This window comes from Amblyomma mixtum, chromosome 1 (genome assembly GCF_055824585.1).
Source record: "Amblyomma mixtum isolate Tamu chromosome 1, ASM5582458v1, whole genome shotgun sequence".
In the NCBI taxonomy this organism is placed as follows: domain Eukaryota; kingdom Metazoa; phylum Arthropoda; class Arachnida; order Ixodida; family Ixodidae; genus Amblyomma; species Amblyomma mixtum.
In genome coordinates this window covers 47,133,979-47,278,157 of record NC_143012.1, presented here as the reverse complement: position 1 = coordinate 47,278,157, position 144,179 = coordinate 47,133,979, and the positions used below count along the sequence as shown (strand labels likewise).

General features: G+C 48.7%; 3 protein-coding genes and 2 pseudogenes across 3 annotated transcripts; 3 read left to right on the top strand and 2 right to left on the bottom strand.

Annotated features, from left to right (window-relative positions):
• Positions 1-9,665: 9,665 nt before the first annotated feature.
• LOC149366240 (dehydrodolichyl diphosphate synthase complex subunit DHDDS-like) lies at positions 9,666-19,903 on the bottom strand. Its single transcript, XM_089569944.1, has 5 exons — positions 19,751-19,903; positions 19,359-19,432; positions 16,748-16,864; positions 10,736-10,958; positions 9,666-9,824 (listed from the first exon to the last, which is right to left on the bottom strand). Exons 1-5 carry the CDS (start codon positions 19,883-19,885, stop codon positions 9,666-9,668), a joined length of 708 nt encoding a protein of 235 aa, XP_089426070.1. The 5' UTR covers positions 19,886-19,903.
• Positions 19,904-32,947: 13,044 nt separating this feature from the next.
• LOC149366239 (uncharacterized) lies at positions 32,948-44,160 on the top strand. The gene is made up of 6 exons (XM_089569937.1): positions 32,948-33,532; positions 34,807-35,034; positions 35,408-35,527; positions 37,873-38,129; positions 41,385-41,556; positions 43,864-44,160. The coding sequence occupies exons 1-6, from the start codon at positions 32,948-32,950 to the stop codon at positions 44,158-44,160; spliced, it is 1,659 nt and encodes a 552-aa protein (XP_089426063.1).
• Positions 44,161-52,007: 7,847 nt separating this feature from the next.
• On the top strand, positions 52,008-100,765 carry LOC149366237 (MAM and LDL-receptor class A domain-containing protein 1-like). Its single transcript, XM_089554976.1, has 19 exons — positions 52,008-52,603; positions 57,017-57,062; positions 58,205-58,378; positions 81,002-81,241; positions 83,510-83,691; positions 84,491-84,608; positions 84,903-85,049; positions 86,042-86,125; positions 86,817-87,004; positions 88,625-88,709; positions 88,832-88,861; positions 89,495-89,635; positions 90,698-91,017; positions 92,414-92,498; positions 94,173-94,202; positions 94,879-95,052; positions 95,857-96,188; positions 99,797-99,872; positions 100,666-100,765. The coding sequence occupies exons 1-19, from the start codon at positions 52,217-52,219 to the stop codon at positions 100,710-100,712; spliced, it is 2,886 nt and encodes a 961-aa protein (XP_089411102.1). The 5' UTR covers positions 52,008-52,216; the 3' UTR covers positions 100,713-100,765.
• LOC149366238 (peptidyl-prolyl cis-trans isomerase pseudogene) lies at positions 60,917-61,546 on the top strand (annotated as a pseudogene).
• A 1,778-nt stretch (positions 100,766-102,543) lies between the features above and the next one.
• Positions 102,544-117,447, bottom strand: LOC149366236 (high-affinity choline transporter 1-like; annotated as a pseudogene).
• Positions 117,448-144,179: the final 26,732 nt, after the last annotated feature.

Genomic DNA, 144,179 nt, shown 5'->3' with positions numbered 1-144,179 from the left:
GCCCATGTTTCTTCGAATGCAGTGCAGCATTTCACCTGCCAATCAAGGTGCAAAGCAATGGTGCCATAATTATAGTTTGAATCAGTTGATTTGGTTTCCCTGTTCTGGTATGCCTTGCAGAGTTTAAAGTGACAAAGCTGCTCTTCGGCAATAAAAGAAACCAAAGTCAAAGTCACATTTATTTTCAACATCAAACGTCCGCTAGACAGGTGTGATGTTGAGGGGGGGGCAAGCAAAAAGCCTGAAAAAGCCTTGACAGGGCCTGCACCCCGTTGTAGATTGCGGAGCGACGCAGAAACCGACATGATAAGAAAAGAAATGCAATTACATTCTTATTTCATGCACAACAAAAAGAAGAAACGAAGATACATCAAGGGAGGAATTACAGTGCAAGTAGCAAAGATAAAAGAAAGGCGAAAAATACAAGAATGCAAGATACAAAAATACAATACAGAAAATACAATGCAAGAATACAAGATACAAGAAAGGCGAAAAAGACTAGTTACAAGGCAAGGCAAGCTAGAAAATTGAAAAACTCGCAAAAAATACATATAGAAATAAAAATCCCAGAAGTGTGGTAAGAAGTTTCAGAGCACATTGATTACGAGTGAGCGATATGGGCAGCATTTAATACACTTGGTAAGGTGTAGCGCAGCATCTGGCGACCGTAATTGGTTCGTGTATATGGTAACTTCCACTGTTCTGTGCTCCTTGTGTTATAAGAAGCGTGCCGTAATTTCATTTCTGCAAGTTCCTTGAGATACGAATCATTATTTTTCATCGAGGTCTGATAGCGTGATGCAAGCACTGAATTATAAAGATTTGGTAATGAGATTAGGTTCAAGTTTTCAAAAATGGGCTTGGTGTGGGCATCATAAGCAGCATTTGGAATTATGCGCACAGCTTTCTTTTGCAACCTGTGTATTTTAGCAACGTTAGTAGCAGTTGTGGTGCCCCAGACTAGGTAACAATATCTTAAAGTTGAAAAAAAAAAGAGGCTATGATAAAGCAATAATTTTATGTTTGGGGGCAAAAGAAAACGCAGGCGCGATAACATCCCAACACTACGAGATAATTTAGAGCAGGTCGTTTGAACGTGATTGCCCCACGTCATGTTCTCTTGGAAAAGAACACCGAGACTTTTTAAAACGGGCACCACTTCTATGTTAGATCAAGCTAGGCTAAGATTGAAGCTTGCGTTCGTCGGCTTGTTTTTGGGGCGGAATAAGACTGGTTTCGTTTTAGAGACGTTTATAAGTAATGAGTTTACCATGCTCCAGTCCGCTAACAGCCTAAGTACATCATTGGCTTTAGATTCGATCGCAGTCAAACTAGGCCCTGGAAAGAACAAACTGGTGTCATCGGCATATATGATAAATTTAGTGTCGTCGTTAATGTTAACAATGTCATTTACATAGATATTGAATAGCAATGGCCCGAGAATACTGCCTGGTGGGACGCCACTCCTGAGACCAGAAAAATTAGATGTGTACCCGTGTATTTGTACTAGCTGCTGTCGATTATTTAAGTAACTATGCAAAAGTTTCAAGAATGTGCCGCGAAATCCGTAGTGTTTTAACTTAGTTGTGAGAGTAGTATGATTAATTCGCTGAAAAGCCTTCGAGAAATCCACAAATATTCGTAGCACGTAATATTCATGTTCGAAAGAGTCCAGGATAATTTCTTTTTGTTTTAGTAATGCTGTCTCGGTTGAACGGTGTTTAGTAAATCCAAACTGCAAGGGTGTTAGCAAGTTGTGTTTTGCCAGAAAACGGTTTATTCTATCGTGCATCAATTTTTCAATTCCCTTAGAAAGGACAGGTAGGATCGATATCGGCCTGTAATTGGTCATATTGTTTTTGTCGCCTCCTTTGTAAATAACCGACAATCTCGCCATTTGTAGGCGGGACGGGAAATGCCCTGTCGAAAAGATTAAGTTAACATCATGTGCCAACAAAGGCGCTAAGATATCAATGGCATGCTTAATTGGATGAATCTGCAAGTCGTCAACATCAACACACCTACTGGATTTCACAGACAAGAACCCTTATTTGACTTCAGGCACAGTAACAGGGAACAAAAATGCACTTTCTCGCATTCTGTTTTTCAAATATCGTGTACAATCCGGGTCATGCTTACTGCACGCCACAGAGGCAAAAAACCTATTAAATGCTTCTGCTAGTTTGTGACCAGTAAGGATTTCTTCATTGATAGCCAACTTGACTGGACAATCACCGTGGGCTGAATGGCGATTTAAAACAGAATTCAGTCGCCTCCAGATAAGGTCAGATCGCTTGGATATGTCGTTGTTCAGCAGGTTTTCGAAATAACTTTGCTTACTTCTACGCAGAAGCTTGTTCGTTCTATTTCTTTGTTTCTTGAATGATTCAAAGTCTTCAGTATTTCTGGTCTTTAAGAAGCGCACAAACAGGGAGTTTTTTTCGCGAATTGCGCTGAGGCATTCGAACGTCGCGTTTTCTTTCTTTCTTTCTTTCTTTCTTTCTTTTTATTTGTTGCTTAGACATTTGCCTAAGAAGGGGCTGAGGCTAAAGGCACAATGTTGCCTGACGGGGCCTCAGCCCCCTACTACATGACAAACAAACATAAAAATTACAAAAAGTCCGGCGGGCCGGTACAAAATAGTATTGTTGATATGGAGAGAAAAAAAAACAAAGAAAAGTAGGCACAAAAGTAAGCGTTATGCAGAGGAAAATACATACGGAAGAACATACACAGGAAAATACATACACACTCAGCAAAAAAAGACAAAAGCGCTTGACAAAATTTGCATCATAAATGTGCGATGAGTATAAAATAAGAAACAAAGTCCAAGACATACATGAAACACTACATCAAATAACAAAGTTCTACTTAAGGCTTATTCTAGCCTACTGAAAAACAATGCATTATGGACATATAAGCACAAACAAGAGTACATAGATGCGAACACAGAATCAGTAACTGTGAAAAAAAAATTGGACTACAACATGTTTGCATGAGAAATTTTAACGATTGCTATAGGTGACATCGCTACAGAGAAGAGCTCCCTTGCATTCATTTTTGAAAGTGGAGAAGGGTTTACTATAATTAATATATATATCTCTTCTATTCGTTCTATTCTTCTTCGTTTTCGTCACGTACGGAAAACAGCTGCTGTAGAACGCTTTGATTTTTTCAACGAGATGTTTGTATGCCTCGTCAGCACCTGTGGAACAGAACACTTCCTGCCAATCAATTTTAGATAGACAACGTACGGAAAACAGCTGCTGTAGAACGCTTTGATTTTTTCAACGAGATGTTTGTATGCCTCGTCAGCACCTGTGGAACAGAACACTTCCTGCCAATCAATTTTAGATAGACAAGTAGAAGAAAGGTTCATCGATCTATTGTTTATATCTCTAAATGTAGTTACACGAGCCTCTGAATCTTTTAACTCCAGTGGACGCCCACTAAGCACTACATATATTGGTAAGTGATCACTCACATGTACATCTAAAGTGCCAGAGCAAAGCAGTGTGTTTTTAGAGTGCGTAATCAAAACGTCAAGCAGCGTTGACGTGTTCGACTGAATGCGAGTTGGAGTCGTAATAACATTTGTGCATGCATGAGCAGTTAATAAGTTTTGAAGCTGATCCCGATGCCCAGAATGACTCAAGAAATCTATGTTTAGATCTCCACCAAGTATAAAATTGTAGTTATGGTCATTAATCCAATCCAAATGTGCGTCAAGAAACAAAAGAAACGCTTCCATGTCTCCTCCAGGTGGCCTGTATACAGTAGAAAAAATACCAAATGTGCTTTGTATTACCAGAACTTCATACTCGTCTGTAATTTTTGACAGAGAGGTAACCACGTCACAGTCAAATGTGTTTTTGATTAGTAGCATAATGCCACCACCTTTTTTATTGCAGCGGTTTAAAAAGAACGACATATAGCCAGATAGCTTTAACACTTCCCATTCATTGCGGTAGGGTGCTCGTAAGGTGCTCCGGAGGATCCGTAATGTAATTCATAATATGTAGGGTCTTTGAGGAAATGATCTACCAAATTATGAACTGTGAAAATAAATTTGACCACCTGAAATTCTGGCACCTGCACTCATACCACGCACTGCACACGTCTTTTTTTTTTCATTTGCCCTCCATCGAATTGTGGCTACTGCATCCAGGTTTAGATATCTCGAGCAGACGAACTCCGCCTGCTAGTTTTGCTCGTGCTGTGAGATGTGTATCACACTTATACTAGCACCTGCCCTTACGATTCAGAGGTTTTGGCGTTGGGCTGGCGACCCTAAGGTCGCGAGATCGAATCCCGGCAGCAGCGGCCAAATTTCGATGGACGCGAAATGGTAAATCTGTGCGCTGGTCTTTGCCGGTGTCCGTCTCTGGAGGATGGAAATTTATCCTGAGCCCTCCACTAAGGAGCGTCTTTTCAACCACGTGAAGTTTCAAGAGCTTACACTTGACGTACGACGTCATGCCGCACCATACCATACCATACCATACCATACCGTACCGTACCGTACCGTACCGTACCGTACCGTACCGTACCGTACCATACCATACCATACCATGCCATACCATACCATACCATACCATACTATACCATACATACTACAGCCGCCGCGGTGGCTCAGTGGCTATGGTGCTCGGCTGCTGACCCGAAAGACGCGGGTTCGATCCCGGCCGCGGCGGCTGGAATTTCTTTGGAGGAGAAATTCTAGAGGCCCGTGTATTGTGCGATGTCAGTGCACGTTAAAGAACCCCAGGTGGTCGAAATTTCCGGAGCCCTTCACTACGGCGTCTCTCATAGCCTCAGTCGCTTTGGGACGTTAAACCCCATAAACCAAACCAAACCATACATACTACACCGTATCGCAGCATGCCATACCATGCCCCTATTTATCGCCGATTATTAAATGAGTATGCGTCTTCTCATGCGCTGCAGGCCACCGCGATCGTTCACGACTGAATACTTAGGGATAGAAAAGGAGTAATAAATTAATTAATCGTTTAGAGTAATCGAGTACCAATTAAAGACCACAATAGACAGCTTCTGTCAACATGCAGCCGGTTAATATCACGCAGTTCCTCTCGTTATATCTAAATAGCCACCGGGACAACGGTGCCAAATTTCTTAAGTGGTGTCGTCAAACTAATGTTAGGAGCAAGACGACAAGCAGAAAATGGAGTGCTGTCTACTCGAGTACTCCACAGAAAAATAGGAAAGTGTTCATGCATCATCGTTTAAAGGGAGACTGAAGCACTTTTTCTGAAAATCGGGCTGGCAGCGGCATCCTATAGTTTTTCATGCTGTATACTGGAATATCGCATCCAAATAAGGCAAAAACAAGCGCGAATTGCCTTTTTTAGCCGAAATATGCGGCCTGTGCCGCGGGGCACGCCGCGCGGCGCGCCGCCGCCCGTGATTGGTCAAGAGAGGTCGTGACGTCACTTTGAGGACTGGAGAAGCTGCCGATGCGGATCCGGAGCTGCGTTGAGGGCAGATCGCAGCTTTCCGTGTCGTTGTAAAAGCGAATACGGCGACTATTTTTTTTTACTGACCACCGAAGAAAAGGATACTACAGTTTGCTCATTCCACGTATCGCCTGAAACCAAAAAAGACACAAGCAAAAAATTCTATGCCTAGCACAAGCATACGCCAGCGTCAAAGACGCGATACAGACCATGCGTAAAAGGTGCCAGCACAACATCGGCTCGCATTCTCGGAAAGGAAGGTGTGCGAACAATACTCAAGTCAATTACCACCACCGGACATCTCCTGGCTCGCCCGGAAGAGCGTCATCCTAAAGAAAAGGCCCAAAGCACTGTGTAAATCCTGTTCTCAGAACCCGGCGTTGCAGGTTGGGGCAAGAAAGTATTTCAAGTGAACGATGAAGGAGCAAAAAGTTTGTGTCAAAATTAGCGAAGCGCAGTGGCCAAGCACTGCGAGGTATGTGACCACAAGATAGTGACGCAATCATGGTGCGCTGGAAACCAAGCCAAATACGCGCAGAAATACGCTTCACTCCTGGCGCGTTCAGCAGATGCCAGAAAATATTAATCGCTGCCTCGGAACCGTTCGCCCTTCCTAGATTTGCAGTTTAGGTTCAGTGAAGTAGTTGCCAACTATATGTGTGTTTAAAAGCCAAGCTAGCTGCAACTCGCCCACTGCCACAACTTGATGAAGAAACCGAGTAAGGTTGCGGTGTTTTTTTGCAAAAACTCGGTTGGCATTCATTTCTCTCATAAATTTGCATCCGAAATCAACGTCGAACGCTTTGATTTTAATTGCTTAGCTAGGATTAAACGAAATGCCGCATATGAAGAGCTTCGATGCTTGCTTGCTTTGCTTTATTGTGCTTTGCTCTGCTTGCTTGCTTGTTTGCTTGGACACGTCGAACCGAGAAAAAATCGCTAACCGAGCCTTGCTGAGCACGTCTCAGGTGGTCTGGCCGCACCTAAGCTGAGGAGAGCGACACATGCTTAAGCCTCTATATGGTTTCTTCAGGGGCTAAGTGAGCATGTTTCTACTTTTAAAAGAGGCGCTTCTTCGGAATGGCGACACGCCTCTTAGGTTGGTTTGGTTTATGGGGTTTAACGTCCCAAAGCGACTAAGGCTATGAGAGACGCCGTAGTGAAGGGCTCCGGAAATTTCGACCACCTGGGGTTCTTTAACGTGCACTGACATCGCACAGTACACGGGCCTCTAGAATTTATCCTCCAAAGAAATTCAGCCGCCGCGGCCGGGATCGCACACGCCTCTTAGGCGCGAGGAAATCGATGGAACTGTTTCATGGTTCAGCCGCGCCTTTTCGACAGAAATCTCCAGAGATCACACTAGGACAAGCTCTGCCTGTAGCCGCTCTTACGAAAGTGTTTCGAGCAGAGTAAGCTTGCTTTAGTCGGCTTGAATTCTTCGTCACAGCAGCGAGCGGTTGCGCTGCGAGCTTGTGGTCTTGCGGAAAACAGTGGAAGACGACACAGTCGCGGCCGTAGTTGTTCGTGGACACGAACGCAGATTAGTACCTGTTGAATCTGATTCTCAAGGTCGGCTGACACGCTTTGTACGTCGCAACGCACGCAGTACGAGGAACAACGCATGCAGCACGAGAAACAACGCGCGCTGAAAGCGCGCTCGGGTGCGCCGAAGCATCCCCGGCTCCTCAACATGACGTCACGCTGGCCGACATGGACGAGGTTTCCCTCTCCGCTGTTCCCCTCTCCTGCGCTCGCGCGGGGCGCGGGAAATTTAAACATCGCGTTTTTAATTGGTGATTGCGCCACTGTTTTAGCCAAAATCGAAAAAATAATTTCACAGACGTGATCAGCAATGACGCTACTTCAAAACCCTAGAAGGTTAGCTGATTCGAAAACCGCCTCAGTATCCCTTTAATGCCTACAAAGCCTCTATGAGGCAACAAAAGCTTACTTTGGGCTAGTTGGATTGAGTTTCTTGGAAGCACAGCGCAAATAAAAAGGACTCGATTTAAACCCCAAACTTTTTTGTGGCTGGGGAGGGGGGGGGGGGGGGGGGAGTCTCATACAGTCTTGATTTTATTATTAGCGTGTCTCTATATTCCGGCCTTAAGTTTTCACATATTTATAGATTTTTACTAACCTGAACGCCGTGTTAACACTCGGTATTTAAGGTAAAAAGCAAGAAAAGTTGGTGCGATAGCGAAGCCCTAGTACTACCGCTAAACCGCGTAGATAAAGTGTAGACAACGCACACAGCCTAGAGAGGCAGTGAAAGGTTTTAAGGCGAAAGCCTTTAATGCCTCATACTGTCGTTAGCAGACGCGTCGGCAGGAGTGTCGACAGGCGCGTCGGCAGCCGTGTCGGCAGACTCGTCGACAGGAGTGTCGGCAGACTCGTCGGCAGGAGTGTCGACAGACGCGTCGGCAGCCGTGTCGACAGACGCGTTGGCAGATTCGTCCGCCTTTCGGCGTCACTGCTTAAAAGGCTCAAGGTTCCAGCATGAATAAAGGCGCATCTAGTGAATGCATGGGCTTCATAAATAAAATAAAAGGAGTAAAGTGAAGAAAAGGAAAATAGAAATAAGAAAATAAACAAAAATAAAAACAAAATAAAAATACGATGTGAAAATAAAATGAAAAACAATAAAAGTAAGAAAACGAGGGGAAAAATTAATGAAAAACAAAATATGAAAAAAAAAGTAAAAAGTAAATAAAAACAAACAGCAGCCAGGAAACGCTTTCGCCTTGCAGCACTTTAGATGGCCAAAGTGCCCCCTGAATTTTTTTGTTTCGGTGGCTACGAAGATTGCCAACTTCTGAGGAGGAGAAGGGAAGTTGCGCATCTGAAGGGACTGATTGTCTTCTGAGGCCCCATATCCATTTCAGGCAGTCCAATCTCAATTTAAAAGTCACTCTTAGTTATATGAGCTCCAATCAACTCGCGTCACTGGTATCGTACAAGGAAGGCTTGTTTGTGATTTTGACGAGGAAACCCTACCTAGACAAAGCGAGCGAGGCAGTCGCGAAGAGTTTTGTGCAAACGCGCTCAACAAGTGCGGGTTTCAAGAGGCACGCTGTTGCACTTTGTGTTGATAGACTTGACTAATCTCTAGAATATGAATAAACAGGGTGAAAAAGATGGGCTGATGATAGTCTTTCACGCCAAAGCACAAAAGCTGAATGTTCCTCTGCGGATGTTCCAGGTTCCTCAAAAAATGATATCCCTTCCTGTTATCTGGAATGTTCCTGAAAATTTCTCTCGACAACTTAGCGCTTTTAGACCTTTATCTTTCGACTACGCTTGTGAATTTTAAGCACGGGAAGTTTGTTCAGTGTCATGCATCACCCCATTACGAGTGGACTGTATTATCAGGTAAGGACAAAGGCGTTTATGCGCGCTTTGATAACAATGAGATTTTAAAGATTCTTAGATATGTGGACAATTTTCTGGTGGTCGTACAAGCCTTACAAGAAAGCAGAAATGAGGATGCAGTCCAACATACCATCAGACTATTTATTTATGTGCACATGTTCTTAATTTCGCCCATCAACTTGCTAATGATGGCATCCCACAGTTTCTGGACGTTCGATTTTTCTTTTGTATCTCACGCATTTGCTACATGTACCAGCAAAGCTCTAAAAAGAAAAATTTGAATTTTCATTCGGCTCGCTCTATTAGTAAAAAGAGGTGGTGCTAAGAGGTGCCTTCTTCCCGCCCTAGATAAGTCCTGCTCTCGCAAGGCATTCAAAAGTGTGCAAATGCAGGCAAGCCGGATGACAAAGGCAAGTTATCTTATAGAACTGGTGGCATCGGTGCCTGAGAGGCTGATAAAGAAGATCAAAACTCTGGAATGAACGATGACGGTTGAACGAGCCGCTGCCGCTCACGGGTTCAGACCAGTCGAGTGAGCGGCGTGATCCAGTTCGTAAATCACCATTTGGCACTCTGGAAGCGTTCCAGAGTGCAACAAGGGTGGGTGCTACCAATTTTAGGAGTTATGCGCCGGAACGTTTCATATAACTGAGTGGCATCGAAAGCACTGGCATCAGAGGAACAAGTCGTATGGGGCGTAGTCCAGATCACGTACTGCGGCACGAAACTTCGAAGGTTTCCCATTTTGAAAGTGTGTCGTATTTAAGTACATTTCCTCAGTCCTATTTAGCTCAGGCAAAGATACAATGATGTTTATTTTTGAGCATTGTGGTATGGCGCTGACAGACGGTTCATATACTTCATCCTCTTCATTTCCAGACATCTGAGGAAGGTTTGCTGGCGGGTCATCTGCGCCAAGTCCTTCGCCACGGCGCTGGATTCTTGCTGCTGAAGATGTTTCTTCTTAATTTTCTGGTTGTCAGAAAAAAGTAAGTGAGGCAAACGCACGCACAACTGTAATGAAATCAATTGAGGCATGTATGAAGAAGTACAAAATTGTGTACGGCGTAAATATTTTTCTGAAGCGTTAGTGAATATGTTTAGGCATAATGCACAAATCATTAAGTTGATTTATTGGTGATGACAGTGCATTACTTTCGGGATACAAATAGGCAAATTCCCTCGTTCCGCGAAATTACCGCTTTTATGGGACGACAAAGAGGTATACCACCAACATGCAAGACGAGATTAACTGTACAGATCACGGTGGAAGAATGTACGTGGTGCAGATATTAGATATTTCTTGAGTAACATTGGAATAATTCAATTTCAGATGTAGTTTAATAACTAAAATGCTAAACAAAAGACACTATTTCACTCTGCTTCCTTAAACAGGTTAAACTCAACCATATATTGAAGGAAGCATGCATGGTCGTTATTATGGCGAATTTCGGAATTTCGTTCTTTCTCCTTCATTTTAATGTGCTGAGTTACGAATGATTCCTAGGTTTGAGATTTCATCCAAGTTTGCCCTTCAGGATACTACCTCAGATAAGCTCGACGCGCCTGAAATAGAGAGAGAGAGAGAAAGAGAAACAAAAATTTTATCTTGAGCAAACGTAAGGAGGCAGTCTCCCAGCCTGATGTCTTTCTTCCTCGTCGAGGCGCCATATACATCCACTAAAACTGACTACTCATGCGTAAATTCACAGCTTGATATCGCACTTTTTGCGCACTCTGGTTCGTGCTTGCGAATGCCCATTCAACTCCGTCACCGCGAGACAAAGAGGTTGCGTTTAATTATAGGTTTAACTTACACACCTAATATTTATTTCTTCGAACTCATGGCAGACCACAGCTGAAGTCCATAATCCCGAACTCACCACGATAGACGGCCAGTGTATCTGGAAAGTGAGGATCGCCCAAACGCAGTCCCAGAAGTTGAATGATGGCCATAGCTTCTGCTCGATGTGGATGTACGCGTACCCGCTCTGTAGGACCATAAATTCGCTGAACCGCACCTCTCCCGAGCTTCGAAGCCACAGGTCGCATCCAGGCGCCTCCGCAATCGTCAAATATTCGTCAATCAGTCTCCAAGTGATGTCCCTGCGGAGAGTTCAAGGCCTCTCAAGACCCGCTTATACCCGTGCCACACGGACAGATTTAATGCCATTAAGTGCTTACTGCCTTAAGTTTTAATGGCATTCGTGCGGTGCCACACGCATAAATTTAATGGCATTAGCCTTACTGCCACTCGCGACCTACTGAGTTCGCCACAACTCATTTGCCCGTGCAATGCGTGCTCTCGTTCCCATTCCGCACGAAGAAAAGCATGCAGCTTTGTTAGTAATAACTTGCTAACCAGCAGAAAAAAGTTAATTCTTAACTTTCAGTCAGATGAGGCATCTATACCGCATTTTCGACTCGAAGAGTGCCATTTTAACCAGCCTTATTTACAGGTACTCTCGACTTGGGTGCTGACATCATAGAGTTAATATAACCGCTGACATGCGAGTTTACGGCTACTTTTTACGACTTGTAAAGCAGGAACAGCCGCATTTTCTGGAAAATCGTTTTTATATTACATTTGAACAATCTTTCCCATATATTGTGCTCATTAGCAATGTTTATATTCAGATGAAATTTTTGACTACCTTGCAAGCGATATCGTCATCGTCACTTTTGATAATGGCATTAAATGTGGACGTGTAGCGCCAACTCGGAAAATATTGGCATTAACAATCTTAAGGCCTTAAGCATTTACTGCCATTTCTTGTGAGCGTGTGGCCCGGGTATTAGATTTCAGCGAGGCGCATAGCACAGAAAGACGTGGACCACTAAAAGCCTGCAGGCTTGTTTGCGTTTCCGAGAGATACACATTAGTGTTTCGTCCGTCCGTTCCTCTGTCCGTCTACGAGGAACGCGGTGAGAAACAGCTACACAGTCAAGAAGAAAGTGAAGGTCATCGAACGACTAAGGAATCATTTCTTCTGCGTTTTTTATTCACCGTTCGCTTTGAAGCGCCGCAACGTGCTCGTCAGTTGGCTAGCTTGTTACTCGGATGCCTTTCTCCCTCGGCTGTGCCCGATTGCTGGTTCTTTTTTTTGCCTTCTAATTTTTGGTGCATGTTTTTGTTTGTTTCGTTTTATATAATGCGTTCACTTTTGGGCACAGGCTATTCGCAGTCGCGGCTTCGAATTGCACTCTTCTGGAGCTGCCCTCCCGTGACGCAAGCTGCGAATTTGGAGGACAGTAAAACATTGCATTAACAATGTTGCGAACAAGATAACATCTCGTGATTATAATTAAGTGTATCTCTTGTCAAGACACGCTACATGCAAACGAGAAAATGCATATTTTCTTTCCTTTTCTGACCTCTTTCGTTTGTTCCCCGAGGCATGGGCAGCCCCACGTTTTCTATGAACTTCAGTTGACGGGAGGGTCGGCGATGACTCGGGATATTACAGTAGGTTGCTTACAATCCGGTGGACAGGCCGTGACAATATCACAAGGGCGTGTGACCAGTTTTGACCAATTATTATTTTATTACCACCTGGCATGGTGCGCAGTTTGTGATGGCGTCACAAAGTCACGCGACCTCTCTCGACCACTTAGCGAGGCTCATCAGGGCAGGTTACGACGACGTGAGAAGTTACGTCAGCCCTTTCGACCTATCAGCCAAATTCGTCTCGGATCAACTCTAATGCTCTCGCATTTAAAAAAAAATGTCACAAGTTATCTATGCAGGACTTTTAAGTGCCAAGGCAGTTCAAGCGAGGCAGTTGTCTGTGGTCTCTACTAGAAGCTTTGCATTACCTAACACAGGGTGCCTGCTGAACAGATCACCCGCCAAGATCATTGACGGTTCTAACGCCCCTTTGAGTGCTCATCTACTTTTTAACGACTGGAGAGATGCCATTTTTCCTGGGTATTTTGCAACCTTTCCTGCTTAAATTCGTATGACATTCGCTGCCAGGCGTTTGCGAGTGCGGACTAGCCCTTTAACCACGAAACCACGAGCTGTACTCGTCATGGGAGATAGTGCCAATATCATTCATGACGAGTCACGCACGTCCGGCCTAATGTTGTGCTGCTCCCACCGCCAAAAACAATTTAAGGTCGGCAATTCCGTTGGTTGCAATTTTCAATACTAGATGGCGGCAGTTGTCCATGAAAAACGCGTTTCGCGCTTTAGAGCGTGTTTCAAGCCTGACAGCAGTGCTTTTCGCCAAAAAATTGCGAAAAAAATTTGGCGATTCTGGTTGGCTTTTCGGGACATAATTTGGCGGTTACAGGACTACCCTACTTCTTTTTTAATTTCATTTCTGACGAAATGTTAGGCAAAGCATCGATTTTCCGCTACGTGTGACGTGCGCGGGCAGCGCCTCCTCTTTACTTGCGCGGGAGACTACCTAGACGCTAAATCCCGTGAGGAAGCCCAGTGTGTTGTCCCTAAGATTGCTTATGCGCAAAAACGGGTCTTCTCTTTTTGAAGCGCCATCGGCCGCAAGGCTATAGCAAGGCTGGGCTGCGTGCCAATGCGCTCTTCCGAATTTCTGGTAACGGGATTGAATTTCCCAATCTTGAAAGATTAAAGCCTAGTTGAATTGGTTGAATTGAATAGACCCGGCGAACAGGTTCCGTTTAGCTGGAATGTTCTTGTTGTTTCTGTTTGCTTCCGTGATGGCTAAAGCTATTGCCACCTCCTCTGCCGTGTCATACCCAAGTCGCTACATATACAGTAAGATTTGGCCTACGCAATACACTCCAGAATGCGTGTGGTGCGGAGAGATAGCCACCCTCTAACACTCCACATGGTGCTGTCGGGCGAGCCCGATAGAGCCCAAAGTTACAAACCTATCAGTCGAGCAGTGGAAGCAGATTCTGTCCAGCTCCGACCCGCAAGATCAGCTTGCGCTTGTTGAGCGGGCCGAGGAGGCAGCAAGAACCAATGGGATCCTGTACCTAGGAGCACCACCTGCTGCTCAGGACCCCAACCCCTAAACCCCGTCCCATTTTGCGGAATAAAGTTTTGTACGACTACTACTACTTTAGCTGAAATGAAGGCGTTTTAATTAATTCAAATTGTAAATACCCCTATCACACGGCATTCCTCGGGGACCTTTCCAGCAAAGGCACCTCTTTTCACCAAAGGACAGAAAGCTCAAAGGAGAAGCGATGCAGTACAATGGTGCAGACCAAAGGTGGAACAGTCGTTGAGGCTTGAGCAAATGTTTAGGAGAAGCCCCCCAAGAAGGAGAAGATTTGTGATAAGGGAGTAATTACTCATTGGCATCCACCTTAGCAGCGCCTCCTCTGACCTTAGCAACCACTGCTGCGCATGAGGTGGCTGAAGTGAGCGCTTTAAAATTAAGGGGTGTAGTCTATTCATTCGTTCAGCTCAGACATTTCTTTTCATCTTTATTGTTTCCCGAGAAGAATTGTGACAGCTACTCTCATCTTCATTATCAACAGCAGCAGCAGCAGGTTTTGAGTATTGCCTCCGCCAATAGGGACACTCGGTGTAGCTGCAAGAATTTTACTGCGTTCAAATCTGGGCACAAAATATAAATACTCGCCCAGAAACCAAAACGAGACAAGCCTTTAGTATTTTAAAGATTTTGTCAGACATTGTTAACTTCGTGTATATTTTTTTTATTCTTTTCACTTTTTGTAGTTGGACGGCACTGCGGTCTGACGCTCTCGAAGGCCGCGCCTTTCTGTACTCCAAAGGTCCCCGATGTGCGCCCTCACCTCCAAGGCCTTTAGCGACAAAGGCGCAACAATGGTGCGGTGTAGCGGCTCTCTTTACGCCTTTGAACTTAAGGACCTGATTCTCAAAGGCCCTAGCGGTGACCGTATGACGGGGGTATCAATTAATTAAAGTAAAATAATTTCAATGCATCAAGCGAGCCGGTACGCTCGCCGATATGTCGGTGTTGGAGAACGGGAGGGGTTGAAGATATCTCAGTGCATCTTCTGGGAACTTTTCAACACTCTGACACCAGTGTTGAAAAGTTCCCAGGCGATGCACTGAGATGCACTGGGGCCCTGGACTGAGGGCTCCACCTACGCTGAGAAACCGCTTGTGACAATAAAGTTTTTCATTCATTCATTCATTCATTCATTCATTCATTCATTCATTCATTCATTCATTCATTCAACACTCATCTTTTGCATGCGCTCTTAGCGCGCTTTTTGCGGTTCGTGACAAATCGAAACATGTTACAAACAAGAGCCATCCAGGTTCGCTGACTCACGCTGTTTCTATAATGCCTTCCTTCACGGATTGTGCTAGGTCCGCGGCCATGCGATCCAGTAGCCGCTTGCTGTCGTGGGCTGTGCAAAGCGAGCAGGTAGCCTTTCTGATGAAGAAACAATAAGGAAAACAAGAGAAAGCGCTGCTTCAAAGTCCCCCGTATGGAGAACCCCATAATAAAATGAAGTTGCAAGTTGATTAATGCTACGCATTGGGCGTGTTAGTACGTACTTCTGAAAAATGGCAGCAGGGCGAAAAACAGGGTAACGAAAGAAAACAAAGATCTCCTGATGTAAATAGAACTATTGTAATAAGAAAACCAAACAACGTGTTCATGGACGTCGTGGAATCCGAACGTATTTCTGGATTTGGAGAGGGCTACGTGAGCGATCCTTTCGTTGCCCCCTCAAATAGTTGACCTACTTGTGCACACGTAGGTAATAACTAGAGGTTGGACTGCTCGGTTTTTATTTTATAAGAATTCGACGACGGACTTTTTCAGTTTTTTATTGCAGAACTCACTTTTCCGGTTTTTTTTTCAGTGAATATTATTTGCTATGTATGAACTTTTACCATGATATATTATGGTATTGTCATGCAGTAAAACGTCACAGTTTGCCTGCTGATGTCGTCCCCATACTTTACCACGTTTCCTTCCTTATTGCTTTGGAGACAATAGTTCAGTTCAATTTATTACGTTAAAAGTCCCCAGTAGGGGCGTCGCATAACGGGTGGGTTCTTGTCAAGGATCATGGCAAATAATTATTCAAAAAATTATCAAATACAAGTTGCCAAAACGAAGATGAGCAGGTAGTAGCAGCAATTTTGGGAAGGCCTTTCGAGTCAGTGGCGGTTCGGAAGAAAAAAATTGGCAGTGGTTTAGCTCTGGTTAAACCTGGAGGATTGCGAAAACAACGAGGAGAGAATGAGAGGCGATTGAAGCGCGCAGGCAGCGGCGGCGGCCCCGGCACGCTAGCTATGCGCCGCTACTGCGCATGCGCAACTGGCGAGCGCGGCGGCGGCAACCCTGAGTCACCCGCGCAGCGACGGCGCGCCAGCTGTGCGCCGTGTGACGTCAGGGCTCCTCGCGCATGCGCAGTATGGTCTTTCGTCAGCTCCGCGAAATGGCTCGGCGACTCGCGTAGTGTTGCTTTCGCAACAAAATGAGGCAGTGAAGGTGGTGGCCCGGGCACGTGGGCACGCAACTTGAAGTGGATGACTGGTTCGATGAGATATGCGTGCTGCTGCCATGGTGTATGGTGCTTGATTAAAGGATGAAAAGAAACTTGTGGTGCACTGAAAGGCTGGAAATGGGACGTCGACGTGAAAGCGTTGCTAAACCGGAGTATGCTTTTAAAGCTGAAATGCTGGTGACATTGTACGAGTACGATGCATGAATAAATCTAATTGCGCGATTTTGAACTGATTCTAATGCGTTGGCAAGGAAACCATCTATGAACTTTTGGTATTTTCTTGTTTCACTATTCATTTGGTTTCTATTGTTTCGCATTATAAATATTTCTTTTTGCATCGCAGAGCTGTCAGTACCCTTGATGCAACTCACAATCACACGCGCAATCGCTCAATTGGGCTCGAGTGAGTATGTGAGTAAAAGAAAAGATTTTAGCTGTCTCACTCTGACATGCCAGAAGTTCCAAGCTCCAGTTTCGCAGTCTTTTGCTGTAGCTCTTCGGGCAAGGCATGAATCCGACCGACACAACGCAGCCGGAGGCCCGAAAGCCGAAAGTCCTCTCTGCGTGGATTAAATCCCCACAACACACGCAGAAATAGGCGAGATAAGAACTGCTTGCACAAAACTGGCTCGGTTCACTTATCCTAGACTTCACAGAATATTTATGTGCATAGTGATGACAAAATGAACAGAAAAGATGAAAGAGAACAAAAGGACAGAAAAATTTGCACATAAACACGGTTTCGCACGAATGTTATCTACTCTTACCCAACTTGTAGAAACACGGCACGATTGCTCTAAAGCAATAAACAGCAGGGATCAAAAACATTCGAGTGTGTCCCAGATGTAGAGCTTCTTAATGGGCTGTTTGACCTTGCCATAAACTGGGATAGCACGTTGTAGATAAAAGCTCACCTCCCTCACAAAACATAGTTCGTGGAGGCGATGCGAAATCAAATGTCCTGGGGCTACCCTTCAGTTTCCCTCCGCTGTCTGTGCTGCGTTCCATGTTGTATTTGTGTTACATCAATCGAACTGCAGTCTCCGCTGTACCCTATGTTCGAGTACAGCTTTTTGTGGATGATTAATTTACTCGGGTATTTGAAATCAAGAATAGTCAACACAAAATTGGGCACTGAACGCTGTTAGTATATGTTCCACAACATCCCGGATTACAGCTAATTAAACAAAAACTTCATATTTTATATTTACAAACAAAGCCGAAAATACACCTTCCTTTGATCCTGAAATAGACGGACACTATTTAACACGCGTCCCCCATTACAAATATTTCAGCAGCATCATCATCAGCCTGACGTTGCCCACTGCACGGCAAAGGTCTCTCTCTCCAATTATCCCTGTCATTTGCCAGCTGCGGCCATCGCTCCATTCAACTTCGTCATTTTTACCACAAAAATCAGTCCTGAGTATTTATTGTTTCTAACCTCGCATACAAAAGCTTATTTAAATAAGGATAAACGCGCACGCATTTTCCAGATGGAGGAAAGGCAACTACAGCGATACCTTTTCTGAGTTCCTCCTATCTGTACTAATCGGAAAGAATTTTGAATGCCCGTGGCCACCAATAAACGTCCATTAAGCAGGAAAAGGCTCTCTAAGAATCTGCGAAAGAACGTAATCTTAAAGAGTTCTTTCACACTAAACGCTTCGTTTTTCTCTCAGTTCATATTCCCTTCACTTCATTCGCACAATATACAAAGTTTCATTCTTCGTATTGCACTGGATGCTGTTCATAGCCAGGCATCTCGGGTGCACTCTTTTAGCCCGTCTGCCCGTTGGCGCAACTCGGCGTAGAGAGACAATTGAGATGAAGAACCATGTGTTGAGCAGAACATGTCTGAGGTTTTTCACATTTTTATACTCTATCTCCTTTTAAACTTTCGGCAATCGTAATTCTGCCATTTCATAGTACAGAAACTAAACTCTTCATTTTAAGTTCATATTGAAGCAATAAGAAATGTCCCTGTTGTCTCACATGTTCTGTAGATTACTGCACCAGAATTCATCCATAACTTTTAGCACGGCATTCGTTTCGGCTGGGCTTCGGGTCAAGTTGCGAATGCTGAGGAGGAAGCCGGTGATATTGGAGACGTTCAGCCTTAACATCCAATCGACAAACTGCAAGAAAAGGCGGAAAAGAACGATGGAGTTCGGTACATCCTAAAGTGCGCAAGTCTATGCGTCCTGACATGTGGCGCTCCTAATGTTTACAAGCAATTACTGTAACGGTTCCCATGAGCCTCATCACACGGTTGCCAATTCCGCGTTGTTACTCCGTCGGCTCCCTAGCAGCAATCGCACGCAGCAGAAGGGAGTTATCAGCCACATATAATATCGCGCTCGATATGACACGTACAGCGCAAGTGCTCTGGCAGGAGCTGAGTTCCCGAAGCAGTCAGAGCGCAGTGGTGCTGGAAACGCATGCAGCTATATGTCGATCCGAAGAACAAAGTACACTGAATCTTTGCACAAATTCGGCCCTCTGAGTGAAGTCGAATTGATTTACTCTAAGGCGATTCCAGTCTACTGGAATTCCGGCCTACGGTATTTCGATGCCAGCGCACGTTATTGCGACAGTGCTCTGGTAGACGCTCACAGTGGTCAGAGGACTTCTGCCTTCATCTATACTTCACGTCTGCGTACTACTTGCAGTTACCTTTATATATCCCCTCACCGGAATATTATATTATATTATATATCCCCTCACCGGAAGCTGCAGGCTGCACAAAATTAAGACAGATTTTGCAAAATGTGGCCCATCGATGACGCTCATAAAGTAAAAGGAATAGTCGAAGAGGAATGAACTGTATGGTGAGTTTGCTTAAGGCAAACTTTAATTCGGATCTGTAGCTTGGGAGAAATAATGTCGCTTCTACTTCCTTGGGCGTTGACATTCTTTGCAAATAGTTCTTCTTTGCCAACGTAAGGGTTTACAGCAGCCTGAAACCAATGTATGCATGGATGGAAAACTTTATTAAGCAAGCGAGTTTGGACCGTTCAAGCGCTCAGGACCGCCGCACAGCCCTCTCATTACGTGCATGTGTCCAGGCCATGTAGGGCCATGGCACTTGCATCCCGGTTCACACAGCGAAGTTGCGTGTCCGGGTCCTGCGACTCAAGAAGGGCCTCCCATTCCTACCATGTTCCAATGGCGGGCTGTTCCTACGGGGGAGGATCAGCAGGGCAGCCGAAGCGGATGCGGTCCAGGGTGGCGTGCGATTCTCCGCAGAGAGTGCACTCTGGGGAAACACGGCGGAAGTAGGATAGAAGCTGAGAGGTAGGAAGAGTTCAGGTCTGGAGTCGCTTCCAGGGGATTTCTTGGCAGTGGGATAGGCGAGGGTTGGAAGGGCAGTAGAGTCGACGGGCAAGGCATGCTTGTTGTGTGAGTTTTGAGAAACCAAATAAACCTGGAAGAATTGTGCTTACGAGTGTGGCAGTCTTCAATCCCTTGTCATAGGCTTGGGAGAGCGGAATCTGTTTACTCTTTGCGTAACGACGGTTGCCGTCTGGCACAAAGGCCACATGACGTGGACAAGTGCCCTGACAGAGAATCCAGAGCATCAGCCTTTCATGCCATTTCAGTTTCTGTCGCAGTGGAAAACCTTCTCGGGCTGCAAATGAAAATGAGACATGGCAAAATTGACAGAAGGCCAAAGAAAGACGAGGAGGGGACATTTGAGGAGACACTAATGGCTGCCTTCAGCGGCCTGGGTCCTCTTGAGTATCAGCTCACTAGCATGGTCATTCTCTGCATTGCATTCATAGATCGCGGGAGTCCTCATACCACTCCAGGTGCAGTGGTGCAGCGCTTAAGCGATGCGAAACTTTCCCGGCAGGTCGCCGTTTGAAAAATAGTCACCGGTGGGGCTTGTGAGACTCAGGTTGCTTGCTTTTCTCAAGCGACCTCAAGTGACCAGTATCTCGCGACTCTGGTGACCACCTGAAAAGGTGGTCAGTTTGCTAACAATTTGGTAGGCAGGTTACCACCTACCGTAGTGGGTAGGTTCCGATGACGTCACAAGACCACGTGACCTAGGCGACAGGTGGGATAGCTGCGCATGTCAAGCATTCTTGGGCAAAAGTTCCGAATACTGCAATATTGTGAGATATTGTTATAGAAGTATTGAACGTAATGGTTCGTTTTTCCGATGTGTAACCACATCTTTTTTTAGGGCATTTCCCTCACTTCCATCGAGCAGTGAAGACGGCCATAGAAAACAAGTGGCTGACACTTCTTTCCAGAGCAAAAACGTTAATAGCAAGAATATAGAAGCCCGCCGACAGGAGATCGCCGGATATATTCATTTTTATTGTCAAATATTGCTATATATGATAGAATTTCTTTCATATACTCTTTCCCGTTCAAAAATGCTTTCTTCTGGAAGTGCTTGGTTTGTTTCGTTCAAAATGCCGACGCTGATTTTCGTGCTGAACGGGAGCGTTAACACTATCGCATCCGCAACTAAAAACTAAAGTGTTGAGAGGCGAAAGTCGAGGACACTATGCCGTGACAACTTCCGGTGGATGTGACGTCACACCGTTCCCGTTGCTATATCGATACCAAAATTATACATCTTTCGGGGATCTCAAGTTGTCTGTATTGCCTGTTGTATTGTACGTTGCCTAGATAGCTACTGTGGGGACGCACTCGTTCGTCCCCTGTGGTTCGCTTTCCCGCAATGCACTCCAACTCTAGTTAGCTCCCCCGAAACGCATTCTTCGCAGTTTGGTTACTTTAACTAACAGAGGAGGGCGCTCGCGTCGCAGTGACACCAGCGCCACGGATGGCGTTTTGCTGCACGCTCGCGGGGAGCGACGGGCTCTCTTCTCCTTGGGACCGGAAAGCTCGCGGACGTTTCGCGAGCCGCTCCGCTCTCTGCTGCGGGCGCCTCGTGGTCGGAACTTGCTCCAGCCACCCCGTCCCGTCCGGCCTCTGAGCTTATCTCTTTGCCATAGCGTGGGCGAACGTTCGCTCGTAGCCGTGCTGGTGAGTCGGATATCCTCGATTCCTCAGTATGTTTTGTTGCTAGCTGGCGTTATTGTTGTTATAGCAATAAATGCCTTGTTTGTGTCAGCCAGTGTGTCGTTCCTTTGTTCCCGCAGAGCAAGGCCCGCCGTGGTCGCCGTGCGCTCGGTAGCGCTCGCGACCACGGGGTGGGGTCCGCGCGGTTTTGAACTGTGTCAGCCGCGGTTAAACGGGGAGAACGTGTTTATCTCCCCATTTAAAACCCCATACTACTAAAATGAGTTCAACATGTTCAATCCTTGTCATTTCGTTTTCCGCACTAGTAGTTCCATGAGCCTGGCGTTGATTAGTTTCACTGATTGATGAACAGCCTTTCTAGTCTGATAGATATGTCACATTCTTGTTTTCATAATTAACCAAAAACATTTGATAGGATTAAAAACTAATATGTTATCTAACTCCAAATATATGCTTATTTGGTGCTTCACTATTCCTGTGGTAAAATACTAGCGTGAACGAATATAACTGATTACGTATGTTTTACATGAGGGGTTTGTCGTGGGATCGTTGCTATTTATAATTTATTCAACGATCTTCCCGTTCACCTTCTTTTAACACATTGTGTATAGAAGAAGGTCTTCAGTTGCCCTGTCAACTGCACGACCCAGGACAAATTATGGTAAACAAACAACAAATTATCAAATTGTAACATTGTGTAAGGCCTACCAGTCTCTTATTCAGATTGCTTTAGAAAGTTATAGTGTGTATTTAAGAAAAAACAAGACTCTCCCCCCCCTCCCCCCGGTTAACTTTCTGCTACCTCTGTATACTTAGTTTTTTTCAGTGCTTGTTTGTCTTCCTTTTCTTTACCTAAATGTTGCATATTATTAAATGTTTTGTTTATTGTTGATATTTATTATTGTCTGTCATTACCTACTTTCTGTTGTGATAATGTTGCTCATTGTTTTTTCTCTTTTGTCCATTCGGCCACCATTTCCATGATCTGTTAATCAGGGTGTAGGCCTTGTCAGGAGGCATGCTTGGTCCTCCTCCTTTAGCCTCACCTCGAGGACATATTGCACATAATATGGCCAAATAAACATACTACTACACTCAGATTACTCGACTGTAGTGATCTCTGAAATCCTTATTGAAAACCTAACGTCTGCAGTAACTATTGCTCTGCAAATGGCGTCTCAGTAGTGGAAGGGTAATCAGTTGATCATTAACCTAACTAAGTAAAAGCTTGTTTTGTTCAGAAACACCGAGAAATTCGTTTCTAGTGCACCGACTGCATTTCTCTGTTTTTGCAAATTATTGGCATTTTATGTGCCCTTTTTTATCTTGATAATTCCCTACACTTAGGTTCTCCTTCCATAGCGCTAATATCATAAAGAAAGACTTTGCGTATCGGTTTCGAACGTTAATTAAAACTCGCCTATTTTTAAAGCCCTACTTTGGATATGTTCACAGTCACAACAAATATGGCAATGTTGTCTGGAAGAGGAATACTTAAAAAATTCATATTTCAATCATGCAGCGCTTCCAAAAATCAAGCCACCCTCAATGCCACAAGTACATATTGCTCTTTGAATGCTAATTCATTATTACTGAACAGTCGCATACTATTGGCTTATTACTTCGTTGAGCACTCTTTGGGCTTTATAACTTTGAGTTTACCGAACAACTGCCTTTTTTACAGGTTCATTCACATAACCTACCTAAATAACAATACTGTTACTCATTTCGCGAGTAATTTCTATTCCTGAAATTTTGTACTGAATACGGTAAACTTGGCAGCGTCAGGTAGAGCCATTTAATTTTCTTAATTCCTTGCATTCTCTTTAAAATCACAGTCATATTCGTCATTACTGCATCGTTTTTAAAACAAAACAAGAATTGTTCCTATGCTGATATTTGACAGGGATTAACGGATTTTACGTTTCTGGATATGTTTTCCTTTTATTTGTGACTCTTCGCGTGTTATGTTATATGATATTTATGTTGTTTTCATATATGAATATTAGCCTGCCCTTGGCTTATATATATTTACTCGTAAAATCTAACTGAAACTCCTCACGCAGTCTTGTACTTTGGGACCCCCATCGGTAAACGAGCACGCCCGTGTTGATTTCGTGTAACACATAAAGTTTGATTCGCTTTAATTTTAAATTTTAGGAGCTACACGAACGTCGTACCAATAGCCTCTTGCGTCTTAGTATAGTCACTGGAAAGCTTAGTTCACTCCATGTGAACCATGAATTGCTGGGCACTGCTCATCGTCGTGCAGCCGCTTACGTGTGTCACCGCTAGCCAAGCATGCGGGAGGGAGTTGGGCCACTATGGCCCGAAATTTTTTCATTACCGGGATCATAGTGCATGTTATACGGGGGTCCTAAGTCGAAAATTAGAACATAAAAGTAGCAGCCGTCACAGCAAATTTTCTGTAAAATTTTTGGTCAAAAACTTCTAGTAACAACAGAATTTTGTGCAGTTACTACAGAAAAGCACTATGCAAATGGACACTACAAAAAATACTGCAGAAAAAAATGCAACAAAACAAGATAAAATCTGTCGTAACGACAAAACCAAGGTCAATTGAAATAGGTCGCGAAGCCGGAGCTCGAATGCGATCCAGAACCAAGTGCTAGCGACATCAAATTAGTGGTGGAACTAAAGCGCCAAAGTGAAATGAGTGGACAGACGCGACTAGAAGAGGAAAATAATTAGGACATATTTTGTGTTTCAAAAGCATTCAAAAACAATTGCAGTGATTCCTTTTTAAAATGTTTTAGTTGTGTGCATTTTGTTGGAAAGTATAGCGCTTGCTTTGTAAAATTTTTTATAACAGCGTTCGCTCAGAGCAGCGGCAATGGCAGCGGGACGATGCCAAGGTTGACGGTGCTCTGATGTCATACCCTTGTCATATCTTTTGACCATTCTGCTTGCTTTTGCTTGAAACTCGATTCTGCTAGCCCTACTTTTTCCTCGTTGCTTGTTGCTCGAGTTCTTGGTGTGCATCGTTCGTGTACAGTTTCCGCTTTTCCCTTTTGCCAGCGATTCTGTGTAGTTTCGTTCGGTTGGGTGCTTTTGCGTGGGTGTTTGTGGTTTGTGGGGGTGTGTGGGTTTCGTGTGGGTGGGTGTTTTTGTGTCACTAATCAGATTCTTGTGTACTGTGGCTTTCAACTCGTTAAATCATCACTTTTATTAAAAAGATTGCATCACTGTCCTTTTCTGTGTGAGCACAACTCAACACAATTCTACCACAGCCCGTTGCTTCCAAACTTGGGTGCTCAGAAACAGCACCCAAGCAAGGAGTCATTACACCTAAAACTAATGTGGCAGTAACATAAATAACTGCGCATGTTGCCACATTACAACCCTGACATTCAGCGCGACACCTGAGGCGAGCACGAAGTAAAAAGGCATAACGAGAACTGACTACCTAAAAATAGCGTTGGTGGTCGGCACTCGTCGTGTCTTCTTTCTTCGTTCTCGTGTCGGGTGTCGCGCTGAAGCGTCGCGGCGTTCAGCAGTTTATTTTTCCCGCCAAGCAGCACGTGACGGTGACGTCACGAATATGACGTCACTAAAACACGTGACTTCTACGTCGCGTTTTTGTTTTAATTATGACGTCACTTTTTAGTTGTCCACGAATTTCGAAGATGGTGCTGGCTGCGCACCATAAGCCGCCATGTTTTGAACGTATGGGCTTCTATGCAGCCTACGCTACCGTAGTACATCTACCTTGACAAAACTACAAAATATCTTGTCATATTTTTATCACGGTTCTGTAGTTCTTTTTCGAATAAACATAGTTCTACCCATAAAACCGAAATAGGAAAGTTTGTGGTGTCTTCTGAGGTTTTAACAGAAAATATTGCACTATTTTAGACGTTATAAATCTCTTGATCATCTTCTAACCTGCACGAAGCGTAATTATAATAGGAATAAACGGAAGCAGGAATTGAGGGCGGACGGTGAATCTTTACTGCCTACAGAGAAACGAATTAACGAGGAAAAATGTTAAGTAGAACGTTTGGAAGCGAACAACGATACGGACTAGATAAGTTCAGGATATACGTGCTAGTTCAAGATATAGAAATAAAAATGATTTTGAAGGCATGGCGAAGGATAGCTTATGCTATATATATTATAAATAATAACCTGTTATTAAGAGAAGAGAAAATTAAGGGGCAATGGAATAGAATGTGGTGCAACGCGAAGATTGGAGAATTGCAGTAATTTCTCCCCGAGTAACTGCGTATATTCAGAAACGAGAGAGGCGGATTTGCCGTTTTCCTTCTAAACCCGCATATGGCTCTCTGAATGTCCTAAAATATTGTTGCTAATCCGGCAAGTAGTCACAAAAATTAACTGAAGAAAAATTACCCCTCAATCACTACAGGACAAAGTAGAATCCCAACATCTGCAGCCCGGAAACAATATGTCTAATTTTCATCGACCCTAAGCACCCATTGTTTTGGCAGACACAGAAAGTTACCATTTTCGTTATGAAGCCAAATGGTTCGTCATTTACGAGGCAAACGTTGAAAGTTACTTACAGGTTTCCTCAGTAGCTGACCCAGTGCTGGCTTCATTGAACTCGATGAAGTTTTCTTGTGTGCTGCTGTCTTTTGTATGAGTAGCTTTACGCTGCGGCGGTCTTTGAGTGTTGTCAACCTTGAGTGCCATTGCTGAACTGTCCGTGTCTTTCCGGAGCGCATGCGTAGCTGCAGAATAGACTGCTGATTTTTTGAACTGCGGAGTGAAGATTTGACTTCATTCTTAAAAAGTTTCTTGTTGCGCGAAGCAACAAAGAACTATTTGGGCGGATGAGATTAGAATATTTCTGGAATAAAGTGGGTCACCCCTTATAAAAATGGTCTATAGACAGGCTATAGACTTCTTATAGACTCTATTATAGTCTTCCTGTATACATTCCTTTTTGTCTATTCATGGCCTATCTATAGACAGAAGTCTACTGAAAGTGTATGGCTATAAATCTATAGATTGTCTATAGACTTTCTATAGCATTTTTATTGCCAATTGACTACTCTATAGGATTTGTCTATAGAGACTATAGATTGTATAGACAGAAGTCTTAGACAGTCTATAGGCGAAAAATTTTGTAACGGACAGCTGGGGTTTAAAGGAGTTGCGACGCCAAATTTTAGCTCTGTGTTCTTGGTCTGGAACAGCCACGTGAATTGCGCCAAGTGCTAAATAATTTATATGCGAATTTTTTTCTCACACCGTCTCGCTTCCGGTTTCAAAAGCCAGATGACGGCGGTGAAGCAACAGATGATTTGTGGTCACTATAGGCATACAAGGATGTAGTGCGGACACAGCTTTGTTCATTTTAATTCGCACTAACATTTACGCAAGCCTACCCAAGAGTTGAAACCACACAAAATGAGCTAGCATCGATTACATCGTAGTTCTTGCAAAACTCATGTGACCTCAAATTGTCTTGTACGTCGAAGCCTTTATTCGGCTGTTTGAATCGAAACCTAAACAGCGAGCGAAAGAATTCAATTATAAATTATTCAGTTTACGCAAGTGAATTTTATGTCCTGAGGCATGTAGAATAGCGTCTTACGCACTATTCCAAAACGAAAATTCGGCCAAAAATTTGGTGTCTCAATTCCTTAAACCAGCAATAGCTGTTACAAGCCTCCTCTGTCCTGCTGGGAAAGCAATTCGTTTGATTCTGATGATGATGCTGATCATGATCATCATTATTATAGAGCGTTCCCTATTTGCTTCTAGGCTTCCAAGCATGTTGCGAATGGCGAATATTACTCTGGCTTTAAACTTTTTCATGCATACTTATTTCAAATGCGATAAGCGAGCTCTGTGTTCAGTCTCAGCCGCCCGCTATATCGGACGCCGTTTTGCGCGGCTGTAATTGCATTTGCTGGACGCTTTACATCTGCAAGCAAATCGTGAACACACAGCGCACAGTACCTGTTGCAGCAATCCAGCTTTGTGACACCTGGCAATCAAAGCTCAAGCTGTCCAGATTCAGCAATTTATTTTTACAAATTTACTTGTGTATTTATTATTTATACACATGCATAGATGACCCGAAGAAATTAATTCACAGGAATGACAAAAGTATATTATATAGTATAAAGTGCAGCAAAAAAAGATGCAAGGTCAAAAGAGCAATACTGAAACAGGCAGAGAAGAAAAACCCCAAACGCGCTGCATGTCATGAACCAGGTGGGATATCGCAGTACAATATTTAGTGTAATGTTCTACAATGCCAGCAGGTAACCTGTTCTAGTCGCTGAGCGTGAGTGGAAGAAAAATGTTTTAAACAACATCTCTTCAAATTTTATTCTTCAAGCTAACTCGGGGGATAATGAAGCTGCAGCAAATTGTGGTCTTTGGCAAAGACCGCTTTTTTAAAGTAGATACGATACCACATTTCTGTTCTGAAGAATAAAATTACGAGAGATCTTTGCAACGTAGCACCCAGGTCAAAGTTCCCAAAGTAACACTTAGCTGCCCCAAAATTTAGCGAATCATATCGGAGAAGGCATAAGAACGGGGCGCACGCCTTATTATAATCACCACCTTCACTCCATGCTTCATGTAGGATACATTTTTATCTTTTGATGCATTCGCAGCAACACGATTCTCATCGCTGACCTCGAGTTTTCTCTGCAGGGGCATAATCGCGACATCTTGTAGATGTCCCCAAGGCTACGTGACGTCTTCAGCCCGTGCGCGAAGACACGTCCCCCGGTAACCTTTCCTGAAAATAAGTTTTCACCACCATCCATGCAGGCCTGTGCCACGCTCAAGGATGCCTGACAAGGGCTTATAGACCCGCAGGGAAACTTACCATGAGTTCCTAAAATAAAGCCATCATTTATCTGAAGACAACAGCGACATACATTCATATTTTACAGATATTAACGCTGGCAGATATAATTTGAACGAATCAAGAAATAAGCAAGAATTTATTTATGTTGCTTTGCTCTGGCTATCCAACGTTTCATTCAGTGATATAAAATTTATATACAGTCTTTGTCAAAAGTAACCAGGCTGCATGGTTTGCTTCTAGCTCGTACAGTGAAGTCTTTACAGTTTCCCTGAAGCTGAAATGGTCGCTAAAGGTAAGGACTGGGGGTCTTCTTACCTTCCAACACCTTTTGATCTCTAAAAAAGCCACAAGGGCTCCACTATGCCAGATAGAAGCAAACCATGCAGCCTGGTTACTTTTGACAGACTGTACGTTTAGGTTTAGGTTTAAGGGGGTCAAACGTCCCAAACTGACTCAAGCTATGAGGGACGCCGTAGTGAAGGCCTCCGGAAATTTCGACCACCTGGGGTTCTTTAACATGCACTTACATCGCACAGAACACGGGCCTCCGGAATTGCAATGTTCATAAGCTGCTTCTTGGGCAATCATATAGAAAGTATTTATGGTCATCGAAAGAGAGAAGAACGCCGGGATGAACGGTGTATTTCTGTAACACGGTCAGTTGGGAACAAAAAAGAAATATTTACACTCACAACGCCTTTTCACGACGTGTGCGCTGAGCAAGCGGGTCTGAATGTAAACATCACGACTCCAGAGAAAAACCTAACTTGACTTCAGTCCTCTACTATACCTCTGGTTCCAGCGGTGGTAGAAAGGTGTGCCACCAGAACCAGACTTCCCTGTCCGATTGCTCGTTTAGACGAATTATTTTTGCCCGAATACATCCACCGAGGTTCCCTCGCGTAGCGCACGTCGCGTAGAAACATCGGTTATCTTTCCTTCGAATTACAGACGTCGCCCATTCTCATTCGCTCTTCTTTCTATTATCTAGATTATTGTTGACTTCCGTTCGTTCACTCACATTCTGCATTGATTCCAGCGGCCAAATGCTAAAGCTACTATTTTCTTTCCAGACCTGGCTGTGTTTCCTATTGTTTCAAGCCTTTTCGTTAGCCTCCATGCTTCTGTCGTGAAACTAAAGCCACGTATAACAGTTCCTTTACCTGTGAGCGCTGCTGCCGATTCTGATGAGAACAGGACGAGGAAAACTGTTCACTCTGACACGTCATGCGGGCATATGCGGTGTGACATTTAGACTGCGTAGCATACCTTTTTGCCCCGACCGCCTGTACAACGTGGTGGGAGAGTGACTTACGCGTCCTGTGCGGGTGCACTTTACAACTAGTTCAGCAGGAATAAGAAAAACAGTGGGTAGTGCACTTCGGTGGAGTGGGCATGCATATACAGAAAGAAAAACCTTTTTACTCATAATTGCTATACTTTTTTTTACTTTGTTTTTCGTTTCAATTCCAAAGAGGAAACGACATTCACGGAACGTCAACCCCATGGAACGGCAGTAAACCTTGCGCTTCGCTATGGAAGCGGAGCAAATTCCGAGGGGTGAAAAAAACTAGCAGGTAATGGGAAAGAGGCTGGAGGAAAGGTGAGACTGTGGAATTCCGAAGAATAGGTGCCCCAGGAGAGGGTTAATTTGAGGTCGACGACAGAAGCTTTCCCCCTGCAGTGAAATACCAGTATTTGGATTTTAATTTGGATATGGGGCTTTTTGTATCGGGTGCTCCTTACAAAAGAAGATTAAACTTCCGTAAGTGTCCTAGTTTATTTTGTAGGAGGCCCTACTGTCTTCTTAGGGTTCGGTTTGGTTTATGGGGTTTAACGTCCCAAAGCGACTGAGGCTATGAGAGACGCCGTAGTGAAGGTCTCCGGAAATTTCGACCACCTGGGGTTCTTTAACGTGCACTGACATCGCACAGTACACGGGCCTCTAGAATTTCGCCTCCATCGAAATTCAGCCGCCGCGGCCGGGATCGGACCCGCGTCTTTCGTGTAAGCAGACGAGTGCCGTAACCACTGAGCCACCGCGGCGGGGCCTATAGTCTTCTTAGTCTTCATAAAGATTTATCTCCATAACATCAGTCGACGCTTGGCATTTACCACCGCACCAACCGCGGCATCTGTCTCTCCGATATCCGCCGTATCAGTGGCAGCCAAATTGCTATCTAGAGGCCAGAGCTGCGGGAAACCAAGAGCATGCTCAGATGACATTTCAACCGGATGCTGAGGCTGGAGTACCAGACAGGTCAGAACTACGTGTTCTGCAGTCTCTTCTCCCTGTTGGCACACCACATACATCACGTCTGTTCCGTTTGCGTTTCGCCCACTACATTTCGCCCACCAAAGTTGTGCTCGTAGCATCCCATCACGTGCCACAGACACCAGCGAACCTCACATGGAGTTCTCGTAAAATTGTTCCTGCTTTACCTATGTCTTCGCGGTATAATAAATGTGGAGGGCCGACCTCTTCTCCGCGGTCGTCCTCCAACGCTGCGTCTTGGCCGCTGATGCCCGCTTTTTCGGTTTACCTCGGCTCAAGCTAAGCAAGACGAGGCGCGAATAGACGCCGTCATCCGCAAGGCAACTAAGCGAGCCCTGGATCTCCCGGTGGCTACCTCTAATGCCAAACTCAAGGCATTGGGGGTGCTAAACTCCTACCAGGAGCTGCGGGAGGCCAACCTCGTGAACCAATACACGCGGCTCATGCAGACGGCCCCTGGGCGCCGCCTGCTAAACCGCTTACACATCCAACACGACTGCACTCCAGAGGAGGCGGAGCGTATCCCAGTACTGTGGCGCCATATGCTCTGGGTCTCCCCGCTCCCCCGTAACATGGACACCGACATGCACGTAAACAGGCGACAAGCGCGGGCTCGGGCTCTTGAGAGACAACACGGCTCCCGACCTGGTGTATATTATGTAGACGTAGCAGGCCCATCGCCCACGGGATTTTACACGGCCGCTGTCGTTCACCAGGAAATGCACGTTGATGGACTCTCTTTTCGAGCCCCGAATTCAATGCGAGCCGAGGAAGTAGCGATAGCGCTTGCTGCCGCCCACGCCAATTCGAGAATCATCATTACGGACTCCGAAAAGCATGTGATCATTACTTGGCAGGGGAGATCTCCCCCTTAGCTGCTTGTATTCTAAGACGGACTGCCACTGATCCAACACCCAAAAGAATCATTTGGGCTCCTGGCCACCAGGGCTTACGAGGTAATGAGGCCGCTGACGCGGCTGCCCGAGCGCTTAATCACCGGGCTCCTCATCCCAGTTCTTCGGGCTCGGAGACTAACCAGCCGCTGCTGCGATTCAAGGAAATTATAACGCATTATAGCGACATCCACCGCCTTTTCCCGGCCGCTGCAAAGGGGCTGAGTAAGACGGAGGAGCGAACTTTAAGGCGCCTGCAGACAGGTACTCTACTCTGTCCTGCAATCTTAAAGCATTACGATCCTAACACGGATGGGCGATGCCCACACTGTGGGGAGACCTGTGATATCTTTCACATGGTGTGGGCATGTACTCAAAATCCCCACCTCCCCCCTTCCCCTACCCCTTCCAGAGAGGCATGGGAGACTGCCCTTCTCAACTGCTCCTTGCTTGAGTCCCAAAGGGCTCTGGTGAAACGGGCTAGAGACGGGGCCTCGTCATGCGGTGTCCCGGACTAGGGACGCCGACCATGTAGCGGGGCCACTCTGTGGCTCCCAAACTCTATTTCAGTAATTAAAAGTTTTCACCACCACCACCACCCTTCAGGTCGCACAAAGCCGGCAAAGGGATCTCGAACTTGGGCGCTAAGCCACGGACTCTTTTCTTCCATCTTGTGGACATCCCCGAGTATACGAGGTAGCGTTGAACCCGATTAACCCAGCGCTCCTGACCAAGGACCCTGGACCAGATTTCAAAGCACACCTTCGCCACCACTTCTCGGGCCTCGAAAGCGGACCTCCAGGCGTCGCCCTGTACCGCCTCGTTGGGTGTCGATCGGTGGGTATTTACTGTTTTTCTGAGTAGTGTCGAAGCCGGAACTTTGTTCTTGGTCCTACTCATGCTGCGTCTTTAAAAGAACCATTAAATTCAGCAGTCTGTTGCTGACTTCTTTTTACTTTGCGTTTCCTTGTGCTTTCGCAGTATGTCATATTTACGCAATACTTTGTAGTGCTCGCTAGAGCTCACTTTTGTCTGTTACGCCAAAGGTGACCATATCTCTATGGCAAGACTGCAGACGCGCGCAACTGCTAACTGGTGTTCGAGATTGTCGTGGGCGCTTTTCGCTCTTTCCCTTTAAAGTTCTTCGTCAGATTTTAACTGAGCGCTGCCTGAGTACGACCATCAGTCGGTTCTTTGATGACCGCCGAGCACGCTTCATGCGCGGCCGCGCATCTTAGCGTAGTGACGCAGGTGCACAAGGACCTCGAGGCTGTGCTTAATGTCGTCTGCTACAGCGCATGAGCGCACAGTCCGAGCAAAGCAAGCACGACGTGCTAACACACTCTAGCAGACGACACTAAGCACAACCTCCAGGCCCCTGTGCGCCTGCGTCGCTCCGCTTCACGTCCGGAGTGGGGGCGAAGCCTGAGCGGAGGCTGTATAGCAACACTTCTGTTCGTAGTTTTTTAGTAAAGAACCCTCAGTCAGTAGCCCGCCCTCCACCCCCCCCCCCCCCCCCCCTTCATTTCATATACAGTTGCAAAGAATGAGGAAGCACGTGAAGCGCCAAGGCAGGTGACGCTGCTCGAGCCCCTCGAGCACCTCGTGCTATTCGTGTAGAAGAAGACAACGCTCGTGCAGTGGCAAAGGTATGGCGGCCAAGCGCAACGTCTGCTTCCAGGGCCTTCCTTCCCTTGACAGCTCCGAGGGCTTTGCGCCAGCCGCGGCTTCCTGGGGCTCCACAAAGGAATTCCGCGTCCTGTCGTCGCCCTCTGACGTCACCTCGACCGAGGACTGCGACCCAGCAGCGTCGCTGGCCGGTTCCGCCCCTGGCAGCGGCGACTCCGCCCAGCTGTGCAGCGGAGAAGAGACGCTGACCACTTCCAGCGGCGCGTCCAGCAACGCCGCCTATGTGCGGGGCGCCGACTACCAGTCGCGGTCCTCCAGCACGGCCGCCGCCTCGGTGTCTCTGCTCCAGCGCAGCGGTACTGCTTCGCCGGCCCCGAGGGAAAGGGAGAGGCGCGCGAGGCGTGTCAACGCCCTGCTGCTCGGCTTCCTAGGCCTCTTCCTGGCGGCGTGCGCGGCCGCGGTCTTCGCGGACCGCAGGTGGAACCTCTTCGCAGGGGACGCGGCGTTGCCGGCCGCTGCAGACGGTGTCGCCGCGTCGGCTGCAGCGGCTCCTCCTTCGGCAAAACTCCGCGCTGCAGCCTCGACCGTCGCTGGGAATACCACCGAGGTCAGTGTGCCGCGTACATCCATCCTCTCAAACGCACAGCACCGTAAATTCGTGTCATGCCTCATGGATTTGTGAACAGCGAAGTTGGCCAGAGACAGCTGAGTACAGACATAACATATAAAACACAACGATTAGAGATTCTAGATAATTTCCGCGCAGGAATGTTCAGAATAAATAATTAAAGCATCAGAAGCAAAGAAGCCAATTACAGCTAGGGATTCGAAGTGCACCGTGCTGCGCCCATAAAGTGATGTGAAACTACACTACAGTACCACTTACAGTCCCGGCTATGTTGTTGCGGAGCACGCTTCGCTGATCAAGCTCTCGTCACGCCTTACGGAGCGATAATTAGATAGTAGTAGCAGCACATGCCACATGCGCTCGCTTAGGAGTCCAAGACAATCTTATCTTCTCTGCGGAACACGTGGCAGATTCAAAGGCTGAAGCGTGCCCGGTAATTTTTTGGCCGCGATTGTACCTAATGATAGTAGTGGCAGTTGTGTGGTTACTTCTTTTAACTGTTTTGTGGCGCTCTTCAAGTGGTAGTTATGGTGCTATGCCTTCGGATGAACGGAATATCCGCAGTGTGCCACTGCAAGTGGAGCTCTCGAATGGTATGTACCGACGAGCAGCGATTGTGGAGGGCCTGAGCAGCAACGCTGTCCTTGCATAATCGTCCCTTGAAAGAATGCCGAATGCAGTACGAAGAAAACTGCCCCACTGGAAGGGAAGACGTCAAACAATTCGATAAGCTTTGTGATGAACTGCGATAAACTTTGATTGTGATGATGGCCACAGATGCGCAAGGGCATCTGAAACCTTGTGCCAATGGCACAAGGTTTCTTCTTCTACTCAAGGTGCGGTTAGAGACTCATTTCCCAAGCATTTCACCCTAAAGAAGCCGAGCACCAGGCAGGGGAAAGCTCGTACCCATTGTATCACCGCTGGGTACCCGACGGCACTGGGGATCGAACCCTGCACCTCCCGCATGCGAGGCGGATGCTCAGACCACTTGGCCACCGCTGCGGTGATAAGCTTTCCTTGCGTTGTTTATTTGCACTGCGTCAAATGAAATACTGCTACGCCATTCCTCGACTGTGCTCTTTTGTTTTGAGCAAATTTCGTATAAGAATTCCTAGTTATTCACACATGGTTTCCGAGACAAGCTCACTCTTTCCACATTTCTTCTTTTAAGCTTCTTAGTAAGCTTTAGTCGGTTCTTAAAAGTTCCTGCAACCGCTAGGTTTATTCAATTCTACAACGCATCCTCCCAGGCTCGGCCCAGTTCCACCACCAAGGGCGTCGTGTCCGCGACCGTGGCTCCCTCTGCGTCATCGAGGAGGAGGAAGGGGCACGCAGCGGCCCGCGCGGAGACCACGACCTCTGCGGACCTGACCACCGAGACGGGCGTCGAAGACGACGCCACTTCGGATGACGCCGACTACCGGACGAAGCCGGTGAGCCGGAGGGACAGTGCCTTCTATCACAGCCTGGAGGGTCCTGTGAGCCGTAATGCACTGAGAACACTGCACTTTGGACCAGAACAGGAACCAAGAGCTTGTAAATAGGCTGCTGACCCGAAAGACGCGGGTTCGAACCCGGCCGCGGCTGTCAAAGTTCGATGGAGGCGAAATCGTAGAGCTCCGTGGGGTGGCCGATGTTAGTGCGCGTTAAATAATCCCAAGTGGTCGAGAAATTTCCGGAGCCCTTCACTACGGCGCCCCTCATAGCCAGAGTCGCTTCGGGACATTAAACCCCCATAAACCGTAAACCATACTTCCCGGAAGAGAATAAAAGTATCCTGACACTTTGTGTCACAAAAGCTGTCCAGAAGCAACACTACCCTTTATGCCATTATCTATTCTTTTCTTGCAGAAGCACCACATATCCACCAGGCGCCGCGTCGCCAGGCGGGAAACGGCAAGGGAGGGCCGCAGAGCGCATGCGCCGCATGGCCCCGCAAGCAAAGGGCAGCCGTACCAGCATCGGCCGCCGGTGAGCATTAACAACGCCTCCTCTCTTTCAATACCAGCCACATCGCTGCCATCGCAATGATGCCCCTTAAGACGCCTTGGTGAGTTACCTCGTCAAAATTCAACGCGCCTTATGTGCCACACAGTTTACGGCATAACTCGAGCTGCTGGAAAGGCTCCTGAAGGCTTTAGGGTGCATCGATACCAATGCAAAGGGACGCTACCATGTAAGCACGCTGGGATGCTGCTCTGTCAAACGCGCAGCCCGATGAGGAAAAGTGACCAAACATTGACTCACCTATTGACTGTGGTACGTCGCTGTTTATGGGACACCCCCCGCTGTCGCTCCACACACACAACAGGTACGACAGCCAGCGAATAGGATAATGCAGGCAAGCCTAGCAGTAGAAGGCTTGATATGTCGAAACCGGCTGAATTGGCTAGCATTCAAATCAAGAAGGCTTGGCATAACCCACGGCATTTTGACCATACCAGTTGCCCATGTTTCAATACAGTCTTCGATTGGCTGAAATCTAAGAGGTTAGCTGGCATTCATGGAACGGGTCAGGGTCACTGCTGACCCTAACTCAAAGGGCACTACCAGTAACTAGCGGCCCAGCTCACAGAAGGCCCTTTCGCATGCTAAGCTTCAGGAATTGGGCGCAGGGGATACTCGCTTTTATTTCTGTGCACCAGTAAATGAAAAGATGACCAGATAGTTGAGTTACCCAGTCACACCGTCAGGGGCACTATCAACGAGAACTCTTCTCTGTCCCATTGCAACTATGCCACATTGGCAAAAGTTAATTGTCGTTGCTAGCGGAAGGACAGGACGAGAGAACAGACGCAGGACGAGTCTGGAAAGGCGTGAAGAAAGACGTTCCGTCTCTCTTCTGCTGTCCTGTGGTTCCGCAATAAGCCGTTCACTCAAAATACTGTACTAACTATAGCCAAAGCTCAACTTTGTTCTGATAGTTTACACGTTTATCTGGGCAACTCAGCGTGGCTTTCAGATATGGCATCACGGTTGATAGCTATTCTGGCTCGCATTAACATACAGCCGCGTGTGATGAGTGCAGTATGCAGGGAAAGTGATTCTAGCAATGCTAAAAAACATGCAACCGCGAAATGCCGGGTGTAACTGCTTCAAATTCGAATTCCCACTAATTGCCTATAGGATCCACTCTATTCTATCGTGGATATGTATTATTAGTCGTCTACTACGCCTTCCTCTTTGTGATCTTTATACCTTAAAGGTCATTTCGATAACATGGGCATCCTATCTTCCTAAACACACCGCGGTGTACACAGCGCATGCCTTACGTATACAGTGTACAGTCGGCAGCAGATGTTTACAGGCTGCGGTTGTGCGCAGGAAAGATTTTTCCAATATTTCATTCCATTCCTCTGATACGGCTCAAAGTACGAGGACACGTGCGTGCTCCATCCACTGGCGCAGAGCGTACCGTCACCACTACCAAGCGAAGCCGCTGTGCAGGCGCAGATCGCCCTGAGGCCGCTAGATGGCACCAGGTGCCAGCCAGCTGCGCACACGCCTGCCGCGTCGGGACCAATTAGCGTGCGCGCAGTGGCAGCACGTGGTACGCGGTAGCGGTGGCGGTACGCCCTATGCTAAATATGACAGACGCCAACAGCCACAGAAACCAAGGGGCACAGGGATTTTTAATTAATTTATTTATTTTGTGGTGTTGGTCAATTTAGAATATTACTGAATATGTTATCGCTTAAAGCTAATTGATTAGAAAAGCAGAAGAAAAAACAACCACATGCCGACCGGTGGGATCCGAACCCACGACCTCCGAATTACGCGTCCGGTGCTCTACCTCTGAGCTACGGCGACGGCTGTAAAATCTTCTGCTAAATAGGTAGTTTTAGTGCGTACCGCTACTGATTACCGCGTACCATGCCCCGCCATTGCGCACGCACTGATTGGTCCCTACGCGGTATATACGCGGCAGACGGTCGCCCTGTTGACAAACGTGGCGCCATCTGGAGCCCTCAAGACGATGTGCACATGCGAAGTGGCGGGGTGCGCTACGCGGAAGCGGTACACGCTACACTAAAGGTATCTAATGTCTCTAGTACCAATGTCATCCCAAGCCTATGCTTCCCGTAAATTACTGTTTGTGGCTGTACTCTTCGAAAAAACGTGAGTGGAATTGTTGTGGAAATGAGCTTAAAGCAAGATTTTTACGCTTGGTCAGCACTTCAGTGCGCACCCAAAAGTGTGTACAGATACGGTGTGCAAATCTTGGCATGCATTTCCGCTTTAAAAGAAAGCAAACTGCTTCGAGGAAACGCTACATACGCTAGGATGCGGAGTGCTTTCATTGCTCTGCGCCCCAGGCGAGGCCCGAATGCGGCGCGCCTCTGTTCACGCTGTGCTCGGAGCCCCGGCGCGAGTTCTACTACCGGCCGGATGCGGACGCCTGCACCCCGGCCGCAGGTTCATCGGCCGTACAGGAGCCCAAGCCTTCGCCTCCGCTGTGCAACCGCAGCCCCAACCGGTTCGGCTCCCTGGGTAGCTGCCGCCGGAGCTGCACGGCCGCCACCATGCCGGCGCAGCGCTGTTTCGACAAGCCGCTCTTCACCGCATGCTCCAGGTCAGCATATGCGACCAGCTTCTCGATATTAACTTCAGGAAAAAAATTGCGAGGACACTTCGGCAACCAGAGTGTTTAGAGGCAAAAGTCGAGGACACTATGCCGTGAAGACTTCCGGTGGATGTGACGTCACACCGTTCCCGTGGCTGTATCGATACCCAAATTATACATCTTTTCGGGGATCTTGTGTGTTAATTACGCTTAATTGCACATTTATCCACCTAATTTGACACAAATCCGACGTTTTTTCGATCATTGTGTGACAATCTTCACTATGCCGTGACGACTTCCGGTGGATGTGAAGTCACACCGTTCCCGTGGCTATATCGACGACCGCGCTATTTGGACGCAATTTCGACAGTTTTGTCTATAATTAGCTAATCAAACTACAGTCATCAAACTTGGCTTCTAGGTTCGCCTTTTCCTTCTCTATCTGATGCTGCCATTAGTTTTTTTCTATCGTTATTAGTTCCCGAGTTAAACGCGTGTGACACGCTTTGTTAACGGACGACAGTATGAGCCATTAATGGCTTTCGCCATAAAAAATTGGAGCAGACACTCAAGCTCCGCCTTAAGGGTATGACGCGGTAGCGTTATATGGCTAATGTCGATATATGCGGAATTGGTCACTGTTGCCTTTACGTTCATAGATCCCTGGGAGCAAGACCTACTGAACTACAGACCTGCACATTTGGCACTGCTCCAGCGCGCATGTTCTAGTTCATGCCTTTTGCCGCTAGGGAAAGACACCTACGGGAAGCGTGGCGCTACATTATACCTGTTGAACAAGATGGCCTCCTCCATCATTTTATTTCAAAGAAGGCAGTTTTGTCGTTTGTCCACGTAATCATTAACATCCATTTATCTATGCTAGGCACAGTGGTGCTGACGAAAAGAAAGCGGATAAAAAGAAAGACGTTTTTTGTACTCATCCAGAGCGAAAAAACTCGTGATTGTGGATATTTTTATTGTTGATGTTAAGATAGCAGAAGAAGACGAAACAAATGTATTAAATAACTTGCGCAAATTGGCAAACGATGATGATGATGACAGCAGACGAACAGGTCAACCGAGCGCCCTCAACGGCAAATAAGCTAACGAAAGTTGGCGCACGCTGCTCCACAGGACCCCGCCAAATGTGCAGGTCTGTAGTTCAGTAGGTCTTGCCTGGGAGTCCCCATACCAGTCCTAGCTCAGTGGTGCAGAGGTTAAGATGACAGCTTGATAGTTATATATTTCATTTCATTTCATTTATTGCTTTTGTTTGGCCAGTACAGAGACTGCAAACAAGGGAGAGCAAGCTAAAGGCGCCTAGTAGCGCCTGACAGAGGCCTGCCCTCCCCATGTAAAAAAGAACAAAACAAAGTGGCACTTGGCAATGGTACAAAGTTTCCATAAGTAACAGAAACTAGAAAGCAGCGGATATATTGACAACGAAACAGACATCAGGCATGCACAGAGCTAAGCACAACAAAACTAAGATCAAAACATAACAAAGACAAAAACTGATTAGGTAGAAACACACCACAACTAGCTATAACAAAAATATTCATGAACAGTTTTCCTAAATCTGACCTCGGACGTATTTTGTAGTGACAATTCTGTTAAATATGGATAGGTGTTTAATGTATGAGGAATTATGTGAGTTAGTTTTTGGAACCCATAGTTTGTACGGGATTTTGATGCATGGTATTGAGGGTGCCTAGGACTGTATGCTGTTTGGGCAATTAAATATGTGCTCTCGAAAGTCTGCCAGTTTCCTTTCATAAGGTTTCTGATATAAACAGCAAGCTTCTTGTGGTAAGCCGCCGTGATGATTAGCAGTCTATGGTTGAGGAAGGAAAGACCCGTGCTCTCACTGTAATGTAAATTATCAATCGCTCGTACAGCTCTTTTTTGTAAAGTAAGTACTTTCACAAGATTGGTTGAGGTAGTCGTTCCCCAGATCAACAAACAATATTGTACATGCGAAAAGACTAGAGAGAAATAAATTTTTAGTTTGAATTTTCGAGGCAGTATTGTGCGAAATTTATTTAGGATACCAACAGAGCGAGCCATTTTAGTGCAAACGTTGTTTACATGATCTGTCCAGAGTAAATGTTCTTCAAAAATGACTCCAAAGAACATTGTAGAGCTGACACGAGTTATAGGAGCTTGTTCAAAGTGAATTTGGAAGTTGTTCGAAACTTCCTTATTTTTGGCTCTAAACAGTATGTACTTTGTTTTCCTGACATTAAGTTCTAACCTATTTGATTTTAACCAAACAGACAATTGGGATAACCAACTATTGGAGGCTGCTTGCCAAATATTACTATCTTGCCCTGAAAAAATACGTTAGTATCGTCTGCATAGATTTTAATGTTGTCTGCTGGACGAAGGTTGACGATATCATTAATATATAATAAGAACAACGTTGGTCCTAGAACGGAGCCCTGTGGCACACCAGACACAATCTGACCGATCCCAGATGAAATACCGTTAATGATAGTTGTTTGAGATCGGTTGTCAAGGTAGCTAGCAAATAAGGTTAAAGGAGAAGAAGCAGGGCGCTACTGGGGCATATCTTAGCAGTATTTTTTGCAGCTTTCCGCGGGGACATCGTTTTCCGCCTATGTCTGTCTGAATCTGCCTTAAATGTATATGAACGAGAAAGGAAACGTAAACTAGACGACCGGGCCATGAACAGCAAAATTAGCTCTTAGCGAGGCGAAGCTCAATACTAGCTCTAAAGCGCGAAGACTCTTCTTCAGAAGTATTTATTAACTTCTTCTCCAGGTGCTAATCTGTTGGTGTTTTTCTGTTGCCACCTCAGTTTTCTTGTTCGCATTTCATTCATTGCTGACAGTACATGCGCAGGTGAAATTCAACGCCGTTTTCAGCAAAAAGCTTGCCGAATTTTTTTGCTGCATGTTTCGTCATACTATTGTAAAAGATATTTGCGTTTTTTTTTTTAATGCTGCATAACGACAAAGAGCGATAACGCTGTCCTGTCATCCGGAACTGTGTCCTGTCCTTCCTTGATTAGCGCTAAACAAAAAAACATTAATGTCAGGAATTCCTAACTTCAACGCTATATGTATTGTCGCTGTAATCACAGCATTTAAAGTTAATGGGCATGCTATGCAGCCCATTTGTAAGGGTGCGAATCGTTCAATGAATTTCAAACAATGCTCCATGGACGCGAAGAAATTAAAATTCTATAAAATAGCTTTGCATGAACGTGTTGGTGTGGTACGTGTTTGGTTCGCCATGCAGGCAGCTGGTCAGCTCGGCCTGGTGGTTCTTCGACGGCCGACGCTGCCTGCCGTGGCAGTTCCCGGGAGGCCAGTGCCCCGACCCAGGGCACGTGTTCCGAACCCGGGCCCAGTGCAACCGACTGTGCAGCGCTCGCCGCTCCCCAGCTGGCGCCGAGTCTCCTACCTGGGAGGTAAGGCAGGACCACTCTTAGGTTTGCTACCGTTGTGGGTTTTTTTATTTTCGTTATATTGTTTTCTTACATGCTGGCCTTTAGCGGGCATATTAGCTTATTGGCAGGTTGCCATTTACCACTTGCCTACCATGCCAGGTGGACCACATGCCTGAGTTCTCGGGCGCACAAACATCGGTGCAAATCTGAGGTTAGGAATTTTAGTGCTAGAAAACTAAAAATTAAACTCTCGAGGCAGGGTGTCCTTTTATCATTTCCTGAGTCTAATTGGAGGGCTCCAGAAATTTCGAACCCCAGGTGGTCGAAATTTCCGGAGCCCTCCACTACGGCGTCCCTTATAGCCTTAGTCGCTTTGGGACGTTAAACCCCATAAACCAACCAACCTGAGTCTAATATGCCCAGAAAATGTGCGAATGACGAATTCTGGGGTAAGAATGGCAGGACCGACTGACTTGTATTTTCGATGGACACTAAGCAAAATTGAAATTTGGCCCACATCATCTGCATACCATGTTAAAATGACGAACTGGCTGCTTTTACCCAAAACAGTTCTTGTATAAGCTAAGAAGGACTAGAAAACTAAATACAAGTATCGCTGCCAAACGCTGTTTCCGAAGGCTCTTTCGGTGACCTGTATGCTTATTCAAGCGGCTGATCTCCGAGGCTAGGGCACGTCGCCATTTATTTTAAGCGTTGATCACGGAGTCCTTCGATTAACGACGAGACGAGTTTTAAATTACTTACAGGAAAAGAACGGTTCCATTTTCAAATCTGTTTTTCCTCCCGAACAAATTCCTGGTTTTCTTGCGAACAAACGATTTTTCACTAAGAAGAGAAACTGGATGTAGTCCTCGGCGTGCCTTCAAGCGTGCAAATATGCCTGGCACAGTGTCCACTGCATCGCTCGCGGTAGTCATCGGAACGCCTGTGCGTTCAGTTCCTACAATACTCGACCGGTGTTAGTGCAGTGCATACCACTGGCCGATAAAGGTTTGCAGCGGCGACGAGGATGCCTGAGAACCGGACAATCTCAGATTATTCTTTATTCTCATTAGACCTTGTGCACTTGTGTAATTTGTATTAATGTGCTATTGATTGTATGTTTGAAATTTGTATACCATTTGTGCATCTGTGTTTCTTCAATTCTTCAATAAGCAGTAGAAAAGCATGTCCTCAATTATTTCCTTGCTTTTACTGCATCTATCCATAACTAGTTTTTGGCCAAAAATATTAGATATGAACATAATAAAGAAAAAGAAATGTCAGGCATGCATGTAGCACGGTTGCACTGCGACGCAAGCAGTTAATATTTTCTCGCGTGCCTTTTATTCTCCTTTCTTTCTTCTCTACTGTCTTCTCTACTGTCGCCAACTGGTAGTGATAACAACCATGACGCCAGAGGACAGCAACGTGCCCTTGCCCCTGCATTTTCCTGTAGGCACTCACTATTGCTGCTACAAATGATGCTTCAAGTCGGGAGCTTGACGGAAACCCTGCTTGTCGGGAATAATCATGGCGGAAATACCACGCCAAGCGCCGATCACTCGTAAGAATATAAAAGACGTTATGGCTCCTCTATGCGAGCCTGGTTCAGAACTGATGAACAAGCCTTCTGTAGTGGGGCCGAAACATCTAACTTGACGAGTGGTAGGCGATTGATTGATTTCCACTACAACTGAGGCTGAAAGGATTGCACATTTGTAACAAATTCGATTCGAATTATTAGGGCTAAGGAGGATTAGATTATTAAGTAGGATTACAAATTTGCATTACAGGTGACAGATAATGAGGCTTAAGCAGGACCAGAGTATTAAGTAAGATTTCGAAGCCGCTGTGGTTGAATTTCTTTGGAGGAGAAATTCTAGAGGCCCGTGTACTGTGCGATGTCAGTGCACGTTAAAGAACCCCAGGTGGTCGAAATTTCCGGAGCCCTCCACTACGGCGTCTCTCATAGCCTTAGTAGCTTGGGGACGTTAAACTCCATAAACCTAACCAAACGTAAGTTGCAATTTAGGTGATAGATAGGAAACATTACCGAAAATTTCTGATAGCGCCAGCCAGTAACGCTAAGCCTAGCGGCCAGTCACTTTCTGTTCTGCAGCCATTCTGTGACTTTTTACGTCGCAGGTGATGTCAGCGCTCTTTTTTTTAATGCTCAAAGCATGCGACACGTGGTGGCGCGCAAAGGAACTAGAAGCACTTGTCGCGGATTCCTGGTAATGCGTAATACGGAATGAAAAAGAAAGCGAGAAATATTCAGAAAAAACTGCAGGCGTCCTACTCATGCCTCTGTTCCTTTGTTCGCAGCCTTCGCAGCGCTGCCGTCCGCCGTCGAGTCTCGCCTGCGGGGAGCGCCAGCTACGCTTCCCCTACTTTGCCGAGATGTCTCGCAAGGGTCGCGTGCGCTGCCGGTTGACCTCGGAGGAGAGCCTGCTGCGCGCCAAGCGGTGCCTGGTCGGGCCCAATCGACACCGCAGCCTCGGCCAGTGCAGGGCCAGCTGCGTCCGACGCCGCAGCCGTGGGGTTCGAACTCGCTCCCCTTGGAGGAACCAGGAGCGCCGGGCCTCGCAGAGGCGCTGGAGGTCGCAGCGGCGCCTCCAATGAACGAGAAAATAAGAGTCCAGAGATACGGGCGAAATTCGCCAAAGTCTTATTGTCGCAACAAAGCGAACGTCTATCTCTCTTGGGTCTCTCTAGCTAAGGCGCTAGGCACGACTGGCCGCGGATGAGACGACTGACCTGTTTACTGCGTCCTGTAGTTGACTAGTGGTCGCGTGACGGAAGCAACAAATGAATGGACGTGCTTCGATTCTCGTCGGCCTCGTTGACGGGCAACCATGTGACAGCATCTTCGTACCTATCGCAGCTGTCTAGACTTCTGACGCGTATTACGCGAAATCGTAGAGACTCCGTGTCGCAGAAGAGTCGGCGTCGGCGTTGCCGTCGGCGTGACTGAAAAATCCGGACAGGTCGAAAAGGTTCCTGTTACAAGAGGCTGCCATAGATGGCGCCAGCCACACCGGCGGCGCATCGGAAAGCCCTCTCACTGGTTGAGAGACACGCTACCGCTACGCCACGTATAGGCACGTTCGCACGGCTTTGTTAAAGCTGGCTTTATAGTGCGTAGTGTGTTCCTTGACATATTAATTGCTCAGACGAACCCACTAGCCCTCAATTGTCTGTTCGTCGCATCAATACAACCTGGAGGTCATTACTGGTGTTACAGCGTAGTGCAAGCAATACAGTGGAAGTAAGCGGTAATATAAAATCAGCGGCCAATTTCCATGCGGCGAATGGCAGAGCAGCGACTGCCCCCCACAGAGCGAGAAATTGTTTTTTTCGCCATGATCGCACTTTGTTTGCATGCTGCCTGTAAAACGTCACATCGAATTAGTGGTTGCGCGACTATGCGCCAGCCAGTCGTGTTTGTGCACGCGCACTAAGACCACGACCTGTTAACGCAGACTTCTTGGAGAATAAAAGACAACTTGGAGACGCGTACTTAGTGTATCCTTGTTTCTCATGCCCTTGTCCTATTTAGGTGCATTTTTTGTATTAAAAAATGCCCCAGCAAGACCAGCACACCATACCGTTTTTGTCCCGATGAGTTTTCTTTGGCTAGTCGGTTCTTACCTGCACGAAGCCGCTGCGGTGGTTAAGTGGTTATACGGTGCTCAATAAAGAACGAATAACACATGAACGAATATGACAGGTATTGCTAAAAACAGAACAGAATAAACACGTCAATTGTAAACAACAATTTTAGGGTTAGAAATTGCCAATAATAGCAAGCGACCGGCCGGAAATCGTCTTCAGTGAAAACCGAGACGTCCGGAAGCATCATTTTAGTGACAAAATAAATCGATGACATGCAGGTGAATTTTCCGTTTCCGTTCCTACGAAAATCATCGATGAACATTTATTTCCGTTTGCCGCCGTACTTGCTGCGAATTTTCTTTATTGGAAACTAGCTATCCGCTAGCATCTATTTCCGAGTATGAGTGGTGTACTACCAGTAGCGCAGGTATCATATTGATGCGGGTAGACGACGACGACAAAGAGCGATGGCACGAGTGGCAAGAGTAGAAGAGGACAACGAAGTTCGGACTGTGTTCTCGGTGCCGCTCGCAGCTGTTCTTGTCTATTTGTAAATATCTGCAAATATATTCTTTCCCGCAACATATTTGGTGGAGGTGCGGCTTTCCCCTACGTCTACCGACGACGGAGCTCCGCAGCGGCCGGCAGTTGCCTTCACTCATCCTGACCCAAGACGCCGCCCAGCAAACCGCAGCCCCGGCCATGACATCACTCGTTCTTTCTCCCCCTCGTGACCCTGGGACCTTTTCTGGTACCAACAACACTGACGTCGACGACTGGATCAACATGTACGAGCGAGTGAGTACCTACAACCGCTGGGATCCGACCCTCATGCTCGCAAATGTAATATTCTATCTAAAAGACACTGCCCGGGTCTGGTATGAGACGCACGAAGACCATCTGACCAGCTGGGACGTGTGCAAAGAGAAACTCCGCGAATTGTTTGGACGGCCGCTCGGCCGAACGCTTGCCGCTAAGAAGGACCTCGCCTCCCGAGCTCAAACATCTACGGAGTCCTATGTGTCGTACATTCAAGATGTGCTGGCCCTCTGTCACAAAGTTGACGCCAACATGCCCGAGTCTGACAAAGTCGGCCACGTATTGAAGGGAATCGCCGACGATGCCTTCAACTTGCTCGTATACAAGAACTGCACTACAGTCGACGGAATTATTAAGGAATGTCGACGCTTCGAGGAAGCCAAAAGCAGGCGTATTAGCCAGCCGTACACACGCCTGCCCAACACGGCTGCGACTTCTTCATGTGAAGACCTGGGACACCGGGAAACTCCAGCGCCCCCAGAAAATGTGACCCGCATCATCCGACGCGAGCTCGAAGCTATGTCCCCTGCCCCCCTGCATCTACATGATGGCGACAACCGCTTGCCTACCATCTCTCTGGTACAGGCTGTCGTCCGCCAAGAGCTTGCAAACCTTAGTTTCCAGCCCGTCAGCCCTGTACGGTCTTCAGCACCACCCGAAATCACTGCGATTGCTCCTGGACGACCTTCGTACTTCACTCCACGTCGGCGAAACCCTAACGATTGGCGGACAACCGACGACAGGCCCATTTGTTTCCATTGCCACCGCATTGGCCACATCTCCCGCCACTGTCGAAATTATTGGTCCCGTCGCAGCACATACCGTCCTCTCAGCTCCCTCCGCGACGACGAACAGCCCAGCCACTACACGCCCCCTCCAGCCCAGCACAGTGCTTCAGTCGACGGCCAGATTCCCCGCTCCAGCCGCTCCCCGTCCCCCCTGCGTCGACAGTCTCGTTCGCCCCAACGCCGTCGCTCCTCTCCTGGCCCCTACGGACGCTCGCAAGCGGAAAACTAGACGCTGCAGTGTCTGGAGGTGATGCTGCAGTACAGCCCCAGTCCCAAAATCCTCGATTAGCCCTTCGCGCACACCATAATTTGCTCGCCATTCATGTCGATGGAGTGCCTGTGCGAGCCCTGATCGATACAGGCGCGCACGTATCCGTCATGAGTTCAGCCCTACGACGCCGCCTCCGAAAAGTACTGACCCCTGCACCCAAAGCCGTTCTCCGCGTTGCCGACGGCGGAACGCCTCATGTTGTTGGACTATGCACAGCCCGTGTGACCATATCCGGCCGCCATACATCCGTTCTGTTCTCTGTTCTGGACCAGTGCCCTCATGAAGTCATTCTTGGCCTCGACTTCCTGTCTGAGCATTCAGCCCTCATTGACTGCGCCACTAATGTTGTTCAGCTTGACCTTCCTCTTTCTGCTGAGTCGCCGTCCCCAGTTATACACCGTCTTTGTGCTGTCGACTTTGTCCGTCTACCGCCTCAAGCCGCAACTTACATTTCTTTCTCATCTGTTCCGCCTGTACCTGATGGTCACTACGTAGTCACTCCGGAACTTGACGTCGCCCTGACGCGCAGCATTGCGCTTCCACACATTGTATTTACAATGTCGGCCAACCGAGCGTACCTTCCGGTCCTGAACTTTGGTTCATCCATCCAACCGCTCCCGCAAGGCATCTCACTCGCCACGCTGTGCCCTGCTGCCGAATGTGTGATATCAGTGGTGGACACCTGCTTACCTTCCACTCAGCAATGCCGGCTGCCTGCGGACCCATCAACTGAGAACCCAACGGACGACTACGCCGACATGATCGCTTCTGACCTACCGCCAATGCAAGCTCGAGATCTTAGGTGTCTCTTATCATCTTTCCGCGACATCTTCGACTTTGATAGCCGTGTTTTGGCTCGGACCTCTGTGGTGACGCATCACATAAACACCGGTGATTCCGCTCCTCTCCGCAGACGTCCGTACCGAGTGTCCAGCGCCGAACGCACCGTCATAAATCAAGAGGTGGACAAGATGCTCGCAAAAGACATCATCGAGCCCTCGTCAAGTCCTTGGGCTTCACCAGTCGTCCTGGTGAAAAAGAAGGACGGCAGCTGGCGCTTCTGCGTTGATTATCGGCACCTCAACCGCATCACAAAAAAAGACGTATATCCACTCCCAAGGATCGATGATGCATTAGACTGCCTCCACGGCGCCAAATATTTCTCTTCAATTGATCTTCGATCGGGGTACTGGCAAATTGCCGTTGATGAAAAGGACCGCGAGAAGACCGCCTTCGTGACGCCTGATGGCTTATACCAGTTTAAAGTCATGCCGTTCGGCCTCTGTAACGCCCCGGCTACCTTCGAACGAATGATGGACTCCCTTCTTCGTGGCTTTAAATGGTCCACTTGCCTCTGTTACCTAGACGATGTTGTGGTTTTCTCGCCTACTTTTGCCACGCACCTCGAGCGCCTCTCCAATATTCTGACAGTGTTTCGTAACGCCGGCCTTCAGCTGAACTCATCGAAATGCAAGTTCGGTCGTCGCCAACTCACTATTCTCGGACACCTCGTTGACGCTTCTGGTGTACGCCCAGATCCCATCAAAATTCAAGCTGTGAAGGAGTTTCCTCTTCCAAGGTCGTCGAAAGATGTGCGCAGCTTTGTCGGCTTGTGCTCGTATTTTCGCCGTTTTATCAAAGATTTCGCCGGCATCGCTCGTCCCCTCACCGATCTTCTGAAGAACGACACCCCCTTTACCTGGGGCCCTGCTCAAGAAAACTCATTTTCATCCCTCGTCCATTTGCTGACCACTCCGCCCATCTTAGCACATTTTGACCCGTCGTCTCCCACAGAGGTTCGCACGGACGCCTCCGGATATGGCATCGGCGCCGTACTTGCCCAACGTCAACAGGGTCAAGATCGAGTCATCGCTTATGCCAGCCGCCTACTTTCAGCCGCAGAGCAAAATTACACCATTACTGAGCGCGAGTGTCTTGCCCTTGTCTGGGCAGTGGCTAAATTCAGACCCTACCTGTTCGGCCGTTCATTCGCTGTTGTCACTGATCACCACGCTCTCTGTTGGCTGTCTTCACTAAAAGATCCCACCGGTCGCCTTGGTCGCTGGGCACTGCGCCTCCAAGAATACTCATACTCCGTCGTGTACAAGTCAGGGCGCCATCACCAGGACGCTGACTGTTTATCCCGATACCCTGTGGAACCACCTGACCTAGAGGACGCTGAGACCCTGCCCTGCCTCTTAGCTATCTCCGATCTTGCCGATATTGCCAACGAACAGCGCCACGACTCATCTTTACGTCCTATCTTTGATGGCATCCGTTCTGCAACCCGATCTCCGTCTCTGAACCTTTATGTGCTCCAGAACGGCATTTTGTATCGCCGAAACCTACGCTCCGATGGCCCTCCGCTCCTGCTCGTGATACCCCAACATCTACGCTCTTCTGTCCTTGAAGAACTGCACGACCTGCCGACAGCCGGTCACCTTGGCATGTCCCGCACGTACGCTCGGGTGCGGCATCGCTTCTTTTGGCCTGGTCTCTATCGTTCCGTCAAGCGTTACGTGGGCGCTTGCGACCTGTGTCAACGTCGGAAAAGGCCCTCCACTTTGCCTGCCGGTCTTCTGCAACCCATCGACATACCTCCGGAACCTTTTCACCGTGTTGGCCTCGACCTTCTTGGCCCTTTTCCGACGTCCCTCTCCGGCAACAAGTGGATCGCTGTCGCAACTGATTATACGACTCGGTACGCCATCACGCGTGCTTTGCCGTCCAGCTGCGCTACCGATGTCGCCGATTTTCTTCTGCAAGACGTCATCCTTCACCACGGCGCCCCTCGTCAACTGCTCACCGACCGCGGTCGTTATTTTCTATCCAGAGTAGTTCACGACATTCTTCGTTCGTGTGACACGCAGCACCAGCTCGCGACAGCTTACCACCCACAAACCAATGGGCTTACGGAAAGGTTCAACCGCACGCTCACCGACATGTTAGCCATGTACGTATCGCCAGACCACCGAGATTGGGACGCAGCCTTGCCTTATGTGACATTTGCATATAACTCTTCCCTTCATGACAGAACAGGCTATTCTCCTTTCTACCTTTTGCTTGGTAGGCATCCCACCCTGCCTTTGGACACACTCTTGCCGCCTTCTTCAGCCCCCACCACTGCATACGCTCGGGACCCCATCTCCCAGGCCACGCTGGCGCGCCAAATAGCACGTAGTAGGCTCCAAGCCTCTCAAGTTTCCCAGAAGTCAGCCTACGACCGCCGTCACCAGGCCGTCGAATTTACCCCGGGATCACTCGTCCTTCTCTGGACGCCCTCTCGCAGCGTCGGTCTCTCCGAGAAGCTCCTTTCGCACTACCGTGGCCCTTACCGTGTCGTGCGCCGTGTTACCGACGTGAACTATGAAATTGCTCCCCTTGAAACCTCGCCATCGTCCTCTGGCGCCACCACCGACATCGTCCACGTCTGTCGCCTTAAACCTTATCACGACGCCCATACGTCGCCGCCCTAACGCCGAGACGGCGTTTCAGCAGCCGGGGGTCCTGATGCGGGTAGACGACGACGACAAAGAGCGATGGCACGAGTTGGAAGAGTAGAAGAGGACAACGAAGTTCGGACTGTGTTCTCGGTGCCGCTCGCAGCTGTTCTTGTCTGTTTGTAAATATCTGTAAATATATTCTTTCCCGCAACAATATAATGGTATTGCATCGCCCAAAGCTAAGCACTGGTTAAAATTACCGCATTGCGCCGCTGCCAGCTGAACCCCTTCGCAAATAAGCTATTCCAACAAAGATCGCATTCTTAGTTCCTTTTCGACGACTTCCCACTTCCCGACTTATACATTGCGCGCATTTCTAGCGATTCAGTACTTCACCGAATGCTTCAAATACATAATTGAATTAACTATAGCTAAATAAAGACTCTAGGCGACCATCCGCTGTAGTGTTGCACTTTTATTTCTGTGACCTCAGCCATTTTTCTGCTCTTATATACCAGGCGTTTCAGGGAAGGCTAAGTAATTCTCAAAAATAGCTTTTTTGAGGTAAAAATGTGGATTTTTCAGCCCTGTACTGCCAGTGTTGGCGAACGCCAGAAAACAGCTGAATCCTTTTTAGTAAGCTGGTTAGCTAATTTTTAATAATTATTTTTAAAACAATTTTAGTTAGGCGCTTAGCTATAATTAGAAATTTGTAGCCGGTCGTTAGTAAGGGCCATGTCACTTTTTAAAACTCAGAAAACGCGATTATCCTTGTCACTGTGGCTAGACAAAATTCGGCTTTTTTGACTAGTTTCGGGCATTGAAAAGGTTGCTTTGCCTGCCTCGTCGAAGTTACAGGCGCGGCTATGGTCACAGCCCTAGACCGATGAGGTTTATAAGTGAATGGCGAGAACGCGTGGAACTTATCACTGCTTAGAAGCAAACCCATCTACAAACCTTAAGCCTTCCAACTCAAAAGATTAGCTTTCACTCTTTAAACCCACCCTCGCTGAATGTTGAGCCAGGCTTCAAAGAGCTAATTTAGGCCGACCTCGACAGCCAATTAAATTTAGAACCGCGCGCAGTTTTTAACCGCGAGGTTTTCCGCGAAAGTCCTACTCTGTGTTCATTCCAAAGCAACCAAGGCACTCAGGCTGTCCAGAGGCCGCCGCAAGCTGCCTCATTTCCAGGAAGACGATCTGCCATTGGCTAGTGTCCATCACGTGACAACCGCGAGCGTATCGCTGTGGTCGTCTGCATACAGCGCCAGTCGCTTTCACTGGCTCTTGATGTTTGATAAGGCGGGAAAAGCAGCAGAAGACAAACAACTACGGCCACCATGGCTACCCTGTCGACAATGAAACCGGGACGCAGACGATTGGACAAAAGAAGCGGCCCATTTTTTTTTTCGTCATCCTGGCGGCGGACTCATTCTCGCACGGTTATGTGCCTGACGCGCAGCGTCCGGTGTTTTGTCCTATTCGCCGAGTTTCCACCCACCAATTAAAAGCGCACTTTGCAGACGAACCGCGAGGTCGCGTCGTCTGCTGCTGTCGGTAGCAGAGGCCGCAACATTCTGCGTAGGTTCATCGCATGACGCGTTGATGCGACCCAAATACGCCTCAATGAGGGTCCATCGGAGCAGTTCCTGTTGGATAACGAACCGAAGACGTCAAGACGCTTGAACGTCATCTGTCTCCAAGAACGATTGCTTCTTAGCACGTCAGCTTAACGGACTCGCAATGTCGTTGATAGTACGATGGTTGAGTGTGTGCTACTGCGTTGTTCTCATCACATCCGAAGAGCCCGACTGCGGGTTCGAGATACCCGGAGATGACGTCACACACAGGACGGCTTCCGAGGAATGGAACTCAAGTTCGACGGAACAGGTCCTAGTTACGAACAGGACTTCCCGGGCCGAAGACATGGGCCTTGGAGTACGCGATGCCAAGAATGGCACGTCTGCGACCACCACGGACTTGTCGCTTATGATGGACGTTGCACCGACGGTCACGTCCTTGCTAGAGAAGGAAGAATCTGTGGTGCTCTCTTTGGCGACCACCGAGGAATCGACGACTTCGACACCTGAGGCATCGCTGGCGGATGCCAAGTTGGAGAGGGACTTTTTGGTGAGTGAACAGTTCCAAACGCAAAGCTTGGTCATGCGCATTTCGTAGACGGTAGTGCCCAGCTTCAGCGGACAGGTATTCACGTGGATGATACAATGAGGTGTAAACGACAGAAAATGTAATTTCCTTTAGAAGACGGCAAATACGGGCTGGTTGGTACATGTTTTACGAATTGGAAAAAGAGCGCAATCAAAGACGACACAAGAGAAGGACAAAACACCAGCGCTGGTGTTTTGTCCTTCTCTTGTGTCGTCTTTGATTGCGCTGTTTTTCCAATTCGTAATTTCCTTTATGTTTAGGAGCTTCTGTCAAGAATGTCGGTGGTACTCTTATATGCTGTTTAGTGCCGGGAAATTCGGATTCCGCTATCAATTTAGCCTTCAGTCAGTCGTTCCCGTGCCTAATTTGAGACCAATTAATTTATAAAATTCACACCCGCGTAAAGAGTTACTTCTCCAGGCCCCTGTTTAGTTTAACGACAAGCATAATAGCCCTGAACAGCTGCTACCGGTTACGTCTCGTCTGACACTTTCGGACCCGTCACAATGGGAGAGGACGAGCCTTGCGCTGGTAGCCGCGGTCCTGCTTGAGTATTACGCGGGCTGAGTTGAAAATTTGCGTACGGATATATCTCGCAACACGTGCATGCTATGTGACTTCTAAAAAATAGAATATTCCAAAAATGCGAAAGCATCCATGAATATACTGAAAACGTGAGCGCTAATTCCAGTGATAATGATTTAAAATTATGTTTAGTTAGAAAACTGACGGCCACAATTATTTTATCGCATTGTGTCCTCTTGGTCGCGTAATAAATATGCTCGAAAAAAATGGATTTCGCCTACTGTCTATCTAGAAAAATGTGTGTGGGTGTGTGGGTGTGTGGGTGGGTGTTAGTGCACCCAGGGACAGAAATGCTTTCAAATTCCTACATGTAATCATGAGTAAATGCCTGCGATGATTTTTGTTTTTATGCAGACGTGCATTCTAGGCTTTGCGCGCCAGGCATTCGCGGACGCTCTTTTGATTCGCGGTTGCTGAACTGAATAACCATCCAATTAAAAAGATCCCAGTCGAAGGTCGATAACAATATAAACCAGCCACGTACTATCGGGGACAAAAGTGGTATACTCCACGCGACGGGAGCCTGAGCAACGGAAAACTGCGGCATTTTGGCGAGATAAAGCACGAAACATTGAAATGAGCCAAGCGACATTCCTGCTGATAATAACGGTCGCGAACTGGCAGTCTCGATCCCAGATGCCGCCTGTAGATGGCATTGCAATGCAGTTTTCCGTTGCTCCTACTACCGCCGCGTGGAGTATACCACTTTTGTCTCCGATAGTACATTCTGAAAAACGTACGTGCAGATATTTAAAAACAGCGCAAAAGACGACGCACGAGAAGAGGCGAGACAAACACAGCGCTGACTATCAACTGATTTCTTTATTGCACATGGCCACGCCGATAAAAGGAAAGTATCCATGTCAGCCATATCAGTTTGGAATGCAAGCAAGAATATAAAAATGAGTCAGCAGTAGACGAATAAAGAGATAACCACGAAAGTCTACACGGCCTTCTATAGTCCACTTCCCATAGCCGTTCGTATCCATGGGATAGCATGGCGAATGGTAGACTCTAGAAAGCATCCGCGCCCGGCCTCCAAGTAAGGCCTTTGTTCCCCAGCCCGAAATGAATAACATTTTAAAGCGAAAACTCTACCTTGTACGTTTCTGGTAAACACCACCGGAGTTTCGCGCAGCATCCGCATGCACTGGGGCTCTCGCATTCCCGATGTGACCACAATGACTAGTTGTTGGTTGACCACAAGGACCACCAGCTCCGAACGGTACCCGTCAACGCTCTACCTGAAGACAACCGCAAGTCTGTGGCCACACACTTTATAGAGAAAAATGAACACCGTTTACGTCGTGCTGCTTAATGAAGGAAACTCAGAGATAACAGTATCGCTTGTACACTCTGACAGCATTTCGCAGTTGATTCAAAACACAGCTCGATATCCTAGATTACTCGCTCTGCTGGATCCACGGAGATGGAGATCAAGCGTCTCTGCTGGGGTCAAAGTAGTTGTAAGGAAATGCGCTGTAGCAGCCTCACAGTATGTGGAGACCTGAACCGTGCCGAGAAGGAAGGGATTAAGAAACTGAAATACTAAAAAGGTTTATGCTATATGTCGCTTACACTAGCGGCAGCGAGAGAGACAAAACTTTATTTTACCATAAGATGGAAAGGGTTATCGAATAGGGTCTTGAACGATGGGTGGTCTTCCTATGTCCAGGGTCGCAGACCCTGCTGTCTATAGCAGGGTCTGCTATAGATAGCTTAATTACGCTAGCTATTAGTGAATTTCACGAAGTACGCAACAAATGTAAACACTGTCAAATTGTTATCTGCCCTCGAGTGAACCCATCAGCTTTCGGTATCGGCGCACAACGACATAGACGCTGTTTAGACCCAAGGAAGCCCCACCTGCAGCTGCTGCTGTATAGAGTATGCCCACAATATAGAACAAAACACATTGCGTTCCTTATAGCCAGTGCAGTGGCTATAAGGCTTGCCTTAGTTGAGGTTTCTGGTTTAATTTTAACAAGCTGAGAATATTTAACCTACACCGAAATATATCAGCTCACAAGATATTTTGCATTTCACCTGCAACAAAATACGGCCGCCGCTGCAGGGATCGAACCGACAATGTTGCAACTTTTTCACTTGCCCAATCCCATAAATCTGAAGGTCTGTACGCATATCACAGGACACGTCTGGTAACAATTCCTTTTTCAATAAATCCGTTTCACAATGTACCATTACCATAGCTACGACCTGTGACGACAGAGCAGTCAGCCAGGAAGCATGTGTGAGCTTGACTCCAATGTAAAAGGCAATGCTGATCAATGGCACAGATGAAGAATAATGACTGAGAAAATATGAATATAAATGTGGCAGTGCGTTAGCTTCTTTGTTCGTTACTTTGTTTATTCCATGAACTTTAGAATTGCATTTCTTCCAGAACAGTGTTGTCATTTCAGCTAATCGTGTGCAAGCAGGCTCACACGAATAAAAGGATGCTAACTGTAATAAATCTTTGATGAACACTGCTGGCAAGCATCCTGGCAAACAAACCGCCAACATCATCATTATAATAACTGCGTCCACAACAGGATAAAAGCTTCTTCTAGTTGAACCCCAGTTATCCCTGTCCTTTGCCAGTTGCGCCCGCCTTTTCGCCACAAGATTCCTAATCTCATCCACCGACCTGACTTTCTGCCGCGCACTGCTACGCTTGTCTTGTCGGAATCCACTACTTAGCCGGTAATGACCATCGGTTACCTTGCCTTTGCAATACATTCCCAGCGCATGCCCAATTTCTGCTCTTTGATTTCAGCTAAGATACATTTATTTGTTGCCTGACCCACTCTGCTCACTTCCTGTCTCTTGACGTTACGCCCATCACTTTCCCACCGATAGCTCGCTGTGCTGTCCTCTACTTAAATTGAACCCTTTTCGCTCGCCTCCATGTTTCCGGCCCTAATGCGCTATACTGAGATGATTTTTTTTTGTTTTGTTGCGAAAGCAACACTGCGCCCACCGTTTCGCCGCTTCAGCGTGGCCGCACTTTCGCACTGGCGGCGACTCCACGAATGACCTTGAGCCGTCGCCTAGCAACCGCAGTAGCTGCCGCCGGCGCTGGCATTTGCAGAACATTTGCAGACCCAAACTACGCCGTCAATGCAGTAGAAACCAAGACACACTACTTTACTGACCATCGAAGCGTATTCATTGGTGTAAATAAAGTTGTAACCAATGCTTAACTATGTGCCTTCGTCGTGTATAAACAATAGAGCTTAGCAGAAACGCCTAAACGTCTAACCACAAGAGAATCCTAAGCGTAGCCAGGCAGCCGTTGCTTTTGCAGCACAACCAGGTTTAGCAGCTAAACCGCTGCCATTTTTTATCTATGTCGTTCTAGTTGTCGTATGTCAAAAGACACGTACCCACACTAAAAGACCGAATTGGAGCCAGTGATAGCGTGATATTCTTTGTCTTTTGGCTGAGCTCTCATGGTCTGGTATTCGGCTCATTGTACTGAATGTCGCTGAACTTCGAAAGCGTCTAGCCGAGAATGTGTACTCTACATTTACAGCTGGGGGCAGATCAAACTGCAAAGGATAACTGCCAGAAGTACCAGCGGTGTAACGTCGTCATAAGTATTTAAGAGAGGTTCAAAATTACTGGAAAAGAAAATACATGTGCTCCCAGGATGGAAGCTGCCCTTCTACGTGAGGGATTAATTCTGGCTGCACTCTTAGTATAAGAGAGGTCTGAAGTGACGTTGGGTTACCAAGGCCTTTAAAATATCGCAAACTGAGGACAAAACTCTGTTTCTTTTTTCAGCAACGAGAGAAACGCCAGGATGAAGAAGAGGAAGAAGAAGTGGAAAGTATGTCTGTTTTTCTATAATTTATTTATCCCTCGTTCCTGCTTTCCCTTTTTTGTCTTGGGTTTGTTCGACTTTACCTTCGTCTTTCGTGCCGTTTTCTTCCGCTGTGAGAAAGATGAACACGTCCAAACTCGTCCAAATTTCTGCTTTATTTAATGTCAATCACCAGGCTCCTGCACCGGAAGCGGGCCGGACAAATGAAAAAAAATCGCCGCAGAAGATTGGATGGCGTTAGACGCCGCCTAGAAAAACATGGCTAGCCAAGCTCCGGAGTACAACCGGTGCTCTGCCGTATTGCACCTAACACAGGGGTCATGCAGGAACGCACTGCTATGGTAGCTTCGACTGCTCCAAAACTACCAAAAGGAGAGAGCAGGAGCCCAAGCAATAAAGAAATGGCCGCTTTGGGGAACTACCGCTTTAGGCCCCGCATTGCGTAAGGGCAGGATTAATTGGAGAGACATGGGAGGGACCTTTGCCCTGCAGTGGGCGTAGTCAGGCTGATTATGATGACGTAACACATACCAGCAAGATTTTTCCTAATTTCCAATCAGGATATCTAAAGAACGAAAAGGAGATGGTGGCGCTAATTTGGTTCGCCTGTGCAACTGAGTTGTAAATAAAATACTTCGACGTGAAGGAAAGTGGCGGTGAGGAAAGGCAGGACAGCAGATTGATAATGTCTTCAAAAGTAGGCTTTCCGGATGAACCTGTGCCTATGATCCCAAAATAGAGCCACAAGGAGGTCATAGGACCTGGCCAACACAGGGCAATCGTAGAGATGATAATGGCCGTTATTGTAAGCCAGGCGCTCTGTTTAAGCATTGCACGGAGCTCTTTGGGTACCCAGGCGATGCCTTAATGAATTATGCAGATAACTTCATAATGAGTCTTGCAAAACCGTCATTGTTCATCGTAAAACTAACCGCGGCAGTTGAAAGCACACACGGGAATTCTGGCTGTGTTGCAAAGCAGAGATTTTCATGTTTTTCTCTGGCCAGAGTAAAGAAACAACGCTGTTGCAAAACACCTCAACGAAACACAAATAACTAAAGCTCGCGGCTGCACGCTTGCGGCCAAGCTTGTATGTCATGCGTTGATGTAATGCCTAATGCGGTGTATCTTGTTTCCGTGGCGAGCAGAGTTCATCGCCAAACCGGAACCGTGCGACTTCGGGCAGGCCGAGGAGATCGGCATGTGCGACTGGACCAACTACTTCAACGCCACGCCCAAGATGGCCTGGAAGCCCGGCAAAGGGGACACTGCGCTCTGGCTTGGCGGACCGAGGACCGATCACACTCTCAATACGGGAGAAGGTAAGCAATCGCACATACGTGGTCGTGCGCTTCGTAATCACCACCGATTCGCTATGAAGTTCGCTACGGCGAGGTTAAATTTCATCGCCACGCTTCACAAATCTTCACTGCGACCTCTTCCCTCCCCTTTATGCGAAGCATACTACTTTAGCTACCACTTCAGCCCTTCACCGTGGTTATGCGCCTCCAAATCACGTGATACATGACGTCACACCACGTGACACGATGACGTCACGACAGTGGAGAAACGGGTGCCCACCTCGCGCCGTCGCTCTGGTTGTGCGCCTCCAAATCACGCGACACGATGATGCCACACCATGTGACACGATGACGTCACGGCAGTGGAGAAACGGGGGCCCACCTCGCGCCGTCGCTGTGGTTGTGCGCCTCCAAATCACGTGATACATGACGTGACACCACGTGACACGATGACGTCACGACAGTGGAGAAACGGGTGCCCACCTCGCGCCGTCGCTCTGGTTGTGCGCCTCCAAATCACGTGACACGATGATGCCACACCATGTGACACGATGACGTCACGGCAGTGGAGAAACGGGGGCCCACCTCGCGCCGTCGCTGTGGTTGTGCGCCTCCAAATCACGTGATACATGACGTCACACCACGTGACACGATGACGTCACGACAGTGTAGAAACGGGGGCCCACCTCGCGCCGTCGCTGTGGTTGTGCGCCTCCAAATTACGCGACACGATGATGCTTCGCATTCTCCAGGCTTAACCAAGTTAAGCCTCAGCCATTTTTTCCAAGTCTTCCTCGTAGCAACTTTGCTTACATCAGACAAGCGCCAACAATTTATCCTCCTTCTGACCTCTCCGAATACCACACCTCCCCCCTCCCCCCCCCCCCCCCCCCCCCCCCCGTTCTCTATCCATCACCACCTGGCTCGACTGGCTTGGCGCTGAAGGGGGGGAAGAACAGTGACTTCCGGTCGCCCAGTCGGTCGACATGCTCGGCCTATAAATTATGGTCGAATAAAGGTCTTTTACTACTACCACTACAAGCCCACATGATCAGCTGTTCTGCCCCACGTGCTGTCAGGTATGTGAAGTACGGCTGCCCTGACAATGCACAAACGTATTGTTCGTGTCCAGCGTCACTCAGACACCGCGCTATTTCCTGTGCAAACTCGTCGCACAAGCACCCCCGTCCTCGTCACCCTCAGAACTCACAGATAATGTCAGTAGCGAAAGCCCCGAAAGTACCCTGGGGTTTGGTTTGGGCTTAAATTTAGAGATTACTGGATTGTTGTGAGTTCTAACCTGGCCGGATTCTAACCCGGGTATTCCGGCTCAGTAGACGAGAGCTTTAGCCATTGAGCCACCGCGTCGGGTGCCGGGTTTGCTCCAAAAACGATTCCTGAACCCACCGCAGTGGTTCAGTGGTTAAGGCGCTCGTCCACTGAGCCGGAGTACCCGGGTTCGAACCCGCTGCGGTGGCCACGTTTCTATGGAAGGGAAACACAAAAGACATCCGTGTGCTGTGCAATGTCAGTGCGGTCGAAATTATACCTCCACTATGGCACTTCTTTCCTGCTTTCTTCTTTTACTCCCTCATTCATACCATCCCTTACTGCGCGGTTCGGGTGTCCACCAACATATGTAAGGCAGTTACTGCGTCATTTCCTTTCCTCAAAACCAATTTTAAATTTTTTTTCTTCCCGAGTCTGTCACATGCGCTCAAGCGTTTTTTCACCGTCAGGTGCTGTGCAGTGCATATTAAAAGAACCCCAAGTGATCGAAATTAATCTGGAATCCTCCATAACGGCACAGTGTCTGTCACACCCCGTGTTCAGCTAAGACGATACCTCCGCTCACGACAGCATGGTACCTCTGCATGTGAGTTTGCTTGCTTGCTTTATGAGGTTTAACGTCCCAAAGTGACTCATGCTATGACGGACGCCGTAGTGAAGGGCTCCGGAAATTGCGACCACCTGGGGTTCTTTAACGCGCACTGACATCGCACAACACACGGGCCTTTAGAAATTTGCCTCCGCATGTGAGTGAGTAATCTTTATCAAACAGAGCTGTCAGAAAGGCCTATCACGAGAGAGGAAGTGCTGGGACAGGGAGGCCACATTTGATAGTCAAAAATACTGTCTCAAGTGTGAACTCCCGAAGGGAGAGCAGCGTTGCTTCATGGTAACCGCCATGGTAATCAGGCCTCATGGCAAGCGCAAGATTGCGCATGAATACGAACACAAAACCCTCTGCTTGAATGGAACGCGCTGCATCACGTTCTCAGAAGCCGAATGGTTTGCCATACATACGCCGGTGACGTTGGCTGGAAGAGGTCTTGGCTCGTCTCAAGCGATGCTGCACGCTGCGCGCGCTTCTCGTTCCCCGAACGAACATTTCCTGTGAGCCCCTTTCCACCTCTGAACGTGTTGTTTCATTCTCCACGCGCTGCTGGTCACGCGGCCACGCGCGTTCTTTAGTGGCAATAGCGTTTTCAGCGCTCTTTCGGTGGTACACGTCACTTCTGTCCCGGAAGCACTCGGATCAGAAGGCCAGCTGCAGAGCAGCAACGTTGATTGCAGTGCACCAGCGCCAGTAGCAGCCAAGAATGCCCAACCCGAAAGTGTTCTTCGACATCACGGCGGGCGGCGAACCACTCGGGCGCATCGTGATGGAGCTCCGGGCCGACGTGGTGCCGAAGACTGCCGAGAACTTCCGAGCGCTCTGCACCGGCGAGAAGGGCTTCGGCTACAAGAACTCCATCTTCCACCGGGTCATCCCGGACTTCATGTGCCAGGGTGGCGACTTCACCGACAACGACGGAACCGGAGGCAAGTCCATTTACGGGGATGAGTTCGACGACGAGAACTTCAAACTCAAGCACACCGGACCTGGAGTGCTGTCCATGGCGAACGCCGGCGCCAACACAAACGGCTCCCAGTTCTTCCTCACCACGGCCAAGACAGCGTGGCTGGACGGAAAGCACGTCGTCTTCGGCAATGTCGTCGAAGGCATGGACGTGGTCAAGAAGATCGAGTCCTACGGCACTAAGTCGGGCAAGCCTTCCAAGAAAATCGTTGTCGCAGACTGTGGCCAGTTGTGAGTTCCGGCATCTGTCCCTCACCTCCAGCATCGACAACTCACTTCACCTTTTTTGTTAAAATTCTCGTTTCCCTTTAAGTTTTCCTCTAAACTTCCTTAAATTTTGCCCGTAAATTTTGTGCCTCGGTTTCGTGTTTTTCTGTTCCCTGTTTGCCGTTCTCACTTGCTGTTCTTTGTCGTTCTTTCGATCCCTGGACATTTTGTAAACAGCCGTCTTCCTCATGAGCATCAAAATAAATGCAACTGCGTTTCTCGAATGCGGTGATCCTCCGACACTTTCGTTTGTAAATTTTACAGCGAAAGTTGTAGTAGCTTTGTACAAGCCATTGAGTAGAAGCAATTCAGGTGGTGATACGCCAGCTGTGTAATGTGTTTTTGCAGATGTACACTACCGCCATGTGCCTCAAAGCACAGCTGGTGTTGTCCACTGACTTAGTGGGACAGTTATTCGCTTTTCCTTTCCTCAAAACCAACGGAGGGTTTGCACTGCGAATAAGACGACACTGAGGACAAGTAAATTGGTAAATTGGTTTTTGAGGAAAGGAAATGGCGCAGTATTTGTCTCGCATATATCTCGGTGGACACCTGAACTGCGCCGTAAGGGAAGGGAGGAAGGTGGGAGTGAAAGAAGAAAGAGAGAAAGAGATCTCCAGAATAATTTCGACCACCTGGGGATCTTTGACGTCCACTGATAGAGAGAGAGAGAGAGAGAAAACTTTATTTACAGAGGAATTCGGGGCACGCCCCAGGGTCCCCGCACGACCCCACTGCACTCAAGTGTTAATGTTCCGAAGGTCCATAACACTGGCAGCACGGCCGGTGGCGATGGTCTGCACGGCCGGGTCCTCCGAGCGCAGCAGGGTCTCCCAGTCCTCCCAGGTCTTGAGGTTCTCTAGATCCCGCGGGGGAGGGTCCGCTGGGCAGAGGGAAAGGATGTGGAGGGAAGAAGCGAAGGGTTCTGGGCATAGGGCGCAAGCAGGAGTGAGGAAGGAGGGATGATAGTGGGTTAGGGTAAGGGGCGAGGGGAGAGTATGTGTTTGTAATCTGCGCCAGAGTGTTGCGTGTCTGTTATCTAGGGAGGGGTGGGGCGGGGGGCAGAGCTGGCGAGAGGCTCTGTATGCCTGGGTCAGCTCACTGAATGAGTGCATGCGATCCTTCGTGAATCCCCGATCCGAGGCCACCTGAGCCCGGTAACTCTATATTCCTGTCTGGTTCGTTGTGGCTAGGGCATGTCCACACCATGCGGATCATGTCTGCTATTTCATTACAATGTTTACACCTGGGGTCTTGGATCGCCGGATGCCATCTGCTTAGTGCGAGTGGGTTCGGAAAAACTCCCGCCTGTAACTTTCTCCATATGACCTCTTCCTTTTTGCTAAGGCCCTTGCATGCTCCAGGTAATGTCTGTCTTCCTAATCTGTAATGGCTAAGAATATCTTGGTACGTGTTCAGCTCCTCGCTCGTCTGAAGGGGCTCTCTGCTCGACGAGACCGCATTGGAGTCCCGGTGTGTGAGTCCTCGGGCCAATGCGTGCGCTGTCTCGTTTCCCCGGAGGCCCTCGTGGGCAGGAGTCCAAACAAGGTTAATTAGTTCTGCCGGTGTCGGGCCGGCATTCAGAATTTTGACTGCTTCGACAGATACCCTGCCTGCGTTGTAGTTGCGGATAGCCGATTTGGAATCTGTTATAATCACCCTGACATTCCGTTGAGTTAAAGCCAGCGCAATGGCTACCTCCTCAGCCGCTGTTGCATCTCTCTGTTGGGTGCTGCAGCACGAGACTCGAGTCGTCGATTTTCGCCCGACGGCGGAGATTTGACGCCCGGCGTCGAGAAAAACGCCCGCCGCCGCCGATCAGGACCGGCTAGATTTTGACGCGCGGCGTCCGGTGAGACCGGAAGCGGCGGCTGAAGCGAGCCAATAGCAGCGCAGTAAGCCCGCTCTTCCGGTCCTCTCCCTGCCGCCGCCAACATGGCCGCCATGGCCGACGAGCTACGCGCTGTTTTTGGCACGTAAATGTTATTTTCGTGAAAATAAACGCTTCATCAGACTTGAAATGTCGCTTTTTTTTGGAGAACACGGCCGAATCTTGGATCGGAATGCCTGCGCTAACTCCCTGAAGCGAATATGTCGAAGAAAACCGCAGCCGCTGGTGTCCGCGGCTGAGCGGGCATCCAAAGGTACGCGACGGCATGCATTCGAGCACGCAAATCTTTATGGATACTTCAGCGCGCTTGCTAAACTTTGTACAGTGGTGTCGAAGTGAAACTTTCCTGATTTTAACAGAATGGTCAGCGTCGCTGTTCGCCGCCGCGGTGGCTCAGTGGCTATGGTGCTCGGCTGCTGTCCCGAAGGACGCGGGTTCGATCCCGGCCGCGGCGGTTGAATTTCTTTGGAGGAGAAATTCGAGGCCCGTGTACTGTGCGATGTCAGTGCACGTTAAAGAACCCCAGGTGGTCAAAATTTCCGGAGCCCTCCACTACGGCGTCTCTCATGGCCTTAGTCGCTTTGGGACGTTAAACCCCATAAACCAACCAACCAATCTCACAGACCTCCCTGCGCAGTGGTGTTTCCCACTTGTGGAGAGCCGCTAGGGGGCCGTGTAGTACAGACGCACCCCACATCGGCTCCGCACAAAGACAGCGGAATTTGCCAATCGCCAGCATCATCAGCCAAAATTTCACCACCCACGGATCTGCGAATGTGAGCGCTGCACGCCATCAATTTTTGGCCCGCCTACGTCATTTTTCGGGCACCCACGGCCCTTTCTTCTCTGTGACCTCTCCGCCTGAGCTAGGCCTCTCTCCGCTGGAAGCTAGGCCTACTCCGACGGACGCTTCCGCCACCAACGCCATCATGGAGGTGCAGGTGCAGGGAGAGGTTCTAAACCCCAACGACTACGACCCAAGGGACTGGACGCACATTCTTAGTGTGCCTGCCCGCTCCAAGGACGTCCTTTCAACAACCCGACGCCAGGAGGGCGCAGCCTCTGCTACCGGTACCCCCAAGTCTCCATGCCTTGAAAAGTCAGCGCGCCTGCAAGCAACGCGCACAGCTGCGCAGCGTTCGCGGCAGCAGCCGCCGCTTCCTGCTGCAGACTACAAGGTCGTGTTCAGATCACGAGGCGGGCTGCAGCTGGACCTGCTTCCACCCCGACAGCTTCGAGAGGCCATCCTCCAAGCGGCGTCCCAGCTTAAGGAGCCAGCGCGTACCCAAATCAGGGTACACCCGGTCAACAACACCTGCACCGTAAGCACGCCCCTAAAGGATGACGCGCTCGCTCTGGTTCGGGTGAACACCATCACACACCAAGGCAAGGAATTCGCCGTAGCACCGTACATAGCCCCGCCGGACGGAGCAGTACGCGGAGTCATCTCCAATGCTTATTGGAATGAGACCCCGTCAGAGCTCCTGCAAGACCTGCTCACCGGCAACCCAGACGCCCTCATCGTGGACGCCCACCGAATGGGCTCCACGCGTTCCATCTTAATAACTTTCCGGGCTGGACCTGTCCCACGCGCAGTTCTTTATGGAGGAGCCCTCCACAGATGCACACCGTACCGAGGGCATATAGACGCCTGCACGAACTGCCGCGTCCCAGGTCACCGGGCGGATGTGTGCGTCCATCCAAGGTCTCATAAGTGCCCCCGCTGCGGGCAGTCCCACCCAAAGGAAGATGTGCCCTCAGGCACCCCCAGCTGCATTTTCTGCGGCGGCCCTCATATGACCGGCACCGGGAACTGCAAGGGACGGGCCGCAAACTAGCGTCTCCGAAGAACGCTCTCTATCCTCCGGATACATCGCGGCTTTCCCGCTGCGATCAACCAGGCACAGCCAGCAAACGCAGCTCGACGACTTCCCGGTCGCCTTCTACAAGCCGGCAGAATGGCAGCAAGAACGCCACGCGTCTCACCTGGGCAGACCGCGTTTCTGGCAAGGCTACCCGTCATCCCCCACCACCCCAGTCCTCCCAGGCAGATCCGAGAGACCAGGAGCTCAAGGCCTTGCGTGAAGAGGTAAGCCGCCTTTCCTCCCTCCTAAGCACCCCCGCCCCCTCCATGCCCCCTAAACCCGCACCCACTGTCATTAACTCGACCCCATCATCCACAGACACATCGAGCACCCCTCCCGCAAAGAAACAACGCACCACAGACGCCACACCCCCTCCCGTGCCCTCAGAAATAGACGCTAAATTAGCAGCACTCGAAGCCAAATTTGACCACAAACTAAAAGAGCTAGACGCACGCCTCGAGGCCAGATTCAATCACCTTGCCGCCACCCTCACCGAAAAACTTGAGCAGCGCATGGACGCTATGCTTACCAAGATGATGGAACTTTTGGAACATAATCTTAACCATCGCTTCACCCAACTTCAAACCCCCTCCACTCCCCCCATCCTTCCTCCGCAAGCACAAACCACCTATCCTGAGCCACACATACCAATTGACACCCGTCTTACTTCCATCCTCAATCCCCCTACCATCCAATATGGCGGGGGGGAACACTAATTATCTACCCATTTTAACTTGGAACTGCCGCGGCTTCCGGGCAAAGCGCGCGCCTCTGCAACTTCTCCTTCCCACCATCACACCCACGCCCCACATACTACTTCTACAGGAGACTGCACACCGGGCAACCCTCCCCTCCTACACATCTACACACTCGGATACCACTAACACACACAGGGCGTCCACACTTGTCCACCGCAGCCTCACCTACATAACTCATCACATCACGTCTGAGACGCCCTGCGTGATCACTGAACTTATACATCACACACATTCACTTCCTTCCATATTTATAGCAAACATATACCACCCCCCCGTCCCAGCCGATGGCCTCGCTAGAATCACTTCTGCGAGACCTACATCATCTAGCAGGGATACATCCCCTACTCATCGGCGGGGACTTCAACAGTCAGCATACTGACTGGGGATACACAACCACGACACATCGAGGTCGCAGGCTCTGGCTGCTCCTGCAGAACCTCCAACTCACTGTGCACAACACGTTTCAGGCGCCTACGAGGATCGGCAACAGTGTCAGCATGGACACCAGTCCGGACCTGACGCTGAGCCGCTGTATCCGCGGCGTTACCTGGAACAGAACACAACATACACTGGGCAGTGATCATTACATTATACAAATCACTGTCCCGTACAAAGCACCCCGTCACGCAAATACAACACACAAACTCATTAACTGGGATGCCTTTCGCGCTGTACGCACCGCCCTCCCAGACACTCCCATCGCAGACATCGACGAATGGGTGCAGTCACTCAAGCATGACGTTCACCACAACACGCGAGACATTGAAACTACAACCGAAACACCTACCCTTGACACACGCCTAGCCCACCTCTGGGAGGCTTATCACAGCATCCTAGAACGCTGGAAAGGCAACAAACACAACAGAACGCTTAAGAAGCGGCTGGAAGCGCTGCAGACACAAATCCAACAGCACTCTGAGGAGCTCTGCCGATCCAACTGGGGACAGATATGTGACGGCATCGCTGGAAACCTGTCCAGCAAACGCGCATGGCAACTCCTCCGACACCTCATTGACCCCACGCGCACCAAATCAGCAACACAGCACCACGTGACACGCCTCACACATGAACACATTGACGATCCCGACACCCTTCTAGACACACTTCGAACCATGTACACATCTCCAGGCGGCCCCATACCTCTACCGCACTACACAGGACTAGCAAATCCAACACTCGACACCGACATCACGGAGACGGAAGTCAGAGCGGCCCTCCTGACTCTCCGCGCCAACTCCGCACCTGGTGCAGACCAAATCACAAACTCCATGCCCCGTAATCTGGATGACCAATCGATCACCCACATTACGAAATACTTCAGCCAGTGCTGGAGGGAGGGTAACCTCCCGCAGTCCTGGCGCCACGCGAAGGTAATATTCATACCTAAACCCAACAGACCACTTACACTTCAAAACCTTCGCCCTATTTCGCTAACCTCATGCCTTGGGAAGCTCCTAGAGCATGTTGTGTTAGCGAGACTCACAAGTCACATGGCGGAGAACAATCTTTACCCGCATAGCATGGTAGGGTTTCGCCCCCATCTATCCGCACAGGACGCTATGCTGCAACTCTCACACGACATTTTCGACCCGCTTCTTCCGGGTCACACCAAGGCAGTCTTAGCTTTGGATCTCTCCAAAGCTTTTGATCGCATTGAACATCAGGCGATCATGACTGCTCTATCCCACTTGAATGTGGGTGTGCGCACGTATGCCTACATTCAAGCATTCCTCACTGACCGCACAGCTGAGATACACTTCGGCCCTCTGTCTTCCCCCTCCTACACTCTTCAGAGTATCGGCACCCCTCAAGGGTCCGTCCTTTCTCCCTTTCTCTTTAACATTACCCTCATCCCCCTCGCCCGAAAATTGGCCACTATTCCCCACCTGAAGCACACTCTTTATGCCGACGATATCACCCTGTGGACCACTCACGGCAGTGACGGAGACATAGAGAACACCTTACAGGAAGCAGCCACCCTCACCCAAAATTACGCACAGACCATCGGACTGTCTTGCTCCCCAGAGAAGTCCGAACTCTTCCTCATCCGGCCTAAGAACCACCGCTGCCCCCGCTCCCCCATTGCCATTGAACTGAATGGTGACCCGGTACCTGAGGTTGGAACCCTCCGTGTATTGGGCCTGCACATCCAGAACGATGGCAAAAACACCACCACCCTCAAGAAACTCAAGCAGGTTGTAGGCGCGATATCGCACCTCATCCGCAGGGTTTCGGGACGTCATAGAGGCATGAAGGAGCGCGACCTATGTCGCCTCATTCATGCCTTTGTCCTCAGCCGTGTGCTGTACACTACCCCATACTTACACCTATCCAAACATGACATAAACGCTTTGGATGCTTTGATTCGCAAGGCATTCAAGGTAGCACTTCACCTTCCCCTCAACACACCCACAGACAGATTACTAGGCCTGGGCCTCCACAATACGATCGGGGAACTGGTGGAGGCCCACCGACAGGCCCAATACATCAGGCTCACACAAACCTCCACAGGTCGGTATATCCTGGACACCCTCGGAATCAAAATACCGGCCAACGACCCAACCCTCCTCGCCATCCCACGATCCCTTCACCGAGAGCTCCTCATCAGGCCGCTCCCGAGGAATATGCACCCGTCCCACAATGAGCAGCGCCGCAGAGCCCGTGCGAAGGCACTTCATCGAGCGTACGGCCCCCAGCCGGACGCCGTGTGGGTGGACGCTGCCTGCACGGGTGATGAAGCGACAGCAGCTGTGGTGGACTCCTCTTTATCCGCCCTCCTCACACTACCTCTCCCTCCAGACACGTCCCCAGAGGCTGCAGAGGAAGCCGCCATTGCCCTTGCTATAACCCGCACGGAAGCCCGGTACATTTTAAGCGATTCTAAAACTGCGATTCTAAATTTTGCTCGAGGCCGAGTCCATGTCCCTGCTTTTGGCATACTGGACTCGCCCGATGCCCCCCCGCCCCGCCAAGTGGAGCTGATATGGGTGCCCGCGCACTCCGGGAATCCCGGAAACGAGGCCGCCAACCTTTTAGCCCGAGGTTCTTTAAACCGGGCTCAGGTGGCCTCTGATCGGGGATTCACGAAGGAGCGCATGCACTCATTCAGTGAGCTGACCCAGGCGCACAGAGCCTTACGCCAGCTCTACCCCGCGCCCCACCCCTCCCTAGATAACAAACACGCAACACTCTGGCGCAGACTACAGACACACACACTCCCTTCACCCCTTACCCTAGCCCATTATCATCCCTCCTTCCCCACTCCGGCATGCACTCTATGCCCAGAACCCTTCGCTTCTTCCCTCCACATCCTTTCCCTCTGCCCGGCGGACCCTCCCCCGCGGGACCTAGAGAACCTCAAGACCTGGGAGGACTGGGAGACCCTGCTGCGCTCGGAGGACCCGGCCGTGCAGACCATCGCCACCGGCCGTGCAGCCAGTGTTATGGACCTTCGGAACATAAACACTTGAGTGCAGTGGGGTCGTGCGGGGACCCTGGGGCGTGCCCCGAATTCCTCTGTAAATAAAGTTTTCTCTCTCTCTCTCTCTCGTTTCCGGGATTCCCGGAGTGCGCGGGCACCCATATCAGCTCCACTTGGCGGGGCGGGGGGGCATCGGGCGAGTCCAGTATGCGAAAAGCAGGGACATGGACTCGGCCTCGAGCAAAATTTAGAATCGCAGTTTTAGAATCGGATAAAATGTACCGGGCTTCCGTGCGGGTTATAGCAAGGGCAATGGCGGCTTCCTCTGCAGCCTCTGGGGACGTGTCTGGAGGGAGAGGTAGTGTGAGGAGGGCGGATAAAGAGGAGTCCACCACAGCTGCTGTCGCTTCATCACCCGTGCAGGCAGCGTCCACCCACACGGCGTCCGGCTGGGGGCCGTACGCTCGATGGAGTGCCTTCGCACGGGCTCTGCGGCGCTGCTCATTGTGGGACGGGTGCATATTCCTCGGGAGCGGCCTAATGAGGAGCTCTCGGTGAAGGGATCGTGGGATGGCGAGGAGGGTTGGGTCGTTGGCCCGTATTTTGATTCCTAGGGTGTCCAGGATATACCGACCTGTGGAGGTTTGTGTGAGCCTGATGTATTGGGGCTGTCGGTGGGCCTCCACCAGTTCCCCGATCGTATTGTGGAGGCCCAAGCCTAGTAATCTGTCTGTGGGTGTGTTGAAGGGAAGGTGAAGTGCTACCTTGAATGCCTTGCGAATCAAAGCATCCAAAGCGTTTATGTCACGTTTGGATAGGTGTAAGTATGGGGTACTGTACAGCACACGGCTGAGGACAAAGGCATGAATGAGGCGACATAGGTCGCGCTCCTTCATGCCTCTATGAAGCTCAAGCAGGTTGTAGGCGCGATATCGCACCTCATCCGCAGGGTTTCCACTGATATCGCACAGGACGTGGGCGCCTCTAGCGTTCCGCCTCCATCACGTGCCTTAACCACTGAGCCACCACGGGCGTATTGGTAACAAAAGAGACTGTTTTCGTCGTGAAAGCAGGCTCCGAAGTCCATGAAGTGTGCCGGAGACGCGATCGAACCGAAGACCTCAAGCGGAAAAAGGCCGAGTAGGGACGTAAACATACAGATGCGAAAATGGGCCTGTTAGGCCCCGAATATGGCAGTATTCTGTGAAACGTAAAAACGAGCCTGCCGCTCCAGTCCTTTTAGCGGATAATGCCAATCATTTCGCTGATTAACGCGCGAAGCCGGTAAGCTTAGGTAAGCTATACTAATTTTTTTTTGCTTTTAAATTACTAGCCTAGTAAAGCCAAGGTCATCGGCGACGCAATTCGACTTTTAAAGTGGAGGAGCAGTGGAGGTGTGGCAGCCACGTGACATGTCTCTCGTTCCCTTTTTTATCCCTTCCTTTAAGGCGTGGTTGGAGTGTCCACCAAGATGTGACAGTTACTGCACCATTTCCTTTCCGCAAAAACCAAACAAAACCTCTGGACCGCCGGCGTTCATTGACGTTCACTGGGTTCATTGGCGTTGGCGTTGGCATTGACAACGCAGTAGAGTCCGTCGAGTTTGACAAAAGGGTAGGCGCACAACTGGCTCCCTGTGTCGGTGGACACCTCAATCTCGCTTTCATGTACTAGGTGGCGTTGGTGACCACTTGCAAAAACCTTTTTCCGCTCAATAGTCCGTGCTTAGCAATGCTAAACAACCCGCATTTTTTTTTTTCATTTTATGGTCCTAAATCATTTCATCACTTATTTTTAGAGAGAGATTGCCTGCGCCACATTACTCACGCTATCATCAAAGTTGCGTTACTTATTAATATTAATACAAATTATCTTTATTGTGCACGTTTGATAATCATCCCATTCAACTGTAACAATTATAGATGGTTTGGTTTATGGTGGTTTAACGTGCCAAAGCAACTCAGGCTTTGGGGGACGCCGTAGTGTAGGGATCCGGAAATTTCGACCACCTGAGGTTCTTTAACGTGCACTGGCATCGCACAGTACACGGGCCTCTAGAATTTTGCCTCAATCGAAATTCGTCTTGCACGTGAAAGCAGCCGCCTTGTTTGTGAATCAGCATAAGGGAGTGCAGCATGTTTCTACAGTCGGGTGCAACTTAAAAGGCCAAATACAACAAAATTTTGTTTAGGTTAAGATAGTGCCTAAGGGCAGGTCCCAAAACTAATCGCGGCAATGCTCAACGCTTCTTAGAGAACGAGTACAGTCGTTATGAGAGCTTATCAAGCTGCTTAGCAGACGAAGCGTGCACCTGGCGGCGTATCGCGCATTAAGCAACTTGCCGGTCATGACGTAGGCATTGACAATGGAGAACCGAGAACCTTCCTTACGCCGGACCCTTTGAAAACGGACGAATAACAGACGGCGTTGATCGATAGGCTGGCTGGTCGCTGAATTGTGGCTCTGAAGTCCTACTTGGGTACTGTGCAACACGGTTTCGAAATTTTAGGCGCGATTGCTGTGTCGAAACGCTAGCACCAACGCGTCTGACGTACAAGAACGCTCAGGCCACGTGCCTTACCGAAATTCCGCAAGGAGCAAAGGGTGCGAACCCGCCAAGTGTGGCTCAGTGGTTAAGGCGCTCGTCTACCGAGCCGGAGTACCCGGGTTCGAACCCGACCGCGGCGGCCGCGTTTCGATGGAGGCGGAACGCAAAGGCACCCGTGTGCTTTGCGATGTCGGTCCACGTTAAAGATCCCTAGGAGGTCGGAACTATTCCGGAGACCTCCACTACGGCACCTCTTTCTCGTTTCACTCCCACCTTGCTCCCTTCCCTGACGCCGCGGTGCAGGTGTCCGTCGACATATATATGAGACAGATACTGCGCCGCTTCCTTTTCTCTAAAACAAATTTACCAATTTTAGCAAAGGTTGTGTGGCATATGGGGATCTTTTATTCTACATGGCGTACTGATGGATTCCTTGCCTGGATTGATCCAAATTAATCGAAATTCTGCATGCATCGTCTGCTGCGTTTTCGGCTGGAAATGACGGTTTTTGCAATGGCAGTACTGTAGCGCTATGTCTCCTCGAATGAGCTGTTTATTTAAAAAGGAAGGCTCGAGACCGTTTGTTGGGGAATTGGGTTGTTAAGGAAGGGACCCGTAGAAGCCTATTAGAAACGAGTGGGGACTACTTGGGTGGTTGAGCCACGCTGTGTACTGCTTTGCAGTGGCCACTTCGCATATATTTGCCAGTATCTTCCCAGATGCTGTTCGTTCCGGCTTCGGTCAATGCACGAAATTTCTCGCCGTCGGTTGGAATGGGAAATCCATGCTTGGCGACGAGGTTGTAGCGTCTCTTGTGGAACTCTCAGCAATTCCAAACTAGGTGGTATAGGTCATCACAGTACGTATACAGCCGCAGTACGGGCGCCTCCTAATGTCTACATTGTCCTCATGATGCCAGTGAGGGCCGGTGAGCCATTTGCTTATGATGTTTCGTGTATAGGCGGCATCGGCGATGATCTTATTGATGAAGATCTGCTCAGGCCGTATGAGAGCAGTTGAGGTAGTAAGGTAACCCGGTGGTGTAACGACCTTAAGTCAAAGCACGCAAACCACGGTGGACGCGTTCCGATCGAGGCGAAACGCAAAAGGCGCCCGTATGCTGCGCGATGTCAGTCACGTTAAAGATCTCCAGGTCATCGAAACTATTCCGGAGCCCTCCACTACGGCACCTCTTAATTCCTTTCTTCTCTCAGTCCCTCATTTATCCCTTCCCTTACGGCGCGGTTCAGGTGGGCACAGAGATATGTGAGACATATACTGAGCCATCTCCTTTCCCCAAAAACCAGTTGTCCAATTTTCCAACACCAGGTGGCCTGCGACGTTCCTTATTGCCCATGTGTAAAATCAATGGAAGCTGTGAAGTATTTTCCAGTGACTGCAATGACCTGGAACTCCGTAGGTTTTCTTTTGGTGTCAAACCACAAACACGATTTGAGTAAGCTTATTGAAAGAAGGCAGGGTATGTGGCGCTTCAGAGTCACTCGAAGGAAGGAAGGGAAAACTTTATTTACAGTAATGGTTATTCCTGCGGTTTGGGGGCTTCTTCAGGGACGTCTTGGTTCTATCCCCAGGAGCCTTCTCTGTCGAAATCGTCCGCCTCTAACCAGTGGTCGGTTGCCCTCAGTCCAGGGCTCCGCTGGCCACTGCCGCCCGTTGAGCTCGCTGTACCAGACCTTGTTGGTCTTCGCAGCGGTCGCTGGACAGCAGAGTCTCCCACTGCTCCGCACTCGGGTTTTGTATTTTGGGGACCACGTCTATGTTTTGGCAGGCCCATGTGATGTGGTATAGTGTAGGTTTTTCGTCGCACCAGGGACATTTGTTCGTGTATATCGTAGGGTGCATTTTGTTTAGTATATGTAGGTTTGGGAAAGACCCTGTTTGTAATTGTCTCCAAGTGACAGCTTCCTCTCTGCTGAGAGATTTGTGCGGTGGGGGATATCGCATTCTTCTGCCTCTATAGTTTTGTAGTATGGCCGAGTATTCCCTGGGTGCTGGCGCGAGTTCCGCGGTCTCGTCGGAAGCTCGGAAAGTAATGTATCCTCGAGCTATCCTGTCGGCCTCTCGGTTCCCTGCAACCCCCGTGTGCCCCGGTACCCACACAATTTTGTGTAGGATCTTGTCGTTTTGTTCTTCCCGGTTTTTAATTCTGTCACTCGCTGCGAGGAGTATTTCCAGTGATTGCAATCATAAGCCACTAAACCGTGCATACCTTTCATCAAGCTATTAATACTCTTCCACTGCATCTCAGTACCTCCAGAAGGCCCATTTTCACTGCGTTGAAGCCGACTGCTCTGTAACGATTTCTTTTATGCTGTCATGTATGACGGCAGCAGTCTTCCAGCGTTAGCGTTATTAGCAGCACATTGTGTTTTCGCAAGTCCAGATAATATACTTATTTGTACGCGCATTCTTGTTGTATTTCATGGAATACCTTTTAAACCAAAACTTCAGAAAAGATCCGCAGCGCGCACTAGATGAGGGCTTAACGTTTGGTGATGAGAGCAAAACTGCAAAACTTGAGAGAGAGCTGCTGCAGCAGACTTGCCGCTGCTTTCCGATGTCAGTCACGTTAAAGATCCCCAGGCGGTCGAAACTATTCCGGAGCCCTCCACTATGGCACCTATTCCTCTATTTCTTCTTTCACTCACACCTTCCTCCCTTGCCTCATGGCGGGGTCGAGGTTTCCACCAAGGAGTGAGAAAACTACTTCTCCGTTTCTTTTCCTCAAAAACCATTTATCAAATTTTCAGTGCATGTTAAATATCCACAACTCGAAATTATTTGGAACGCTCGCTGTGCTATTGAAATCAAATCAGGAAGATCATTGAGATCAGTCAGATTCCAAAAAACATGCATCCAGATATACATAAGGCGAGAAGAAAGGCAAGATCTGAATTCCACGAAAGAAGCTTCGCCGGGGCAAACGACGTATTATACGTTGACGCAACAACATACAGACACCGATACGGCTCGGTAGCCAGCGTGGTGGATCACCAGCTCAGGGAAATCAACTGCGCTTCGATAAAAACCAACAACATCCTCGAGGCTGAGGAAGCAGCAATTGCACTCGCCATCACCCAGCAGAGTGACGAGCCCCATGCACACATCATTACAGACTCGCAAGAGGCGTGCAGAAGATACAGCAGTGGACGCATATCCACTGCAGCCATTCACATACTCAAGGCAAGGACACTCACTTTTGTGAGATGCTTCATCACGTGGATACCAGGCCATGAGGCTGTCAAAGGAAACCAATGTGCGGACGCCAACGCCCGAGCATACGCCAACCGGGAGGCGCGCACCGAAGGGGAACTGGACGCAGTCACTAGACGGTATGGAGCCATCTTAGAACACCAACGAGCCCTCCGGAGGACCTACCCTCCTCCCTACAAAGACCTTAGTAGAGAGCAGTCGGTTGCCTGGAGACAACTGCAGACTAATCTGAGTTTACTCAGCAAAATCTATCCTTCCACATATGCCAACAAATGCCCGCTATGCGGTGAACACCCAACGCTTTACCACGTTACATGGGCCTGTCAGAAAATGCAGGCAGTGCCAATAAACAACACACCAACACCGGAGCAGTGGGAGGCTGCGCTGTCCAGCTCGAAGCCTGAAGAGCAGCTCAAGCTGATCGACAGGGCTTGCAAGACTGCAAAGGCCGCTGGGGCCCTGGACTGAGGGCTCCACCTACGCTGCGAGAAAGAACCCTTATACAATAAAGTTTTTAAGCATGAAATGCTTTTAGCTCCCGTTGTCGGCAGTGTGGTGACGTCACACCGAGACCGAGAGCCAACATCCGGGCACTGAATTCCAGTCATCCGGGCACTGAATTCCACTCATCCGGGCACTGAAACGAGAACATCCGGGCACCGTACGAGATTTAACGAGATTTAACGAGACTCTCAAAGCCCTCCTACAGGACCGGCATACTAGCGCCGGTAGCTTCGCGCCGAACGGGTGGTGGCGTTCCTCCCTTCCTTTACAGTGCGGTTCGGGTGCCCACCGAGATGACAGAGAATTACTGCATAATTTCCTTTCCTCAAAAAGCCTTGCGTTCAAAGGGCATTTCATCGCGCCGGACGGGTGGTGGCGTTCCTCCCTTCCTGTACGGTGCCGTTCGGGTGTTCACCGAGATGACAGAGAATTACCGAGTAATTTCTTTTCCTCAAATAGCGTTGCTGTTCGAAGGGTAAGACATCTCGCCGAGCGGGTGGTGGCGTTCCGTGGACTGCTTGGCAGCGCTACAACACGCTGCCGCGTTCCACTTCTAAAGGCGTAGCTTAAGAGTCATTAATTAGTAGTTAATTACTATATAGCCATTAATCAGTAATTAGTCACTAATTAGTATTTTGTCATTACTTCGCCATCAATTAAGGCGAAAGCCTTTAATGCCTCATCGCTGTAAGCAGCAGTTGTCGACAGAAATTGTCACGCTTTTCAATTCGTCGAAGTGGCCGTGACGTCACAGTGCGCGAATTTCAAACGAGCCAATTCTACTTTGCCTAGTAACCATGCAACCAATTGAAGGGATCGTATAGTGATGCTCCAAGTGAGACTAATCTTAGTTAATTGCTTAATTACCCAATTAGCCTAATTAACTTTTCTAGTCAGGCCATATAAATAAATAAAACCGAGTAGGAAATTGGTCGAGCTCGGGAATCGAACCCCGGTCTTCGGCGTGCGAGACGAGCATGCTATCCACTCCGCCATGCCAGCTCGATGGTTTGGAATGAACAAAGGCGCGTGTAGTGAATACGGTGTCTTTGCTCACTCTCATCCTCCTCCCTTCCCTTCCGGAGAGGTTTAGGTGTCCACCGAGATATGAGAGACAGATACATTTCCTTTCCTCAAAAACCAATTTACCGATGAGCAAGGCGTAGAACCGAATGGGCAATGGCGTTCTATGGACTCCCTGGCAGCGTTGCAAGATGCTGTCGCGTTCCACTCTTAGAGGCGAAGCTTAACATCTTAACCACACATCAGTGACCACACTTTAGGTAAAAAAAGTGCCCCCCCCCCCCTGAATTTTGACGGGTGTTCACCGAGATATGTGAGACAGTTACTGCGTAATTTCCTTTCCTTAAATACAATTTTCATTTCCTTCATTACGGGCCCTCTCCGTCTTCTTTCACTCCCACTTCCTCCCTTCCTCTACGGTGCGGTTCAGGCGTCCACTGAGATGACAGAGAATTACTGCGCCAATTCCATTCCTCAAAAAGCGTTACGTTCAAAGGGCAAGGCATCGCGCCGAACGGGTGGTGGCGTTCCGTGGACTCCCTGGCAGCGCTACAACAAGCTGTCGCGTTCCACTCCTAAAGGCGAAGCTTAAGCGTCATTAATTAGCAGTTAATTAGTATTCAGGCATTAATCAATAATTAACAATTAATTAGTGATTTGTCATCACTTAGTAATTTGTACTAAATTATATGTGACGCCACCAGTGCCACAGAAGCAGCGAAAGTGGTTCGGAAAACGCTTTCGCCTCTACGCACTTTAGACGGTCAAAGTGCCCCTGAATTTTTATGTGTTATATAATCGAGTGGTGACGTCACCAGTGTCACATAGGCAAAGTGGTGCGGAAAACGCTTTCGCCTCTACGCACTTTAGACAGTTTCGAACGCGCTGCATATACATTGTCAGGCCTGCGTCTCGTCGTGTCCGCGTACGCTTCTACATCGTCCTGCATTTCATGCTAACTCTACTCTCGGTTACGGGGGAGGCAGAGATTTTCATTCATTCATTCATTCATTCATTCATTCATTCATTCTAAATTATTGAGGACGCGCGTTCAATTCTGGATGCTGCGGCGTCTTATCGAAGAAGGCGAAACGCGAAAGGTTCCCGTGCTGTGTGCGCTGTAAGTGCACGTTAAAAATTGCTGGGGCTTAGCTTTGGTCAAGCCTAGGTAATTGCGAAAGCAATATCCCCTTGGCTACGCTATGTGTTTCGCTTATGGGTGGTGCACATTGCTAACGTGGAACGCGACAGCGTCTTGCAACGCTGCCAGGGAGTCCACAAAAACGCTATCGCCCATTCGGCTCCGCCTTGCTCGACGGCAAATTGGCTTTTTAGGGAAGGAAATGTATCTCTCTCGCATATCTCAGTGGACACCCGAACCTTGCCTAAGGGAAGAGAAAAAGTTGGGAGTGAACGAAGACGCCGTATTAGCTAGACGCGCCTTTGTTCGGTCGCAGGTGGTCGACGGGCCGCGAAATTCTAGCTGCGGCTCGCTGAAGAGCCGACTTGGTGCCCGATCTCTCGCTCTGGTATGACGTCAGTAGTCACATGACCGACCGCCAACTGTCGTTCGGCCGCGAAGTCTAGCTGCGGCGCGCTGAAGAGCCGACTTGGTGCGCCATCTCTCGCTCTGGTATGACGTCAGTAATCACATGACCGACCACCGACCGTGAAGGGTAGGCAGCGGTACCGCTAAGAGGCGACACCTGGCGTAGTATTGCTTTCGCAATAAAAACTGCAGGTAGTCCAGATTTATCTGGAGCCCTCCACTACGGCGCCTCTTCATATCTTTCTAATTTTCCTTCTTCCTTGCTCTCCTCGCTCACGGCGTGGTTGAGGGGGCCACTACCAATGCGCCATTACAGCATCAAATAATCAGAATGTAGAAGAGGCATACGTGAAAGTACTGGAAAGTATCTATAGCGGTGGCGCAGCCCCCATAGTGCTAAGTAGAGAAAGTATTAAAATGCCAATCAGGATCAGGCAGGAAGAAGCGATTCCTCCAATGTTGTTCACCCGTGTTTACAGAGCTAGAGGCTTGGATTGAGAACTGTTGGGGATTAGAGTTAATGGAGAATATATTAGTATTCTGCAATTCACTGATGACATCGCTTTGCTAAGTAACTCAGGAGATGAATTGCAAAGCATGATCAATAATTGAGACAGGGAGAGCAGAACGGTTGGTCTAAAAATTAAGATGCAAAAAAGTAAAGTGCTACTGAACTGTCTCGCAAGGGAACATCACTTTACGATGGGTAGAGAAGCGTTGCAAGTGGTAAGCGAATACATCTCATCACAGGTAGTGACCGCAGATCCGATCCGGACCACGAGAGTTCACTGGAAGGAAAAGAATGAGAAGAGCTGCATTTGGCAGGTTTTCTCAGATCATGAATGGCAGTTTTTGATGTCCTTCGAGAGAAAAGTATACAATAGCTGCATCTTACTGGTACTCACCTGTGGGTCAGAAACGTGGAGGCTAACGAACAGGGATCATAGTAAGTTAAGGACAACACAGCGAGCTGTGGAAAGAAAAATGATAGGCGCAAACTCAGGAAGAGGGGTGAATGTGTCAGGGAACAAACGCGGGTTGATAACGCCCTAGTCGAAATCAAAAAGGAAAGATGGAGATTGTTAAGGCATATAATCCGAAGGCAAGATAACCAATGGTCGTTCATGGTAATGGACTAGATTCGAAGACAAGGCAAGCCTGGCAGAGGGCGGCAAAAAGTTAGGTCACCGAATGAGATTAAGAACTTTGCGGTTATATTTTGACCGCCGCTGCCACAAGAGAGGGTTAATTTCAGGATAATTGAAGAGGCCTCTGTCCTTCAGTGGGCGTAGTTTGTCTGTCTTGATGAAGTATGAGTCCAGGCGTAGTATAACTTGTTTACAGCTCTACCTGTGTGAGGGGTACTGGCCAGTTTCACGACGTTCAGAGTCCTCTTCACTGTGTGTCACAATGTCACGTGATTCAATAAGCACACACGCAGAGAAAGAGTAGACTGTCTCCCCCCAACTGCACCTCGTTTAGCAGCATTCGCTATAATGTTGTTGTTTTCATTGTTTTCAGATTTTCCATCCCCCTCAGAAGTCATTGCCCATCACACCACTTCTATACCTCAATTCTGCTGCTATTTCACCGCAAGATCGAGTTTCTTTTCTGGGTGTTATCATTGACCCTCACTTGAAATTCCATTATCATGTAGCTGAAACGTGCAAGAAAATTTCTTATGGGTTACGCGCACTAATTAAAGCCCGAAGCTATTTTCCAGTCCAAACTTTATTATCTCTTTACTACGCATTCATCCACAGCCACTTAAACTACGGTATCTCATCTTGGGGTAACGCCTATCATATTCATCTCTGGCCTTTAATAAAACTGCAAAAGCAAGCCATGCGCATCATAACCAATACCCCTCGAATGTCACCCTCCCGCATTTTGTTCATAGATTTAAACGTTCTACCTATCTCGGCCCTTTATTTTTGCAACCTTGGTATCCTATTCTTTAAGATTCTTCATCATTATCTCCCGCTAAGCATATTTTCTCCCGGCACGATCATGAGCAACATTGTCACACGTTTTGCGCTGCGTAATAACTTTTTACTACCTAAGGTCAGAACTAACTACGGGAAACAATGCCTTCATTTTTCATCCGTATCATTTTGGAATTCTGTGAACATAGACATCAAACAAACTAATACGCTTTCTTTATTCAAGGTCAAACTAAAGCTTTTCCTTCTTAATTTGTGATTTTTTTTGTTATGTTATTGATTCTATGTATCGCGGCATCTGTGAGTGTTTTATTTTACATTATCGTGATTTACATTGTTTGTATTTAAATATTTCAGTAACTAATATTACACTATGTGCCTATATTTATTCTGTTTCGTCGCTAATTATTGTGTTGTGTATTTTATATTATGTTGCATATTGAAATTTATTTTCATGGGAGGTCCCGCCCGCGGTCCTGTACCATGGGACCTCTCGCTGTATACAATTGTAACTTTTATTGTATTACTCAAAAAACTTTCAACTTTCAACTTTCAACCCTGCTGTGCAGCGGCTGTCAGTCGATCGAACGGCGACCCTTGAACATGTCGTTACACGTACACTCATGTTACAGCACCAGACTGGATGGGTGGCCCGAAACCAGTTGCCCAGTATTTTTGATGGTCGTCGAGTAATTGTTTTGTGTGTTGCTCTGCGGAACATGACGAACACCCCATCACAATCTGCCCGACCTGCTGCCATCCTCCTGGGTACCCGCAGGCGGGTACATCTTCTTCGAGACATCGTTCCAGGAGCGTCCCGGTCCCAGCATCGTGAGCGCGGGTGACGCCGCTGCCGGTGCGGCGGCGGGAACAGCGGACGCTGGCGCCGCTCCTGGTGCGGGCACGGCGGACACGCCGGCACCGACGTCCGCCACGGCGGTCACCACGCGGGCGCCGCAGATGCGCCAGTACCAGTACGAGTCCGTGGTTCTGGCCACCAGGAACATCACGCCCACGGGTGAGCGCGCCGTCATCTTTCTTGTTGTTGTCGTCGTTGTCATCGCCGTTGTAGATGCTGTCATCGCTGTTCTGGTCGTGGTTGCTGCTGTTGTTGTCGCTATTGTTATTGTTGTTGTTTCTGCTGTTGTCGTTGTCGGCGTTGTTGCAGTTTCTGTTGGGGTTGTCGGCATTGTTTCGACGAGGAGGAGAATGAATAAACATCTTTATTCATAGTGTGTCAATGAAGAACCTTGTGGTAACGTCGTAATTCTGAAAAAGGAAAAAAACAAAAAAGTTCACATAATTTTTTTACATCTTAGCTTTTGACAGCTCTTTCTCTGGTTTTACGGCATATGACGTCTGCGCATAAACAGACCTCTGCAACCTACCACAACCCCCCCCCCCCCCCCCCCCTACGCTTACGTTTCTCGATAATTCAGCAACGGAAGGAAATGATAAGGTCACAGCATGAGTCGAAGGCGAGGAATAGCCGATAACAGAAATTGCCTAAATTGTCATAACGCCGATAGAAAAATCTGATCGCTTTATTTTCAACACTTTTTTTTTACATTTTTGCACATGACAGCATGACCAAAAAGCAAAAAAAATATTTGCGAGGTGGTCCTATCTGGGATTTTTATGCGCTGTAAGCTTTTTGGGGCAATTTTCAGATTGCGTATCAGAAATCCCACTTTCCTCTGCGCTTTGGTGAAAGTTAAATCTACCTGCCTACGCCATTTACGACTAGGTTTGAACGTTACTCGTTTACACTTAAATGCATTTACTTGTAATAGGTCGAAGGTTGTCGAGCGCTGAAAGGCGCACACGGGAGAAACGAGCAGCCGAGCGTGGAAACAGCGGAACGTCCCTTTTGCGGCCGGCCGGGGTCGAGTGTGGTGGCTCTGCCGTAGCTAGCCGCGTCGGCGGCAGCCTCGTTAATGAGACGGCCACAGGAAGTGGAGGCCTTTTCCTGTTCACTGAATAGCCCCCCGTGAAACTCTTTTCCTCCTGGTTCCTTTCACTTCTTTTAGCGTGAGCTTCCTCTTTATGTAAAACTTGCTTCCAAACAAGTGAGTGAGTTTTTTGGCTTGTTATACTGAGTTCTAACGCTGAGCTCTTTGATCATACTAGTTGAGAAACTGCGCTTCAAAGAATATGGCTGTTCCCTGTGTCCACTGTGCGAAGGTTAGCAGGACTGGTGTTTCCAATAGCGGCCTGATCTAATAGAGTGGCGCCCTTTGTAAATGGTAAAGGCCGATGACTACCCATGACCACTCTCACTCGCTTTACGCAGTAGCTTGCATGTGTTAAAATTTCTTTACCACAAACACTTTCACTTCTTGGCTGAAGCCGCTCATTGCACATCCTTTCAAACCACTTCCTGTGGTGTGTTCCCACGCGGACAGGCGGAGCGGTTTCCTTGCAGTTTCAACTCAAACCAAAAGGATCTACTATTAAACCACTGCCACCGCGGTGGCTCAGTGGTTACGGTGCTCGGCTGCTGACCCGAAAGACGCAGGTTCAATCCCGGCCGCGGCGGTTGAATTTCTTTGCAGGAGAAATTCTAGAGGCCCGTGTACTGTGCGATGTCAGTGCACGTTAAAGAACCCCAGGGGGTCGAAATATCCGGAGCCCTCCACTACGGCGTCTCTCATAGCCTTAGTCGCTTTGGGACGTTAAACCCCATAAACCAAACCAAACCTATTAAACCACTGTCAACGCATCGCCGCAGCGGTTTGATTCTCGCTCACAGCAACAGAGAACACTGTGCTTTTTTGGATTTGTTTGTTGCGTTTCGCACCTCTCGTCGAGGATGTACAAAAGAAAAACTCCCTGCCCGGTTCGTCCCGCTCATGTGTATGTTTCATACTGCATTTTGTTCAGGTAAGCCTTTAGCGAATAAGATTGGAATCAGTGATAGTGATGGTGATTATGATAATTGGTGGTAATGAACGAGATTATTATGGTAGATGAGTCACTGTCTCGTAGGACTGGAAACGGGTATTTCTGTTATTACTACCATTTCGTAATCAGGCCGTCAGTGTTGTGAAGCTGTAATTAGTGAACTACAATTATACGTTCAAATATTGGAAAATCTGAACCTTGTCAAGCTACCAGCTATGGTGCCCTATGAGCATTTAGTGTATTTTTTTGTTAAGTATTGTGAGCGTTCAAGCAGCAGGACTTAATATTTTGATTTGGTTTCGTCCGTGGTCTTCGCCAGTTCGTTCACGTGCAAGTCTTCACAGCCTGGACGGCCCTCTGAGCCTCATTCGCTATGTCGCAGGTCCACAGGGTTTCTGCGTGAGCTTCTTCTACGCGCTGGAAGGACTGAGCGTGGACCGGCTCAAGGTGGTCATCATGGACGCCGAGACGCAGGAGAACATCACCGTCTGGGAGAGTCAAGACAACTACGACGGACGGTGGACCAAGGGGGAGGTGGCCTACACCTACGGGGATGTGCACCAGGTAACATTACTATTCCGCGCGCATTACCGCATGCACCCGTCTCCCGTTACACCACTACCAAGTGACTCCCGCCAAGGCTTGGTACCTAAAGTCCCTGAAAAAGAGCCTAAAGACGTTTCACCTTCTCTGCCAGTTTGCTACTTGAACTGAAAACTTTCGAGCGCATGTGAAAAGAAAAAAAAAAGACTTCCAAATGTTTTACACTTTGATTTCAGTAACACACGCGGGTTAATGACACTCTAGTCGAACTCAAGCGGAAGAAATGGCTTGGGCACGGCATGCAATGCGAAGGCAAGATAGCCGCTGGCCCTTAAGGGTAACGGAGTGGATTCCAAGAGAAGCCAAGCGTAGCAGGGGGTGGCAGAAGGTTAGGTGAGAGGATGAGTTTAAGAAGTTTGTGGGGATACGGTGACCGCAACTGGCAATGGACAGGGTTAGTTAGACATCGGAGAGGCCTTCGCCCTGCAGTGGGCGTAGTCAGGCTGATGATCATGATGAATGAGTTTTTGTTTTAATTTCTTTCCATTCATTGATTAATCATTCCTGCAAATGGTTCTGCAGTCGTCTACGCGGCAGCTGCGTCTTGCACCTACGCTGAAGTTTTGTCCCTTTTTCTTAGCGAAACATTGATATACGGCTATGTTTTCTTTGTACGAAGAACGTTATCGGCCTTTTCCAACTGCCGCCATCTGGTGACATGCATCACAAACAGTCATTTCATAATTCTACAAGGCAGCGCATGATTTTGACTGCGCAATGGGCTGAATGCTCAGCCTGTTCACTCTCCGTGGACACGCAGGTTTGGTTCGAAGCAGTGCCCAAGCAGCGCGGCGACCCGTCGCGCAAGTTCCGCGGCTACATCGCCCTCGACGACATTCTCTTCGACAGGATGGAAGAAGCGGGGGACAACTGCCTCGGTACGTGACCCACCCAACCAGTGCTGCGCTACAAGCATGGAAAGCAGACTGCGCTAAACATATCCTGGGCTGTCCCAACTAATAGTTAGTCTTGGCGGTGTTAATTCAAATACATTAATTCAAGTGCACTCTCCGTAAGTGCACTTAACTTGCGCGCTCGACAGCGGTAGTAGCTACGTCTAGCTACTTCTCACACCGTGGCTATAGCTTAATACCGCGCAGGACGTTGTTGTTCGCGGAGTAGCTCCGCAAGGCGCTGCACGACGTCCGAGTCGTTATTTCGCTTGTGCGCAGGCCACTGCACCTTTGAGGGCGGCTACTGCGGCTGGCAGAACGCCGACACGGACGACGACTTCAACTGGGAACAGGGCAGGGGCAGCCAGAGCTTCCTCACGGGGCCCTCGAGGGACTACAGCTCCTTCGGCAAGGACGAGATGACTGGCAAGTGGGCGGTGCCTTTCTGCGTGCACCAGCATATACTCTCAGGCTGGGTTCTGCAGTAGGGATCCGCAGTCTAGCGGTCCCCGCAGATGTCAGCGCTAGTCGCTGACATCTGAAGACATCTGAAGAGCATAGTGCTTAGCTCTGTTATGCTGAGACTAATTTATTTATTTATTTATTTATTTATTTATTTATTTATTTATTAGTACCTCACAGGCCCCGAAGAGCATTGGGTGGGGGGGGGGGGGGGGCAAATAAAAAAAAAGGAATATACAGAAGGAAAAAAACCATATCGGTACAAGAACGCGGTACAAGTCAAATACATGAAAGGAACACGAAATTTACACAAAACGGAGTTAAAATAACATCAGACACGAAAATAGAAAAAAAAGCGAAACACGAACATGGGAGGAAAAAAAAGGCAACCAGGGGCAACAGAAGAAGTGGTAAATGGGAAAACAAAGTTGAGAACAAATGAAACTGTCGTACATTTCGCACATCACTAGGGCAATAAATGTATACATAGATGTTTTTTAAACTCACCGGGGTCAATGAACGAGATTATGTTGTCAGGAAGATCATTCCATAGTTTTATTGCTCTAGGTAATGCAGAGGAATTAAGTGACAGGGTCTTCCCATATATCCGGTTGAAGCTCAGTTGATTGTGTAAGCGTTGTGAAGAGCGGAAAGGTGATTCCAGAGGTAACAAGGAAGGACGGGTGTGGACATATTTATGGAAGAAACACAGAAGTGAAATGCCGTTGTACTAGTAGAAATACTTCCCCCAAGACAGCTAGTTCCCTGTATACCTGTACCTCTCGGTGCACCTCGGTGCGAGTACTCGAGTACAGGTGCCCTTTCGTCGCTTCCTTCAAGGGGCGGTTCATGTACTCTGCCTATATAGGCATTAACCCATTGTGCTATCGCATCATACCCTTAAGCCGGAGCTTAAGTGCCCCCACAAGTTTGTTTGTTTTTTTGGAACTGTGCAGGCGGGTACATCTTCATCGACTCGTCCTTCCCGAGGCGACCCATGGACCGGGCCAGGCTCATCAGTCCCACGCTCAAGGCCACGGGTTGGCCAACTTTAATTCGCCAATGATCACTTACACAGCAGCAGTCATGAGGGGAGACGAAAAAAGCGACTGGGAAGCTTTGCAGATTTTGTGCTCTTCGTTCTAATGACCGAGCATAGGAGGGCCATTACGACAAAAGCTAATAGTGGCCTAGTGAAGCTTAAAGTAGTGGCAGTGGTAATAGTTGGTCCTCTAGGCTTAGGAACATTAGTACAGATGAAGAGAATGTATAGAAAAATGCCCTCACAGTTCCTACTCATCAATCCAGGTCATCACCTCTCAGTTGTTTTACAACTGTGTTGCAGAGTGTTAAACGTTGTTACTTGAACAAAAAAAAAATGCCCCACATATTGCAATTGGAGGCTGTTTCATTTAACCCGGTGCCTACACAGAACAATGAGCATTAAGTTATAGTTACTTCTTTTTACTCTATGGCTACTGCAACGCTATTTTATTAGAACTGTACTCTAAGGCGTTATCATTTTTATCGTCATTCCCACACAGCTATGATTATTATTATCCTCATAGGTTCAGAGGCCATAATCGCAGCATATATACCAACGCTTTTCAGTTCGTCGGCTATCTGTTTCAGGAGGCATTCATTCAATCGAACATAGCCGCTCATAATCATTTCCACTCTTTCCCTTCCTCCCATCCCGTCTTGGCCACCATTGGTCTTCTCGTGTGCCAGGCGCCAACCTGCCCATGTGCATGCGCTTCGCGACGCACATGTTCGGCAACGGCATCGGCACCCTGCGGGTGCTCCAGCACGCCGAGGGAGCCGAGACCCCACCGCGCACCATCTGGGAGATATCGGGCGAGGCCGGCAACAGCTGGTACACCGCCCAGGTCCAGGTGGCCACCACTGAGCCCTTCACGGTAAGAGCTGCATCCCTCTTTTTCTTCTTAGAGCAAAACAAGCCGGGCCATCGCTGAGGCCTTCACCTCGACCTTGAGTGAATAAATAATACAAAAATTTCTGCGACTGGAATTCGAACCCGCTGCGGGGCGAACAGATAAGCTTCGCTGGCCACTGCACGAGAACACCATGCTATCGCCGCAGCCGATTACGCCTCGTGTTAAACTGGAACACAATGTCGCGCTATGCATTGCTCATCGTGCCCTCATCAACTAATGCTACTATCGAACTAATACTGTTACGAAGAAGACGAATCTGGCAGTGGCGCGGGACGGAGCTCTCGCGCTAGGCCAGCGGCCATTAAATCATCTCTTGATCATCGTTCATCACGCCTCATTCTTCGACTGGCCGCCACGTAACAATATACCCGCTCTCGCGCTGTGCGTTGCACATGGTCGTCTTCACCAACTTATGCTACTATCGAAATAATAACGTCGACAAACAAACCGACGACCCAGCAAAGCAAAAGAATAAGCCAACCAGGCTAAACACATGCTTTCGCATGTCTACTCGGTTTGAACTACGTTAAGACCCTACCATTTTTCTTCCTGTCGGAAGTTTTACGTGTGCCATGTTCGCGTTAAAAGAGCGTCTGGGTCAAGGCCTTCTGGCTGTGTCGCGTTTCCTTCGATAAACCGTCTTGCATAACTTTTTCCTCAATTTGGGCTTGGCTCCTCATTGAAGAGACATTGAGGACAAACTGCGTGTATCAGTTGATTACCGAATTCTAACGACTAAAAGACCACTGTCGCCGAAAACTGAGCTTTTATGCTACAATGCCATTGAATGTTAAACGGTGATCACGGAGCACTTTTGTGCCTTGAAGTCGTGTTTCAGTCAAATAGCGGGAAAGCAGATGTGCTATATATAAAACCAAATTTTTTAGCGCTAAAGAATCTTTTGCTGCCGACCAGACATCAACGTAGCCAGAAAAAACCATATGAGCGAAATTTACTAACAAAAATTATGTGCAGTATTCCTCCTTGATGTTTCTTTAAGTACAAAATGCTACGCTTGGCTACTTTTGTTACGATAAAAGAAGTAACAGCTCTTTCGAGAGAACAATAAGCAAGCTCTCAGTCTTTTCAACTTGACAAATAGGCGGCAATGACAGCCATACAACTAAATTTCACTCCCCCCCATAGGAGCCCGTGTGTTTGCCAGTGTTTTTACTTTTATCGTGGTGGTAGACGCACCGTTTTTGTTTCGAAGCTGTTTTTGTATGCTGTTCTCCTAAGACGCGCACTGTTCTTGCCTCATGTCTGCTAGGGCGAGCAGTGAGGTCTAACAGTTCAGCTTTTCAAAGTACGGCACGGCTGAGGAAGAAAATTTCTTCACCCTCCACAGACTTGCTGCTTCGTTGATGACGCGCTAACCCTACTGAAGGGCCAAACGGCAAATTAGGTAGCTTGCAAGCCTTAGACAGGAAACGTGTGGGCACTTTTGAACCTAACCTAGCTGCGGCAATTCACACAGCAGTTGTTTTTGAGTGTTTGAATGCCGTGTATATATTTACTGATACGAAAATGACCCTATCCACGGCAGTACGTATGACGCTTGCGCCGCTCAAAACTTTGCAGCTCATTCTGGAGGCAACGGTGGGTGCCAACTCCCTCGGAAACATCGCCATCGACAACATATCCTTCAGGGTAGGAACGTGCCCGAGTGAGTATATCGTCAAATCTGAATGCATCTAGCAACGCTTCATCTGCATGCCCCTCCAAGAAACTAGTATCCGTATGAAATCCGGACTTAACGGTTTTATTCCCGGCGTTTTGTATTTGCAGTATCTCCACAGACAGCTGCCAGGAACTCGGGTAAGTGAACACGTACACGTCGGAAACTGTTTGGCGTCGCGCAGCTTACGTGAATATCGCTTATTTATGCACACTAATGATGAGCATATGTGAAGTCGAAAACTACTTGAGATGTCTAGTTATGAAAAATTTTTTTGTTCGCAACGTAAGATAATTTGTTTGTTCAAGTACATGCCATCCCTTTCTGCATTTTTTCGAACGAATCTCTCACTTTGTTTTGAGTAAATGTGACTCTTGCTATGCAATAGATGTATTCTGTAGGTCAGCGCAGTTTATTGCAAAGAATGCAGAGTTAAGTACTCCCGCCAGAAAACATTGCACTTTGGATGCTATACGAATGCCCCAAGAAAAGTACCCTTTTTAAAAAAAAAAAGAATACGTCGTGGAGTTGTAAAAATAATGGCGTTTTAAATTTACTGATCCATGCAAGACAATTAAAGTTATTGAAAGATCCAGCAAAAGCATATGATGTCATTTTAAAATTAAATGGACCTCTATTCCAATTATGGTTTCTACCTTAGCATTGTTTGTATTTTTACTTCCACTGCGAAGCAAAGCAGTCGTCTGCATTTCTTGGCGTTAGCCAGTGGTGTAAACACTCGCGCGTGGTCAAGCGTGGCACCATGTACGCAGGCGACTGCAACTTCGAGGAGGACACCTGCGGCTGGACTAACCCTCACCCTGCCGACGGGCTGGACGACCTTGACTGGACCCGCCAGTACAGCTACGGCGTCAATGGGCCGCCCGCTGACCATACTAAGCGAAAACCAGACGGTGAGGGCAACTCTACTTCAATCCGACGCGTCCGCACAAAATTTTCGAAACCTGTCAACTCGAAGTTACGTGATCGTAGACCGTCTATAGGTTGTGTATGGACAGTGTCAACAAACAATTTTGGAGCGAAAGCTCTATTCCTGGCGTACAAACCCATAGAACTGCTGGTTCCTTCAATTTCACCTTCAAGCTCATCCAAGGTCAGGCTCCCGCTCGGGGCGACCGGCGCACGCACGAAGGTGCAAGAAAATTGTGCTGCCAATGGCGCGCCTTTCATGTTTACCAGAGTGGAAAGCGCCTCTCAATAGATGGCGCTGGCACCCGCGCAGCGGGCTCACGGATACCGGCACACCCACGCCAAGCTGCGTGAACATCAGCGAGATCAGCGACAGTTGCAGCTAGAGTGTACCTACGAAGAAAAACTCTCGGGAAACCAATGGTATCGACGTTTGAAAAACAAGGAAAACCTAGCTATCACTCGAAAAAAATTCAGGGGCACTTTGGCACTCTAAAGTGCTGCAAGGCGAAAGCCTTTCCTGGCGCCCTGTTCGGCACTGACTGCGAGACTGTTTGTTCTGTACTAGTGCTTTATTTGACTACACACTTTACCGACTTTGACTGTTTTTTTAGCACAACTCTCTCTCTCTGCTTCTATGAGTTCGGTTGTATCCATGGCTCTGTTCGCAGTAATCATGTATGTAATGTGGTCACCCACGGACGCTTACGCCCCCTGTCGGAGCGGACGAACTCTAATTAATTAGTTGTCGTCCGCTCCAAAAGGGGGTGTCAGGCATCCGTGGGTGCCCTTATTGCTTCGAATCCGCATTCTCTGACGTCATAACCACTTCGACCAACCGAAAAGCGTGACACCTCTGCTGACAACCTTCTGTCGACAACGATGAGGCATTAGAGGCTTTCGCCTTGAAAACTTGATTTGCCCGCTTTCAACCACATATAATTTTTTTCTACTGGGGTGTGGCAGTCCATCTAACGTTAAAACACTGCCTATGTACTGTACGGAGCTTTAAAACTCTTCATCTTCCCGCATGCCATCGCTCGCAGGCTACTACATGAACCTGGCCAGCTCGAGCCACCTGCCCCAGCGGGGCGGCTCCAAGGCGTGGCTGGTGAGCCCCAAGCTGGGACCTGACACGACGCTTCCCCGCTGCATCTCATTCGCCTACTACATGTTCGAGCGCACCATCGACCCTGCTGGCCCCAGCCTGGGCTCTCTGCGCGTGCACGTGCTGCGCGACGCGGCGCCTGGACTCTTCTCGCTGCAGACCGTGTGGCGCCTCAACAACCACCAGGGACACCGGTGGCTCGTGGCCCGCTGTCCCATCAAGCTGCCCGACGGAAACCCAATTGGAGAACCGTACCAGGTGGGGGATATACGGACGCCGGTGGAGAACCTGCCGCACTCTGCGCGGATGCTGACGAGTGTTTACCATATAGAAAGCTGCGGGCCGTATTGAAGTCCCTACATTGGGGTCTGAATTGAATTGAATTGAATTTTTATTCTGCATACAGCATTAGAAAGTTTTTCAGGGCTAAAAGCTGCTCTGGGCAGCTTGACGTGGCCACTGAGACCTCCACTTGGCATTACAAAGACGATAAAAACAGTGGAAAATGCAATAATAGCTCACAAACACACCATCAGAAACACACCTTGTAGCTTCCCATTGAACGACAGTTCAGTTAGTCAGTTTGCATCTATACAGAAAAAAAAACTACAAGCCAGGTGGAATACAATGCGCAACATAAGGAAAAGTAGCAACAGAATTGTACATCACAGTTTATAATTAGAAACAATCAGATTTTTACCATTGAAACACCTATTAAAGAGAAGCATAATAGAATTAATTATATGTCTCAGTTGAACATCACATTCAAACGACAGGAATTGACACAATAGAACTTTACATATTTACAAAATACTGCCACAACTGTTTCGTTGTGAGAATTTGTGTCCCTTGATGCTTGTTAAGAATCACAAGAAGAGCGTAGTGTAACGTTTGTAGCTTGTAGTTTGTGCGAAAATGAGGCACGAACCATAGTTCTGTAGCAATTAAAGCCCAGTACCGACAGCTCCTTTGTCGCCGAGCGATGCGGACTTCCGCCATGTTACCCGAAGATGCTTTAGTTGGTACGACATAGGGCTGCTGAGTTCAAAGATGCGGGATCGATTCCCGTTCTCGGCGGTCGTGTTTCAAAGGAAGCGAGACGCAAAAGACGTCATGTGCTGCGCGGTGTCAGTGGACGTTAAATAACTGTGTCAAGGCAGCGGCTCGGGCAAGTTGGTACAGCGTTTCAAAGTAAGGTAAACCAGCGTAAAACACTTGACGTTGTGTATCGTTTTCTTCCTTCGTTCCGTGTTTTGTGCTTGTTTACCTTTCTTTAGAATGTGAAACAATTCTATGTGGTCGCAATCATTACGGAGGCCTTCACAGCGTCGTCTCTAAGAGTCCATGTGCAGGCTTGGGGTATCGATGCGTGCTGTGCGCTGGAACTATAACTCGTTTTACACCAGCCGGAACGCGTGCGTTTCCAGAATTAAGAGGTTATTGCCACGACAGTTAATTCGGCCTTCGGCAGATTAAATTAGGAAGAAAATGGCGGACCCGCGAAGAACATCTCTACTCAGCGACAAGCTAACCTAAAAACTTTGTGAGTTGTAGGTTGAGAGAACGCGGGGAAAAATGATGGGAAAAGAGAAAACTTCTGTTGAATACAGCAAGGCGCCGTTGAGGCACGGTTGGTCCATTGAATGCTGTGCAGGTGGTGCTGGAAGGCATCTGGGGCCACGGCCGGGTCGGCTACGTGGCGGTGGATGATGCCAGCTTTTTCGACGGCGACTGCAACAGTTGAGTATAGGGTGGAGCATGTCTTCCGATCTCTGTTTCCCACGCACTACTGTGGTGATGGGTGGTGAAAAACATTTATTGCCCAGCGAATGCAGATGGGAGCAAGCACCCCGCCCTTTATATGGCACGAGGTAGCCCTTAGGAGAATGCCCTTACCGAGCAAACGAAAGCCGTTGTAGGGCTATCCGCTTCGGTGCGTCGGTGATGATCCGGAGCTGGTCTGTAGCAGCACAGCTGGCCAGGAGAGTCTCCCAGTATGACTCTGCCTTGGTTCGGGATATGGAACTGAATCGGAAAGCTGACTATGAAAGGGGAGTTGGCAGGCATAGGAGGGAGAGGAGGCGCAAGTTGAAATATACGACAGGCACTCATCCTGACGGTGTCGAGTACCACGCTGGATGCATGCGCTTAACTGCGCGCCCGCGGCTATGCGCTTGGCTAGCCTTCGTCCAGCGCGCCTCTGTTCGAAGGTAATCTGTGGATATTGGAAATTCATTATTAGCTATTCGTCGCTTAGAGATAGAAGGCCTAGTTCTACTCTACGCGAGATATCAGTAAATGGGAAGAGGGATGGTACAAGAGATGCTCAGCGAAAAATGGTATCCCCATGTTTGGCAGTCATTCGCGGCAGGTAAAAAAAGAAATCTTATTTTTATTTGTACTTTAAGGCCTAGAAGTTTCGAAATGAGCCAGAATAAACCCACAAAAAAACGGAAACGAAGGCGATTATTTAAACACATTACGAGTGAATCGTGAGCGCAATGATATATTTCTGCGTGCGAAGTGCATATGTTTTGAGTGAGTTATTTCTCATGCACCTTTGTGTAATCTGCGTCAGACTTCACGAATACAACGAGAATGTCTATTTTCTCATTTTTACAGAAGAATGTATCCCTTTAAGAGTATATTTATTCAGCTACATCAACGTGGACCAGCTGCAAGATTTCCGGACCTTGTCGGGCGGCAACATGTGCAGCTCAAAGGGACACTGACTCCATCCAGTCTTCATCCAGTCTTTGTTCCTAGAAAAAATTGATTCTATGGTTCTTGATGGGTGTCTCAATATTCGTCTTTAAGCAAAAAATGAATTGCATTTATTGCTGAAAAAAACCGCATTTGAAAATTTTCGTCTCACTCGGTTCAAACTCAAGATGTTTGCACCGAAAAAGACCCAGTGACCACCGTCTGAGGTGAATGGCGATGCACCCCAGCCTCCGCAATCCTCGTTCAAAAAAGCTGTGTGTCTATGCACTGCCGTTTAATTGAGAAATCTGCCCGTGATATCAGCGACACCTGTGTTTTACTTTAGACTGAAGGTCTTAGGCGACCGGTCCTGCATTCCACGTCGTCGTCGGCGTGGTCGGCGCAACCGGTTGTCCAAGTAGCAGAGCGAAGCGCCACCTGAAATGTGGCTGCATCCCGGAAGGTGGCTAACAACGTAGCACGCCACCTGCCAGCGGTGGGAGGTGGCGTGGGAAGAGCTGCGCTCAAACTTCTTATTACCGACTATCGTAATCGTCTGTCAATTTTCTACTGCGTTTCCTTGCTTATAAAAATTCCCTTTTAAGTGAAAGCAACGTCTTTGTCTTTAGAACGCGGTGATCTATCATTACATGCCAACTTCCAAGTTATACTAAGTGTAGTGCATACTGTTTCTCTTTTCTTTTTTTCAGCTTTCCCTGAGAAGGCCAAGGCCATTCCAGGTAAGCATTGTTCCTGACATCATTACCTTCGTTATAAGCCGGACTAGCTGACAAAGCACCCGTTTCTTTCAAAAAATCGCAGGCTAGCTTTAACAAGCTTCCCGCTTGTTTCATTACCTTATTCCTGCGTTCAAAACACGGTTTCCATTCCGACAAATATCTCTTCTGGCCACTAAGCCTCCTCGTCTTGAGCCGAAGGCAAAGCAGTTGAGCTCCTTGGTACTTGGCACAAACTATCCATATTTCGCTATCGCTTTCTGAGTGTCCCGAAGGTCGGGGTGTGCTTTTGCAGTCGTCGCGAAGCCCACAACCGTGAAAACGCTACGGTTTCCATCTTTGAATCTAAGAATAATAGCAGCGCTATAGCATGCAACCGCAGAAAAAAGAACAGGACACAGCTACCTGTGTCCTGTTCTTTCTTCTATGGTTGCATGCTTTAGCGCCGCTATTTTTCTTGGATTCAAAAGGCACCAACTTGCCCAAAAAGAAGTTTTAATCAATTATCTTTCCATCTTTCAGCCGGAAAAAAAGCGACTTTAGCCCTGAGTTACAGAGGCATAAGACATCCATAGCCGCTTATGCGCAATAACTCACTAATAGCACTGCCAGGGCTTAGTGGGCTTCGCGTAACTTCGCCATTGCGTTGACCCCCATAACCACTAGTTCTTCTTCGCAGGTGAGTGCTCGTTCGAGCGGGACATGTGCGGCTGGACAAACTACACGGACGCGGGGCCGACCACCAACCTGGTGGGACGCGTGGGATCGGCGCCCAGGGACTCGCTCACCTGGCGCCTCGCGTCGGTGGTCAGCCGGCCGGCCAACCTTCAGGACCACACCTATCGGGCGCCCAGTGAGTATACGGAGGCTCAGCGACTGTGGCAACTGTGCTTGCAAGAAGCGTTCTTGCACCCGACCAACTACAGACCAAAATACGACCATGATCAATGGCCTGTTCCTGGTGGATAGATCTGTTCCATGATGCATAAAGACTGCGATGAAATGAATTTCTTCCGCTAATATTTCTTGCCATAACATTTTTGACAACGGGTCTACGCGCCTCCGCTGTCCTCCGAATGGCAGTGTGAAGAATTTTCCTTCCTTCCTTTCTTCCCCTATAGACTTCCACATAAGTTGTGATTGCAACTCCTGGTTGATCACACAGAAGAATAAATGACAGATGGTTTGCAGTCAACAGACAATTAGACCCGAATGTTGGTTAGGGAAACAGATTATAATTTGCAGACCTAGTCCTAAACTACATAACAATGTGAAAATACCACTAGTATTTTGTAGTTTTGTCGTAACGACAAATTTTTTTATTGCTGTTTAGTATTTTCTTGCAGTACTGCAGTCTTTTCTGTAATATCTTTCTGTGGAGTGTAGCGTTCTTTCATAACAACAAAGTTTTCTGTCGTTTTGTAGTCTTTTTCTGTAGTACTGTAGTTTTTTTCTGTAGCAGCTTTCTGTGGTGTATTGTTGTGCAGTAGTTTTCTGCCTTAACTACCCACAATTGTGTGTTTCCTACTAGTCTTGGTCAAAAAACTTACTGGAAATCTCTTGCGACGACAGAAACTTTTATGTTGTTTTTTTTCCTGTGTTAACTCACAACCACTCTCTCTAATCTTTCTCCCACTCTCTCATATCTCCCTCGCAGCGGGTTACATCTTCTTCGACATCTTCAACCAGAACTCGGTGCAGAACCCGGTGCTGCGTAGCGCCCCCATCCCGGCGCTCGAGGGCCAGACCGAGCGCTGCCTCAGCTTCTGGTTCGCCCCCTTCGGCCGCGGAGAGTCGTCGACGCTGAGCGTGTTCCAGGCGCCCGAGGCGCCGCCGACGGGGGACGACGCCCCGCCTGCTGGCACCAACGGTGGTGCATCAGCCACGCCCCGTACGCTGCTGTGGCGCCTCTCCACTCGTCGCATGGACACGAGCAGGCCGGACTGGCGCTACGGACAGGTCAAGGTGATGGCTGAGGCGCCCTTCAAGGTCAGTGCCAAAGGGAAGACCTGAAAAGGAAGTTTCGGAACGCAGTGATAACAAAAACAAAATTAATTTCGCAGCTCTTTGCACGCAGCTCAGAGTAGATGTGTGCAGCTTTATTGGGGTGTGCGAATTACACAGTTGAGCATTAACTCCCTAGCAATGCGCCCTGCGAGCAAAGAAATTAAACTGATCCGCCGAAGTCGGGTTTCATAAGCTTTTCACAACGAGCGCACATACACACAACCAATGGCTTCGTAGTGTACTGCATTCGGGCGGATTTGTACACTCTGAAGTTATAGTGTAACGGCTGCCGCACACACGATCTAGACCGGCGATGAAATATTGATTTGTGTATTTTACAGGACATCGGAAGAATACGAAGGGACTGTGTCGTCGCTCAAAAACCCCGTTCACCCTGCACTACCGCTAACAAATCAAAATGGTAGAAGTAAATCGCCCCTCCCCCCCATCGACCCAATGTGTGAAATATTTCGTATTCTTCCGCTATTCCTCCGCCCTACCGCTAACAAATCAAAATGGTAGAAGTAAACCGCCCCTCCCCCCGGCGACCCAATGTGTGAAATATCTGACAACCACAAAAAAAAAACGAATTGTCCTTAAGGCTGAATTCCTCACAGCTAGATAGCAGTGTTTTTAGTCAACACTGTGTAATTTTCGGTTTTCTTATTTGCTCCGGATAAATTGTCTTCGAGAACTGTCAGTACAAGTCTACCTATTTACTAACTCAAAGCCATGCCTACTCCTGAATGCCGTACTTATCTAACCTGTCAGAAGCTTCGACAGCGTCACTGGGAACGGCCATATTGCTTTCTTGCAGCGAATAACACAGCAACGTTAAGTACATGCTGCAGGTAAGCTCCGCACGGTAGGCCATCAGGTGAGCGCGCCGCCGCAGGCAGCCGCCAACCGGTCGTCGCAGCCGCGTTCGTAAATTCGTGCAGCGCGCTTGCAGCATTCGCCTGCGAGCTCACTGCCTAGTTCGAAGACCAAATTTTTGTTTTTACACAATCACAAACGTAACTGATAAGCCAGTCATTGTTCAGTGCATTGATTATTTTCCTCCATTCTGGTTAACCGTCCTTCTGAAGACTGTTCCCAGCCAGAAGGACGGCACAGCGAGACTAGAGCCACTCAAATATATACAAAAGGAATCATCTAGATTAGGAATGGAATAAACTAATTAAACGACTTCGGTGTATTTTTGTTGTTGTTGGGTTCATAAGATGGTACATCCTCACTTTTGAAAGGCAACGAAGCTTGCCTTCAAGACTTCCTCTTCCTCGACAATGCTATCAAAGACGACGTTGATGCGAGCAGAAGACACGCGCATCGCCGAACGTCCGGCCTGGCGCTGCATCATCCAAGCCTGTCCCTCGATCGGCAGCGTCGATCGTCGTGACGCCTATTGTAACTCAGGCCACAGCAGCCCTCGTCTGTCCAATAGAAATCCCGCCGCAGAAATACCAAGCTTTTCGGCACTACCGGAGGAAGCAAAATGAATCACGAGCTGCAGACTCTGGTGAAGCTCCCGGTGGTCCTGGTACACCGCAAGGAACTGTACGCCATCGCCTCCGTGATCAGCGTCTGCGTCCTGGGGTGCGCGTGTGTGCTGGCCTACTCCTTCAACTGCAGCGAGCTCGAGCGGGGCGCCCAGAACCTGCGCATCTACATCGCGTCCAGGGGGGACAAGATGGCGGAGCAGCAGAGCGCCGGAAACGGTTCGCATGGTTCTGGCATGGGCGGTGCAACCGATTTCCGCTCGGCCCCTCCTGAGGCACCATCGACACCGGCTGCGAGAGGAGTGGGCCTGCCAACGGTGAACATAAGCGAAGTCGCCGTTGCCTTGAGCCTCAAGGACACGTCCTCTGTGGCGGCGAGGCACGATACTCCAGGTGCAAGCCTTGCGCTCACAGATGCTCGCCATCTCAGTGCTCTTCATGGTGAGGGCAGGGACGGGTAGACTGCACCAGCCCCGACAGCTTCCAAGGATGCGTCGGCTTTGTACACCATGGCGGTGGCCAACGTGAATTAGCGTTCCCCGAGGACGACTCCGCCAAAGCTCCATTATGGGAGAAACTCTGTCCAGCGACGGTCGGTGATTGCAAACCTTTTTATTGTGGAATCGAGATTTTTTTTTGCAGTTTAGCTCCAAGTGTTCACTGAGTGTGAATCCAGGACTGTGGCAATGGCGCCCTGATTCAGTGAACATTTGAATATTTTCATCCTCTATCGTGTTCGTAATAAACCCTTGACGACGTAAATATACAATGATCCGGTATAGTTGATGAAAAATGCATATAGAGTGCGATTACTGGCGCCCTTTTCGCGCCTTGCTTTTGTGTTAATTGCTTGTGCGTTTTCATTCTCGCTCTTACCTACAATTTCACTTTCAATCCCAACGCATTTATTTTTATTCAAAACGCGCTAAAATATTCCACCCTTATATAATAAATATAATGACCTTGCGACCCGAATTAAATCCTTCACGATGACAGTCGTAAATGATCATACGAACGGTTAAAATTGCGAGCATTTACACTAACAATTTCATTGTTTTTTCTGGCGGCGATGCCATTCTCTACAAAGAAACTCCCGGAACAAGTAGCATAGAAGCTACCCTGATGTTGCAAATCACTGGCTCTCTCTTTCATATCGTGGTCGTGCGACACCTTTGTGTCGTTGGCTTAAGCGCATCGACTCGCATCACCACTGCCGCGCTCAAACCAGAGTACTGTTCACTAGCGCAACTAAAACTGAGCTAGGTACTTCTTATGAAGGCTAAAGTTGGGCACTGTATAGTTGGAACGAACTAGAAAAAAAGCAGAGGTGCAGCATGGCTAAGCGCTGAGAGAGAGAAATAACTATTGGCCATGGGATTTGGGACCGTAGGGTCCTCGCATGACCAACTGCGGTAAACGAAATATCGTGCAGTGCCAATAGTTACGTACGGCACTTACCACGGAGGCCTTTGTCGTAGGGTCTTTACCACAAAGGCCTTCACCTAGTTGTGCCCTTCACCCAGATGAAGGCCTGACAGGAGTACACACCTGCCAGGCTGCGCACAACTCAATGGACAGGTAGGTCGCCTGCCACGAAGCAGGCTTCAGACGCGTAAGTACGAGCGTATGCCTGATATCGTAATATGCGCCCAGTAGTGTTCCCGCACTAAAACGAAACGGCAAGTGCCCCTCACAGAAGGCTCTCCATCCACTGGTGTCGACGATAGTCAAGACGTCACGGTCAACCGCATTGCACTTTCCAGCGTTCCATCGCATGTGGCTGGCAGCTGCATAGATAGACGTCACTGGCTCTAGCCATTGGTATGGCTAAGCTCGGCAGTGTATATATCCTGGGGTGAGGAGAAAGGGATTCAACTGTCACTATTACATCGTCGCCTTAAGAGAAGGCGAATAGCCCGAGAGTTGGTCATTTCATTCTCGTCATACAGACCTTGCGCTATACTTCATAAGGCTTGTTCATGGCGCGGGTTTCATAAATTAGGAGTTGTAACTCAGAGAACAACACCGGAACATCTCTAACTATCCTGCTGCGCCAGTACTAACACGGCTGCCGTAATGTTTTGATTTCAGATCCACTTCGAGGGAGAGGCCACCGATGGAGGATTCGCGCTGGACGACATCACCATGTACGACGGGAACTGCGAGAGTAGGTTCCTGTCGACGCCTCTTATTTCACTTGCACTTAAAGGGGCTGCATACTATTGCTTCTCTGTGGAGTCCGCGCTGGCATGATATTTCGAAAGAACATTTCTGGGAGGTACGAGTTTTCAAATCATTACATTCTCGATTCATTGCTTTTGTACGTCTGCCATTCGCCACCCTTGGCTCTGATTCCAAAGCTAGCGAATGGCAGCGCTTCCTCGCTAATCCCACAGCCAGCAACGACCAATGACAAAACTGTGAACGAATGAATCGGGGAAAACAACCCTTACAGTTAACTGCCCGGAAGTGCTCAGTTTTAAAAAATATTAAGGAAAGAGCGCGTGAGAGTATACGATTCGCCTGATGTATGGCATGCAGCCTTTGTCAAAAGTAGACAGACCAAGAAGCTTGCTTCTGAACCTCGTATTAGGGCTCTTGCAGCATCCATGGTAGTACACACTCTCGGAGGGGTGAAGACTGGGGTTGCCATCATGTTATAGGGATGTGGAACGGAGGCAGTGAATAACGAGCCCCACTGCATGGCCCAGAAACCAACCCCGCTGCTGACCCAAAAGACGCGGAATCGATCCCGGCTGCGGCGGTCGAATTTCGACGGAGGCCAAATTCTAGAGGCCCGTGTACAGTGCGATTTCAGCGCACTTTTAAAGAGCCCCAGGTGGTCGAAATTTCCGGAGCCCTTAACTACGGTGTTCCTGATAGGCTGAGTCGCTTCGGGACCTGAAGCCCTTATAAACCATAAGCCCTGACTACGAATTCTTCTTCTCCCTACTCTATAGCCCGGCCACCAACGGCTGTCATCGCCGCAGCAGCAACGGACGTGTGAATGGCCAAGAGACACTTGTCCATCATCATCATCAGTGCCCATATCACAAGCACACTCCTATTTCGTCGGAAGTAGTACGAATAAAAGCATTCACCGCCACCGTCCCCATTTTCTTTCCTTTTAGTTGGCGGACACAAAATGACGAAACAATAGTCACTGGCAAGCAGCTCGCAGCTTCCTGGCTGCGTGCCTCGCTCCTGAAAGCATCGCCGCGTTGTGGTAAATTTGCGCCACGTTGCGCCACATTCCGGCAAAAAAAAGAAAAACTTACGGTCCATTCAGCTTACATGGCTAAATGCGATGTGCGTCAGCAAGTCGTACTTCAAGGGTTTCAGGGTCAGACTTCAACCAAAGATCGGCGAAATTGGTGATTGGAGACCTTAGCGTCAGCGCAATACAAAACTTTCAAGACCGCTTATGGGGCTATGTTCTGGATCCACTGCGCACGGATGGATGTTGATGAAGGCATGCAAGGCTCAAAGGGAGAGAGTGGCAGTGTTAATTTTTATTTATGAGCCGCTTGATATGATTCTGGATGCATTTTCCTGTTTTGATCTGCACCAAATCCTGGCCCATCCCCCACGGCGGGTATGTGCCATCACTTCAGAGGCAACAAGACGGGTTATCGGTTGCGCTGATAGCATATAGTGCTTTGTGCAGTGCCCAACGAAGCTGATCTGTTCGCGCCTCCCAGGGTTTGCGAACCCAGTCACGGCTTTTTATTTCTGCAGGTCTAGCTGCGTTCTTTTTTCGCCTTAGTGTTAGCGAATAAAAAAATTCCTCGGTGTACTGACGCAGACTTAACCGCGCCAGTTATTAAACCGCTAACTAAAGTTCTAGCTTTACCTCCGACCACTTTTTCAAGGTGAGCAGATCGAGAAGCCATGTAATTAGTCATTGGCAACGACTGCAACCTTTCTTTGTGACCTCTATGGGAACTGTATTGCGACCTTTAATGAGAAATTAGGTCCAATTAGTACACGTAAGCATTTCAAACGAAAATAACGAATTTATACATCTAAAAGCGTTGCAGAAACCATAATGACACATATATGCACCCACTAGCAATGGAAACATTATAGGACACAAAAATAATTACAAAGAAAGAAAATTGGCACATCGCTCTGTTTTGGGTTAGTGAAAAGAATGAGCTAGACCTCACAAAATGAAAGAACGCAACGTCCATTTGAATGAAGGCAGATGAACATTTAACACTGAGTGGTAGGCTATTCCAGTGGTTAAGTGAAATCAGTTCAACTGTCTGTTTACCGTAGTTAGTGCGCACTTTTTGTGGTAGAAAGCTGTTATGCTGAGAAAAACACGTGTCACTATATTGTCCTATAAGTAGCCCTCCAGGCCTTTGGCGGGAGTTTCGGTTTCAGTTCAAAGATGCTTCTACAATATGAAGTTATTGTTTGATTATCTAAAAAATTAAAGACGTATGTTTTGTGAGAAAGACGTCAGCTACAAAAAGCGGGCGGAAAAAATGAAGGAAAGAAATTATCAGTGGCAGGACGGTAAGCGTGACAGATATGCAAATTTAAAATATACTATATACGCGCTATAAATTTAGATAAGGAGTAAAAATGTCAAAGCGACGAGTCATTGCTGGCATCGTATTCATCGGGTATTGCAATTGACGGGTCGTCGTAAATACGTTTGGGATGCTAAAACGGCGGGGAATGGGGTCTAGCCATCAGCTTCTGGCATGTCACAACACGTGGGCTTCAGCACCAGAAGTGACGCCACCCATTATCGATGGCCGGCGCACCGTATATCCCCACATTGGGCCAAACCCCGTCGTTGACGACCCGTCCTCCGTCGCGGACTCCTAGAGGGTCCTCTTCGGCGGCTTCATGACCTTCGACCGGCTCCTCTTGACCTTGGACTTGGGCGGCTTCTGCGGCCTGTCGTCTGCCTGCCCGTCTACATTAACCAAGGGCACGGCCGCATTACTGGCCAGGGATGGGTCCACATTGGGCACCGACGAGTACGTGACGAAAGCGGGTGCGTCCCTGGCGCTACGGGCGTCCTCGGTCTTGGAGGACGCGCTCTTGCTCGAAGAACTCCCCGCAGCCGTCTGGAGAGGGTCCCACTCCGAGGTTGCCGTCAACTGCGAGATTGCAGTGATCGCCTCAGAAACCTAGTCGCAGTACTTGTATGTAACATTCTGGGTTAAATAGACAAGCGATACTAGATTTTTGAAACCACGATGTCTGCTGGCTCAGTGCCTGTGTTGCGATAAGTCCATGGGCTAGCTGGCTGCTCGTTGAAAATTGCGCCCAACACGGACGAGAACGTGAGGAACAGGCGGGAACACAGAACGTTTACCTCATACTTAAATCTAGCTCTCCACTATCATTAACTAAGCCAGTAGAGCAAGAATACATGTATAATCATTATTTGCCTTTCTCAGATATTAACTCCGCTGATTAAGCCCTTCCAATTAATATGATCAGATGCAACTCGAGAACAAAGCGGCAGATGCCCCTCAAAGGAAGCCCTCCAGACAATGGCGTCCACTGATTTTCATGATGCCACGGTTAATCTAGTTGATCCACGTTAATCCTGCCATTTCACGCTAGCAGGTTCAAGGGAATTTACCACGACGTTTTCAGTATCTGTCGACGCAACTGACGAATCTGCCGGCTGTAGGTCTGCCTTTGAGAAGCATTTGCCACTTCGTTCTTGAGTTGTATGCGACTACGGTACTCTTTTCTCTTCTTCTTTTTTGTAATGAAAAATTATTTTTAACATTTTTTTTCACTTCGAACTCGTTAATCCAGTTATACTTACTGACACGGTCTGGGAAACTTTCTTATTAGCCCCGCAATACTATTAGTTCATCCAAACTTCTACCGCGAGATATAAATACATACTCCGTCCAGAATAAAACACTGTGAAGCAAGCCCATAATGTACGTACTCTCATGATCCAATGTTTATGGAACGCGTGTTCTCAGAAAAGTTTATTGTAGCTCGGCGTCGCCATGGCCCCTCGGGTGGGACGCATTTCAGGCGACTGGACTTCGCAGAAATAAATATTTTACCGCACACTCACGTCCCACTATCATCGCGATAGTATAGTCGTCCACAGACCTGTCTGGAGCGCTCGAACTCTGTGTCGTCTTCGCTCCGCACCGCACAGAGCGACGTCCAGCGGAACTGCCTGGTTCGAGATAGCGCATATCTGATGCTCAGACCATACTGAGAGATGGGCTATCTCATATCAGACGCTACCGCTAGACGTCGCTCAGCGCGCTGCGGAGCGCGCTGAGCGACGATCAGGGTGTCTTAGAACGCGCAGCTACAAAAAGAAATTTAACGAAGAAGATGACACATGTGCAGTGTGTGGTAGATCTGTGGAAACAATTGAACACCTCATAATCAAATGTGATGGTATCCATCCGGATGTCGATGCAGGCACAGTCACTCTTTCTGAGGCCCTAGGGTTTAAAGCTAACAATGGTCATGTAAATAAATCTGCAGTGGTAGTCAGCAAAAAGCGATTGGAGGATTGGTGGCTGAAAAGCAGAGATGTGGCATAAGGTTAGAATAGTAGGAAACCGTAGGCAAAGTTGATGGAGAATCTTAATGAGAATTGCCAACACAGTAAACAAAAAAAAATAATAAATAAAGAAAAGCTGAGCATGGTGGCAATTGCCACCACCCCGTTTCAAAGGGGGCGCTCCTATCCATCCATCCATCCATCCATCCATCCATCCAGCGAAGACAGCAGAGTACTCCAGACAGGTCTGTGGACGACGTTAAATGTCCGTTTTGTTCCCACCATACTTGTTCTTTCGTCAGACCTCTTTCATGTCGGAAATGCTTTTTTGAACAAACGCCCATTTGCCCGGACCAAGAAAAGTCCATTGAGTATATCTAAAACATATTTGAAACCAGCCGAGAACAGAATACTTTCAGTCAGCTTACGGTAGTTTTCACGAGTATTTTAGGTACTTCCGAAACTTTTTCTTGGTTACTTTTACTGTCTTTAAGGCGTTGACGCGCTGTACTTAAGAATAAGGGCTTACAATGAATAACAGGAAGACGAGACAGGTGACGTGCGCGAACCTGTGTTCCTGTTCCTGTTAGCGCTTGTGTCTCGTCCTCGTTCTTTTCTCGTGGTATGCATGGTTTGGCGCTATTTTTTGTCTAATTCAAGTATGCACCAACTAGCCCAAAAAGAGGTGTTAATGCTGCTCCTGTTCCTCGCCTTCCTGTTCTTCGTTGTAAGCCCTTGTGTTTACACAGCGCGTCAATATCTTACAGATGAAAATCCAACTAGCCACCATTGCAGCATTGCTTACGTTTACTAGCAGGAGATCCCGCGCAAAAAAAAACAACACTTCAGCGCCTCTTTCAGAAAGTGCAGTTCGATGGGAAGGTGCCACTTTGGGCGTGCACCAGCTATGATGGCACAGCGGCTGCAACAGATGCGTAACAGATGAAATCTTCTTATCTTAGAAGTTCGATAAGATGCCAAGAGAGCAAGAGTACCAGTAACTATAGTCCAGTGTGGGCGGACGCTTCTATGGCACCAAAGGGAGAGAGACGAAAGAGTGTTTAGGGGAAACAGAAAGTAGAGGTGAAACCGCGCAAAGCGTAGATGTTACGTGGTGTTAAGTAACACCACCTATACACCCAGACGGTGTCTCATAAAATATAGCTCGTGCACAAGCTATTCCCCGCATGCGTTAAACTGTGGTCCTTGTTTATGTACCGCAGCAGTGGCCTATAGGTTCTCAGCATCCGCTTCCTACGCGGGCTGTACGGTTTCGGATGGCCAGCGCAGCCGGCAACCCAGGTGTTTTAGAACGATAGCTGTTATAGCATTGGTTTATCCATACAGCCCTACATCCTAACATGGAATCTACTGCGTCAGCCGTGAGACCCTCATTACTAGTTTCATTAACTTAATTTCATTTTATTTAAGAAAAATTAAATTAAGTTTATCTAATTTAAATTAACTGAACTGTCACCTGCCAACCGTTGCAGGTGTCAAGTGAATTGAATGAAGCTATTAAGCACCTGCCTTCTCAGGGTAGTGGGGCATCGATTAACAGCTGCATTACAGCGCCAGGAGGGGTATGAAGACCCCACGGATCTAAGAACGTAAACTAGAGAATGACCTTCTGCATAAATGCGGGTTAGCAGACTACGCTATCGCACCATACCCTTAAGGCGGAGCTTAATTGTCCCCTTCCAATTTGTTTTTCATACGTGGTACCCGGCGGTTTGCATATCACACACTGCGTCAACGCTCTCACCGACACCCTGGAGCTCTTCCGCGACGGCCTCGAGTCGCGGGAGGCGGAGGCCTCGACGGCACCCTTGGTGACGGCAGGACCATCTTGCGCTGCTGCCTCCGTGTGTTTCGACTGGGGCGTGTGCTGCATCGACAGCCCCTGCTCGCCACCCAAGCCCGACGGGATCCTGCTGGGCACGTTGGAGCGATGTGGCGCCTCGGCCGGCTCCGGGAAGCACCTGCGGGCACGGGTGCGGCACGGGACGCGAAGGTAGGTTCAACAAGACCACATAGGGCTGATAGCAATAGCTACACGGTGGTTACTTTTAATACGCTCATGATTGCCTCAAGGCGTCAGGTATTTTTCAATTACGTACATAGAAAATGGCCTGCGCAATGAGTTAAGTTCAAAACGGGTCAATAATGGCGCCCTTTTGTCAACAGAACGTAGGCATGCCTCGAGGTCCAGAGTACGCCGTAGTAGTGAGCTGTATTGTAATTTTTGTAACACTCGTGTACCAAACATACACAAGTTAGTACCTGCAGTAAAAATTACAGAGAATTCTTGCTTAAACTCTATAAACATGCCTGTTGGGGGGCCTGTTGTTATGGCATGATGAAGAGAATACACACAAGGCAGAACAACACTGCTCTCTTCCAGAGTTTCTCCCTTGTATGTACGTCTTTTTTGGCTGGCAAAAATCATCTTCAACACGCCCGCGAAGTCCTCGTTGGAATGGTCAATACCTGCAGCATTCCAGAGACCGGGGCAGGAATCCCTGCGTGAAGAGCTTCTTCCAGAGCGGCGAAGTGGCGATGGTGGTGATCAGGTTGAGTCCCATGCAGAGCGTCCGGTGGGGAACTTCTGGCCAACCTGGTCGTCGTACAGCGGAAGCTTGAGCAACGCTGGAAGGCTCATGGACGGCTCCCCGCACAACGCACGGACCACCACGCCGATCACGACCCCTGGAGGGAAAGTAGGCGCCACCGGTGTCGCACTTCTACTCGAAAGGCATTGCAAAAGCCTTCTTTTATGCGTAGCATATTGCAATCACTCAGTTCAGCCGTTGGGCGCGGCCGGGCAGCCACCAAACCGCATGACGCGACGTCACGTGGTTTGGTGACCTCACGTCACCAAACCAAGTGAAAAAAAAAAGAAAAAGAAAAAAAGGACGGCTGAGCATGGTGGCGGTTGCCACCGCCCCGTTTCAAAGGGGGCGCTCCTATCCATCCATCCATCCATACGTCACGGAGGAAAAGCTGCTGAGAAAATTGAGTGCCGCCCAGCAATACCTCGCGCAAAAAGACCGCGCAATATGCAAAGCATTCTTGGCTTAACCAAGGTAAGCCTGGGCATCTTTTTTTTTCTCAATACTAAGTAAGAGTACAAAGACTGTGTTCAAAATATGGGCCTCATTCGCGGGGAGTTTTCTGCGAGGTTCCAGGGGAGCGGTTATGTGGTCTTGTGCGAGTTCAGGAGCCTTTTGAATGTTGTGCTGTCCTCGCGGGAAAGTTCTCATGACTCCTAGCCACAACAGGTGGCCGTACAATCTACATCTCCAGAAGGACTAAGTTCTCAGAAAAGGCCCGGAGCTGCACAGTAACTGTCTTGCTCAGGGTGGACACCAGAACCAGGCCTTGAGGGGTATGATGAAGGAAGAGTTGAGAGGACGGCGCTAAAGAGAGCAGCCGTTGTCCTAGGTGAATAGAATATTGCTGCGCTTCTAGTCACTTGATTACTTCTCCCATTACGAACTTCTAATGTAGCTCATAGGGCTGCGGCCTTTCTCTTTGTCGATCCCACATCCCAACTAGAAATTAACGTTGTAAATCACATAACCGAGTCCCTATATGTCATTGATTTTCTTTTCATTACTGCTTAAATTTTTTTTGTACTGTGTGCATTCAACTACAGCCTCTATACGAGGAGACTCTACAACAACCAAGAAGAAAAAAATCGCAACGTTTTCAAGACTATCTAAGTCCCTTCTTCTAGCAAACCTCGAATCCTTTCTGTGATTCCGTGAAGCATGCCATTCACGTATCGGTAGTGTACAGGTCCCATGTTATGTTCGCTTTTGTACGCTGGATGTGCAGCGATTCGGGGCGAAGCCTGTCCTACGCCCAGCACGCCCGCTTACTCGCTATAAGGCGATCTTGTGGTCGAAACTTTCCAAGTGTTCAGGGAGCGCCCTCTTTTCGGTATTCATCGTACGGACGGTGTTTTTGTTTTGTTTGAACATTTCTTCCAAGTTCTTTGCCTCGCTGACGTACGCATGCTCAGTAGGACACACGACGTAAGGAATCTTGTCGATCACTCCGGTTTGGAGACACGGTTTTCGGGCTGTGGTAGGAAGTAGCCGAGCATTGAAACGGGTCTGTGGGCTACGCATATGTCTTGCTTTCATTAAGCGGCCCTAAAAGAAGAGATTAAGTTTATTTCAAAACTTTTCGATTTCTTCTTTCTAAACGCTTGGTTGGTGCTTCAGTCTCCTACGTCACAACCCCCCCCCCCCCCCCCCCCCCCCCCCCCCCCCCCCCCCCCATGCAAAAACCTTTAGACGTTGTTCAAATGCCTGCGCTTGGGTGGATGTCAATGAGTAATTACTCCCTTATTACCTATCAACGTTGCTCGCTTTCAAACAAGAGCCTTTGTACTGATCTTGAGAACCGATATGCACGACTTTTTGGTGTCTACCCGTTAGGTTGCATGATCTCATTCACTGCGTGCGTTCCAGGTAACGCCAGATGTAAAAAGTAGCCCTCTCCAATACTTTGATTTTTCAGCGACCACCTGACGACCTCGTGTCGTCATCGAACAGGCGACACCGTTCTTAGCCTTGGGTAACAGGAAGAAGTCTGGCCCACTCTGCAGAGTCTCATGAACCTCACCAGAGACGAGTCCGTACGTGTTGGTGGACTCCTGCAGGTAGAAGAGGCATAGGAGCTGCGGGAAGAGCACCACGTACACCAGGTCCGCCGACAGGCTCCACAGGGCGTACACCGAACGTACGCTCAGCGCCATCAGGGTGGCCACCGCACCCACCAGCCACACGGTGGCGCGCACCACGACGGCCATTTCGGCGCAGCTCGCCTGCGTCGACGTGAAGCGAGCCATGCACTGAGCATCCCTGAGCACCCGGAGTACTGGGAACGATGAACTGCAAGTCTTTCCCACTTTGAAACGCAACGGATAATTTTTTTCAAATCTGCCTCATTCATTAGTTCTGTGGTTGGTATCCAGGAGAATCACTCTTTTCACCAGCCCATTGTTTCTTCATAAGAAGGCATAAGGTCCTGCTGCGTAAGCAATCACTCACGCCCGGTCATTTTTCGTCGAGTAATACCGGGACTGGAACAGTCCTTCGTCGGACGTCGTACGGCACTTATGAACCGCATTCGTTCCAGAAATGGCCCTAATGTTGTAGATGTCATGACCATTCCCTTATGCAATGCCCGATAAGCAAAGCCCTTAAGAACATAACTAAATAAATAAGTTAAAGAACTTGCGAGTAATGAGGCACGAGCTAGAGCGTTAGCTGAATTTCTAAGGAATCTCTCACTCACTCCGGCTCGGTATGAGCCCATAGGGTCGCATAACGAGCAGGGTTGTCACGAAACCATATTCGAAACTAATTAATAGGCCCTTTTGCTTTTTCTTGCCTAAGTACGGGCCTGCAGGCGAGACAGTCGATCACGTGACCATGCTATATGATGCCGCTCTTAGTTGCCCCTAATCCCTTAGCTGGTTTTTAACATGGTTCTGCCAACGAGATAGTGGTCGCGTGAATATTCGGTGAAGTTATTTCATGCAGAGGACTACAGCAAGACCTGGGAGTGTCCGGTTATAACAGATAGCGCTTTAAACATGTCCACGCTGAAACTCCAGCAATGATATCTCGCGTGTGGCAAGCATCATGCATTCATCATTCACCCGTGGCCTGATGATGGTGTAGTAGATGTTCTTGGTGAGAAGCGATGACGCGCTGAGCACGGACGAGTCGGCCGAGGACATCACGGCCGACACGATGGCCCCCAGGCCCAGGGCAGACACGAACGGCGGCGTCAGGTAGTGCAGGGCAAACGGCAGCACGGCGGAAGTGTCCTGCTCGGTGAGCCTGTGCGGGCCCGGGTAGCCCGCAGCCGTGAAGTCTGCGAGGAACGCGACGCGCCAACGACGCATCCCATGAGTCTTGGCTTGCGGTGTTTTGTTGATACCTTGTCGTTAACGCTGTTAACGTTTTGTTGGTTCTTTCAGAGGTATAGGAAGCATCGGCAGGCGTTGAAGCATTTACCCTTTGTCCCTGCAGCAGACATTTGGCATAATATAGCTGTAGCGGGATGGGAGTGTTGATGTCACGTGAGACACGAAAATAACTAAGATGCAACCTCTGATATGCCTCTGTAGTAATTCCAGCTATTGAATGAGGCAAGCAATTATATGGGAATTCTTTCTGCGTGTGTGTGCATCACAAGACCTAAACAGTTCATCGCTTCGCAGCTTTCTTTCGGTTGATGAAACGGAAACAGACTCGGGAAGCAATGCAATTATAAATTATCCAGCGCTGGTAAATTTCACGTGGTAAAGAATGAAGTCCAACGTCTAACGCATTAGTTAACGAACACAAGCAACCGAAATTAGGTGTGCATGGTAGTGGAAGTGATCCTTCTCATTAATACGTGAAAAAAGGCTAGCTGGTGATCAGTGCAGGCCGCACTGAAGGTTTTTCTCACTCGGCATCCACCAAAATTGGAGGAATGAAGCTCTTAAACCCACTAAAATGAAAACAAGCTCCCCACACGAGCACTTGATCTTAATGCAGTTCCACAAGACGGTACCTGCACCCCAACCTGTACGCAAGGAGGCCTCGTCAAGCATAGCGGCCTCGCAGACAGTGCCTTTAGTGGCACTGTTATGCGATGCAAGCAAGACAACAAACGAATGTAGGAAACTAAAGGTGTGCATAGAGGGCAATAAGAGGACTCACTGGCCGTCTTGGCTACCGCACCGATGACCATGGGTGGAATGGCGAGGAACAGGCAACCGAACGCGGCCATGTAGGACATCATCTTGGCACCAAATAAGCTGTCGCAGGCCAGCATTCGCTCGAAGTACACCTGTCGAAGAAGGCAGGACACGCCCACGATGTCGGCTGTTGGGTGGTTTTTCCAGCACTTGCAGCAAACGCTGTACATGAAACTTCGACCAGGATGAATGGAGCAGTACGTCGCAACCAAAACTGCGCGCGAAAGCAACTTCCGTGTACGTACTCATCGTTCGTTTCACAGCTACAGCTGGCAATGCCCCATTGGAAAAATGGAAGTTGATTGAGGAAAGACTCAGCAACTGTCTCACTTCTCGGTGAAGCTCTCAATCGAAATAAAACAGAAATAAAACAAAAAGCACGTCAGTAGTCTTAAGTGCCCTCTGTAATTTCAGCATCACTTAGATTTCTGTCACGCTAGTTCACAAACCCGGCCTTCTAAGACACCGTGACGTACTGAGCAGCTGCGCTGATGGAAGACGGTGCGGTTTACCTGCCACGGGATCCTCCGAGCGCCGTGACGGCGAACTCGTCCACGATCTGTCCGGCGTCCTTGATGCTAATCTCTCCCGTCCAGTCGCTGTCCGAGGTCGGCGTCTTGCCCAGCGCTTTGCTCCGTAGGCAGAACGGCACGCAGGCCCACTGCAGGGTCAAAGACCGCTGTTCATCGCTTATTTGTTCCCTTTGAGCGGCGAAGTTTTTAGAGCAATAGCTGTTTGTGTTGCCCTCGAAAACTTCCCGTGGTAGGCCTGCTGCTCCACACTTGACCAGCAGCCCACGCATCTGATCAAGCCCAGCACGCAGGTTGGATCCAGGCCACAATTCGAAGGAGGTGAAAATCAAAAATTCCTGTGGGCTGTGCGATGTTTAGTTTAGTGCTTTCTAATGAACGTAAATGGCGCAGTAACTGCTTCAATTCCCGGTGGACACCTCAGCCGCACCGGGAAGTAAGGAAGGAAGGTGACAGTGGAACGGGAAAGGAGTGATGCCGTAGTGGAGGGCTCCGGATGAATTTAACTGGCGATTTTTAACGTGCACTGACGTCGCACAGCACATGGCCGCCTTTTGAAATTTCGCCTCCATCGAACGGCGGCCGAGGTCGGGTTCGAACCCGGCTACTCCGACTCAGTAGCCGAACACTACAACCACTGAGCTACCCCAGTGCACGTTGAAGAACCTCAGGTGGTCGAAATTTATCCGGATTCCTCCACAGCTGCGCCTCTTTCTTTATTCCATCTTTCCTTTTCACCTTCCTCCCTTCCTTCACGGTGGGCCTTTGTCTACTGAGAAGAGAAAGGGATACTGCACCTTTCCTTGCTTTCAAGCAATTTCATTCAAAGCATATGTCGAGACACGAGCATTCTCTCTCTGAAAATTGCTTTAAATCTTGGTTGTTCTCAGCTGGGACTCCCGCAATATACACTGCAAGCATGGCCGTGTATAAAGAGCTATAGGCAATCCGTGTTGTCCAGCTGAGCTTGTAGGAACTGGAAGGTGGGGTAGTAATAAACGAAGGTACAGCCTAGACAGACTACCTGCGTTTGTGAGGGAAATGGCTGGAGATTATTCCTGCAGCAGTCGTTCGCAGTGTTTCGCGTGCGTATGCGACACCTGTTTCATTTTCTTCGACCGCGAATGAACCGGTGACCGAGGCATTGGAAACTCTCCCCTGCCAACGCGACGACCCCCTGTTAAGGACGCGAGCTCTCTCTCGCACACTCACCAGGCCCACGCATACGATCGCCACCTGGAACCTGTCGGTTTCACTGACGGCGTACAGCCCTCCCAGGCTGGTGAGGAAGAGCGCCACCACGGCGGAAACCACGATGGCCGCGGTCATGTCCACCTCCACCAGCACCTGCGCAGCCGAACCTGTGCAGGGCAAACAACACGACGTTGGCTGGCTGCGCGGCGGTTCGGTGCTATGACAATGAGTTAGCATTGCTGAGCAAACTGCTGAGCAACTTTGCTCTTTGCAGAGCTATTCTAAGTCCGCTTCATTTCTTGTGAGCCATACGTTGTAATTATTAGCCATTATGAATTTTACAATCTTTTGGGGGGAGGGGGGTGTCTTTTCATGGCAACCACCTTCAATCCTTTTCTCTACAAGTTGAGAGGGATATTTCACCATCTTCAGTTTGTCACCTACAAATTAACTGTACGTAACGCTACGTCACCGGATACCGGGAACTTTTTCGGCACGGTGGGTGTTATAATGCTAACGCATCGCAATGTGGAGTCTCTCCGCCTTTGGGGAGTTTTTCGTGACCGACAGTACTGTAGCGCACGGTCCTGCTAAAGAAGCCCCCTCACCCAGCGCGGCCAGCACCGCCGCCGTCCAGAAGAGCTCTCCGCACAGGGCGGGCGGCAGCAGCAGCAGGCTGACCCACTTGCCGTAGCGGCGCTGGAACGGGTCCAGCAGCGTGATGGCGCCCGTGCGGCCCAGCTTCTCCACGAAGTACGCGCCTCCTGCGTGCGTGGGGCCATTCAGACGGATCGAGGGGCCGACACCCACCTGACACACTTGAGGCGAAACTGTGCTCTCAATGCATAAATGCATTTTATAGGGCCTGAAACACCACTGCGACCGTAGTTCGCGAAAACCGGTATGTGTCAGCACTGCATGCACTGCACTATGTGATGCACTACATGCATGACCGAGTAAGGGGGAACAGATTATTCATGTAAATCATGCAAGTTTGAAGTAATAGGAAGATGAAGAAGAGAAAGAAAGAAGCAGTAGGACCAATTCGAAAAAAAAAAACGACAGAATCTTGACCAAAATGTTCCAATTTTTTCGTCGTAACGATAAATCTTTCTGTAGTATTTTAGCATTTTTCCGTAGTTCTCTCGCTACGAAAAGGAACAGGACAGAAAACTTCATTGCTGCTACAAACATTTCTGTTGTTACTGCAAGTTCGGGCCCAAATATACTATAAAAATTTTGTTGTGACGACAGCCAATGTTGTGTTGTTTTTCGACAGGGAAGCTGGCCTCGATCTATTGAATGATCCATCGTGGGAGGGAACAGCGCGAACAAGACGACAGACGAAGCAAGAGGACATAAAGACGAGCGCTCGTCTTTGTGTCCTCTTGCTTCGTCTGTCTTGTTCGCGCTGTTCCCTCCAACGATGTATTATTACAAACTCGCCCAGCTATCCATCCTTCTATTGAATGAGCCTCGATGTAAAATAGGTGGAAATTCCCTTTTGGATGCCACCCTTTACATTTTTACTGCACCTTTTCGCCTACGTCGCCGCAATATAAACGCAACTTTTCAGAGCTTCGGTCTAAAGTGGACAAACGCCATCTTCGATGCCCAGTCGAAGAAAACGACAGAGCCATGTCTAAAATACCACATAATATTTTGTAGTGTTGGTCTAAGACCGCTTTTTCTTGTGTTTTTTTTAATATTCTTCTATCGTACTGTCGTTTTTTTCTGGAGTTCATTTCTGTAGTCTGTAGTTCAATAGTACATTTCTGTAGAACCTACACAAAATTTAGTTGTTACTAAAAAAAATTCTGTTAATACACGTTTTCGGTCAATAACATTACAAAAAAACCTGCTGTCACTACAGATATTTTCCTGGTGTGTTTTTCAACTGAGCGGAGACAAATCTACCGCATTTCTGACTCTGTTCAAAGATGTATATATAAACCGTGCAGTAAAAGAAGGCAGTAGAGTGTTATCCCGGCTTTACCTTCCTCCGGTCCTTGTCGTACACGCTGTTCCACTACCCGGGCGTTTACAAAAAACGCAAAGATCTTGCAGAGGTGTTACATTTTACCACGCATCGACCAACTGACTACCAAAATGTCAGCATGGTGCGCTTAGCAGCAACGCAGCTACATGAAACAGACACTGCTTAAAATGAACTCGCTCCAAATAGAGCGAATTCGATGCAAGCGTGTCTTGACAGGAAAAGCATGGGGCGCCGGAAAACTGTGCGATTAGAGAGCAACCTGAGCGAGATCCGAGCAAAGGGATTTCGTTGTACTGTGCGTTCGCTGTATATAGTAGATGGGCTTCCAGAAGGAAGGGAAAGGCGTGATTTGCATTCAACCGATTATTCCTCAGTATGTTTGAGCGAAAACAATACGTTTGTCTTCGTTCTATATACGGTCTTCCTCTAGACGAATATGTCCATGCAAATTTCCATGCTTTTAATGCGACGGCATTATATGGCTCTGTCGCCTCAGCAAAAAGTGGCCGCAAACTTGTCCGCACGATTAAGTCGTTCTCTGAAGAAAAATGTGTCATTGTGTCATAGTGCGTGATAAAATGTTGCAGTGGGAAAAGTTCCGTTCATAAGAGGTATAATTGGTTAATTAACTAAATGGGAAAAAAGACGCAAAAATAAACTTAGACTTCAAAATAACCATGGACGTCGATTTAGCGCATGGACGTCAGAACAGCCGCGGACGTCGATATAGTATTTGGTCAAGAAGTACTTTGATTTGGGCTAGTTGGTTCATATCTTGAAAGTAGTTCGGACGGCGCGAAAACAACAAAGACAAAGGAGACACGAACCGTCCTGGCGCCCGTCCTGTTGTGTTCGTGTCTCCTTTGTCTTTGTTGTTTTCGCGCCGTCCGAACTACTTTCAAGATAGTATTTGGACGTTTTGCTTTCGCATTGCTCCAGTGGGGGTCGCCGCAGTGATCTCAGAGTTTTCGCACAAGTAAAAGAATTCGTTCTTGAGTGCACGAAGCTCGAATATAGCAGCTCTCTGGACGTGCGGAAACGAAAAGAAAGAATGAGAGAAAGGGGTTAAGGGACGCACCCAGGATGAGGCTGATGGCGTATCCGAAGGGCGCCTGGCAGCGGACCAAGCCTAGTCGGTAAACGGCCTCCGCGGTGCCATTCAGGTAGCCGCCTCCGACCCACGTCGCTGCGAACGCCGCAAGAGTGCGCTTCAGTCGCCAAAGTCATGCTTCATATGACACAAACGCAGAGCCAGCTACTGAGGAGTGGAAGGTCCAAGCCGGGACTCGTGCCCCGGGCTAGGGACCCACCCGCAAATCCCCTTCACAAATCGCCCAATAAAGTTTTTCATTCAATCATTCGTTTCGTTCCTACCATTTTTTGGGGGCACACTCTGGGTGAAGCAGCGCTCAGTGGCAGCACGTTGCAACTTAATATGGCACGCAACTGGCCCTGTTGGTATCGTCCCTTGCGCCATTAAAATAAACTGCTCATGGCTGCTCACAAGACTGGCGCAGAGGGAAACAACGGAGCACACTAGCACCTAATGTGACAGGTTGGGCAATTTGGTGGGTGTTCGTCACTACTAAAGAGCGCGATCAAGACAATGACAGAGGACGAAAAAAGCTCAGGCGCTTATGTGGCAGTCTTGTTCCTCGGTCGTCTTCATAAACGCCAACACATCACAGGCGGCCCCTCAAGGACATTGACTAAGACAGTCAATTGACTAAGACAGCCGCTGCCATGATGGTGGCGTCTCCTTCAGTGCCCATGGCAGTGTACCATTCTTGCTGGACTGTCCAGCTCATAACAGGAAGGCCGCCGGATACATGACCAGGCACGGAAGAGCCCGAAAAATTGTTTGTTGAGCCCGTCAAGCTAATGCTATCCTACAGATCATTCGATGAGACCTTTTACACAGTGCAACACTCATATGTACTCTTATTTCGCAAAGTAGTATGATCTATGCGGCACTTGTTTGATAGCGCCACGATTTGTTTTCATGCACACGAGTGTGCGAGGTGCCGTATGGAAACCAGGCATCATCAACATCTGCCTTACTATGTCCACTGCAGGGAAAAGACATCCCCCTTGTGTCTCAAATCAACCCTCTCCTTAGCCAGTTGCGGCCACCGTATCCCCGTTAACTTCTTAGTCTCATCCGCTCACCTAACTTTCTGCCATCCCCTGCTACGCTTGCCTTCTCTTGCTATCCTCTCCGTTACTCTTAAGGACCAGCGGTTATCTGGCCTTCGCATTACATGCCCTGCCCAAGCACATTTCTTCCTCCTGATTTCCACTAGGGTGTCCTCAACCCGCGTTTGTTCTCTCACCCACACTGCCATCTTCCAATCTCTTCACGTTACACCTATCATTTTTCTTTCCATCACTCGCTGCGTTGTCCTGCTCTCAACAGAGTGCGGCCACTTGGTCGCACGTTCCCCTTTACCGTGCAGCGCGCCGTATAATCCACCCGCGTACCGGTCATGGAGGTCATGCCGATGGCCAGCGGCATCCTGCGGTCGCAGACGAAGAAACGCAGCATGAAGTTGTCCGTGTCGTCCAGGACTGTGGCTCCGCGAGACCACACGCGGCTGCCTCGGCGGGAGCCCCCCGGTGCCTCCCGCAACTTGCGGCCCGCCCGCACGCTTATGGCAGTCAGCAGCAGGTAGTAGATGCAGAGCGCCGCATACAAGTAGAAAGACATCCCGGTCGCTCTGCGAGGCGTCGATCGACGGCTGTGCGATGGATGACCGAACGGCCCGTGCCGTACTACTTCTTCCTCTTAAGACATGGCACGTACCCACATGGGGGGTTGGTTGGCCTCAAGTAGAATGGCACATACCCACCACGGGGGAGTGGCCAAGACACAGGCGGGGAACAGCTGGAATGTTTAGGAGTTTTAGAGGAAAAGGAGTATTAATAGTATTGAAAAAACTCAGTTGTTAGATTGCGCTCGTGTCGTCGCTTGTTTCTTTCTCTCGTCCTGTGTATCGCGCTGCTTTAAGATGTATTAATAGGGTATAGGCTGACAGATTGGACGACGCAACGAAAGGGGTCCTGTTATCTGGGAGATCGAAGATGGGACGACGACTTTATGTGCAAATTTGAATGCAACATATGGAATGGTTCAATTTTGTATTGACTGAAAGAGAGACAGAAAAAAAATAATAATAAATGAACTGTTCGATAATCAGAAAAATGAAAATAGAAAAATAAATAAATAAAATTAATATTAGCATGGGAGTTGCTGTGTTTCTAGAAGAAATTTTTGAACTGCACAGCGCGCACTCCTGTTGCTTCGTCCAAGCGAAGTAGCGCCAAAGGAAAGAACAACCTCAGTGGACACAGGCAGACCCAGTTGGTGAAACGGAATTTCTAATAGGCGCCTCCTCAAAGAGGAGAATCGGCGGCAGAACAGCAGGTAGTGATCCACTGTCTCAGGCGCGGCACAAAATGGGCACAGTGGAGAAACCGCCAGACCAGATCTGTGAAGGTAGAAATTTAGCGTGAAAGAGACCTCCATTCTGCGCGAACTACAGTCTTTGCTACTCCAAGGGTGCAGAAGGTGCTGATATTCGGGAGATGAAGTAAGCGCCGAGGCTGAAAATTCCTGAAATATTGTGTAACTGCGAAACCTCACCGCAGCTGTATATGCGCAGGTTGGCACGACAGCAATTATTGGACCACAGAGAGAGGCCCTTGCTAATGAATCAGCAACCTCATTTAACTGAATGCCCACGTGACCCGGTACCCAAAGCAACCTCACCGAATTTAGATGGAGCAGGATCAGCTGCTTAAAGAGGCGTAATGCCCGAGACTCAGAGGGTGATGATAATGAAATAGATAGAGAGTCCGTCATAACCATGGCTTGGGAAACGGCAGGATCAATTTACGTAAGGCTAGAATGACAGCTAATAATTCGGCCAGATAAATTGGAGTGAAGTCAGGGAGACGGAGAGAAAAGGACCATCCCAATGCAGGTGAAAAAATGCCCACACCTGCCTTTTCACGATCCTGCGAGGCATCGGTAGCAATGAGAATATGAAAAGGAAAGGACCTTAGGTGGTCCTGTCACAAACCGTGAAGGAGAGGTAAGGGCTGGAGCTTGGCATTCGATGGGAAAATGTTATCAAATGCAATCTCGACTGAAGGTGAGATGTTGTGCAGTTGATGGATATCTGTGAGCTTAATGTTTAAGGGATCGAGGAGAGACTGCACGAAGCATATCTGCGGAGTATGCAAACGGGACCAGGTGGCATTTAAAAAGACTGCGGGTTGACTAAGAAATATTACATTGGATGTGTGGAGAGGAGAGTCGCACAAATTTATAAAGGTTTGGACTGTTAAAAGGCGAAATCTGGCTAATAAATATGGAATTCGCGCCTCAAGGTGCAGGACAACATTAGCTACATACTTTGGAAGTCCCAAACAGAGGCGCAACGCCTCACGCTTCAAGAGCACAAGCGGTCGAAGTTTATAGGCAGGAGCTCCTGAGAATAAAACACATATCCGAACTCCAAAATTGGGCGGACATACATTTTATAGATCAGCAGAAGTGTGTGCCTTCTCATCCCTGACCTAGCGCTGCAAAGCCGACGCAGGATGCCAACGGCCCGAACTCCTTTTACAGAAACTTGCTCAATGTGAGCCCGCCAGGAAAGAGTAGAGTCATGTATCACTCCAAGATACTTCACTGTTTGAACCTGAGGAATTATATGATTTCTATAAGCAACGTAGATATTTACAGGATGAGAAACCGGGATGACCAACAAGGCGCATTTGTTCACATTGAGGGACAGATGAATGCTTCCTAACCAGTTGTCAAGAATATTGAGGTAATCCTGCAAGATCTGATACAGAGAGTGAATATCTTTTGCAGAAGCAAAAAATGCGATGTCGCCAGCGTACACGTAAGTTGTCACATTATGGATGCATGGAATGGAGCTTAGAAAGATGTTAAAAACAACAGGGGAAAGAACTGAGCCTCGAACTCAGTCGAACTGAGAACTAAGTCGAAGAACTGAGTCGATCGGCGGCTGTGGTATGGATGACCGGACGGCGCGTGCCGTACTTCTTCTTACGCAGGGGGGGGGGATTGGCCAAGGTACGGAGGTGAATGCCAAGGAGGTATATGTGCGGAAAAAATACTAACTAGAGTAGTAGAGTGACTGAAATTGGAAAATATATTAATTGTTGCAATTTTTAAATGAACTAAACAAACTAGATATACCAGGAATAAAACAAAATACACTTTTTGGACATGCGGTGGAATTTTATATGGAGTTAACAGGGTAGCGACCAGTTACAATAATGTAATCATGAAGGTAGCCGCAAATAGAGCCTAACGAGAATCCCGTGGCGCTCGCACCAAACGACCGCAGAACGGGTAAAGACAAAGGGAGTCCAACCTCGAAAGAGGGACCTCCAACTACTGTTTTGTCTGAAATGCGAACCGCCGGCAAGAGATGAGAAAATGGTTTCGACTTCTCCGCATGAGTTACAAAGGTTTGTCGTAGCGAACCCGCATCTGCATAAGTACAAGTTGAGGTGGGGGATTCTGCATCGCAAAAGCGTCATGGACACTTCACACAGCCTTGACTTGCACGATCGGACATTCCATGGGAACTTTAAATGTTGAAAATCCACGGTATTCAGCAACGTATCACCCAAGCTGGCTGATATATGTTGGAACCGCTGGAAATGGGAGGCCTCCAATAGAATGAGGTGAGGTACGGGATAGATCAGAGGGGGCAGTGAGAGCTGACCTTGCCAATGAAGCAGCCACCTCGTTGAAATAGATACCCGAATGACCAGTTACAAAGCGGACCTCTCTCACTGTGCGCGGAACAAAAAACCTAAGGGAACGATTCAATAGAGAGGTGCCGGAAGTTTGGAGAGAGACTAAAACTGAAAGGCACTCTGCAAGGATAAGAACCCATGATACATGCCTCGGAATTTTAAGAAGAGCCAAAACAAGAGTCAAAACTCTGCAAAGAATACAGGAGTACTATAACCAGGGATAAGAAAGGAATAGCTGAAAGAAAGATCCTGTGAATATATCCCAATCGCCGCGTTCTCACATCTCTCGGAAACATCAGTGGAGAGAACAGAATGATGAGGAAAATTCTGTAAGTGTTCAGCAAGAAGACTATTTAGGATATTTACGGGCATGTGTTTCGCATGGGACGGAAAGATATGGTCGTAATAGAAGACGGGGTCAGCCTGCGTATCAGCAATGGCACATACCGACATGGAGGGATTGGCCAAGATGTAGAGGTATACACAAGGAAATTTCCATACGCGATTACGACAAAATATCGGAGCCAAGCGTGAATTTGGAAAAATATATCGATGAAAAACGACAGAAGAATATTTAAAGTTAAATAACAAAGAGCATGTTGGTAGCAAAAAGCAAAATAATTATAAAAGATTTAGCATATCAACCTATCAGTTCCAATTATGTAATCATGGAGAATCCCACAAACTGAACCCAATGAAAATCCTTTGGCGCCCACATCGAACGATAATAACACTGACAGAGATAACGGGAGCCCTAACCTGGAGAGAGGGACCTCCAGGTAAATATTTCTCTGAAGTGCGAACTTTTGTCAGTATAGGAGGAAATGATATGCAGATTCAACGTCCCAAGACACATTGGTTTGTCGGTCACCACCCACATAAGTATAAATTTAAACTAGGAATCCTGCATCGCAGCTGCGTCATTGATACCTCACACAGCCTGGATTCACACGAACGGACGTTCCAATTACATGCTGAGTGCTGATAATTAGTGGTATTTAGTAAGGAATCGCGTAACCTGGCTGAGATATTTTTGTTGTTGTAGCCTTTGACAGAATTGCACATACCCACACTGGGGGATCGGCCAAGAATCGGGAGGTAAAGGTTGCTATTCACCTGTACATAGTAAAGGCAAAAGAAAAGCGCACGGGAGAGCAACACCGGGGGAGTCTACCGCAAGAAGGGCAGGGAGTGAAAAAACGAATAAATAAATAAATGAAAAAGTAGGAGTTTGGATTGGAGAGAGAGAGAAAGAGAGAGAGAAAAAAATGGCAGAGGCTTAGCTTGGTTAAGCCCGGTAAGTTGCGAAAGCAATAGCCATGGCTGCGCCTGGGAGCTGGGGCCACAGTTTTCTCCCTCCTCACACTACCTCTCCCTCCAGACACCACCCCAGAAGCTGCAGAGGAAGCCGCCATTGCACTTGCTATCCCCCGCGCGGAAGCCCGGTACATTTTAAGTGACTCTAAAACTGCGATTCTAAATTTTGCTCGAGGCCGACTCCACGTCCCTGCTTTTGTCATAGTGGACTCGACAGATGCATCCCCAGCTCGCCAAGTGGAGCTGATATGGGTGCATGCGCACTCCGGGAATCCCGGAATCGAGGCCGCCAACCTTTTAGCCCGAGGTTCTTTAAACCGGGCTCATGTGGCCTCGGATTGGGGATTCACGAAGGAGCGCACCCACACATTCAGCGAGCTGCCGCAGGCCAACAGAGCCTCACGCAAGCTCTACCACCCGCCGCAACCCTCCCTAGATAACAGACACGCAACACTCTGGCGCAGACTACAGACCCCTCTCCCCTTACCCTAGCCCACTATCATTCCTCCTTCCCCAATCCGGCATGCGCCCTATGCCCAGAACCCTTCGCCTCTTCCCTCCACATCCTTTCAATCTGCCCGGCGGACCCTCCCCCGCGGGACCTAGAGAACCTCAAGGCCTGGGAGGACTGGGAGACCCTGCTGCGCTCGGAGGACCCGGCCGTGAAGACCATCGCCACCGGCCGGGCTGCCAGTGCAGCACCTCCTATATAGCATAGAGGAGGCGCTGGCCAGTGTTATGGACCTTAGGAACATAAACACTGTAGTGCAGTGGGGTCGTGCGGGGACCTGAACCGAATTCCTTTTCCAATAAAGTTTTTTCTCTCTCTCTCTCCGTCTGGCATGACGTCATCACATCAAGCGACTCCTCGCGGCAGCGGCGCGCAGCTGCTGCGCGGCGCGCCGTGGATCCGCTGGGGCAGCAGCGACGAGCCGAGCTGGGGCCCCAGCTTTCTCTCCGTCTCGCGTGACGTCATCACAGCTGCGCGGCGCGGCGTGGAACCGCTGGGACAGCAGCGACGTGCTGAGTTGGGCCCCAGCAGAAGTTGTCGACAGAAATGTCACTCTTCTCAATTGGTTGAAACGGTCGTGACGTCACAGTGCACGAATTTCAAATGGTGCCAATTGTACTTTGGCACCGTGTACTTCGGCTAGCAACCATGCAACCAATTAAAGGGATCGTAGAGTGATGCTTCAAGAAAGAAGGACTGAGTTTAGTTAATTGTTTAATTACCCAATTAGCGTGATTAACATGTCTAGTCAGGGCAGATAAATAAATAAAACCGAGTAGGAAATTGGTCGAGTTCGGGAATCGAAGCCCGGTCTCCGGAGTGCGAGACGAGCATGCTAACCACTCCGCCATGCCAGCTCGATGGTTTGGAATGAACAAAGGCGCGTCTAGTGAATACGGTGTCTCCGGTCACTCCCATCTTCCTCCCTTCCCGTTACCGCGATAGGTGTCCACCGATTTATGAGAGACAGATACATTTCTTTCCTCAAAAACCAATTTAATTTACCTACGAGCAAGGCGTAAAACCGAACGGGCGATGGCGTTCTATGGACTCCCTGGCAGCGTTGGAAGACGCTGTCGCGTTTCACTCTTGGAGGCGAAGCCTAAGCAGCTGGCGTCCCAGAACACAAGCCCTTATCCCAGATTGGACGAAATTGATGCAAAATTTTAACTCACTTGATAATACACCCATTTCTGCTCAAGGCTATACAGCATGGTCCAAATAGCTGCTGGCACACCTTTCCTCGCATGAAACACACGTCCAGCTCTCAGAGGCGGTCACGGACGTGGATAACCACCTTCTACACCTCTGGGAAGCCCGTCGCCGCCTCGTCCGCCGTTGGCGACGCCAGAAACACAATAGAAAGCTTAAAGCTCGAATTGCCGCGCTTACCCAGGAAGCGGCAGAGTACGCGGCCCAACTCGCCGACTCCAACTGGGTAGATAGATGCAACACGGCCGCGCGACAAATTTTCAGCCGAAACACGTGGCGTCTCTTTCAAGCCCTAATCGATCCAACCCAACACGAACCGAAACACAAAAACATTTGCAGCGAGCCATGCACGCTTTTCCTGGCAACACGACTCAACTGGCACAGAAACTTCGGGACCAGTATCTGTGTACAGCCCAAGACCCCCGTGGATCTGCGTACTCTTATGCAGGCAGAGAGAACACGGAGCTGGATCAACCTTTCCAGCTCCATGATCTGCGGGCGGCTCTCGCCAAAATGAAACGGGGCACTGCGCCAGGACGGGATAAGGTCACCGTCAAGCTTTTGACGAACCTGCCCGACTTGGCATACCAGTTCCTCCTGGAATACGTCAATGCGATTTGGCGCGGGGACACCCCCCTGCCAATCGAATGGAGAACGGCTTTGGTCACTTTTATTCCTAAAGCTGGCAAACCAATTGACACAGATAACCTCCGCCCCATCTCTCATGTGTGGGCAAACTCATGTGTGGGCAAACTAATGGAGACGATGGTACGGGATCGGTTATCTACATATCTTGAACACAAACACGTCTTTGCGAGCACAATGTTCGGATCCCGCCCACACAGATCCGCACAGGATGTCCTCCTGCAACTCAATCGGGAAGTCCTTGACACCCTCGAATGCCCCCACAATGACCGGGTAGTACTAGCCTTGGATCTTAAAGGGGCATTTAACAATGTAACACATGAGATCATACTCACTAACCTAAGTCACACCGACTGTGGCCTCAACACATTCCGATACATAAGCCAATTTTTAATGGATCGTCAATCCTACATTCGAATTCAAGATAGAGAGCATGGTCCTTACCTACTCGGCACACGGGGAACCCCTCAAGGCGCGGTACTTTCCCCGCTGCTCTTCAATCTGGCCATGATGCACCTGCCGGCCCAGCTGGGTGGTGTCGCCGGCGTGCAGCACGCCCTGTACGCCGATGACGTCACTCTGTGGGCCACGCAGGGCAGTACAGGGTACATTGAAACCAGCCTGCAAACAGCGGCGACGATAGCAGACCGATCGCCCGCCGCTGCGGTCTTCAATGTTCCTCTCAAAAATCGAAATTTGTGCACCTCCGCCCCTCACAGAAGTGCACAACTAAAATATCTCTTTCTCTTGAGAGTGGTCCCATACGCGAAAGTGATGAGATACGGGTACTCGGACTCTACATCCACAAACACAGGCGGCCAGACACTACATTGGCCGAACTCCGTAAGGTGGGGGACCAGGTGGGCCGCATGGTCCGCCGGGTTTCCAACAAACGCGGAGGGTTACGAAGTAAGGATGCCTTGCGGCTGGCAAACGCCTTCCTAACTAGTCGAATTCTCTATTCGACTCCTTATCTCCACCTACGGAAACAAGAGGAGGACGCCCTTGAGGTCATCCTTCGCAAAATTGTTAAACGTGCCCTTGACCTCCCCATCACTACTTCAAACAGCCGGCTTATGGCCCTTGTGGTGGTGAATACTTTCCGGGAGCTCCGGGAGTCGCACCTTACAAACCAGTACACGCGCTTGTCGCTAACGGAGTCGGATCGCCGCATTCTTGCTCGACTCCATATCCAGCACACCCCTCCAATGGAAGACAGGTTTCACATCCCGGAACTGTGGAGACGTGCTCTCCACGTGCGGCCTCTTCCAGCAAACATGTCACATGAAGACCATAATGGTCGGCGCCTGGCACGAGCGGAAGCGCTAGCCCGATATTATGGCAACAAAACAGGTGTATACAACGTTGACGCCTCCTGCCCTCATCACGGGGGATGGCATACGGCCGCGGTAGTTCACAACAGCAACACAGTTAACGGCCTCACTTTCAGAGCCCGCAGTGCAACACAAGCAGAAGAGGTGGCGATTGCTCTCGCGGCCTCACATTCCAATTCAAAATACATAATCACCGACTCGCGAGGGGCCTGTCGGAACGTCGAACAAGGCTGCACTCCCTCCCTAGCCTATCGAATATACCAAAATTGCATACGGGATACGGACTCCGCACACCGTCACCTCATATGGGCCCCTGCTCATCAGGGGTTGGCAGGAAACGAGGCAGCAGGCGCAGCCGCCCGCGCGCTCTCTCACTGGGCTGTCTTCTCCTCCCCACCTGATCAGGACCCGATTTTAATCCGGTCTATACGTTCAAAAATATCGCAACCTACTATCAAGATAGCCATCGCCTTTACCCTATCCCATGTAAAGGCCTCAAGAAGGCGGATGAGCGGCTCCTTCTCCGCCTCTTCACCAATACATTGCTGTGCCCAGCAGCCCTAAGACATTTCGACCCCTCCTTTAGCGGCAACTGCCCGCACTGTAGTGCGGTGTCTTCGGACACCTATCACATGGTGTGGGCCTGCCCCTCAAACCCGGCCATTCCCCCCATCCCCAACCCATCCCGGGAGGACTGGGGGGCGACCCTGCTCGGCTGCCACGACTTACAGGCCCAACAAGTCTTAGTCGGGCGCGCCCGGGCTGCGGCTACCGCCACTGGGGTCCCAAACTAGGGACTTCCATCTAGTGTTTGTAAGGATCGGTCCCTTATGGGCTGATCCAAACACCTCCTGTCCGTTCTGAATAAATGTTTTCACCACCACCACCACCGCCGGGCGCAAATATCTGGCTCGGCTTCATCGACGGCGTCCGGCCCGTCCGGCGGCCTGCGTCCGGCCGCCGGCGGCCGGACACCAGTTTTTTGCAAGAAACACGCTCCATGTGGGTGGCCCTTAACATTTTAACAACGCATCAGTGACTAAAGCAGCAACACCGCGCTTAAGGCTTTCGCCTGACCGTACTTTTGGTCAACAAAGTGCCCCCCTGAATTTTCTCTCCGTCTTGTGCGACGTCACAACAGAGGTCAAGCTAAAGGTCAAACTTGGATCCGCCGGGATGACGCTGAAGGGTCAAAACCTAGCGCAGTATTGCTTTCGCAATAAAACTTACCGAGCCTACTGGCCGACCTCCCTCTCTCCCACGTGGCCCTGAAATTGTCGCCATGCAAGGAGACCCATGCGTCGGACAGTCGGAACTGCGTGCATAGGTCCCGTAGGGAGCGTGCGCCAGCGTAAGGGCGACCCTCACGGGGCCGCGTACATCGCGCGAGGGGTCGAGGACACAATTTAAGTCACCCACTATGAAAGTGGGGTATAATTCCAGCATGAAACAATCGAGAGAATCGAAAAATGAGGAAGAATCGCCTCGTCGTGCCTGCGCGTACACTGCCAAGCCCTCACTCGTTTATCGTTATAGTAGTCGACGGCCAATGCGCGCCTGAGCGGAGACAACGGTGCTACTTGCGATTATGATGGTTGAATTTTGCGTGTTACACCTCCCCGCCCGCATACCTACGTAGCAAGCGCACGATATTTCGATGCCTTAGTTAGCAAAGCTCCAAAAGATTTTTAAATTTTGAAGCAAAAAAAGCGAACAAAAATCATTATTCGCAGCAAATTGCCGTTACTGCAATGGTTTCTTAAAAGCCTTTTTAAATGCACACAGTTTTAAATCAACTAATGATTGAGAGGCCTTGTTGATTGTAAAACATTTTATTCGCCGGGAAGAGCTTGGCAAGAGGTCGCGTTAAGTGGTCGAGAGTACATAGCCCTCGACGACTTTGTCAGCCCACTCCACCGCCAAAACTTGCGTTCTGGGGTCAGAGCTAGCCAGCACGGTCTCCCACCTCTCGAGAGAAGGAGCTGTAACTAGATCACCCGGAGGTGGCTCTATTTTGCAGTCCCACAGGATGTGATCGTAGGTAGCACGTTGGCCACAGTGTTTGCAGTTTGGGTTGTAAAGATCTGGATAAATGCGCGCGAGGAGTGATGGGGTGCGTATCGATCTCGTCTGTAGACGACGCCACGTAACCTCTTGTTCTTTACTAAGTCTTTTGTCTGGAGGGGGGAGAGAGGCCTTGTTGTTGACTTCAGATTTTCAGTTTGAAGGCATAACTGGGTCACAGAGTCTGTGGACACCTCACTCGCCCTCTGAGGTGGCGGTATTGCAGAACGCTGGGAGTCAACTCCTCTCCCAGCCAGACTAGGCTACTCAAGTAGTACTAGTAGAAACATCTATTGTTGCAAAAGGAAGAGTTAGGGAGTAGCGGGTGGGGGATAGATAGATGAGGAGCTTCAGAAGAAGCTAAAAATCTTAACCACACATCAGTGACACAAGCAGCAACACTGCGCTTAAGAGCCACTACATCATGATGATGATGATGATGGCCCAGCGGTTATGGTGCTCGGCTGCTGACCCAAAAGACGCGGGTTCGATCCCGGCCGCGGCGGCTAGAATTTCTTTGGAGGAGAAATTCTGGAGGCCCGTGTACTGTGCGATGTCAGTGCACGTTAAAGAACCCCAGGTGGTCGAAATTTCCGGAGCCCTCCACTATGGCGTCTCTCATAGCCTTAGTCGCTTTGGGACGTTAAACCCCATAAACCAAACCTAAACCAAACCGATTATGATTATGATGATGATGATGATTTCGTGGGTCCAGGACGTCGCCCCCACGTTGGGGCCACACAGGACCTACCTGCCCTAATTCCAGACACCCGTCACAAATGTTCTCCCTCTCCCTCCGCTTGTGTACTGAGGGAGTTATGCCCCTTTCCTTTTCTCAAATCCAGCAGAGGGCTGAGACGTTGTTAGGAAAAGAGGAAGGAAGGAAGGAAGGAAGGAAGGAAGGAAGGAAGGAAGGAAGGAAGGAAGGAAGGAAGGAAGGAAGGAAGGAAGGAAGGAAGGAAGGAAGGAAGGAAGGAAGGAAGGAAGGAAGGAAGGAAGGAAGGAAAACAATTTTACTCTACTCCTTTTTCCTTCGGCTTTGGGGTATCTTCAGAGACGTTCTCTCCTTGGTGGTATCCCAAGGAGTCCTTTCTGTCGAAGTCGTCCGCCTCTAATCAATGGTCGGTTGCCCGCAGTCCAGGGCTCCGCTGGCCACTGCCGCCCGTTGAGCTCGCTGCTCTGTTTGTACTGGAGTGTGCGTGTGCCCTGTAATGACTTCAGGCGATTTCTTTCGCACCTATGGAACCTATTTCACCCGCATGTGTGCGTTGCAACGAGACACAGGCCCACCAGAGGCGGCGGACAGCATGTCATTATACTTGGGATGGGGTGTAAGGGGAAATCTCAGGCGGCCTGCGCGTTTCTGGTTTGCGGCCTCGTTTTCTTTTTCTAAATAAAGTCGAATTGTGAATGTTCGAATAAAAATTTGGCAGAGGCTCCGCTTGGTTAAGCCCGGTAAGTTGCGAAAGCAATAGCCCTGGCTTCGCCTGGTTTGGCTGGGGGTGTGTATTGGTAGTGCTCTTAGCAAAGCTTATGTTTATCAAAGTTTTGCCCGTTTGTTTTACATGGCATTATACTCACCACACGAGGGCCCCCACGTGCTAGGAAATTTATGCGTGCCTCGGTCGCCAAAACGAGCGGCTGACGCTAACGGATGATTGTCTGGGAGCTCCAGGCAACGCGGCCAAAACCGGCGGCTGAAGTTGCGGATAACCGCTGGATGGATGGATGGACGGACGGACGGACGGACGGACGGACGGATGGACGGATGGACGGACGGACGGATGGACGGACGGACGGACGGATGGACGGACGGACGGATGGACGGACGGACGGACGGATGGACGGACGGACGGATGGACGGATGGACGGATGGACGGACGGATGGATGGATGGATGGATGGATGGATGGATGGATGGATGGATGGATGGATGGATGGATGGATGGATGGATGGATGGATGGATGGATGGATGGATGGATGGATGGATGGATGGATGGATGGATGGATGGATGGATGGATGGATGGATGGATGGATGGGAGCGCCCCCTTTGAAACGGGGTGGTGGCAATTGCCACCATGCTCAGCTTTTCTTTCTTACTTTTTTAAATTTCTTTTTGTTCCTTTTTATTTTTTGTTATTTTTATTTTTCCTTTCCATTTTTGTTTTACTTTTTATTTTATTTATTTCTTTATTTATTTTTCTTATTCGAGGCAGCGGCGCGCAACTGCTGCGCGGCGCGGCATGGATCCGCTGAGACAGCAGCGACGAGCTGAGCAGTTTTCTCTCCGTCTGGCGTGACGTCACAGCAGAGGTCAACCTAAAGGTCAAACGTGGATTCGCCAGGACGACGCTAAAGGCTCGAAACATAGCGCAGTATTGCTTTCGCAATAAAAAAGAGAGATTAATTCGAAATATCATAAAGCATAAAAAAAGAAAATACTGTAAGCTTTAGCAAGGCAGTCGATGAGATTCCAGCAAGAAATTCTGAACAGCGTCACAAACAGACCTGTGGCTGAACCCAAGCGTGGTGGCGCCAAATGATAGCAAGAGTGGGCTGCTCAAACAGAGGCCAAGATGCTGTAAGGGCAACTCCAGCAGTCTTCTTCTCAAACAGGTGAAACGACGACAACGGAGCCAAAAATGATCGATAGATTCAGGCTCACGGCAAAATGCACAGAGGGGAGGTAACGCCAAACCAGATCTGTGCAGAAAGAAATTTAGAGGGGTGATGCGGCAGCGCAACCTCGTCAGAGATACTTTATAGCTGCCGAGATGGACAAATTTTCCTGCTCCAGGAATATTTCAGATGCTGATTTTCCGCCGATGTTAAAAGTGTTGTGTCCTGCGCGCTTAATAACGCTCGTCGCCGTAACCTAGATGCTGTGATATATGCTGTAGCCGGGATGATAGGCAACACGGGGCTGACTAGGGAAGCCTTTGCGAGGTTATCCGCGATCTCATTTACAGTCACGCTGCTGTGGCCGCGTACCCATATCAAGTGAACAAGGCTCAAATGAGAAGGAAGGAGCGATAAAAAAGCGCTTAAAGTGGGACAGTCAACATACGATGCGAGGGACGAACACAAAGGTAAAGAATCGGTAATGACAGCCACTGCAGAAATAGAAGGATCAAGCTTGCGCAGAGCAAGCACTACTGCCAGAAACTCTGCTTGGAAAATAGGGGTGAAATCCAGAAGGCGCAGCGAAAAGGACCAGTCTAAACTCGGACAGAAAATTCCCACCCCTGCCTTTTCGTTGCACCGACAGGCGTCGGTTGCTGTTGCAATTTGTGTAGGTAGGGACTCTAAATGATCTTCTAATAGTCCATTTAAAATACAGGGTGGTAAAAGCTTTGGCGTTTTGAGGGCAAATGTTGTCGAAAACAATGCGGACAGAGGACCCCCTGCTTAGTGACATGTGACATGGCTGACACAGGCTGAAATTGTTGTTGTTGTTGTTGTTGTTGCGTTGGTGGCATGGCACACACCCGCGACGGGGGATTGGCCAGGGTTCAGTGAGGAGAGCCCAAAGAATTTAAATTGGTGCCAAGCTAACGGATTACCTTTTGTTGCCAAGCTAATGATTTAACTTTGGGTACGTATTCCGAGGAATTAAAGATGGAATTAGGAAAGATGGAATAAAAAGAAATTAGGGGAAAAATGAATGGGTTGCAACCGCTTCTTTTTTGTTCTTCTTCTTCTTTGTCACATGCCCACAATGGGGGATTGGCCAAGGTGTAATGCCGTACGATCGCCTGTCCTCTTCTTTAACAGCGGCAGACAGCGAAAGTTTAAAAATTACAGGATTGCACTGAAGTCTGCTTAAGAGCGGATATGGGAAACTCTTTCCCTGTCGTCTCTTTCTCCTTATAGTTTTTTTCAATTTTTTTATAGTTTCTTTTTACTTTATTGATTTATTTTTTATTTTTTATTTATGTTATATTTGTTTTCTTTAATCTTTTCTCTTTCAATTTTTGCTCTTTTTCATTTTTTGTCTTTTAATTTAGTTTTTTTCAGTTAAGCTAATATATGGATTGTTATGTGGCTAGTGTTGGACTGGCTGCGGATCTGTCTTGTCGGACGAACGCCAGTGATGAGCGAAGAAAGGCTTTTGCATTAAAACGCAGATAGCGCGAAATACCCGCTACGGTGGCTCTGTGGTTAGAACGCCCGGCTACTGAGCCGGAGTACCCGGGTTCGAACCCGACTACGGCGACGGCGTTTTGATGGAGGCGAAACACAAAAGGCGCCGGTGTGCTGTGCGATTGTCAGCGCACGTTAAAGATCCCCAGGTAGTCAAAAATTATTCCGGAGCCCTCCAATACGGCAACTCTTTCTTCCTTTCTTCTCTCGATCCTACCTTCCTCCCTTTCCTCATGGTGCTGTTCAAGCGTCCACCGAGATATGTGAGACAGATACTGCGGCAATTCAATTCCTTTCGATACGAATTTTCATAGCGCGAAAAACAAGCACAGAGGAAGCAGACTTGTTGGGAACTCACTGCTGTCATGTTTTCTGTTGCTCTTATATGATGCCTCAACCATTATTTGCGTGGTGTACTCGGATGGCAGCACCATGTGAGGCACCCATCGCGATCTACGGACTCAAGCGGCTGCCCTCCAGTCATCCATTTATTCACATCTATGCTTCGTCGTTCAATTTTCTGCAACCACAACTACATGCATGTGAGTCGCCAGCACCTTGAAACGCCGAAAACTGGCTGCCTCACCAACTGATCTACCATTGATCAGAGGTGGACGACGTCGACAGAGGAGACTCCTGGGAGTCTCTGAAGATAGAACGTATCTGAAGATGCCCCAAAACCACAGCAAAAAAAAGCACTAGTAAAGTAAAGATTTCTCTTCCCTTCCGTTGTCTAGTACCTCAACTGAATCAGACCAGTGATTTAAAATTCCAGGGTTGCCGATCCACCGCTCCGGAACGGGGACTACTTGACTTGCTCAAGTTGAAAACAACACGCGGCATTTATTGAGGACGGCTTTGAAGGCATGCCTCATGTGCCCAGAAGTTCTAGCATTTGGCAAGGACAAAATAGGGTCGCCTTGAAGCCGCTGGCCGGAGGACTATAAGGACCACCACTGGATTTCAACGCTTCACTCCGATCATGTATCTTCAAGAGAACGCACAGCTAAACACAAAAGGTGAACTATGCTATAGTGCGAACTCTTCCTATAATATCGCTCCTCCTGCACGGCCTTCCAAACACTGACCTCGTCCGAGACGGCAGTTCAAGGTCTGCCCACTTCCCCCTGTCGCTTGCGTCGCTCTCACCGCCGCCTCCGCCGCTCGCCTAAGAGCTCTCTGCCGCAAAAGAATAAACTGTTAAAGTAAGTATCCAATTGACTTCTGCGTCACATATTAGTAAATCAATGACAGACAAGGGCCGCCATTTTATTGCGTTAGCAACACTACGCCAGGTTTCGCCTTGTCGCGTAGCCCCGGTCGGTAGGGACGGATGACCTTGAACAGCCGCCGCGCCGAGCAGGTAGCGTGCCGTTGCTTCAGCCACGCTCCGCCAGATGGCAGCGCCATCGGCGCGCCGCGCTGCATCAGCGCCGCTACCGCGCCACGCCGCGCGTATAAATCCGCGCTTGCCTTGACGTGAATGCTTTGCATGCAGTCATCTATGGAGAAGTGGCAGCGACAGGAAGAAGCTAGAAAGCGACAACGTGCACAAGAGACGCTAGAACAGCGTTAAGAACGTCTTGCTAACGCAATTTATCCGGTTTAACCAGAGCTAAACCACTGCCAAACACCTGGCAGCAGTGGGAGACTGCAGTAACCATCTAGGACCCAGAGGTTCAGCTGCGCGTGGTCGAATGGGCAGCCGGAGTAGCCAGGAGGCACGAAAACCTCAAGGCCACCGAGGACTCTCAACAAGGAGTAGCATCATCGCGGACACTGCGTAAGAAGCAACGAATAAGCTTCTAATGAGTTGATGAACAAAGTTTTTCTATTCTGTTCACAGAGGGCGGTGGTACATCGAACCGCACGAAATATATTCCGTGAAAAAGAAACAGACGAACTGGTTCTTGACGATTATCACGAGCGCTCGTGCCACAAGGAACGAAGAAGGGGAAAAAAGAAATCGGAGCTCAACGTTGAAGGCTGGTAAGAACTGCCATTCTTTTTTTCGATCAGGATCATTTGTTGATGTTTACTGGCGTTGTAACTTTCTGAGCGCAGCAGGCTGTTGTGCGGGTGCATCGGAATGCCTGTTTGATGAGGGTCATGAATAAAGTTAAGGTAACAAGGTTAAGCCCATGGGTCCATTACAGTCAGGTGAAGCAGCTCATTTACTACTAGGGCACAACTTAAATACGAGTTTTGCGCTTCCTTCGTGCTTTTTTTTTCTATCTTTAGAGGCGCACAAGCCCACGGTGAACGTGGGGCTAGAGGTTTATTGAATGTTGCCGATCTCACTTCACATATCAATGCTGCGTCTTCAGATCGACTGAGCTCCGCGGCGCGCTCATTTTAATCGGCCTATCAATCTCTGCTGCAGGATAACGCAGAGGTTGAGACAACAGCCGAAAAGTATCATCGTTGATGGGATAACGGCGTGGTCCAGTTTGAACACAACGACGACAAAATCTTACTGCTTTTGTTGGAAATATTCAGCCCAAGCAATGTAGCGGGGCTTACTATCGGCTACGATCTCCCAAGCTCCAAAGACAGCAGTTCTTATTATCTTCGAAAAATTGAGAGCCCCGGAATTGAAAAAACATAGCATGGACCCGAAGTGAACCTGGTTGGCTGCATATGTTTTACGAAGTCTATTAATACGCTTCGCATACAGTTTAGTCTTGACCAACTCTGTTTTGACCAGCGACAAAATTCCTGTGGAGCAGAAACAACGGCGTGAAAAATACAGTCCGGAAAAAAATCTGTATCTGGGGTTTAAAGTTCTAAGGCTGCGAACGTGCTATGGAAGGCGCCGGAATGGAGGCCTCCGGAATAATTTAGGAAACCGGGAGGTTTTTTAATACGCACTGATATTCCACAACCTACGGGCGCTTTTTTCATTTTGCCTTTTTGCGAATGCGGCCACCACTGACGGAATTTGATCTCGAGACCTTGGGCTCAACCGCCGAACTCCAAAGCCCCTAAGGCCCTGGGCGTTATTTTATCAGGCGGACTATGTGAAGTAAGCCTAATGTGTTGATTGGCCGCTTCTCGGTGCGTTACATAATGGAAGAACTTTGACACTGCAAACAGCAATTAATTTCAAACAGACACGCTATGTTCCTCTTTCAGGATAGTTTTCCTCTTAACCCCTGGCGGTGAATTCGAGGCAGCACACAAGTCTGCCTTGTTCACACGTCCCGACTTTCTGGAAGTAGCTCTTGCTGATCGGAGTCTTTTGCTCCTCCATTTTTCCACAACAGCTCATTTGCGTCGGACGCGATGGATCACAAGGAGTCGTTATCATCCGAAACCGCGGATAAGCAGCCGGAGATCAGAGATGTCGTGGGTTTCCAACCACCGGACCTCTTGAGCCCCGACAGGGTCAGCGACGGTGAGTCCAACGTGAGGCGAACAGTGCCATGTCTTAAGAGGGACTGCACGATTATGCTGAGCTGCGCGATTTGGAGAGGATGCAACTTGGATAATTCAGCTCAACAAAGGGACGATTACAAAGGAAGAAGACACAGACGAGCGCTGTTTGAGTGTCACCTTCATTCGTACTCGTCCCTTTGTTGCGCTGAATTCTCCAAGATGCTTAAGAGGGGTGTAAACACCAGGAAGCCGTAAGACCGTGTGTGGAGTTGGAACACACCTGCTGCTATTTATGCGGTAGCATTAGAAGCTACATCGGGAAAAAATGTGTCTCCTGAAGCTAAATTCGCTGATCGGCCGGAGGAGAGTAACGTCATGAGACCGGATAATTTCATTGGGAGATAGGCTGGAGGGAAGTGACGTCATCATTCCGGAGCACGCCATTGGCTGGAGAGAAGTGACGTCATCATACCGGAGCTCGCCACTGGCTGGAGGTAAGTGACGTCATCATACCGGAGCATGTCATTGGTTGGAGGGAGGTGACGTCCCTAGACAAGAGCATTACATTGTCGGGAGGGATGTAGAATCCCCAGAGCGGATGGGACGTCACTTCCGGCAAAAGCATCAACAGCTGCTTGTGCTACCGCATTGCCAAATTGATGGAATCAGGTGTCCCTCTTACTTTTTTCTTCTTCTCACGTAAGGGGAACAGATGAAAAGGGGGAGAGAAGCGGACTGCCTGAGGCGGGAGTCTGTCACAGCCACCTGATCTGGGCACTGCGGTGTTGCAACTAGTCATTGCCCGCACGCTGCAGACGCATATACGCCATGGGAAAGGAGTGCGGCTGAAAAGACAACAGACATCAAGGGGTCCTCTGCTTCGGAAACCGGTGTTCCTTCGCGTATTCAAGATATTAAACTTGAATTTGTGTTCAGCGTTGGTGAAGGTACTGAAAGAATAAATAGATGATGCTCTTTGGCGTTCGCATTATCCTCATCATCATCGGCCTGACCACGCCTACTGCAGGAAAAAGCCCTCTCTAATATCTCTCCCCTTAACCCTGTCCTGTGCAAGATACGACCACCTTATCCCAGAAAACTTTCCTGTCTCATTCGCCCATCAAACCTTCTGCCGCCCCCAGCATGCCTTCTATTGGCATCCACTCCATTATCCTTAGCGACCATCGGTAATCATGCTGCCGCATTACATACCCTGCTAATGCCCATTTCCTCTTGCTTTAAAATGTAGTGTCGTTAACTCGCATTTGTTCTCTGACCCACCCTGCCCTCTTCAGCATCGGCGTTATGAGTTAGAAATCCCCGGCGAACCAACCTGAATGTACCACCGAGGTCACGTGACCTTGAGGCGTCATCGCAACCTGTCCATCGGATACTGAGCAAACTGACCACTGTGGCAGGTGGCAGTTAAATTAATGATTGGTCCCTCGGGAATAGCAACCTGGGCCGCACAACACCCAACGCTGGGAGCACCTGCCATCGCAGGGCAATGAAGGGATGTGAAGACTCCCAGGTATCTATGAATGCAAACTAGAGAATGACCAATTGAGCAAACACAGACATTAAATTCATTACCGTCCTCGCGTCATACCCTTAAGGCGGAGATTAAGTGTCCCCTCCAAATTTTAAAATTATTATCTGTGGGACGCAGGCCCCACTGACCAGATTAATGTCGGACTTAAGACCGTTCGTTCTAAAAAGCATCAATAGGAATTCGAGCTCCAACTGAAATACGCGGCCCCCGGGTTCTTGTGCATGTGCTGTGTTCCTCTGGTTGCTTGCGTCTGCACTGTTCCTTTTCAAAACTATTAAGTTGTTCACAGTGGCACAATAAAAGAATAAATTCGCTTAAAAAAAACTTCTTTCACCTTCCAACGCACAGATTTGTTGTTCTCGGGTTCCAGCGAGCCGCCAGAGGCATCGCTGTCAACAGCGGGTGAGGCGACAAGTAAGTGCTTTTTTATTTGTTGTTTTTGTCCCTTAAAGGGAAGCTGAAACGGTTTTTTGCGAATTCGAGGTTATTCAAGAATTCGAATCTATGAAGCTTCTAGGTAAATCATGCAAAGTATTTTTGCCCTAGCATTTAAAATTGCGAAATAATCCTAGATTAAAATCGTGACGATGTTCAGGCTTCTTCTCACTTCGTTGGAGAATGCGGGGAAACTCGTAGTGACGTCATTGTCACCGAAATTTCAGATATCCGCTGCCTTCGCCTGCATGTTGCTGTGTGTTGTCAGATGGCGCCAAACAATGCATCGTGAGCTTCACCTTCGATGGCATTGGTTTTCTGCCATGAAACAACTGTTTCTTCGCCGTAAACTTAACGTCGTCATACGTGACGTCATTATCACCGCCTCTGCCCGTCGCTGTGCACTGCAGAGAAGCCTGAGTGCCAACGCCACTTTATTCGAAAATTACGCCACGATTTCAAATGGTAGCGCGAAATGATTTCGCAGGCTTTACCTGCATGTTTCACACATTCGGCTCTTTTAAACTCATCAAATTCTAAAACCGCTTCAGTTGCCCTTTAACCCGCTTGCTGTCTTTTGGAAAGCAGCAGTAGAGGCGGTGCTCAGAGTGCTTTTCGGGTCGAAAGTGAATTATTGAACGTCACATTTCCACGCGTTCAGTTGAAAATGCGCACGTCACGGTAACACATGAAATGCGTCGTCGGCCACAAAATTCGCCCATTGATTAGAGGGGAGTGACGTCAGTAGGCGGGAGAATGCCCATTGGTGTGAATGAAGTGACGTCACTTCTGGGAAAGACATGAACACCTCGTAATGCAATCGCATTGGCAGCCCGTAATGGAATTAGGAGTCCTCGTGAATATTTTCGTCACTTAGCTTAGCTGGAAAACAATAAGGTCTTCATAACCGTAGCGTATACATACCGACCGTATGCCAACCGTATGCCGACCTTCTACCGACTGTATACATGCATGCACTAGCCATGTACTATCGCGATGAAAATATTACGGGACGCGTGTTTGCAGAGAAAAGCTTATTGCACCTCTGCGTCATGATCCAGTCGTGCGGTATTGTTAACCTCGGATAGAGCATGCATGTCCCTTTGTACCATGACAAATTTCAGGGAACTGGATTGCGTGACCGTACCATAAAAAGAATTTTATCATGCAGTCGCATCCCGCAAACTTTTCATCGCTTTTCATTATAAAAAAATCATAGGTTTTCAATACTGTCGCAATGAGCTTGGAACAAAAATAAGAGGAACAAGTAATCTACGAAGTAGTATTCTCAATACAGGAGCTTCTGTGGACTGTACGTGAGCAACGCATTTATGCGGCAGTTTCAACCATTGTTTCCAGCCCGTACCTACCAATCCTTATTCTGGAACGGCATGGAGGCCAAGAGGATTACACAACGCAGAGGTTACGCAGTCTAAAGCAGAAACGAATACGCTTATGAATGAAGAAGAGAAAGAAGTTTTTTGGAACTGGAATCGAGCACACTTTGGCAGGCATCGAGCATTTGTCACTTATGCTGCGGAAGAAGTGTCTAAGCTAAGACATATACACAAATAAAACGGGTGAATAGCAAGGAGTGCGACCACGAGTACACGACGCGTGACGGTGAACCGCGCATTGGAGCGGCATTTTGCAGGGGTGCTTTCCGGAGAAATGTCTGAACTAATCAAGAAAACGATGGTTTTAGTAGCACCGTCTTTTGTGGAGACGACTTCGTTGCAGGCGGGAAAAGGTAGTCCCAGCGCCGTTTGGCAAGATGCGCCTACAAAACGGCGCTGGGGCTACCTCTAGCTGCCTCTTTTCGGGTGAAATGCTTGAGTAGACGAAAAACATCTTGTATCATGACGCTCTTTGGCCACAGAAGTCTTTGTGCCATAAAAATGAATCGCCATCATCATTATCACGTCTTCTCAATATAGACGAACCTGTTTCGCTGCCAGCAATGCCATCTATAGCTTCCCTGACACTAAACCACGCACGCGCTTTCTTCCAACAGAGCTGCAGCCCGGTGGGAGGCTCGTCCAAATTGCGCCTGGTTCCGAAGGTCAAGAAGAAGCGGCGCCACGGAGTGCGTACACTTTGCTTTCTTTACTTCGTGGCACGAGCAGCGAAGACATCTTATCACGTGTTTGTGCACGCGCCAAGGCGTGAGCGTTTGTGCGCTTGTGTTTTAATGCGAATGCAATATATGGCTCTGTGAAATATTTCGTCGTACCTGTCGTCAGCCCCCCGTGGTGGTGGTGGTGAAAACTTTTAATTACTGAAATAGAGTTTGGGAGCCACAGAGTGGCCCCGCTACATGGTCGGCGTCCCTAGTCCGGGACACCGCATGACGAGGCCCCGTCTCTCGCCCGTTTCACCAGAGCCCTTTGGGACTCAAGCGAGGAGCAGTTGAGGAGGGCAGTCTCCCATGCCTATCTGGAAGGGGTAGGGGAAGGGGTAGGTGGCGATTTTGAGTACATGCCCACACCATGTGGAAGATATCACAGGTCTCCCCACAGTGCGGGCATCGCCCATCCGTGTTAGGATCGTAATGCTTTAAGATTGCAGGACAGAGTAGAGTACCTGTCTGCAGGCGCCTTAAAGTTCGCTCCTCCGTCTTACTCAGCCCCTTTGCAGGGGCCGGGAAAAGGCGGTGGATGTCGCTGTAATGCGCTATAATTTCCCTGAATCGCAGCAGCGGCTGGTTAGTCTTCAGCCCCCCGTATGACGCATCGATAAAATCCGGGGGTGTAATTGGGCCAAGACTAGGTGGTCAGCCGAATGTCACGACGCCTGTGGGCAGTAAAATAAACTTCGTACAAGTTTTGGACTGAATATGATCGATAACCGCGCTTTGTGGGGGAAAAAGAAATCACACCGACAAATGCAGTAACTCAAATTATTGATATATTAGATTTTTTTTTCTGCCGTATAAGCGATTGAGGCTATCATGCGCATAACACAAGGATAATGAAGTAACCAAAACGTGAATGTATAAAAGTACGAGAAGTAAATTGGAGCTATAAGAAGCAATGCATTTCAGCCTTTCTGAAGACTTAATGACGACGAACAGCGACGGAATCGAAGGCTCCTGGGGCTGGCGCATTCATCTGCTAACATAGAATGGATTTTTCCAACCTGACCACCGCCATATTGCTCACATGACTGCTTTTGGTACTTAGTGCAACCAAACTCCACTTAGGAGTTGCCTTATTGTTCGCTACGCTACTTTACGCGCCATCCTCAGCCGGAGTGGAGGCTGTGGAGCCAGGTGTCCACCAGGTCTGGTGAGCCATATGGTCAATCCCCGAGTAGGATTTCGATCACTGTACATACAAAATGCTTACTCTTGTCGACTGGGGTATATTCCCACGGCAAAGCATAGTAATTTGATGCAGTTAGCAATGGGATGAGTCTTTTAAATGCGTCATCGGATAACCTTAGGTTAGCAAATAGAGCAGGTTAAGACCTCGGTTAAAATCTTCGTAAATGCTAGAACTTTGCTTGTTGTGAAGAAGGAATTTCTTTCCGTTGCTAATCATAAATATTCCTTACCCTTATTTCCTGTGATTCAAATCTATCCCAGGAGTTAGGCAGCATACGCTGCTCTGTAAGGAAGTGCGCTAAAGGACAGCTAACTCCCTAGGTTTCGTTTGGAGTGCAGTTTCGCAGCCGCCATGTTTAAAGGGCTCTCATCATAGTTGCACACGACATTGCAGTTGCCGCGATAGAGCGCGGGCCATTTTTCCCTCAGTGGATGTAGAAACGTGTAGCGAGAAGCCGATTCGAATAACGTGCTAGTCTTCGCCATGCTCCTATTTGACAACAAGATGATTGCTATGGCGTCGGTGCACGTCATTGGTTTGCTGGCTTAGCAAAAATTTGTTACAGAATGCGGCCTCCTCTATCTGTTCACTTGTGTCCACATACGCTAGCGGAAGTCTCAGTATCCATTAAATTTGCTCACGCAGTGCAAACACGCAGGTCTCTGATTGATGACTTTAGAGTGTTCCGGAGATGCCGATGCTATCAAAACTACAGGCTTCGGCGCTCGACTACTGATCCTAAGGTCGCGGGTTCGGACCCGGTCACGGTGGCTGTATTTGTATGGAGGCTGTATTTGTATGTCGGTGTCCTCAGAAGAAGAACCTCAGGAAATCTGAATTTAGCCGAAGCCCGAAGCCATGCATTACAGCGTCCCCAAAGACCATATTCCTCGTCGGGACGTTAAAACTCACTATTTACAATTTACGGGGAACTTTTGACCTTTCCTGTACAAAATAATGAACATACGAGACCTTACTCGAGTCTTGTTAACTCAAATCGACACCTGACACGCGCGTTCCTGTTGGGCTTTTCTTCCGAATCTGGTTCGGTTTATGTGTTTCAACTTTTAACGTCCCAAAGTGACTAAGGCTACGAGGGCCGCCGTAGTGGAGGGCTCCGAAAATTTTCTACCTCCTGGGGCTCTTTAATATGCGCTGACGTTGCATAGTAAAATGCCCACCGTCATTTCGCCTTCATCGAAATGCGGCCGCCGCGGCCGAAATCCAACCCGCACCGTCACCACTGAGCCACCGCGGCAGCTCTAAGCGTGTCTAATGTCTCACACATGATGTCACTGACTTATCACAGCCTCATCATCGCGTCGTAGAGATCGTGAGAGTCGCTGCTCGTTTGATATACTCCGACTGCTCTCTGTTTCAGGAATCTTCAAGAGACAGGATTCCATGGCAGGTAATTCGCCTCTGCTATCCTTTTTTCGCTCGCAGAGCACCGCTAACAGCGAGATGCTGGACCAAACCATTACTTGTTATTGTTACAGCGCGCAGATACACCAGAGCTTTCGCTCTCTAAACAGGTTCAATAGCAGTTAAACAACAGCTATTTTTTTACCTTCTTCAATGCGAATAACAAATTTCATCAAGAATACATTCCTCAGCAGGAATTAAGCAGCTGTCAAGAGAGACTGCGCCTCTGATAGCGGCGTTACTAGCCACGGTGGCCTTTACTAGCTCTACCGGGATCAGTACAATGGCCTTTTGGTATTTCCAGTGGCCTCGCTATCAAAGGGCTCTGCTGCGGCTGTAGTCATACTCTGGGAATGCTTGTGGTGAGGCAAACACAGGAAATCATGGCCAAAGCCTTTAGTTTGAACGGCTGCAACCACATACTATCTGGAACGGAACATACCAAATTACCACGGGAACGGGAATTTTGTATGATGCACCCCAACAATTTTACCTGTGTTATAAACATATATAGCCCACCAAAAAACAGGGGAGACTTCATCAAGCTTTTCGCGGAGGCAAAGAAACTTGCAGGGCAGAACACCCTAGTTATAGCAGGAGACTTCAACGCGAAAAGCCCGCAATGGGGCAGCAAAAATGGCGGAAGCTACAGACAGGCTCCTTCCCCAACTTATATATACTAAGCAAGATGTTCCCGACACAATACCGCGCCACATGCCCTTGGTGCGAAGCGAGGCCAACACTATACCACATAACATGGGAATGCGACAGAAACATATCGTTCCACAAACACGACACACCAAGTGCGGAGCAATGGGAGAGCCGGCTCACCAGCTGCGAGCTAGAGGCCCAAAGGGCACTCATAGCACACGCAAGCGAGGTGGCCAGACTCAGTGGAGCCCTGGACTAGGGGACCACCCAAGGCTAAGGAGGCAACCTCAAGACTTGAAGAGAAGACTTGAAGAAGACCTCCACCGCAGGCTAAATCTTATAAATCAATAAAGTTTCTACTCACTCACTCACTCTATGGGTGGAAGCGCTAGTTGGTGTGAGGCAGGAACTATTTTAGAAATCGAATTATGCGGGGCGCAGAAACACAAGACAGCCACTATCAACACGCATGCGAGCATCTAACAGCGCTCACAGTTTTCGGGTAATTAGACGCGAAATTATCGTCATCGAACAACGCGGTGTTCCTTAATGTCGACTGACAGGTGGCTCTAGTTGGTAACGCTCAGCAAATCTGAGTGCGAGTCCTAAAAGCACTGCACACTACGCACACAAGATGTGAAGCGAGGAACAGAACCCGACTCAAACGTTTGAGCGCATTTGCACCGGTTTCTATATATTGCTTCATGAGATTTAACCTATTACATATGAAATGTACATAGTTATATGTAATGTCATTGTTATCAGGTATGCACCTCATAATATCCCATGCACTGTAAATTTGATTTCTTTCATTGCGACTTAGGGGTGCTGTTTATGTTATTCTCCACTCAGTACTGCCAATGAAAGGGGCCTGCGGCCCTGTCAAGCTGGCTAATGGCAGCTTTTTGTGCAGGCCTCCTATATCATGTACAGTGATGTAAATAAAGTTATATTGTATTGTATTGTATTATTGTATTGTATTGTATTGTATTGTATTGTGTTGTATTGTATTGTATTGTATTGTATTGTATTGTATTGTATTGTATTGTATTGTATTGTATTGTATTGTATTGTATTGTATTGTATTGTATTGTATTGTATTGTATTATGCACTCAGATGCTTGTGTCTCGTTCTGTACCTGCATCCAAGGCTGACGTCCACCGTGCTCAGTGCTGGGCGGAGTGTTAAACTTCTCTACAACCACTGGGAATGTCCAAAGCCTGTACCTGCATCCAAGGCTGACGTCCACCGTGCTCAGTGCTGGGTGGAGTGTTAAACTTCTCTACAACCACTGGGAATGTCCAAAGCATGTGCTATAACAAGTTGTGCCCCTCCAGAGTTGCGTACACGGCGCGCCCTACTCTTTCTGCAGTGCCGTGGGGTATGATGCTCAAGGAAGGGCAGATGCCGGGGCGTGGAGACATGCCCCCCGGAGCCTTTCCGGCTCCCTTTGGCGGCGCCCCCTTCGGGCAGGACGAGGACGAAGCGGCCAAGCAGCGCAAGAGGCCCGGCCTGCGTGCCCTGGCCCACGCTCGCGAGATAGCCGTCCTGTGGCAGAGGAAGAACCGCTCTGCCTCGCAGCAGCGCGGGAGTGTGGCGAGCCTCGCGCAGACGGCGCCTATTCTCGGCGAAGGTATGGTGCAGAAAAGAGAGGGGGAGGGAGTGAGGCGC

Bases quoted from the DNA above. Each gene is read 5' to 3' on its own strand.
- LOC149366237 (XM_089554976.1), top strand. From the start codon at position 52,217: ATGTCGTTGATAGTACGATGGTTGAGTGTGTGCTACTGCGTTGTTCTC. The intron at 52,604-57,016 runs GTGAGTGAACAG...TTCTTTTTTCAG, and splicing joins AGTTGGAGAGGGACTTTTTG to CAACGAGAGAAACGCCAGGA. The intron at 88,862-89,494 runs GTAAGTGAACAC...CCATGTACGCAG, and splicing joins GACAGCTGCCAGGAACTCGG to GCGACTGCAACTTCGAGGAG.
- LOC149366240 (XM_089569944.1), bottom strand. From the start codon at position 19,885: ATGCTCTGGATTCTCTGTCAGGGCACTTGTCCACGTCATGTGGCCTTT. The intron at 19,433-19,750 runs GTAAGCACAATT...CTTGAGTCGCAG, and splicing joins GATTGAAGACTGCCACACTC to GACCCGGACACGCAACTTCG. The intron at 10,959-16,747 runs GTGAGACAGCTA...AACTCTCCGCAG, and splicing joins GGAACTTCTGGCATGTCAGA to GGACATCACTTGGAGACTGA.
- LOC149366239 (XM_089569937.1), top strand. From the start codon at position 32,948: ATGGCGGCCAAGCGCAACGTCTGCTTCCAGGGCCTTCCTTCCCTTGAC. The intron at 35,528-37,872 runs GTGAGCATTAAC...TCTGCGCCCCAG, and splicing joins CGTACCAGCATCGGCCGCCG to GCGAGGCCCGAATGCGGCGC. The intron at 38,130-41,384 runs GTCAGCATATGC...TTCGCCATGCAG, and splicing joins CTCTTCACCGCATGCTCCAG to GCAGCTGGTCAGCTCGGCCT.